This window comes from Anas platyrhynchos, chromosome 3 (genome assembly GCF_047663525.1).
Source record: "Anas platyrhynchos isolate ZD024472 breed Pekin duck chromosome 3, IASCAAS_PekinDuck_T2T, whole genome shotgun sequence".
NCBI lineage: Eukaryota > Metazoa > Chordata > Aves > Anseriformes > Anatidae > Anas > Anas platyrhynchos.
The window spans coordinates 50,387,826-50,529,301 of record NC_092589.1 but is presented as its reverse complement, the minus strand read 5'-3'; the positions used below and the strand labels follow the sequence as shown (position 1 = coordinate 50,529,301).

The 141,476-nt window shown below is 42.2% G+C and overlaps 5 protein-coding genes across 5 annotated transcripts in view; 3 read left to right on the top strand and 2 right to left on the bottom strand.

Moving 5' to 3' along the window:
* IGF2R (insulin like growth factor 2 receptor) overlaps positions 1-36,337 on the top strand; it is a 53,603-nt gene extending 17,266 nt beyond the window's left edge. The window contains exons 8-48 of the mRNA XM_027453313.3: positions 43-205; positions 372-552; positions 1,325-1,428; positions 1,821-1,985; positions 2,308-2,448; positions 2,782-2,928; positions 3,823-3,954; positions 4,399-4,546; positions 5,804-5,981; positions 6,560-6,675; positions 7,074-7,236; positions 7,867-8,046; positions 8,936-9,037; positions 9,643-9,744; positions 10,385-10,559; positions 11,373-11,540; positions 12,073-12,216; positions 13,054-13,232; positions 13,557-13,644; positions 15,092-15,298; positions 15,677-15,807; positions 16,525-16,622; positions 17,103-17,239; positions 17,836-18,026; positions 18,655-18,781; positions 19,143-19,265; positions 20,129-20,391; positions 22,058-22,270; positions 23,200-23,349; positions 24,417-24,578; positions 25,084-25,291; positions 25,685-25,831; positions 26,289-26,523; positions 27,510-27,646; positions 28,614-28,728; positions 29,649-29,795; positions 31,193-31,377; positions 32,120-32,306; positions 33,637-33,801; positions 34,155-34,224; positions 34,644-36,337. Of these exons, the coding sequence (XP_027309114.3) occupies positions 43-205; positions 372-552; positions 1,325-1,428; positions 1,821-1,985; positions 2,308-2,448; positions 2,782-2,928; positions 3,823-3,954; positions 4,399-4,546; positions 5,804-5,981; positions 6,560-6,675; positions 7,074-7,236; positions 7,867-8,046; positions 8,936-9,037; positions 9,643-9,744; positions 10,385-10,559; positions 11,373-11,540; positions 12,073-12,216; positions 13,054-13,232; positions 13,557-13,644; positions 15,092-15,298; positions 15,677-15,807; positions 16,525-16,622; positions 17,103-17,239; positions 17,836-18,026; positions 18,655-18,781; positions 19,143-19,265; positions 20,129-20,391; positions 22,058-22,270; positions 23,200-23,349; positions 24,417-24,578; positions 25,084-25,291; positions 25,685-25,831; positions 26,289-26,523; positions 27,510-27,646; positions 28,614-28,728; positions 29,649-29,795; positions 31,193-31,377; positions 32,120-32,306; positions 33,637-33,801; positions 34,155-34,224; positions 34,644-35,048 (6,579 nt within the window). The 3' untranslated portion in view covers positions 35,049-36,337. The remainder of the gene's footprint in view (positions 1-42; positions 206-371; positions 553-1,324; positions 1,429-1,820; positions 1,986-2,307; positions 2,449-2,781; positions 2,929-3,822; positions 3,955-4,398; positions 4,547-5,803; positions 5,982-6,559; positions 6,676-7,073; positions 7,237-7,866; positions 8,047-8,935; positions 9,038-9,642; positions 9,745-10,384; positions 10,560-11,372; positions 11,541-12,072; positions 12,217-13,053; positions 13,233-13,556; positions 13,645-15,091; positions 15,299-15,676; positions 15,808-16,524; positions 16,623-17,102; positions 17,240-17,835; positions 18,027-18,654; positions 18,782-19,142; positions 19,266-20,128; positions 20,392-22,057; positions 22,271-23,199; positions 23,350-24,416; positions 24,579-25,083; positions 25,292-25,684; positions 25,832-26,288; positions 26,524-27,509; positions 27,647-28,613; positions 28,729-29,648; positions 29,796-31,192; positions 31,378-32,119; positions 32,307-33,636; positions 33,802-34,154; positions 34,225-34,643) is intronic.
* Positions 36,338-36,549: 212 nt separating this feature from the next.
* LOC101793645 (solute carrier family 22 member 2) lies at positions 36,550-50,371 on the top strand. The gene is made up of 11 exons (XM_005015902.6): positions 36,550-38,610; positions 40,663-40,766; positions 41,875-42,029; positions 44,159-44,327; positions 45,271-45,385; positions 45,822-45,931; positions 46,042-46,256; positions 46,673-46,781; positions 47,846-47,958; positions 49,046-49,145; positions 49,448-50,371. Exons 1-11 carry the CDS (start codon positions 38,200-38,202, stop codon positions 49,512-49,514), a joined length of 1,668 nt encoding a protein of 555 aa, XP_005015959.1. The 5' UTR covers positions 36,550-38,199; the 3' UTR covers positions 49,515-50,371.
* A 2,218-nt stretch (positions 50,372-52,589) lies between these two features.
* SLC22A2 (solute carrier family 22 member 2) lies at positions 52,590-66,985 on the bottom strand. The gene is made up of 11 exons (XM_021269834.4): positions 66,477-66,985; positions 65,021-65,124; positions 59,772-59,926; positions 58,717-58,885; positions 57,781-57,895; positions 57,116-57,222; positions 56,741-56,955; positions 55,053-55,161; positions 54,663-54,775; positions 54,043-54,142; positions 52,590-53,325 (listed from the first exon to the last, which is right to left on the bottom strand). Exons 1-11 carry the CDS (start codon positions 66,885-66,887, stop codon positions 53,259-53,261), a joined length of 1,665 nt encoding a protein of 554 aa, XP_021125509.4. The 5' UTR covers positions 66,888-66,985; the 3' UTR covers positions 52,590-53,258.
* A 16,012-nt stretch (positions 66,986-82,997) lies between these two features.
* Positions 82,998-113,713, top strand: SLC22A3 (solute carrier family 22 member 3). The gene is made up of 11 exons (XM_038176903.2): positions 82,998-83,683; positions 92,877-92,980; positions 94,980-95,134; positions 97,392-97,557; positions 98,634-98,751; positions 103,979-104,076; positions 104,213-104,427; positions 107,322-107,430; positions 107,659-107,771; positions 108,908-109,007; positions 109,775-113,713. The coding sequence occupies exons 1-11, from the start codon at positions 83,270-83,272 to the stop codon at positions 109,830-109,832; spliced, it is 1,650 nt and encodes a 549-aa protein (XP_038032831.2). The 5' UTR covers positions 82,998-83,269; the 3' UTR covers positions 109,833-113,713.
* A 436-nt stretch (positions 113,714-114,149) lies between these two features.
* Positions 114,150-140,507, bottom strand: LOC113839591 (plasminogen). Its single transcript, XM_038176902.2, has 19 exons — positions 140,350-140,507; positions 137,486-137,621; positions 134,939-135,045; positions 129,382-129,496; positions 128,409-128,548; positions 127,702-127,822; positions 127,461-127,579; positions 126,534-126,696; positions 125,817-125,947; positions 124,889-125,054; positions 123,940-124,106; positions 122,908-123,056; positions 120,939-121,032; positions 119,311-119,431; positions 118,446-118,520; positions 117,936-118,076; positions 116,655-116,761; positions 115,573-115,718; positions 114,150-114,430 (listed from the first exon to the last, which is right to left on the bottom strand). Exons 1-19 carry the CDS (start codon positions 140,396-140,398, stop codon positions 114,269-114,271), a joined length of 2,409 nt encoding a protein of 802 aa, XP_038032830.1. The 5' UTR covers positions 140,399-140,507; the 3' UTR covers positions 114,150-114,268.
* Between the last annotated feature and the right edge of the window lie 969 nt (positions 140,508-141,476).

The following is a 141,476-nucleotide window of genomic DNA, read 5'->3' as shown; positions in this document are numbered from 1 at the left end:
TCTCTACACTTGTAATTTTAATCCTGATTACTTCTGTATCAGAGTGCAGGTCCCAGACTCACTGCAAAAACAAATTGCCGGTATGAAATTGAGTGGGTTACTGAGTATGCCTGTCACAGGGATTACCTGGAGAGTAAGAGCTGTATTCTGACTAATGAGCAACATGATATCTCCATTGACTTGAGACCACTTACTCAACTTCCAGGTAAGCTCACTATTTTTCTTTTGAGTCTGTGGTGCTACTAATCAGTTTTGTTTCCATATTTGGAGACTGGGAATAATACCCTATCTAGATATTTGGGTCATACCTGACAAGTAGATTTTGGTAGACTTTGTCTGTTCTGCTATAACACTTTTTTTTGTTTATTCAGATTATGTCACACCGTATTTAGCCAAAGATGACAAAGATGAGTATTACTATTACTTGAATGTATGCGGGAAAACTAGTGCAGGTAACTGCAAGGACAGCACGGGATACATTTCATCTTGCCAAGTAAAATTTTTGAATAATCAACAAAAAGTGGCAGGAAGATTTGAGAACCAGACCCTAAGGTATGTATATTAAAAATATTTCCAGGCTCTTTAGCTGTGCTAAGTTACCTGAATGATGATTGTTCTTTGTTTCCTACTTTGACGCCCTTATTTGTCTTGTAAGCAATATTGGATACAAAATGCAAGCATTCGTGCTTGGTGTTGTGTAGGAAAACAGTAACAGTATGCCAAGATGGCATTAGCAAACAGGAGCAAATGGGATTGGTAGGGGCCAATGCCTACACAGGAAGGAAACTTTCACCAACTTTGTCGGAACTGCAGACTGCTGTACTGCATCTTGCCCTTCTTGAGTTTTGCATGCAGTGTGGCATCAGGGCTGGATGTTTTAGCTTTAGCTCATTTGCAAGAATTAATCACGTATTAATCATACTCAAGATTACTTGAGTTCAGGAATTAGTGTGTGTTTAAGAATCTGAGGATTCCCATACTGGGACAATAGCGAAGAGGTTCTTCGCTTAGGTACGATCTTTCATTCTGTATGTATGCATATGGCAGACATGTAAGAGCAGTCGTCCAGGGGCTATGGCTTCTTCCACCTGCAAAAATAGCCATGAAATAAAGTAATATGAAGAAATGTTCCACTGAGGCTGGAAGCCTTTGTTGCAGTAGAAATATCAGTATTAATGTTGAACAAGCATCTGTCTTCCCTCTTGAGTGAGATGATTAAGTTAAAAAAAAAAAAAAAAGTAGAATAAAATATGGCTTCTGTTATGAGGAGAACACTGCGTTATTGCCTGATCACATTTCTATCTAAAACTGACTTTTCACTCAGATATTCTGATGGGGATCTCACTTTAATTTATCCGAATGGGGATGCATGTAGTTCCGGCTTTGAGAGAATGACAGTCATAAACTTTGAGTGCAATGAAACTGCAGGTGAGTATAATCAGCTGTGGTGACTGCTTAGAGTTTGACTTCTGTGCTTGCTGGTAGACCTTATGCTCAAAGGAATGCATGCTTTGAGCCACATTTAACACAAGAAATAAATATTGCTAGAGTAAGCACTAATTTCTGTAGCTTGCAGGATCGTTTTGTACACCATAGTAGCACTGATATGTTAAATTAGCACTGGTGATAAAGAGTATTGAGGCATGAAAATACCTATTCTTCTTAGTCAACAGTTTAACAACAAAATAAATTCTTTTGCTGCACAGGACTTGTGGTTTTTCTGTCTTCCTTGCTCACTGCATTGAGTTCTCAAATATCTCTTGCTTTTTTTCTCTTCCTACTGGAAACCTTATCTCTGTGTATTCATCTTCAATATTAAGGTAATGATGGTAGAGGGACTCCAGTGTTTACTGGCGAAGTGGACTGCACCTATTTTTTCACTTGGGATACAAAATACGCATGTGTTAAAGAAAGAGAAGATCTCCTTTGCAGAGTTTCTGATAAGAGAAAACACTATGATTTGTCACCTCTGATCCGCAGTTCAGGTATGGCAGTGAAAGCTCACTTTCAGTTACTTTTGTTCTGAAACTTCTGTTCTGAATTTACGTGCCATTTCTAATGTCATTGCAATTCCTTAGCAGAACACAATTTGGCTGTCACTTTCCTTGGTATTTTTCTGGGGTACTGGCACCCAGTTCCATCCTCTCAAAAGAAATAATCGCATTAGGAAAGTAGCTGTATCTGTGACTGTCTTGGTTATTGTCGTCTTAAGGGACTCTGTTTTTCTGTGATGAACGGTGTTTTGGAATTGAGAGGCTGGAATGATTAAGCTAGCTGACTTGTTCTTAGTGACTGTCTGTATTTCAGATTCAGCCCAGAACTGGGAAGCTGTTGACAGTAGCCTTTCAGAGGCAGGAAGGAAACATTATTACATCAACATCTGCCATAAAGTGCTGAAGAAAGGAGGAGCTTCCCTCTGCCCAGATACTGCTGCTATTTGCTCTGTAGGTGAGTCTTTTTAAATCTCTGAAGGCTTGGTGTTTCTTCCTTTGTAAATGCAAAAGGTCTGCACTGGATGCCTTCTGTTACTTGAGGAAATGGAAGTTAGGAGCATAATTCCCATGTGCTGCTAAAGACCTCAAAAGACGTGATACCAGTATACTTTCCTAACAGCTGAATGGTATTACACTTTCCTCCATGGCGTGTAGAACGGTCTAGGGAAGGTTGAAAACCAACTTGTAATGTCATGCTTTCTTATGACTTTCCATTTGGCTAGTTAATATTCTCTTCATAGAGTAAACTTTCTAGGGGAAAAAAGTGATGCCTTTGCTCTCCTTGCAGATAAACAAAACAAGAGCAGGAATCTTGGAACATTTGTTTCTTCGCCTAAAAAGGTTGGAGAAAATATTCAACTTATCTATTCAAATGGAGACAGCTGTGGTGTTAACAAAAAAATCAAAACTGTCATCACTCTTATATGCAGACCAGGTAAGAATATCCAAACCTTTTTTTTTTTTTTAATCCAGTTAAAAAATGGAGATCACTTCATATTCCCAGACGTGAGTGCTAAATCTTAGTATTTGTCTTTGTTTTTCATTTTCTTGTATGCAAAAGTTGAAGGACTATTGTTTGCTAGGATGATAGCAATTTAACTGCAGGTATCTATCTCTGTTCATGTTTTATAAAAGTGTTCTTTGAATATTCAAGACCATTTAATAATCTCTTGAGCTGAGATTTTCAAACAAGGTGAAGGTAAGTTTAAGTGACTAAAGCTCTGTGAATACTTTCAAGTTCTAGAAAGCACTTTCTACCTCTAGATTGTCTTGATAGAAAAGACTGGTTCTGAACCATACATGTATTCATTTACGTTAACCTTTTTCAATAAGTTTTCTCTAAACTGCTTGCATTTTACAGTAAGCAGGAACACTGGCAGAAGCTGTTAATTTTCATCTCCCTATAATAGCCCACTAGTATAACTTCTTCCCGGGAAATAGTAATCTTGGATTTTTGCACCTCAGCCTGAGGAAGCTAAATCCTTTGCGTGCTGACTGTTCAGATCAGGTCATGCACTAGTTCTGATAAACCTGTTGCTTTATAGCCAAGCTCCCAGCTTGCATATCAAAAGAAACTTTTTTGGAGTGTGAGAGAGTTCTTGGGAGCAGACTGAGCAGTACATCCTCACCTCTTGGCTAAACCTGGGGAGAAGGATGCAAAGAACTAGTGTAAGGAATTGTTGATTGTGGTCCTTATTTTCACAGGAGAGGTACTTCATTACTTCTGGTCCCCTTTTGGGGAGAAGTCGGTGTTTGTAGGCTTAGGGTAATAATTTTGGCAGCCTGACTGTACTGAGTGTTGTTTAACATGTTGCTCTTTCAATACCAGGTGATCTAGAAAGCGCTCCAATCTTGATGTCTGAAGGTGAATGTTCATATGCTTTTGACTGGTATACTGCTGCTGCGTGTGTCCTGTCTAAAACTGAAGGAGATAACTGTCAAGTCTCTGATGCTCAGGCAGGTATGTGTTTATGTTGGCCAAACTGAAGGGCCTTCAAGGATAGGACTTCTGCCATGGCATTGAGCATTAAGTCCTCTTTCTGTGCAAAATCAAAGCGAACTTGTTGTAAGTCTAAGCATCTAAAACACTGGAGCACAGAGTTTTGAAGTATATGCACATGTTAAAATGAGACCAGTCTGAGCTTAATGCTCTTACTAGTGTGTGCGTGGGGAAGTAGGTGTAACTTGTACTTGACTGTAGTAAATTCATCTATAAGAAAGCACATGCTTCCACTGTCTGAATTTCCATGTTTCTGGAACAATTACATGGAAGGGGAGATACGTTTAGGGGAATGTGTCTGTATAATAACTAGCCGTATGGCTGGTAGAATCAAAATTTGAGAGATGACGGGAAAAACTGTGACTGAATGTTAAGCTGAATGAAATTTTATTCCTTCCCTGTTAGGCTTCTCTTTTGATTTATCACAACTGGACAAGAAAAACGGGTACTACTTAGTTAATACTTCACAATATTTGTTCTACATAAATATCTGTGGCAGTGTGCCAGTCGAATTGTGTCACACACAATCAGCAGCATGCCAAGTAACACAAAGGTAAGTTGCTAGTTCTGTTGCTTGTAATAGATCTCCTGTTGTGTGATGTTATCTAACAGTGACCAATTTGCATGTAAAGTAATTACTACCTGCAGTAGATTCAGATAACTTGCATGTAAAATAAGTGTCAGTGTAGTAATTATGCTGCCAACTATTTCAAGTGAAGTGTATGTGATCTTGCCTGCAATTAGCTTTTGAGAGTGTCCATTGCTCAGCCTTCAGACATATGGTATGATTTTTTTTGGGTGGTCATGTGTGCAGCCAGTTGGACTTGATGATCCTTGTGGGCCCCATTCAGTTCAGGATATTTTTTCTGTGAGTGTTCCCAGAGGGGTTTTAAGCTGTGTATTGACTGCTCCAGCTGTATTAAGCCAACTTGCACTTTGAATTGAAGTCAGCTGGGTTTGAAGAGTGTTCGCTGTAAAGAAGAACTACTGCCTAGGTTAGCCAAGGTCCTAAGGCTGAGTAGCAGCTGCCTTATGTGAGGCAGAGCCCAGAACTTGGGTGTTGCAGCACGTTTCCGTCAGTAAAAATGCAGGCACAGTCCCAATGTGCACAACTACTCTGTAAGCAGCATTGTTCCATCTTCTACCAGCCACATCTAAGGTGTAGTATCTGTGCAACACTTCAGATTCCAGGTCAGCCTATTGCTAGAGATGTGGTGTAGTGCACTCACATGCAATTGTACTTGACTTTGCTTGGTCCTGGGGTATTCTCCAGTTAAGGAGGGTTTGCTGCACCTGTGTGGGGGAAGGTGGTTAGACTAGGTCTGACAGAGCTAGTCTGACATGAAGTCAGAGTAAAGAAACTCTCCTAGACCAAAGCTGATCCTGAGCTAAGAGCATATAAAGGCAGTTTTATTAAGTGAGAAGACTTCTTGTTGTGGAATCCTAGATCTTTGCCATCCTCATGTGGTTGCATGAAACCAGCATGAGCTTGGTGTTCGGGTGTCTGCAGTTTGAAGCCCATTCTTTTCTGTCACTGTTCTAGAGAATGGAGCATTAGTATTCTATGTACCTAAGTAAGGTATAACTTCATTAGCTTCCCAAAGAAGGACACCTGTTCTTGGTTTGTTTGTTTTTGGCAGTCGTTTTCATCTTTAGTTTTTGAACTTGTCTACTCAATCTTGATGAATCCTTTTGTCTTAATACAGAGTATTCTATAAACATACCTGTGTGCCTACTGTTTGGTTGACTTTTCTGTAAGATAACTACATCTGAATTCTGCACAGTCTCAGAGCCTGTTTTTCTTTTCTAGTAAGAAGCAGTTTTGGAGTCTTGGTCTGCCTAATTCCAAACTTTCATATTACGATGGTCTGATTCAGCTGACCTACAAAAATGGTACAGCATATAATGACGAGAAGAAAACACAGCGATCTACTCTCATAACTTTCCTGTGTGACCGTCAGGCTGGAGTAGGTCAGCCTGAATATCAGGTAAGAAGTTACATATGAAGAAGGGAACTCTCTGCATCTGTAAAACGTGCAGGTAATCACTGCTAGGCTGGTACAGCAGAGATTTGTGGATGAAAATAACCATATCTATAAAGCAGACTGCTCAACAAAACAGGTATTTTTCTTGGTGTATCAGCCTGTACTCATCTTGCCTACTGAACAGTAAACTGTTGGCCTGCATCAAGGTTCTCACCTCACTATTTTCTATTCTCTAGTTTCTGGGCCATATAATTACTCGTGCTTTTGATGCTTTTGTATTTCAAATCGTGGGGGAAAAAAAGCCATGTTTCTTGGCCAGAGATCTGAAGTGCTAGGACTGTGCCCTGTAACACAGCCAACAGTAGTTATGTTGCTATGGTTGTTTTTGCAAGTGCTTTTGGTGTTACAGCAGGGAAATAATGGCAAGATCAATGTGAAAATGGACTGACCTGTACTAATCAGTCTGAGAAAGTGCATCCCAAGACACAGGGGGAAATAAACCTAACATACAAAGGAGTAGTGTTGCTTTACATAGTAGTCTGTATGAAAGCCTCCCTTGACCTATTCTGCTGTTTTTTTAGGTAGAAGATAAAAATACCTACAACTTCAGGTGGTACACAGAATATGCCTGTCCTGAACTGCCCTTGGAATGTATTGTGACTGATCCCAACACCATGGATCAATATGACTTGTCGAGGTAAAGTAACGCAGTCTTTTGTGTGAACTTGGCTATTTTAGTTCAGTGTTCTAGCTGATTGTATAACTCTGGATGACACTGGTTTCATGCATAAAATGCACTAGAAAAGTCATCTCTTCTGACAGTCTTAAATGCAAGTATCTTGAAACGGAGATATTTCAATCTGGTATATTGACACCTCCTGAGGTGTAAGTTGACTTTTTGGGTTGGCTTTACTTAACTTGCTTTGACTGTTTTCTACTTTCCTCGGAGTAATTTTTTGTGACACTTAAAAATGAGGGGAAAAAGTTACATGAAATGCAAACTGAAATGCCTTGCAGTTTCTTTCTTGAAACTTAAAGCTAGAGGGAATATACAAATAACATGTGAATCCCAGCATGAACTTTTTCCTCACTCAGTTTAGCAAAATCGGAGAAGAGAGGTGGAAACTGGTATGCCATGGATAATTCAAGACCAAGTGAGCGCAAAAAGTACTACATAAATGTCTGTCGACCACTGCTTGCTGTTCCAGGATGTGACCGACGAGCATCTGTGTGTCAGATGGAATATCGACACGATCATGTGAGTAGTGTTTTTGTCCCAGCTCAGAGCTGATTTGCCCAAGTGATTGAGTTAAAGGGGAGTACAAGATGAGCACGTCAGTTTTGGCCCCTTTGTGCAGCATACAATGGTATCCTGTGCATCCTTAGTACTGGCATAGTCACTGCAGTATGGCAGACTTCTACCAGCCTCTTGAAACACCAAAGCTTTAATTTTTACAAGGTTCTCACTCTCAACTTCTGCTAGTGTTTTTTTAAACTTTCCTAAGCATGACAGATAAGTAAGGCGTGCTCTAAGAATGACTGGAGCCTTCTACATACTGTTTTAAAGAGCTGCACAAATTAAATTGTAGTTATTGCATATGAGGTGTAGGCCTCCCTAAACTCCTGAGCTGTGTAGCTGGTGCGATGGGGATGATTTCTGAGGCACTCTAGGCACCTTAATATAAAGTAAAACTTCCTGGTGCTTAAATGTGTATCTTAAATATAGAATAGGGGAGAAATATGGAGGGATCTCTAGACCTCTCAGTCGCATTCAAAACTCAAGGTAATCTTCTGTATATAAGGTTATTGTGGTAGGTACCATCTTGTTGGGCATTTCTGTAACGGTGCACTTGAATTTGAAGTTGCTGACAGTTTTCTGTATTTCTAGGATTCTTACTATGAAGCCACCTCTATTAGCAATCTTGGTGTTGCCAGCAAAGAATTAGTAGTTGAAAGACCTGGTCACATTCTTCTAACCTATTCAAATGGCTCTGTGTGCATCAATGCTGATGGAAAGATGACAACTTATACCACCACCATCCACTTTGTCTGTTCCAGGGGCACTCTGGTAAGGACAAATGATCATTCAGTTGTTCTATCATAGGAGGCTTTCCATCAAGCATTTAATGATAACAGACTTCTTGGGGTCTTAACTTTGTTTTTATATCTCTATTTTAAATTAGATGCCAGAGAAACGTGTATATGAGATTCAGTATTTTATCATAAGAAAGAGATAACTAACAACTAATAACCCTAGTGGAAATTGATGCTTCAGGCTAGTTTAATTAGCATGAAAAAGTGCATGAGGAGTTACACATGCAGATATTGCAGATCCCCTTAAGAGGAAGAACATTGTAAAGTGCATCTTCAGGCTGAGGTTTTGCATCTCTGTAGCTTGATTCTAGATGCATTCTTAATTCTGTAAAACTTTTGCCAAATTTTAGACTGGGGGGGAACCACTGAAGCTTGCCTAAACTTTTTCATGATAGCTTGTGAATCTGCAAGTCTTATTCCCCTCACTTGCTCGTCTCCCCAAGACATATGGTAAAAATCTGGGACGTGATGCAGTTACAAACTGTTTTGTTTTTGCCTGAAAGCACTGAAATGAATTGAGTAATTACTATTGCAGTTCCCTCAGCTGACAGTGTTTTGTGGTACTTCATTTTTTTTTTAGTGTACTGTACCTTATACCCCAAACTCTCCAAAACTTAGACTGAAGAAAGGTGTGATATGTGTCTGGGTTCAGTTTTGAACTGCATTTGAATATTTGTATATCAGACTCAGTTCTCCTGACTTTCAAAAATAAAAAGGAGTGAGGAAATTGGGTTGGGAATTCTGTGCTTTTGTAGTAGAATCTTTTAGAACATTGCAATTTTAAAGCAGAATCTCAAACATGGGAAGGTGTTGGCCATTACATTTGCCTTGATTCTGGTCTTTTCTCTGCTATCTGTTTCCAGAGTAGCAGCCCACGGTTTATATCTATTCAGGAATGTGTAATCACGTTCTTATGGGAAACTGAAGCTGCTTGTCCAATTAAGGAAACAAAAGATGATTCTCAGGTGAGAAATCGTGAGACAAATGTGTTCGTGGTCTTCACGTGCTATTTTTCTGGCATGTGATGTGTCTGTCGTCTTGATGTGTTTGTGAAGTATGTAACTTTTGGCCAAAGTGGTACAGTGTGCACTCAAGGAAGAATGGCTTGCTATGGCATTGGATGTTTCATTCCCTTATGAGTTTGCTAGTGAAGTTGAATGTATACATAAGGACTTCTGTTGTTCTTGTTTGTGTACAGATCATCAAATGAGGCTCACTTCTTTACACTGGGCTACTCAATTGCTTCTTGTTCACAGGTCTTAAAGTGGTCACATTAGAGTAGAAGTATCCTTCAATTAAAATTTCTTTGCTCTTAGCTAACCTGGTAGATGACACCTGTTGAACTACGCTTCAATATCTTGATATGACTGTCAGTGGACAACTGTGCAAAAGAATTGAAGTGTTGCTACTGCCAGAGCTGTACTCTGGTTGTCCAAATTAAGTTCCTGCTTCCTAGACAGGATAGGTATATATGTAAATTTCTACTTCGACTCTTTAAGCAAGCTAGAAGTAGAACTTAAACACCAGAAATGCAGAGTGAGAGAATAATGTTGTAATTTTTCTCTTGCAGACCTGCTCTGTGCGAGATCCAAACAGTGGCTTTTTATTCAATCTGCAACCATTAGCTTCAGGAAAAGGCTATATGGCAACAGGAATTGGGAAAAAATTCTTGGTAAGAATTCTGACTGTACAACCTGTTGCTTATGGATATTGCTGTTGTATTTCTTCTGGTCAAGATTAGTGAAATGGAGTTCTTGTACAGTATTTTATGACATTAGATTTGACAAAAAAGTATTGTGCTTGAGAAAAAAATAAAAGGTAACTTGCTTCATCATTTCAAATAGTCTTAAAAGTATAGATGTTATATAGCAAAGCTAAAAATCAGTCTCATTGTAGTGGCACCACAAGGCTATGTATAGACTAATTATGGACTTCGTTGTATAATTATGAGATTATCTGCTAGTGTCAAAAATGGATGGTGAAAGCCTAGAAATGGACTTAATCTATCCATATCAGTGCTCTTAATTTGGCTTGCCTATCTCATTAGTTCTAGGCTATCTACAGATAGTACCATAGTTGTTGTTTTTTGGTTGTTAAACTACATCCTGTACTTCCAGTGGGGAGAACTTGTGGACTGTGTAGTTGCTGTTCCTGTGTAGTTGGTTGTCTTGCAGTGTGGAAGTGAAAGACATCTTGTGATGTTTGAAATCAGGCTTTAACAAGTAAAACTCACTTATACGTAAATGAGTAAATAGGTCTAATTTTTCTGATGTGGTTAACTCTGTGTACACTCATGTTTTTAAAACTTCTAGCTAAACATTTGTGGGCCCATGCCAGATTGTGGTGAAATCAATGGAAAACAAGCTGCTGGATGTGAAGCAGAAAATCTGACATCAGTGAGGATGGTGGAATTGGACAAAACTCTTTATCTGTCTGGTGAGGGAGTTCTAACTCTTACCTACAGAGGTCCTCTTCGTGTGGTATCAGGTGAGTTCAGGAAGTTGTGACAATGTATTAATGTTCTGTAAATGGTCCTCATTCCCTGTCTGTTCATGTTGTAAAACCACCTGTTTGATGTTAATCACTTAAACAGGCTAGTTCATATTAAAACTAGGAAGAAATCAAATCATGAAAATGATAATGGTTCAGTTGTGTTGGTTGTCTGTACAAATTGTTGTGGTGATATCTCATATTTTCTCATTTTCATAGCCATGATGATTTTTCATTGTATAACACATACCAAAACAAGTGATTGAGCCATTGTGTATTTCACTGCTAGAGCTTCTACCTTTCTGATTACTGTAGGATACAATGAAGACAAATACTCCTCTCCACTTAATTGTAATCATGGGCTGTGGAAAAGAAAACTAAACAACTTAATGTGTGCTACTCAAAAAGTATCAATACTTGTTTTCAAGTTATTACACAACCTAAATAAAACCCCACCTTTTGTGTGATGCAATGTAGGGGTTGCTGGTATAACTGATTTGATGTCTTGTGGGTTTTTGTTTCTTCTCATATGTCAGACATGGGTAGCACACTTAAGTGAATGTAATTCTGCTCTTTGAAATGTGGTAATGCTATCTGTCTCCCATTTGGAAAGTTGCTTGAGACTGCTAAGCACTTTAGCACAGGTCTCTAAAGAAGGCTTACACTTTTAATATTCAAGAAGCACATAAACACAATGTAGTGTTTGCCTAAACAGAAGAAGTGGTTAGAAAATGTTAAAGTCGAGTGTTAGCTTGAACTTCAACTTAAATATTCTTGAGTAAACCAGCAGCAGATAACTCTGTTTTACAGGGACATCAGACACTTTCACTGTGACTTTCATTTGTAATGATTCATATCCTGGAGAGCTTAAGTTTGTGCGTGAAGAGATAAACAGCGTACTGAACATCCATGATACTTTCTTTGAGTTTCACACAGCTCTGGCCTGTGCTCCTGCTCCTGTAGATTGTCAGGTTACAGGTAAGTACCTGGGATTCAGGTGGGCTTTGTTCAACAACTCTTGGAAGGATTAACTGAACACCACAAGCTTCTATGGAGAAGGGCTTTGGGATAACTTAAGGATGCCTGGTCTGAAGAAGTTTGAGGCCTGAGGTCTTCAGATATGTTGTAGAGAGGGAGAGGAAATGAGTTGTTTAAAGCAGGTTTAACTTATAAAAACAGATGAAAAGCTAATATGGAAAGTAAATGCCACTTCAGTCTAACTCTGAAGAAATCAGGTTAAATTTGTATTGCTTGTAGAAAAATCCACCTGTGAATTGTGGAATAATTGCTTGTGGTAGCTAAACCGATTATCAAGAGAATTGGGTTTTAATCTTGTATAGCTCTATCTCTATGCGAACAGTATCTTGTCTCAGTGGATGTCTAATGTGATTCTGAAAAATACCTTGAATTATGTGCGTTCATCAGTGAAACATATCATTTGAAACCTGGTACTATACTGCAACTGTCTAGCAGGTCTTTCAGTTTACTGTATGTACCACATCTCTTCCAGATGCTGCTGGTAATGAATATGACTTAAGTGACTTGAGCAAAGAGAGTGAACCGTGGGTTGCTATAGATACTTCCAAGAATGCGAAGAAACGAACATTTTTCTTGAATGTTTGCAAACCTTTGCCCTCTGTGCCTGGATGCCCTGGTAAGCCAAATGGCAAGCAGTTCTTAAGTTCTGATTTCTGGTGCCAGACCTTGCATGCAGAATGATAACCCTTGTTACTTTAATACAATTTCTTCAATCCTGCCTGTTTAGTTGCTGAACTTCACATACCTCACAGGGGTATAATCATAGAATCATTAAAATTGGAAAAGATCTCCAAGATCATCTAGTCCAACTGTACCTCTACGACCAATGTCATCCCCCTAAACCATGTCCCTAAGCACCAGGTCCAACCTTTCCTTGAACACTCCCAGGGATGGTGATTCCACCACCTCCCTGGACAGCCTGTTCCAATGTCTAAGATGATGAAGTATTGCAGATATTCTCAAACTGAGAGCAGTCTTAATGCTAATCAGGACTCTTGTGTTGAGATGTGTGGAAAAGCACTTGGGGAAAGCTGTTGTGGGGGAGTATTAACAAGTATCTGGACTTTTTTTTTAAAAGGCAAGTTAAATGTTGATGCTTCTTAACTGAATGAAATCTGAATGAGAAGCTTATGCCATGCGTGTCGTACTGCCTTTCTAGACAGTATGATTTAAACATGTTGCTCTAGCCTTCTGAGTCCATAAGGACAGATTAATACAGTTTTAAAGATTTCAGAGAATGTAGAACTGTGACTTGTTCTCTTCCTCAAAGCCTCTAGGCACACAGTGTCTCCCCACTTATGAAAATGTGTCTGCTGTGTTGTGCTTCAGGAGTTTGAACTGTGCTGAACGCTCAAAGCTCTCTTCAAGTTATTTCATTATGTTGTCTTACAATAAAGATAACTTGTTGACAAAGCTTTGAACTAAAATATGTTTTTCTGGTGTTTTCCTGTAGGTGGAGCCATAGGATCCTGTGTGAAATACGCTGATACAAGCAAGAACCTTGGAGTCATTCAGATAAATCCACAGGCTGCTACTGATGGGTCACTAAGCATTATTTACTTGAATGGTGATACGTGCAGAGATAAGCAACGTTATTCTACACGTATAATCTTTCAGTGCGATCAGACAATGGTAATTTTCTGTGCTAGTAGCTATTACAGATTTAAGAGCCTTGACTTACACCATAAACAGTTTCTCTTCTTTTGGAATAGACTGATTCAGTTAGAACGACAGTATCTTGTATGTAGGCATTTCACTTGTCTTTCAACTGCTTTCCTGAGCCCTTTGAACGCAACAGTGAACTGTATTGCAGGCAGCTTTGATCAAAATAGGTACAGAAATTTGGTAAGAGACCTTAGACTGTGCAACCCCGTTGAAAACGGATTCTTCATGTACGTTTTGGGACTTGCAATGTAGTTTCTAGTAGATCTCCTTCACATGGCTTTTTTCTTGTAGGGTTCACCAGTGTTTGAGCAAGAAAACGACTGTGAGTTTGTATTTGTTTGGAGAACCTTGGCAGCCTGCCCTGTTCACAAAGCAGAAGGTATGTGTAGTTAAGCTTTCAAGTATCAAATGTGCACAAGAAGTGAATACCTATTGGAGCTACATTTGTTTTCTTGCCCTACAAGTCTTTCTGTAAAAGATGCTGGCTTGTCGAGGCTGGCTTGTTGTTGAATATATCGAATATATTCAGAGACTTAGTCCAGCAAAGATTCCCAATCTAACAGGAAAAATACTTTCTGGTCAAATCATGGTGCTACCTTGTTAAATCACAGTGAAACTTGTTAGTCTTGCAAATATTGGTAAGTGTTAGATTTCATTGAAATGTGGTTGATCCTGTGCCTGTCAAATGTTTTCTTGTTCCCCACCAAAAACTAGAAATTGTATTGTGAACTTGACTCTCACTAGGCAATGGTGGAGACACCAGAGGGGAGAGTATCAGTTTACAGTTGACTTCAGGACATGCAAGAAGGAATCGCAGGCTCTAGTTCTTACATTCAGTTGGTAGGAAACTGAGTGTGCAGGTATCTTCTCTGCCCTTAAGAGCTTTGTTTTGCAGCTTGTAGATAAGACCTTGTGAATGTAGATAATACCTTCTGAAATATCAGACTTCCTGTAAAGTATCTGTTGCATCTGTACTCAACGTAGTTGACACTGTCAGTCATCTCATGTGGTACAAGGCTACAAGAAGAATGCTTATCAAGCTGCTGCTCTGTAGCACACAAGTACAGTGCAGCATGCTGTTGACGAGAGTTGTGGTTTTGTATCAGTTCCCTCTTCCTTGTCATTCATCTTGGTATCAGCTTTTTAGGGGATTGAGGAAAGCACAGTAATCATGTGATATGATCTGATCTTTTTAAAATTTTCAAAGCCAAGTGTCACTTCAAACCTGGGGGCTTAATCAGCAGTAATGTTACAGGTGCTTCTCAGCTGATTAAACCCATGAAACCAGATGATTCTCAAACCTTTTCTCTGTTGACTCTGTGTGGCTTTAAGCTCTAGGCAATGATTCCTATATCAGTTATAACCTAACTCTGCAGACTTGGTAACTGTTACAGGAAGATGGAAGACGGACATCTAGGACAACTTTTGCTTCAGCCATGTGACCTCACTGTTCTTTCCAGATAATCAAGCAAGTGCTGGACTTCTAGTGTCTCTGGTTCTGTCCTTAACCTTCAGCCTTGCTGAAGGGAAGAGCCTGTCAGGCCAGGCTGATGTAATTTTTGAAGTACAGTGTAGCTCTTATGTCTTTGTTATTTTTTTATATATAAATTGTATTTGTGCATTAGTTTTATTGTTCTAGGTCTTAGTGACTTCTCAAGACAACCTGATTAGCTGGATTTAAATGGTTCTCTAGTGTCATTCCCATGGAGTGCCAGCTACTTAGCTTTTGTGGCCTTAGTTGTGCCAGGAGGCCTTAGCTGTCTAAATGTATTTGGTATGGCTCACAGATACAAGATTGTATTTTAATTCTTCTCTTTCCTTTAAAGGAGAGAATTGCCAGGTGAAAGATCCAAGGTATGGTCATGTTTATAATTTAAAGCCACTTTCCAATAAAGACATAAAAGTGAGTACAGAGGAGTATGACTACTACTTCAGAGTTTGCGGAGAAATAACAGAAAGCTGCAAACCAGGGGCTCGGGGCGTGTCATCGTGTCAAGTAAAGAAGATGGACAGTACTTTCAGAAAAGTAGCAGGTATGGCACTTGATCAGAAGGAACTTAAAGTGGAAAGAGTAGCAAGAGCTATTAATTTATCACATAGTATGTTTTGTTATACCCTGGTTAATCTCAAGTTTTATGAGATAAAGTACCCTACCATTTATACTTCATGTGCAAATAAAATCTTATGTCTATAGTTATCTTGTCATGCAACTGGGAGTGAGCTCAACGCTACCACACAAACAGTATTCACTAAATAACTAAGTCGTGTTTTAGAGGAAGTCCTAGGTCTTTATATCAATGCTTATTTTATTGTGCCTGTTATTGCTGTGTAACCTGGTTGTCACATGCATGACTGAAATAATGTGTATTTACTGGATTAACTGTTTAATTTTCTCAACTCTTCGCTTTTAGGCCTGCTTACAGAGAAACTGACTTTCAAAAATGGTTTAATAATGATTAATTACACTAGTGGAGAAAAATGTCATAAAATATATGAACGATCAACTGCCATATTATTCTATTGTGACAAGACTACATCAGAGGTTAGTTGCAAAACCAATTCCTGTGCATATACTGTCTTCCAGAGTTGCTGTCATCTTAATGTGTGGCAGGGTAAGGTGAAGAACATGAATTAGCTTCCTTCAGGGACTACTTAAATCACTTGTAGGTTATACAGGAGACATAAAGCTCCCAAGAGGTTTAAAAACAATCCTATTTATGAAAGGTATCTTCCTTATGCCCCAGGAAAGTTAGAATATGCTGTTCATTTAGGAGATGCCTGCTACTAGCAAAGCCCTTTGAGAGGCTGGGAAACTTGAACAGAAATAAAAGCAGTCCCTTAGTGAGAAATAAAATATAGGATAATGAATCTGTAGAAAATCATGTAGTATATGGCCAGACCAAAGTTACTTGGTTACTTGCAATTTTTAATAGTTCTCACTGTTCTTGTGCTCACCTTCCTGTTCACAAAGAATGGTGCTTAGGGTTTACCTTTGGCTCTTTTCCTTCCTCATGTCACGGAAGATGGCAGTAGCTCCTAACAGTTGCTCTTTAATCAAGTGTGTATGTAGATAAACTTGGGTTTGAGAGAAGCCGTGCTTTGAGCTTTTCAGGCCATACTGTTCAGATCAGAGGCACAGTATGTCTCTAAGGTACTGTGCTAATACAAGTTGCTGGACCTTTTTGAAGCTGACTGAGACCTTTTGGTAGTTTCTATATTTAAATTGGAGAAAGTAAACTCCTTTTTTTTTTTCTTTCAGCCTGTATTTTTGAAGGAAACTCCAGATTGCACCTACATGTTTGAATGGCATACACAGTATGCCTGCCCACCTGTTAAATCCACTGAGTGTTCCTACAAGTAAGTTGATTCCACAAATGTAAGATGGGGCTGTGTGATGGCAGAAATGAGTACAGCCTTACTGTAACTCTGCAATACTGTCTCTTTAGTTATTGTAGTAATACTTGATAAGTGCGGTCAAATAAAACTCACAGGCAATTGTCCTTAACACGTGGAGTCAGGGTAAATTTCGGCCCTAAGATGGAACAACCTGCTGCAACCCTGCATTTGTGCTTGCCATGCATTAAACTTGTGTGCTCCAATGAAGACAGAAATACTCTTGCATTGGCTGTAGGCTATGTACGCAGCCAGTTGCTGATGCAGTGATATCTCTGTACTGAATTTGAAGCTTTTGGGGACCAATGAGTCCGGAGCAGAGTTCTTTTCTAGCAAGAGGCTCTGATTGTAGAATTATTAAGATGAAGCTTATTGTAAATGACAATTTTGAAGTTACTGAAATTACTTTTTTTAAATGCTAAATTTGAATTCTTTATGTTACAGGGATGATGAAGGAAACTTCTATGACTTTTCATCTCTGACACGGCATAGAGAGAATTGGGAGGCAATTGCTTTATCTGCATCTACACAGAAATACTATATTAATGTCTGCAAGTCCCTAGTACCATACGGTGCTGCACGTAAGAGCTAAATAAAAATATATTCTAGCTACAGATAGAGGAGGCAAATGGTAGGACAGTACTGCTGGCTCTTCAGAGTAAAAGATCATAAAAGCACATTATGTGGAGACAGTGGTGTTGCTGTGGTGTGAGAGGGAAGGCTAGTTTTTGGGATTTATTTCCACATTTGGTCCATGAGATCTGCTTGCAGGTCATATCTTGATCTTTTCAGCACTTCAGCTCTTCTGTTCTTACACAAAGTCTTCTATAGCTCCTGGAGATTAAAATAGTCTGGAGTAGGTTGTTAATTTAAGACTTTTTCTGTGGCATCTTCTGAGCCTAGTTCCACATGGTGGAGTGGAAGACCAAGCATCAGGCTCTAGCCTTTCACTATGAGTAGAAGTCTGCTTCCCCAGTGCTAGCTGCCACTGCTTTCCTGCGTGAAGTGAGGTGGCTGCTGCTACTTGTGACTGGGGAGAAGGTGGGTGGTTGTGAGTATGATTAGGCATTTGTTTAGAGGTAGAACAGCCATGACATAACTAAAAATGGAGTTTTATTCTAGGCAAGCCAGCCTTAGCAACTTCTGGAGTAATAATGCAGCGTATTCATCTGTACAGGTTCCTGTCCTTCTGATGCTGCTGCCTCCATTGTGGAGGATGCAAAATGTGTAAGCCTTGGAGAAGTGGCTGATGGACCCCGGTGGGAAAATGGCATTTCTGTTCTGAAATACATTAATGGGGATCAGTGCCCAGATAAAATTCGCAAGAAAACAACAATATTGCGCCTCAAATGTGACGAAAGCAGAATAGTAAGTGGGCTTCTCCTGGCAGGGCTTTGCATTTCCATGACTTAGTACCACTGCATCTGTGTGAAGGATGGTGGGACAGTTCTTAACTATTCCCTAGTCTTCTGCAGCTGGTTGGGAGGGAGCCCTATGAGTAGACTATGAAGTAGTACTCGACCTTTAGGTGATGAACAGTTCTTAAGAGATCATTTTGTACAGTCTAACAGTTTTTATCATCTATAATACCTTCAAGTTGTCTGTACGTTGAAGGTGAGCATATTGTGGGGTAGGAAACATAGGGCAGTGCCAGTAGCCAGTGCTTGGTTGCACCTCCGTGTGCCTAGCCATTAAATACTCACTTGAGGCATTTCATTGTAGTGTTTTGGATTTTCTGTTGTGTGGCTAGACTGCCTTTAGCTCTACTCTCCTCAGTTTTATTGCTACAGGTAATGATTTTGGACTGTCCTGTGTATATGAGATAGTTAACGGTTAAATACTGTAGTCTTGGGTTTATTCACTGCTCCAGAATGGGTTAATTCTTAGGACTGGTATTTGACACGAGCTCAGCTAGAGGCTTCAGGAATAAGCCTGTGGCATGAAATCTTACAATATCACTTGAATTACAAGTTAACTGTTAGTGTTTTGTGTTTAGGAGTCAAAACCAGAACTTATAATGGCCATTGAAGACTGTGAATATAGCTTCTTATGGTTCACTGCTGCTGCGTGTCCTCTTAAAAGCAATGTGCAAAATGACTGCCGGGTAACAAATCCTGCTACAGGTAAGGAGAAAGCCCAAAAACTTTGTAGGTGGAAAAGAATTCTGGAAGCAGCATTACTGTTTGTTCTCAAGGGATTTATTAGAAAAGGGTAGTGACTAACAAGCTTACTGGTGGTGGGTAGAAATATCTTGTACTACAATGTTCTTTGGCAAAGATCTGTAGAAAGTTTGCTATATATCTGTTCTGAAACTAGTTTTGCTTCCAATTTTTGGTATGAATTGTAACTGTCTTCTAAGCTAGCGGGCAAGTAGGTGCTAGTTGACCCTCCAACTAAAGAAAGTTGCTAAAAGCTTTTAATACAAAGAAATGTTGTAACTTTGAACCTGCAAATGGATTAAATTACACCCTGTTTTCCCTATAGGTCACCTCTTTGATTTGACATCACTGAAGCGAGAGTCTGGTTATATAATCAGTGATTCACATAACAGAAGAATTGAGCTGAATGTTTGTGCTGAAGCTAAAAGTTCATGTGCTAATGGAGCTGGTAAGCCTTTCATCCCTGTTGTTCCTGTATTTGCTGACTACTGTGTACCTGGAAAAAAAAACGACTACTTATGCCCAGGTTTGTGGTAAATTGCAAGTGGCAAGTTTTACTGGAAACGTGGAAGGACTGAAGAGAACAATTGTATCTGAATTGCTTAGGAAGAGATACAGAAACTGTTCTAAGAAATCAAATGTGGTTCTATCAAATTCCATTTTAAACCTTAAATGGGTTTACTTCCAGACTGTGCCCTTGTGTTTGTATGGATGGGTATCGTTTTGGTGATGAGGGCAAGACTGTAGATGCTGATGCTAAATGTCTTGGCTGTTGTGAAAAGAAAGAGAATATTAGCTTTCAGCTAGAATGAACTGAGAGCACTGACTGCTGTGTGGCGATTGCTGCGTTGACATAATGCATCTCCATTCAGCCTTGTGTCCATGCTTCAAAATCTTGCCAGCCCTCTTTCTAGCTTTCTGTTTTTTGGGTGCTTCTGAAATACCACTAGCAGTTTAACTTGTATTTTAGGATTCTTACAGGCAGGCACCTTAATGAAATTATGTATAGTCAAGGTGATATTTTTGGGTAAATATCTTGGATTTTCAGAGAAGTAATCAAAAGCTATGCTCAAAAGTATGTAGCTATACTACATTCTACTGGTTAATAAGTTAATAAAACCAGTATTTAGTTTGTTTCAGTGCAGCTCAGTTTAATAGTAACTCCAGATAATGTGAAAAAGCCTTTCCTATGGAAATTAGAGTAAGGCTAGAATCTTAAGCTACCTGCTGATAAGTAAGGTAGAGGTGCAGTACAGGTTTGAAAGGCAGTTGCATCAGACTTCATCTGCTTTGTTCACTTTTTTACTGTAGCTGTCTGCATCACTGGTGGTCCAAAACCAATTAATGCTGGAAAATTAAGTAAAACTTTAACTTATGAAGATCAAGTGTTGAAGCTTGTTTATGAAGGTGGAGATCCTTGCCCTGCAGACCCTCAACTGAAGCATAAAAGCTATTTTAGCTTTGTGTGCAAGTCTGATGCTGGAGATGACAGCCAGCCTGTTTTTCTGTCTTTTGATGAGCAGACGTGCACTAGTTACTTCTCTTGGCATACGTCCTTGGCTTGTGAGGAAGAGGTAAGAATTACTTCCACACAGAACACGTCTGTGGGACTAAATTTCTGGGGGGAGGTTATGCATAATAGTGTATGCTTTAAATCCCTTGAGAGATAAATCTCTTCCTCTAGTCCAGAAGTGAATTTCATGTAGAAATTCTGAAAGACTTTTTATTGGTATGTTCAGCAGCGAAGAACAGTACTTGGCAAACTTGTTAACATGGTGAGTACGTTAAAACTTTAACACTTTAGATCAACCTCTCTGGAATATACTTAGCTGCTTTTCTGTACAGCTGAAGAAAGCCATAGGCAGCTTCTTAGGAAGTAATAGTTAAGATTCTCCAACAGAACAGGCCAATAAATCAGGCTGAGTTGAGGATGGATGGCATTGCTGTGCCTGGGGCTAGTCGTCGTCTGTGCAAGGGACTAAAGGTTAGGCGAGTCTGATCAGTTCTGTTAAGTGCAATGACAATTGTGAGAAACAGAGTTGTGAGAGATTTTTTCTCAAGCTATCTGATAAACACTGAACAGAGGATCTGCCTTTGCTTTGTAACACAAGTTGTGATAACTTGATTTGGTCAACTCTGAATGAACTGGTGTTCCAGACAATACCTTGAGCTATTCTTACTATAGCTAGTTTTAGCTAAACTGTTGCTGGTAACAGGTGCACAGAATGAAAGCCAGTAATAAGAATAGAAGGTTGAATGGTTTTGTTCCCTGAGCCAGAGGGTGAATTAAGGTCTCTTTAACACCTGAAAGTTACATCTTATGAATGTTTAATCCTTCTTGTTACTTTGAATACTTCATGGTGTGACCATCATTCTCTGACAAGTTGTTTCTGCCTCCCGTGACCACCTCAGTTTTATTATAGGTCTCACCATCATTTAGAGAAATGCTTTTCTGGCTCTTTTCACTGAAGGAAAATGTCATGTACCCACTTCCAGTCTTTTATAGGAGTTGTGCAGCACACAGCTCTGGTTTCCTCTCCAGTAGTATGTACAATACATGCTCAGATTAAAAAAAAAAACAAACATAGAAACCATTGTTTTCTAAACTATGAACGTTGATCAGTTATCACTTGTGTTTCTGATCACTTTTCAGTGTATCCATAGTGACCCTAGTTTGTTTCAGAGTGGCAATGGCTAGGTAGCAATAATGGTCTCTACTGAAATGAAATAAAAACAGAACCTAACAAAACTACCAGTATGTTGAACATGAATAGACTCCCCAGATTTCAAGTGTCAGTGAGCTTATGCATGTAAAAAGTTTCCTCAGACCCCGTTTCAAGCAGTGCTCAAGCCACGAGGTTGCAGTGCAGTAACTTTACGTTGTTACAACCCAGCTTTTTATTGGAAGTGGTCCTCATCTTCCCCACAACATTGAATAGGAAGGAAGTGTAGGATCCACTGATCACTGTAGTGACTGTATGTTGGAGGCTGCATTCCAGAGCTTTGTTCTGATGTTATTTTCATATGGACTCATTCCAGAAATATTTAAGAGCTTGACTTTTTTCATATGTAGCTTGTAGGCACTTAGTATCTATAACTAAGCAGAAGTCGTCATAAATGCTGCCTTACTTCAATAAAACTTCGAACTTTTGAACGTAGCTACATTTCTCTCTGTGAAGGAGAGGATGATTATCAATAAGTTAAACAAAAGAATAAAAAATAAAATATGCTTTCTCATAGGTGAGGTGCTCAGTATTGAATGGCAGTTCTGTTATTGACTTGTCCCCTTTGATACATCGCACTGGGTATTATGAGGCGTTTGTCGATGAAGATGTAACAGAAGTTTCTCCAGACTTCTACATCAATATTTGTGAGCCTCTCAATCCTATCAAAGATGTTAATTGTCCACCTGGAGCAGCTGTTTGTATGGTTCCTGTTAGTGGACCACCAATAGTAAGTATTATGCCCGAAATCATGGGAACATGCATTTCCTTGCTAGTTTATAACAGTATCCCTGACTAGAGACCTGATTTGAGCAATAGGCTTGGCAATGGGATAAATAAATGGGCTGCAGAATTAAAATACTCTATAAAATTCCCTTTCTTTGCTTTTCTATGAAAGTGTTTACTTATTCTGAGCTCCAATGATTTTTTGGGTGTAGAGAGATTCCATGCCCTGATGCGTATGAACAACTACTACAGAGAATTTCTGTGTATAGCTGCATGCCAAGCACTGACGCTGGGAAGCAGAATGTCTCTTAGTCTGCTATTCAGTGGTGCAGAAATAGTGCAGTTGATTCTATGATAGCCTGTTTGCAATATGAAGGAGGATGTGTCTTAGCATGCTCTGAAACATGTTCAGTATTTCTAAGAACTTGACAGCTGCACAGTCTTAACAAGACTGTGACAGGATATTGGGCAACTTGTCAGTGTTATATGTCCTCAAGAGACTTTTTGGAGGCTCTTATATCTAAGGCCTTATGTGCATCTTCTATAGCTTGCAAAAAAAGTTGTGATGGTTTTTCATGAACTTCCACACTGATCTGGGGAACTTACTCTTTGCTAATACTACACAATTTTCAAATGTTGGCATTTTTGGCACAATGATTTTTAAAAAAGAATCCACCCTTAAGATGCAGAATCTTCCTGGCTTTTATGGCTTTTGTCAAGCTTAGCTAAAGGGTGTTTTGAACTGTGCAACTTGCTTTGTTAGGATTGAAATCTAGTTAACTGTTCTTTAAGTAAAGAATGAAGTTTTCAAAAGTGCATAGGAATTGCGCTCCTATGTCAGCTAAACAGATGAATCTCTGAACTAATCTAAATCTGAGTTGATCTGAAATCTAGATTTGTTACTTTTGTCTTACAATGTTTTTGCTTGTGTAGGATATTGGTCGTGTTACTGAACCTCCAAAGCTAAAAGAGGCAGTAAATGAGGTTTACATCACTTACACCAGCACTACTCCTTGTCAGATAAACAACAAATTGAACTATACTTCTCTCATTGTATTTCATTGCAGCCAAGGAACTGGTCTGGTAAGACATCTATTAAATTAATGTTGATATTGGAGTGCAATGAGAAGTGGGGAGTAACAAGTATTAACTCTGCTTAGAGCTAAATCAATTGTTTGTTTCCAGCATGTAAGGATGGTCTTGTTTCATATAGTTGAGGAAGGAATATGCTTAGCATTTGTGTTCTAAACTAGGCAAAATTTCATAGAGCGTGAACTTTAGGCTTGAAAGTATCAAGTTGTGATGGTTTCAAGGATCAGATTCCACTGAAGTAATGTACTGATAACTTATTGTTGGCATTAAGCTTAATGTTGTATTGTACTTTGTCTGGGTCCAAAAGATTGAACTTGTACCATAAGCTAAAACAAGAACCAGTGTAGCTTTTTGTAAAACTATTATGAAATACTTTACCTGTGATGTATATGATTACAGAAGTAGTTACAACTTAAACTTGCATTCAGATGCTGTGTTTTTCATTGACACCCGAACAATTGAAGCTGCATGGTGCTATGAATTTAACATTCCCTGAATTTTTTGAATACTTTATGAAAACAGCAAAGAAGCACTGGGTATATGTGACACACCAGATCTTGTTAAAGATACTTAGTGGAACTGTTTTCCATCCCATCAATTTTCCATCAAGATAGGAGATGAACTGAAATCCTAGGTGGCTCTGACTACTACACAAGCCACACTACTACTTTCCTTTAAAATAGGATGATAAAGGAACCAGCATTCCGTCCATACCTCAACTTTGTTAATTTTCTTAATGTTTTCTGATGTGGAGAAACAAAAGCTTCACACTTCTTTTCCTGCTTGCAACCAAGGTGAACATCAAAATCTTGATCCTAATTATAATAAGAAAACTTGCCTACTTCAATTACTATTTGTTTTCTGTAGGTAGGTAGAAAGTTCTTCACCTACAGCTTTTTTGGTACTGGTTGCAATATTAAGGTATGGAGTTTGTCCTACAGTCCGTAAAACCTAATCAGTAATAATTGAGGTGAACTGCTGGAGGGAAGAGAATAATGCAGAAAACAACAAATTCTCCACAATTAAATCTAATCTTTTTCTGTGGTTTTTGGTAACAGGGCAAGCCAAAGATGATACGGAAACTTGACTGCAGTTTTGTGTTTGAGTGGGAAACTCCAGTTGTGTGCCCAGATCAAGTGAAAACTTTGGGCTGCTCTGTGACTGATGAACAATTACACTATACTTTTAACCTGACCAGCCTTTCTGGAAGATCATTTGAGGTAAAGTCTTCTCAGAAGGCTCTTCTAAACTTCCTGGAATGTGAGAAGAGGCTGGAGTGTGTGCTGCAGCTGTGGTCAGTGTCAGTGGTGGTTTGCCTTTTGACAGAGGGAGTAACATTAGAGCATTGCCTTTCAATGCTTTTGAGGGGGAGGTTCATGAATCTACTGTTGGGGAGGAAGGAGAACTTTACACTGAAGGGAATCTTGATTTGGCCTTGAACACGAAGGCATGTCTGCTGAATGTGCTGTGTCCTTGGGCCCATGGGTATACTTACCTGCAGCTTTGCTGCATAAATGGAGGCCAAACTTGCAAGATTAGTTATCTGCATTATGCAAGGACTGCATGAGACGCAGTTTATAAAGCACTCTTATTGTTCTCTATAAGTATTGACTTGCAGGCTTCAAGAGGCAGCCTTAGAATCATGGAATCGTTTGTTAGAAAAGACCTAATTATCTAGTCCAGCCTTTAAAGCCTTGTTTCTGATGTTTCCGGGTGTCCACACAGGTACTTTCTGGATCCCAAAGTTACCATGTTAGTGTATGCAGTAAGGCAGCAGATGTATACCAGGGAAAATGCAAAGATGGAGCAGTGTGTCTGACATCTGAAAGTGGTGTGTCATCCTTTGGAAGCCTAAAAGAAATGAAAATGGACTATAGCCGCCAGGATGAAACAGTCATCTTGCAGTATACAGGGGGCGATCGGTGCCCTCCAGGTGAGACTGCAGCAGAGCCTATTTACATAAAGAGTTGTTGGCTTTCTTACTCTTAAATCTCAGCTTTGTTGCTAAGGGAGGGAAGGAACATGTATTTTGCATGCCATAGCAGAAACATGGTTTTCAGTCACGTGCACCATACTCACCTGCAACATCAATGCTTCTCTTTTGGAAGAGAGTGCAATTTTTCTGTGGGGGTGATCATAGCTAATTGTATGCTACATCTGAGTTTTCTAATTGGATTTTGACTCGATGTTTCAGTACTTGTTGTCTGCCTCTGCACGTGACTCTTCTTGAATGGTGTTGATGTGCAGGCTTTGGATATGGTCCTGGATCTAGATATGCCTGCTTTTTCACTGCATGTTGTTCAGAGAGCATACCTTTCTTTCTCAGTGACTGAAAAGGGAGAGCTCTGTGTGTTCCCCTTCAAGTACAAAGGGAAGAGTTATGAGAAATGTATTATGGAAGAAAAGAAGAGGCCATGGTGTGCTACAACTGCAGACTACCAGGGAGATGGAAAGTGGGGATATTGTGTTAATGGTAAGAACTTTTTATATCTAATACATAAGGCTCTGAATTAACAGTGTGAGTTGGTCATTATCGGGCTGGGCCGAAGACCTCTGATGTAATGTAATGAGAGGGGTGGGAGTAGGCAAGATAAGGAATCTATGGAACAAACCTAATTTTACTTAAGTGAATTAGAAGACCAAAGTTCATGCCTTTAGATATCATGGTGATTCAAAACCATATGTTCAAGTGCTGACTGCCTTGATGGACATCCCTCATCTTGGAGGGAGGAGTTGTACAACTTCCTGGAAAAAATTGCATGGGAAGTTAACCTAGGGAAGGAGGTTGCTAGGTGAAGCATGTATGCTGCTTCTCTCTCTGAAACAATACCTGAATAAAATTTCTCATACCTCTCAATTGCTACACTAAAATCCATACACATCTGGAAGCCTCTTGCAAAATAATTTTCTTCCAACCTCCCTTCTTATAGCAACTGCAAGAAGGGCGTCTACCATTATTTTCGTATGTGATGAAAATGCTGGCAGTGGGAGGCCATACCTTATGAGTGAGATGCTGGGCTGTGCTGTGACGTTTGAATGGAAGACACAGGCTGTTTGTCCTCCGAAGAAGATGGAGTGCAAGTTTGTTGAGAAACACAAGACTTACGACTTGAGAATGCTGTCTTCTCTGACAGGCTCATGGATCTTCTTCCACAATGGAAACTCGTGAGTAATGAACAAGGAGCAGCCTGCTGCTCAGTGTAACTGAAGTTATAATATGGCAAAGTACTTCTGTTCAGGTCCGTGTTCAGGGTTGTTTAAATTTCTGACAGCATCTTAAAGCTGTAGATGCTTAATGTTGTATGTAGACCTTGGGGGAAAAAAAAAGGCGCAAAGGGACCTATTTTATCTGAACAGCATGAATGATTATGTTCTTCGTCATTACCCTTTCTCTTTATTGGTATCTACTTAAAGAATGAATAAATCTAATACAAAAGCTTTTTAAAGGCTTTCTGCTCAAATTATCTTAAAGTAATTTTGTAGCTTAAATGCCGTTTTCTAATTCTTAGTTATATTGATAAAAAAAACTTAATGTTTTGTTTTTTCTCTATTAACTCAAGCACATGTTGTCTAAAGTTCAAGAAGGGCCTAATCTCCATTTGCCAGTATCAACCTAAAAAAATGTAAATGTCAGGAAGTCATCAATCTTTCCAGTCTGACCCACTTGGTTAACAAAGAAGTTGAACTGGCAAGCATAAGAGAATCTAATTCAAAAATTTGCATCTAATTCTAAAATTACAGTAAACTGTAGGTTAACAAAACCCTAACAAAACTGTAATGCTCCTAGTTCTTTTAATCTTATAAAACTTAACTGGTATAACTTCGAAGAGCCTTAAACTGAGAGCGCTACAAGCTCTATAGCTGGGAGAAAACTTGGGTATTCCTTGTCTTGGTTCAAATTCCTACTTTCGGCTTGAGTCAAAACTAACCAGTGAACTAATCTGGTAATCAGTTTCTCTGTACAGTCGTTTACTCTAAAATGATAACTAAGAGTAACCTGCTAAGTGTTAATGTGTTTTGTTCCTTCAGCTAGCTTGAGTATTTGATCTTTCAATGTGGCTAGCTCCTTGCAAAGAATTTACAAAGCTTATATTTCATCTTGACAGTTGAGCCTAAAGAAGTTTTTTTTTCCTGCCGTGTTTTTTGTTTAGGTACTATTTGAATCTCTGTCAGAGGGTGCATGAAGGACCCACAGGCTGCCCTGAAAGAGCCAGTATTTGTAGGAAAAGCAACAATGGAGATGTTGAAGTTCTTGGGCTTGTTCATACACAGAAGCTGAATGTGACAGGTATAATTAACTTTTGTTCCTGTAAGGAGCTGAGAGAACTAAATCGGACAACCTAGCTGTAACGGCTCTTAAAGGATTCTATTTAACTTTGAGATACTTTTGCCAATGCGTCCTGATTTTTTTTTTCTGTTTAAAGAGAACAACACAAAATTAAAAGTGGTGTTTAGGCCATGAGAAAACATGAAAGCAAATAAGCAGTGCTGTAATTAAAGCTGTAAGAGGTGAATTGTCTGTCTGAACATCAGGAAACACTTTCTGTGAGGATGACTGAGCACTGGCATAGGTCGCATGGAGTCTGTGCAGTCTCTCTCCTTTCAAAGCAGTTTGGACATGGTCTCAAGGAAGTGACTCTAGGGGACCCTGTTAAACAGGGAGTTGGATAAGATGACCTCCAGAGGTACCTTTCAACCTCTGACCGTGGGAGGGGAGAATTATTTTTTGGTTCATCCTGTTTTGAAAAACTTGTCCTATGTCTGCTAACGCTTCCAATTAGAGCAGCATGTGAGAGATGACTAAGTGGCTTCTCTCCTAAGAAAAGGAGTAAAAATCCCAACTTTATTCAAAGTTTTCAATTTAAATAAAGAATCTTTTTAAAATTGCTGTTAAGTTTCTGAAAATGAAGTCTTCCAACCAGCTACAAAAAAAGGAAGTACTGCATTTGTTAGCTGCCTGAGTTTGCTTATAAGCTGTTTACTTGCTTTTAATATGTCAAAAAGGACATGTTAAATATAAATGTTAATTATACCCATGCTGACAACCTGAACATAAGGTACTATTTGAATGCAGAAGTGTTGGAGGAGTGACTTTTAAATGATCATTGTGAAAGCCTCAAATCATACAAGTACTGTTAAATGATCTGTGGGGTGGAGGGACCTAAAAGTTAGTCTAAAGTAATGAAGTCTGGAGAATGAACAAAGGAAATTTGTCAGTTGCTTACAAAACCCTTGCATCGCTATTTCTCTTCTAGGTAATATAGTGTATATTAGTTATTCCAGTGGGCAGGAATGCAGGAAAAACAAGAAAGTAACAACAGTTATAGAACTGAAATGCGCAAAAACAGTTGGCGTGCCCGTGCTGCAGAGGTGAGTAACAAATTAGCATACTGCTGACTGATCTTCATGATTTCTGTTGGACCTCTAATAACTAAGTCTCAGGACAGTGACCCTCTATTTTGTTGGACGGCCCCTAGAGTAATCTTGGTCTGTGTTTGTAAGACATGGATCTCCTGAAGCTTCTGTACTCGTTCACTTTCATAAATAGCTGTATTCTGTGTATCTTAAATTGCCTGGGCAAAAATCTAGGCATTCCACTCCTGAATTAGGCTGGGATGCTGTTACGTTGTCAGTTGTAGTATAACTGCTCTTAGTAACTTTGCTCCAGATCTATTTAGTAGACAACACTTACTGTAGATAAGCAATTTACATAGTAAAACATGTTTTTACTCCATTACTTAACCATACCAAATCTTTCTTGTTATATCAGTACAGATTATTTAACTACATGCTGTCTAGACTGAGTTATATGTGCATGATCATGAGTACTAAAAAAGCTTGATGGCTTTTTGCAGTCTTGTTTTGGTTGACTGTATATTGGCTGTAGAATAAAGAAACTGAACAAGAGGCTGTGCCTGAGTCAAAGAAGTAGGCAGCAAAATCTGACTAGCTTGTCCCAGCCAGATAAAGTGCAGAGCAGTAAAGCTGCCAAGAGCAAACTCGCATGTTAGTTAGCTACAGTATTTAAATAAAACCCTGTGATGTACTGTGTGAGTTCTAGAACTTTTGAAGCAGGGAGTTTAAGTGAAGTCAGGTGACTGCAGTCTTGTAACTCAGATAAGATCAATGTAACTCAGGTAGGTTTTTTAGTGCTTATTATTCTAGCTTACTCTCTGCATGATGCTTAAGCAGGAGATTCCCATACGTGAGCAAATTGCTGTGTCTTCTCTTACTCAAGATATTAAGTGCTTGTTACTCTTTGCTGGAATAATCAGTTATCTGTTTGGCAGGATTGATGAAGAAAACTGTGTTTACTACATCGCTTGGGACACACGTGCAGCTTGTGCTGTGAAGCCACAGGAGGTGGAGGTAGTGAATGGAACAGTTATTAATCCTACAACTGGGAAAAACTTTTCTCTAGGGGATGTTTATTACAAGTAAGTTGAAGACCAAAAACAAAAATAATAAATAAAATAAAAATATAGTTCTGTACAACTCTACTGCAAGAAAAGAGCTTGGTATAATGTTCCAGTTTGTCTTAACAATTCCTAGCTGTAAAGTGGGAATTTGCTGACAGCTGTAAAGTGGGAATTTGCTGACAGCCTTGTACCAGTGGCTGAACTAAAGGTCTGGTTGCTACTACAGCTTACAGCTGGGTTTAAAGCTTTGAGCATGTCCTGGGGTATTCAAGACTAATCTAAAGTCTACACATACACCATCTTGATGTTAGAGTTCTTTATTGTGGGTTGTTGTTCTTTTCCATAACAAGTAGACACTAGATCATTCTCAGAGATACTGATTTTCATCTACGGTACTCTTTGACTCTTTCAAAGCACCTTTCTTCCTGCTCAGCAGATCCATATGCAAGCCAGAACCCATGCTTTAGTAACCTTAGAAGCGAAGTGGTACAGCTCTGGAGGAATGTTCAAGCATGACTGAACTCTGGACAGGCAGGGAAAGGCAGTTACACTCTACTAACACTGCACATAATTCTGCTCCAGGAACTCCTATAAATAACTATATTTAACATCAATTCTAGTGTTATGGAAGGAAACCTGTCTGTAGTAGTGTTATGGGAAGAATAAACTCTGCCTGCAGGGCACAATTCAGTAGTGCGCATTGAAGAGCACAAGATTGGTGTAACTGAGCAAATGCATTTTGAATAGACCTGCTGTGCATTCATGTTTCTCTGTGCTTATAATGTTATCAGGTAAAATCAAACATTCCTGGATGAGGGAGTAGAAGAGGTCAGGATGAAATGAGAAACTTGGTGTAATGAGAGATTAGTGAAGTCACATTTGATCAAGCTCAGTCTTCAAGCAGGTGGCTAGAACAAATAACTCAGTCTCAGAGCATTTTTAGTTTTGCCAGCAGCAAGGAGGGATATGACTGTAAGTGGCAGTTGGGTAGCACTTGGGTAGATGTAGTCGCCCTCCTGGCGAAAGCTTAATTCACAAAAGCTAAGACAGGCTATTTATTATAACTACAGAACACTCAATATGGATTTCATGGTCAGTATGCTAGCAGTGTGAGAGCTGCTGAATCATACTTCTGTATTCAGTTTAAGTGCTCATGCTCCCATTGAGGACGGTATAGCTAGAAGAGTTTGGTTTTGGTGCGTTCTCAGAAGGCTTTATGCTGAATATAATACTTGGTTGTAATACTGAAGGAGGAACCCTCTGCCCTGTGTCTCTTCTGTCTGATGAATCTATCACTCCAACTTGATTTGGAATCTGCTTGAGGTAACAGGTACTGCTGTTGCCAGTCTTAAGTCTTGGAAATTACTTAAGTCTGAGTTTAGACTTAGTATAGACCTACCCTCTGTTCTCCTCAGGTTGTACACAGCTTCTGGTGACATACGGACAAATGGAGATAAATATGTATATGAAATTCAGCTTTCTGGTATAACAAACTCAAGTTTCCCAGAGTGTTCTGAAGCTAACATCTGTCAGGTTAAAACTAATGAGCGTCGTTTTCGGAGAATTGGATTTGCCGAAAAAGCTAAATATTACGTTGAGGGTAAGTACTTGCTCGCTAGCTGTAATTGCTTGATCTTCATTTGAATTGTTTCATTAAAAAGTTCTTTTTTCATGACATCTGTGCTAAACCATTTCTGTAAAGTTGTCCAGAGTCTCTCTTCCTAGTCTTAAACTAAAAGAGGGTAAATTTATATTAGATACTTGGAAGAAATTCTTTGCCATGAGGATGGTGAGGTACTAGAGCAGGTTGCCTGGAGAAGCTGTGGATGCCCCATCCCTGGAAGTGTTCAAGGCTGGTTTGGGTGCTGCTTTGAGCAACCTGTTCTAGTGGGAGGTGTTGCTACCTGTGGCAGGGGGTTGGAACTAGGTGTTCTTTTAAGGTTCCTTCCAACTATTCTATGATATTTATAATTTAGGCTGCTTCTTCCTATTATGTGAGGCCAGTTGTAAATGTGGCCTTAGCAGTAGATTTTGGGCTTGACACTTGCTGAAATATTTCAGTAAAAACAATATAAGATGAGACTAGGTTTCCTGTTTTCCTCTGCTTGGGCTGTTCCACCTAGCTGCTTTTCCCTGTAAAGAGTTTAGCTCACTATTCCACAGCAACTGGGTGGAATGAGCTATATGCAAGTATAAGCTCACCTGCAGGTGCTGCAAAATGTGAGCTTTTACTGCAGAACAAATACATGTGTATTTGCATCTGCACTCCACAACTTCTTAGGGTATAGTTCTCTTGGCTGTTTTCAAGGAATTGCTAAAATAAGGTGTTCTTCTTGTTTTAGATGATGACTTGGATGTCATATTTTCATCGGACTCCAGATGTGGTAAAGATAAATCAAAGTTTGTCTCCTCAACAATTTTCTTCCACTGCAGTTCACATGTAAAGGAAGGCATCCCTGAATTTCTTCACGAAACAGCAGATTGTCAGTATTTATTTACCTGGTACACATCTGCTGTGTGTCCACTAATGTGAGTAGTTAACTGTTTTCTTAAAGTAACCCTTCTCAGCTAAAGGCTTTTTTGCCTTTACTTGACAAAGTAATAGGGTGGGGAGGTGGGGGACAAGCTTTTAAAAAAAAAAAAAAATAATAAGAAAAAATACAGTAAATGGAACTAGTGTCCACGTGTGTAATGTTTGGTGTATGGCAAACATTTATTTAGCAGTCAAATTGATCTGGATCTAAAAGCTTCCTGTTTGCAGTGGAAATAATATAGAGGTATGGTAGGATTTATTACTGTTCTTCCCATTAAGTAAAACTTACTGTAGCTGAGAACATGCTGTTTCACGTTCTTGACATCAGGAGGGGGTTCTTCACAGAGAGGGTGGTTGCACACTGGAACAGGCTCCCCAGGGAAGTGGTCACTGCACCAAGCCTGACTGAATTTAAGAAGAGATTGGACTGTGCGCTTAGTCACATGGTCTGAACTTTTGGGTAGACCTGTGCAGTGTCAAGAGTTGGACTTGATGATCCTTAAGGGTCCCTTCCAACTCAGGATATTCTATGATTCTATGATTACTGAGAGGAGTAATGAGTATTTGGATTTTTGTTTTCTTTGCCTTATTGCCTGGAAAAATTGAAAGCCAGAGCAAAAACTATCTGCCTACTTCTTCAGGCTGGAGTATAAAAAATCATTATATGTCATAGAAATAATGATGTATTTCTGCAGTGAATTGATCTCCTTATTCTACGGAATTGAACTCTTTATTTTACAGGTCCAGAAAGGAATAATGAGGTGACAGGCAGTGGTTTAAAAGCAAAATGATGCATCTCAGTGCTTACCTGCATTCTTGACGCTGCAGGCAGCCTTGCTGCAAAGAATGAAATAGTTCTAGGACTGTAATTTTGTAGGTGCTAGCTTAAAAGCACGAGGGAACTGTTCATTCTGGTGTAAGCAGGGAATTATCTGTTAAGGCAGTCTAGTCTGTGCAGTGCCACTGTCAGATGCAGCAAATAATTGCTGTAGCTTCTACAGCTTGCTCAGGTGCAGGTTTAATTATTTGAGTGGATAGCTGCTGCTGTCTAAGATCTGGTGTCTAATCACACACTTTAGTAATTGCACACTTTAGTCTTGACTGTTATCTTAATTTTATGCACTGCTTAAAAGCACACCAGAATGTAGGCACAGTACTTATCTTTGTTTTTTCAGTGACTTACTTAGAATACAATCCCCTAAATTCCATTCTTTATAAATTCTGACAGGCTGGTATAGTATTTTTAATTTAAATCTGTTCCTAATCCAGTTTGATGCAATTTGTCAGTAGATCTTAATCTTCCTTTTCTTCTCAATTTGTTATTAGGTCAAACAGTGTTCCAGGAAGCCGTGAGGGCCAATCTGATCAGGAAGCCCAAGTACATAAAGGTCTTTCAAGGAGAAGTCAGGCCGTTGGTGCTGTGCTGAGCGTCCTTCTGGTTGTTCTTACTGCATGCCTGATAATCTTGCTGTTCTATAAAAAAGAAAGAAGGTAAGAAATGATTGGGAGGCTCTGAAAAATTTTGGTAGGACAATTTGGCTTCCTCAGTGAGGGGGAAGGTTTTTTTGAAGACTAAAAAAAAAAACCTTTTTTTTTTAAGACCTCTTTTTTTTTTTTGAGACTAAAACACCTCTGGTCTGTATCCACCTTGAAGCTGTGCTAAAGGGTGAAGATGTAATATTCAGTCCATGATGCTGTAGTAATTAGAATGGTTTAGGGTCAAATGTTGCTACACGACAGCTTACAGCGTGCCTGGTAAAATGCTTTGATAGAAATCCACTGAAATGCAAGGGCTATTGAGGAGAATATAGTCTTTCTAATGCAGTGTTCTTCTTTCTCTTTAGGGAGACTGTAGTGAACAAGATAACAAACTGCTGCAGAAGAACATCAGGCGTTTCCTACAAATACACAAAGGTAACAGAGTGGCAAAACCAAAGATTTTGTTTCTTGTCAAATTTTAATGTGAAACTCTTCTAATGAATAGATAAAAACCTTTAATTTCCAGTTCCTTCAGTGAATGGAAACAAATGCATGTGGCTTCAGGAAAGCTGTGCAGCGAACTGTCTGCATTTATATTGTAAGATGGGAACCTTTACCATTTTAGAACAGAGCTGAGGAAATGAACAGTCCATAAATAGCCAAATAACAAATCTGCCAGAAGAGAGTACGCCTCAGACACAGTAAAGCAATAGTAATACCGCAAGAGTGTGCTGATAACTATCTCAGTCTAAATTAAACCTGAGGATGTGTGGAGTGGGTATGAAAACTGGGGAGATCGATGTATGTAGAAGAGTCTAGAGTGCTATATGAACATCTTGTTTTTTTTCTTGCAGATAAACAGTGAAGAAGAAGAAACTAATGAGAATGAAACAGAGTGGCTTATGGAGGAAATCGCAGCACCAAATCAAAGAACAGCAAAAGGAGTGCAGGAGAACGGTCATGTTACTACCAAGTCTGTTACATCTGAAGCTTTTACATCTCTCCGTGTGGATGACTTGGACAGTGAGGATGAAGTGTTAACTATTCCAGATGTAAAGATTCAGACAGGAAGAGGACTAGACAAAAGCAAGCACCCACAAAAGAAGCCACCTAGCTTTGGCAGTGATGACAAAGCTTACTTGCTGAATGGGGGAAGGGAAAGGAAAACAAAAGCCAAGTCAGGTCAACAGCAGGCACAGAACTCTACAAATACAGCATCATTTCATGATGATAGTGATGAGGACTTGTTGAATGTTTAATTCCTTTTGTGCCTAATCAAATATATATAGAGAGATTATATATAAAATGGGACAACACTTCCAACCAAATATGAGGACTTCAGCCTGAAAGATTTTTCTGAATTTTGCCTTTAACAAGAAACCATTGAAAAGGGAAGAAGAGAAAGATGGAAAGATGTATTGGTTGTTTACAATGATCTGTTCAGTAATGACTGGATGTCTAGCATCCAGTTAGCTGAGTTATGTTGACTCTCTCTAGCCAGGACAACTTTTTTAAGCCTCAGCATAGACATTAAATGCTTGCTTAAAAAGGAACCTTTCAAAGGACAAGATTAAAGCTGAATTAAGTCCCTGGCTCCTGAGATTCAAGTTATCTGACTACTAGCATTTTAACTCCTTGTATTTATTGATCCTCACTACTCAGGTTTGCTTATAGCAACGTGTTCTTCCTGCCGGCAGGGTATTATTCTATGGGTTTGCCCTTCTATGGGTTCATCCATTGTAAGACAAGGAAAAATATAACTTTTCTGTGTTGGGATGATTTGATGTAAATTTTAGAACTGGTCTAATTTATCCTGTAAATTTGAGTATCCGTTCTAATTTAAACAGATCATTGGTTCAAAGGTATTGACTGAAAGGTACAATTCTGTATAGCTTTAGCCTGGAATGGTTGCTGTTCTTTGCATGATATTTTCTAGGTACTGGTCATATGACTGACTTCATCAGTATTTGCCAGAGCAGCAGCTGACAAGCATCCAAAGATTTTTTTTTTTTCCTAGATCATGGCTGAACTAGACTGACTACACAGAACTTGAGTTTTCAAGGTCAGAGGCAGAACTGTTAGAATACAGCTTGCACTGCCCAGTTTGTCATCACCCAAAAAGCCCAACAACCAGAGGAGCCCTGGTCTGCATGATACCTCTCTGGCATTCATTATAAGAAAAGAATTGGGATAGTCTTTTCTGATAGTGTAAGAGCTAGATTTTAGGCTGAGGTCCTGGCCGTGGTCATTGATTTGCAGTGTTGCTGGCAATTAATGGAAGTCAAATTTCTTCTAGCAGTTTTGCTCTTTTCCAGGTGTTTAATTTATGGGCAATGATAGGGTTTCAAAGAATTTTACAAATACATGTGTTGGTCTGAATTTTTTTTCTTGAAACTCTTCATTGTTCATTTTGGCTGGCTTATTCAGTTTCAGCAATGGTTTCTTTTTATAAAAAAAACTCCATTTTGAATCAAAATAGTGTAATATGAAGTATTCAGCAATTTCAATAAAAGATATGACGTGGGTATTCCAAATCCCCACATCTCAAGTCTGGAATCTTTCTTATGCTGGTCTAATACTGGTCATCAGCTTGGGGATATCCTTTTCTGCTGTCATAGCTAATAATCACATCACTCAATGTTGGATCATAAAGATCAAAATATATATATATATATATGGGTACTCCCCAGTACAGTTTTTTCTCAGACTCATAATTTTTCCTCTTGCATTTCTCCCAGTGAAGTCTCAAAACAGTTTGGCTAAAGCTGCATCTCATCATTGTTAAAACAAAAGCAGCCTTTTTCATAGTTGGCATTAGTATACTCTGGGGAAATAAGGCTTGCCAAAGTGTATTTTTTAATACTGTCAATTATCACTGGAAGAGTTCCCTGAATGGATATTGACTATTATTGCTTCCTTTCCCCGAGTCTTTAAGGCTTGCATTTTACAGTTGTTTGGTCTGCAAACTGCTGCATGAAATGCCTTGGTATATGACAACCAAATGGTTGCTTCATGTTTACTGTGCATAATAAAACAGATGTAGAACAGGTACTGCTGGATAAGCATCCCCAGGTAGTGTATCGATGATATTTTCTAATACGAAGCTGACAGCAACAACTGTTTAGCCTTGGGGCTGTTGCCCACTTCTTATCTAAGCAGTTGTAAGACTAAATCTCACGTTCATTGCTGTATGCATGACTAACTCCCCTGAACTATTTTTCCAGCAAAATATGCTTTTCATACATAAAGAGGGAAGTGTACTCCTCTGGTCCTGCCATTTTCATAACATACAAGCCTAGGGCAGTAATGGCTGTGGGTTAGAGGCTGAACTCTGCTGGTCAACAGCATGACTCCCTAAGGGGAGCATCTCCCCTGCTGGTGAAGTGCTCTCTCTGCTTATGAGACAAGTGCTGCATGACTCCTGCCTGCACTGTGAAGGACGAGAGAGATCAGAAGAAGGGAAAAATACCAGTTGGGATCTGTTTTTGTATGTGGAACAAGTGTACATCACTACCAACTGTTCAAACAGAGCTGCTAGGAAAGAAGCAGTGTGAGGTATTCTGGGGTGTGTTTTCTTTTAAGGAATGGTCTAGCAGCTTTCAATTACACCCATTTTCCAGGCAGGCTTTGATTTCTGTTTCCTTGGCCTCACTGACTGCCCCTGTGAGCATGACTACCTCCTGCTGTGAGCATGCTGGGTGCTGCGCATTTGTCCCAGCTCTGGCTCCACGCTGAAGCACAGCAGCCGGGGAGGTGAAAGTCCACCATGGGCTGGTGGTGGCTGTGGGGTGCTGGGTGTGGGGTAGCGCTGCTGCAGGTCACTGCAGGAGTGGAGGTCTTGTTCCTTGCTTCAGTGCTTCTGCCTGGCAAGAGGAGGTAGAGCTGTGAGCAGGGAGCGCGGGGCCACAGAGCCCTCCTCACAGCTGGCTGGGCTGTAATTGTGCTGGGGGTCGGTGGGTGGCTGCTGTGGGCCTGCTGGGCCAGGGAGGAGCTGGTTCTCTTTCTACCCCTTCTACCCCTCTGTCAGAAAAGCTGCCTAAGCTTGTTTTTTGCAGTATTAGTCTTCAATGAAGACTGAAACAACTATCAGTGGTTAATTTTAAAAGTAAAAGAAAACACAGCAAATAAACACAATGTAACAGCTGGAGTACTGTATTTATTTAGCTGTTAGGGGCGGGGAAAAACATGCTGTGATGAGGAGTTAAATGCAAGTTCTGCCTGGGTGAATTAAGGTCTGATTTCAAATGAAACCTTAAAAAATAAAGCTTGCAACATGTCGTTTAATAATTTATGGAGTTAGTCTTGACTTTTGGTCAAATGTTTTCGTTACTTAAATAGCTTCGCTGCCAACTAAGTGTATCAGTGTTGCAAAGAGGACAGATGAAGTTTTGAGGTGGTTTTGATACCAAAATGCCAACATTTGATGATATTTTGGAGCAGGTGGGCGAATTTAACAGGTTCCAAAAGCAAACCTTTTTCCTCCTGTGTTTGCTCTCCGCCGCCTTCACTCCCATCTACGTGGGTGTCGTCTTCTTCGGGTTCACCCCCGAGCACCGCTGCTTCAGCCCCGGCGTGGCGGAGCTGAGCCAGCGCTGCGGCTGGAGCCTGGAGGAGCAGCTGAACCACACCGTGCCCGAGTGGGGCGGCCACGGGACTGCTTTCGGCAGCCGCTGCAGGAGGTACGACGTGGACTGGAACGCGACGGGCCTCAGCTGCACCGACCCCCTGGGCAGCCTCGCAGGCAACCGGAGCTCCATCCCCCTCAGCCCCTGCCGGGACGGGTGGCTCTACGACTACCCGGGGACCTCGCTCGTCACTGAGGTAAAAACCTTTGTCCATCTTACCTTGTGCTATTACGGATGTTATTATGGTGTGGGAGATGGTTGATGTAGCCGATGTTGTATTAAAGTGCAGTTACTTGTAAGAGGGGATCGTCTCCATCTCTGACCTTACTCTGAATGCTTTGCAAATAGTCTTCGCTCTGTCCTTGCTGCAAAGTGTTGCCTTGGTCTGCTCAGGAGGTTTATATCTCCAGCTGTGGAGCAAATAAATCCCTAGGTAGGTAAAGTCCAGTCTGGAATGAAACTCCCATTGCATGAGAAGTCCTATTGGTGGAAGTGTGTAAACACTGTTTTAGAAATCAAGAACCTGTAACACTCCAAACAAAACCGGCTGTCTGGGACGGTGCCTTCCAGAAACCACACATGCTTTCTGCGATATCCGCCCAGATTTGAAGGTTTTGACTTCCTTCGTTTAAAACAAACAAATCTTAGTTTGTTTCAAATATGATTAAATGACTGACTATGGGTGGGGAAAAATAACTGCCTCCCGCAAGTAAACAGTTTAATTCTGGAACAAACAGCAGAAAAACCAATGGCTGTTTTGTGTTCTCAGAACAGATGTGAAAATGGTATTTAAGCTATTTAGAGTGTTTTAGGTTTTTAGGCACTTTAACCTTTTAAAAAAATAAAAATCTGGGATGGCGAATGTGATTTCATCTTAGGGAAAAAAATGACTTCAGTTATCTCTTAAATTTGTTGTTACTTCTTAACAAATGTAAGAGCAGGTAATTTTTGTTGTAGTAAATTCCCTGTTTGTAGTCCGTAACAGAGGGTGTAATGTAAGGATATTTCTTTCCACAAAGTATGGATTGCAGGACATTAAGGTGAGGAGATAAGTAACCAAATCTTTCCAGATGGATTCTGTTGTGGAAAGTCCTGGTCACCCTTCAAGGCAGCACCTCAACATCTTCACAGCAAAAGGCTTGAGCAAAGCCTCTGCTCCGGATGGCCTCTGTCATCTTTTGAGACCATCCAACACCGAAGAACTTGCAGCCTGACTGGATTTGTACGGTTGTGCTCAGTGAAAGTTGTCTTCCTTTTTCTTCTGAAGGTGGTGCAGGGCCAGGCCTTGGGTCACTTCCTTCACAGGATAGCTGGCAGATGTTGTGTGCCTCAGGGTTCATTTTGGCAATGTATCTTGTTTCTGTCCATTAAGGCTATCAGGCCGTGTTCTCCCTTGCCTGGCAGCTAAGGAAGAAAGAAGATAGCACAGAGCAAAGCATGTTACTTTGCTCAAAGGAAAAAAATAAAATTACCCCCCCGTGGAAGAATATCCTCACAGGCACCCTCACAGAGTATCAGGAAGAAGTATATATTGGTTGAAAATGCATTGGTTAAATAAACCCAGCTACTAGTATGCTGGGAAAGTTAGATGGCAAATATTTACAGGTAACCATGTGGTAAAGCTTGTCCATGGATGCAGAGTGCCTGATCTCCAGACATGTTAGGCTGTAGGGGGGGGTTTAGGTGAGCAAAAGGCCAGAGCGTAACAAGAATGCCACGGCCTTGGGGACAGATGTGGTGTACCTCATCCCACGTTCCTCTGGAGCAGTGCTGCTGGTGCTCCATGGGAAGTGGGCCAAGGCAGGCTTCTGCAAGCACCTGCAATACTTCTTTGTGAAGCCTTCACCTTAGTCCTCACCCAGGGGCTGCTATGGCATACGAGGTTACAAGGCAACTGGAACTGCTTGTATGTATTAACCATCAGCCCCTAAAAATCTGTTTAAAATGCCCAGTGATCAACAAGTCCATGCTGATTTGATTAGCTTGATATTTGATCAACTTGGCAATAACTGGTTTACATTCTTTTCAGTATTGAGAGATAACCCGTGACTAGGTAAATACCGGGGAATTGCCCAAGGGCTTGATCTTGTTTTCAGTGTTGAAACTTAAGTCAGTAGGGTTCCTGGGTGCTGATGAAATCAGCATCAATCCAGAAACAAGTTTAAATCTTTAAATGAAGCAAACGAGGCTTGTGAATGTGAGCAACCTGGTTTCACTGTCTGGCTTCTAACTGTGGTCGTTCTTTCAGTTTAACCTGGTGTGCGAGGACTCCTGGAAGTTAGACCTCTTTCAGTCGTCTGTGAACGCTGGCTTTTTTATTGGCTCCGTAAACATTGGCTACATAGCAGACAGGTATGTGCGGGACAGCAGCAAAACCCTCTGGCCTCCCTTATCAGGGTTCAGCAGCTAACCTTAGGTAATGGCAGAAAAAGGTTGTGCAATTGGTATCACCTGTTGTTCTCTCTTCAAAGTAAGGTCAACCACTGGGTTCAGTCACGTTATCAGAAGCGAGTACTCAGTCTTAGGCGAACAAATCTTCCCGGGTAGCTTGCACAAATCTCTCCTGCTCTGTGAGTCCTGCAGAGTTTGCAAGCTCTTCTAGGATGGTGCCCCCAGACCTCCCTGCTGTGCCACATGGGAGTCCTGGGCATGTTAACAGAAGCCAGGAGATGCTGATTTGGAGCTATCCCTTCATCTGTCATGCTCAGTGTGGCTACAGCTTGGAAACATCATATTTCCATTTGAGAGACTTTGATATAGTAGACAGAGAGATCGCCAGATGGGTACAGCTGCTTTGGAAATCCCTGGGTCCTGGCATCTTTAACAGCCCCTTTGGAACCAGCAGAGATGTCCTTGAATTGTCCTTGCCCAGGCAGCTGGGGTTAAGAAGCAAACGCTAATATTTGAAGGGCCTTTTTTTCTCCCTTGTTCCCCTCCTGCCTGGAGACTCTTAGTAGAGGAGGATGTGTGTGTCTCCAGCTGTGAAATGCAGCCCACTCACAGCAAGGTCTGTACACTCAATTTTTGGGATCAAGTTATTGGTACATAAATCTGCTACCCTGTTGTATACAGACAAACCAGAATCATAAATCTGTGCATATTTTTCACTCTATTACGTATAACAGACTAATAAATGGATTGCTCTGAAATTCAGAGAAAACACCCACAATCCAAACATCTGTGAATATGGGACTATTGCTGCTCTCATTTGGGAAATTTTTCTTCCTCTGAGAAGCCTGAAAGCTTTTGTGTAATTGCAGAACAATTGGCACAGTAATTTTTCAGGGATTCAAAAAGCAAATAAGTGAGTAATGGCCTAAAAATAAAAGTTGGTATGTGCCTAGCCCTTGTATAGCAAAGTGTTTGAACTTTTTTTTATTTCAAAAATGCACAAAGCTTGTATTTTATGTCTGTTCTCATGACTAGTGTTTTGCTGTACACGTACTATCTTCCAATCCAGGTTTGGCCGTAAATTTTGCCTCTTAACTACAATTCTTGCAAACGTGGTCTGCGGCATCCTCCTGGTCTTTGTGCCCTCCTACCTGTGGATAGTGATTTTCCGCTTCTTGCAAGGGCTGGTCAGCAAGGGTTGCTGGACTGCGGGCTACATCCTAGGTGAGTTCGGACCTTCTCCTTGAGATAGAGGGGCTGCAAAAGATTAAGAAAAAAAAAAGCCTTTTAAAAATGCCTCTTGTGGATTTTTGAAATCATGTATGCAAGCAGACATCATGGGTGTGTTTCCCCTCTGTCTTCTTGGTATTCTTTAGGACAATGTTACTTCTCCCATATGACAGTAGCCTTCAAAGATCAAGTGAGTGGTGGTACATTAAGGCTGTCACCTCCAGGTGGGCTTTGCCCTGTGGGTCAGCACCCTGTTGCAGATCAGACCCTGCTTCCTGCAAGTGCTGGCTGGGGAAGAAGTTGGCCCCAGGTCTGACAGCAGCCACCCCTCTGCAGCCCAGTCTCTGATGGGGTAAGGACAGAAGAGGACATTGAAGAAGTAGGCAGGAGGGTAGGGAAGTCTGGAGGCGTTGTTATGACACAAAGAACATTAAAGGGCAAACAGGCTTTACAGCCTAAAAATAACTGGAGAACAGCATGTACTTGCTGAGGAAAAGATGAGCTGTTTGGATATCTATGCACTTGGTTGAGTGAAGCCAAACCAGGGGATTTCAAAGCAATGGTCAGAGCCAAGCTGTGCTGGTGTTCCTCACAGCATAGAATCACAGAATCATTAGGGTTGGAAGAGACCTTCAGGATCATCTGGTCCAACCATTGCCCTACTACCAATGTCACCAGTGCATGGTGGAGCTGCTTGGAGCTTCTCTGTTGTGGAGTTCAGGCTCATGTCAAAATAAAACTCTAAAATAAACAAAAAGACATAAAACCACACCAAGCAATCACTGAAGCAGCCAATTAAACATTGTAAAAACTGGCCAGTTGAGACTTATCTGGATTATTATGGCTAGTGACTATACTGGCTATCTCCAAGTGATTCAGTTAACTGTATCTAAAGCATAAATGTCAACACCCAAAACATCTGTGAATTCTTTTTAGCAGAGGTGTTGTGCTGATGCAGTTATTTGGATGTTTGAAATAATAACATCTAGCCCACGGTCTGGACCATCCTCTGCCAAGATGTGGTTTTTTCTTCCCGAGGGTGTTCTAGATACTCACCTGGCATCTTAAATACTTTCCTGGCACAAATAAAACCTTAATCACCTCTGGGGAACTTCATGCCATTTTAGAGTGTAAAATCCCTCTCAGGATGACTACGTGCCCCATCTTGATATTTTCCCCCTCAATTACATCTTGCTGCTTCTGTTTCTCCTTGAAATTCTCTCATGAGAGAAGACATGGTAGAATCAACCCCAAAGCCCATCTAAACTTGTCTCCTCTCTGTAAAGGTGGCTGATTCTGAGTGCCCAGAGAAGGGCACAAGGGCAGAACAGCCTCCTTGTCATGCTCTCCTGGGATATTTGATATTTGTTTACCCTGCAGCTGCTTATGGCTCAGTTTTACAGAGCCTGAGGCATTGTTCTCTGCTCATCATTTGGCCAAGCAGAATTAGCTAATCCATCATCCCCAAACCAAGGGCTTCCTTGAGTTGCTGAATAACTGCTTTGTTCTTTCTCTAATTTGTTTGCTTTCTTGAAATGATGTGACTGGATGCAAAAATGAGTATGTTTATGCCTGTCTGCTGGAATAATTGCTCTTAGCTCTGCATTAGCAAGACTCAACCTACCTGGTGATATGTGGTTGCAAAGTGCAAATGGATGAAGCTCTATGCCATCCTGTGCACAGACATTCATGTGCTTGGAGGCTGAAAAGGTGCACTTGGGAAACAAAATAACGAAGTCTGCTTCATTATTGGGTATTATTGGCATTATGAGACATTATGTATATTAGCCCCGGGTTTTGCAACAAAATTCCTCAGTGCATTTTGAGGGCTGTATGAGTTATTCAGGGATTTCCATGCCAGAGGACAATGCTTGGATACCTCAGGTCAGTGTGAGAGCAGGAACAGGGTTTTCTGGTAGTCTGGCAGGAAAGCACACCTTCCTCAGCAAGCACTGGGGTACTTCAGTCCCGAGGTTTCATGCCAGGAAGCCCAGGATTACCAAGAGGCCTTCTTCAGGGGGTCTTCAAGGTGCTGGGGAAGCTTTTGTTTTCTGTGGATGCTGCTGAGCAAGCAACTCGTGCTCTGCGTGGTGGTGGAGCTGTCAGTCCCTGTCTGTTTTCAGTGACCGAAGTCGTCGGTCCGCAGTACAGGAGGACAGTGGGGATTCTCTACCAGACGGCCTTCTCCGTTGGGCTCCTGGTGTTCGATGCCATCGCTTATGCCATCCCTCACTGGCGGTGGCTGCAGCTCACGGTCACCCTGCCCAGCTGCTTCTTCCTGCTCTTCCACTGGTAAGCCTGCTTTCCTTGCACCTCTGCCCGTGACTCAAAAAGCAGTTTCTCTCGGCTCCCAGGATTTGAGATTGAGGGAAATTTGGCACTGCTTTTTGGATGTGTGTCTCCTAATGCAAAGAGGAGGCACACAGCAACAAGGGGTGGGGAATAGGACCCCTCAGCAGCTGGCACTTCACTGCATCTTACCTGTGTGCTGCACCTGGTTTCTGTGTAAAAAGAAACACCAATGTGAAATGCACTGGAGGAGAATGGTCTGGTATGATAACCTTTTCATAAAGGAAAAGAAATGCCTTGACAATTAAGTAGATCCTATACTGAAAATGTGGTGATAAGGATCCTATACTGAAAGAGGTACATATTTGTAACAAGTTATTTACTTTTTTTTTTTTTATGAGAAAAAACAGCTTTTGTGGTCCAACTGAAGGAAGAAACATGGGTCCATCTTTATTTTGGATCTCTCCTAACTTTTTGAGTAATATTTTTCAGTTTTTGAGAATTTTGGTTATAGGTTGTCTGGGTTGAGTTATTAGGCTTAGTAGTAAAAGACTTGTTTTTCTATTCCTTTTTTTTTTTTTTTTGGCATGTGTGAATTGGTAGACCAGTTTTAGCTTGTTCATTTTTTCTTATCCTGTGATGGCCCAGCTGGACAATGGCTCTTTAGAAGGTGCCAGTTTTCTGTCAAAAGGCTGAATAAAATTTTGGCAATACTCTCACTCAAAGCCCTGCCCCAATTTCTCTTTAGTAACCACATCTCTGATCAAAGACACTGCGACAACTGCTCCTCTTCCTATTTCAACAGTGGGATATACTGTTTTTCCTGGCTGGGAGGAAACCAACTCTTTCTAATCAACCAAAATATTCTCCCTACAGTCTCCATTTTTGGGAATGCTGTGGGTGCTTTATGTTTTGGTGTAATAGTATCCACTCACTTACATTGTAGGTTCCTCCCAGAGTCTCCCAGGTGGCTGATATCTCAAGGAAAAAATGACGAAGCTAAGAAAATTGTCAGCGATATAGCTAAAAAAAATCGGAAAAAGATGCCTTCCCATTTTGAGGTAAGTTCAGGGACTGCTTATGCATGTAAGCAAGCACCATGATGGTCCCTTCCATCTGTTCCTTCCAGTAGAAGTTCATTGTACTTCAAATATCAGAAAACCTGGCCCTGCGGTCAGGGAGGTGATAAGCTCTATCACACTAACAGTGGAGGTGGGATGGCACAACTGTCTTAACACTGTTTAAGCAGGAAACTGAGTTTTCCCATGGAAGTAAGATGGGAAATGTTTAAAAGCACGGACCCATAGAGAACATTTGGGGAAGTTTGAGGGAACCCTGCCCAGACACGGCCTGCTGCATGGGAAGAGATGACCAGCACACCCTTCTGGGACTGTTGCCTGCTGTGAATAGTTGTAGTTTCAGGACATGTCCCAGGCACTTTCCTAGGACAGCAGGGAGCATTCAACACCTATGAACACTGTGCTGGCTCTTCTGCAGGATATTAAATTTGAAGATGATGATGAGGGCGGAAAGCAGAGTCCTTCGCTAATTGACCTTGTCAGGACACCACAGATGAGAAAAAACACATTAATTTTAATGTACAACTGGTAAGAAGATAATGTTGGTGAGTTGTTTTTGAAGCTCTGGTCGTGAATGCTCCAGCAGGACATAGACTTTCTGACTGACTAACAAAGCTGGGACACTCTCCTCTGCCTAGGTTCACGAGCTCCGTCCTCTACCAGGGGCTCATCATGCACATGGGTCTAGCTGGGGGGAACATCTACCTGGATTTCCTCTATTCTGCTCTCGTTGAGTTCCCAGCTGCCTTCATCATCATCATCACCATTGACCGTGTTGGGCGGCGTTACCCCTGGGCTGCAGCAAACCTGGTGGCTGGGGCTGCCTGCCTTGTCACAGCACTGATCCCAGCGGGTAAGTCACCTGGGTGAAGCCACGTGGTGGCTTCCCATCCCAGCACTGCCTCCTGGGGACAGCACCTGCCTCTCCCTCCCCTTCCAGCCCTGAAACACGTACATCCAGCACTGCGTGCTGCCTCCTCACTTTCAGTAGTGCTCCTCACTCTGCAGAAGTGAAATGAGAAAGTTTTGAAGCACGGCTAATACTAAATTTCAAAGCACCTGGGTCCCCTGTGCTGCTTTCTAAGCTTCCCTGTGGTACAGCTCATGCAGTGATGACTTTCCATTTCCTGATTTACATGTGAAAGAAGGCTCCTTAAAAACATTGTGATATGAGATCAGAGGTCCAGCTAAAATAGCACTGCTGTGTCAAGTGAATCCTAAGTCACTGGGATAAATTAAATGCATTAAATGAATGAATTTTCTCTGCAGACATATATTGGCTAAAACTGATTGCTGCTTGCCTTGGGAGAATGGGAATCACAATGGCTTTTGAAATGGTTTGTTTTGTAAACACTGAACTATATCCAACATACATCAGGTAGGTGCATCCTTCTCCCAGTGGGCCATATGGCCAAGAAATGTTGAAGCCAATGTGTATTTTGTGTTATACTAAATGAAATAATCCTCAGAACTATGCAGGTAGTGCTGATCACAAAGCAGGTGGGAGCACAAGTAAGGTGCTTTAAAAGGTAAGATAATGAAGAAACAAATGTGCTTCAAGGCAGGTGGAAACTCATGTGGATGAAATAAAGGTAAAAGTGGGGACAACCAGGATGGGTGGGGGATCTGAAGGCCCATGTTGTGCTGAGATTTGTATCACATTTGAATGAAAATAACACGGAAAGGGATCTGTCCAGAGTGGCTGCTGCTATGGAGAATGTACATTCACACAAGCCTTTGACACGAAGACTGGAATTTTCCTTACTTGTAAGTGGGCTGCAGGGTGCATAGTTCAGATGTAGATATATCCACTGCAGGTAACTAAAGCTTGGATGCTAATCCTTCAAAGTTTTCTTCTTGCCCATGACCATAGACCATAGCATGCAGGGAAGATGTCAGTACTGAACAGATGATTTTTACACATCCTTTTTTCACTGGAGAGAAACTCATTACATGAAGTTACACAACATATGAAAATCTTATTTCTCTATCCATAATCAACATAATGGAAGATGAATTTTGAGATTTTATTAATGGTGTGTAACAAACAGAAGCATAATTTGATACCCCTTGTACTAAGTCTCCGAAGAGATACTGAAGCTATGATTTTCTTTTTACTGTATCTGGAGACTCTCCTTGGATACTTTGGGCCTGATTCTCTTTTGTTTAACCTTCGGAATTTGCTCACACCTCTGTGAAAATGCAGGTATATTCTCCTGTTCCTATTTTCTATGCTTTTTATTCTTTAGGTGTTTAGGTCTAAACAATTTTTGGATGTGCCCACCAATAGAAAACTAGATACTTTAGATACTAAAAACTACTTTGCAATGTATCTTGATGTTTAGTGGTTTGCAGAGCCATGTGCTCTGTGCAAAGGCAGTCATGGTCTGTCCTCTTCCACCTGCAGTACTTGCTAACCTGGTCCCCGTTCTGTCAAACTAGGAATCTCGGGGTGATGGTCTGCTCTGCCTTGTGTGATGTTGGTGGAATTGTCGTCCCATTTATTGTCTACAGACTGGTGGAAATCTGGCATGAGCTGCCTCTGGTGGTCTTCAGTAAGTGCTGCCTTACCTCCTTGCCAGCTGCTCCTGGGGGGCAGCAGTGGGGCCTAGCTTGCAGAGAGAGGGAAAAGCAGCTGAGGCATTTTGCTCCAGTTTCAGCAGAAACACCTTCCCCATCCATGTGTGGTGTAACCTTCAGTTGGTAACAGCCTGGAACTTGTCTGTGCATTCAACATCTCCTTTGCTCTTATTACTGTTCCTTGCATTTTAAAAGAACCTGGAGGTGAATACAGATTTGACAGATGGTGAAAAGCTGAGAAATGTTCTAACATTTTAATGAGCCTAAATGGGGTTTTGTTTTGATGGATTCAAATCTGACAAATTACTGCTCTTCTGTGAGGTGTATTTTCTCAGTCCTGGAGCCAAAAACTAGAATTTCCCAGAATTCATTTTTTAATGGGGAGCAAACATGGCTGCTGTGCTGCAGCTTTTCCATCAGTCTGTTAACAGTCTGTTCTCCACCTATTGGGAAAGAGATGGGTAAATAAATGCAAGATGAGTGTTTGCAGACTAGCAGCCTGAACTTTCAGGTCGAGGTCTGTGACTCTTCTCTGAATCTTTAGATCAGCGTGCTATTTATAGAAAAATGTCTTGAATGGCAGTATGCAGTTTTTAATTGGCAGCATATTTAGGAGGGTGCTTAGGAGGTTCAAAACAGGGACACCAAATGTGCAAAGTGGTTAAATGAAATCAGCAGTGAAAAAAAATAAACAGAAAAATTAAACATTATGCAGGAGTTAATAAGTATCTTCTAAATCTAATTATGTAAATAGCATACATTTTCTGGCTTATGCTCAGACTAAAAAGGGTTCTTCCCTTTTTACAGCTGTCTGTCCAGTTTTCAGTGCCCTAGGTCAGTGCATAACTCACAACCAAACTTTGGTTCATTACCACGTCTGCTTGGCTGCCAGGTCCTCCAGAGATGGCATGCTGGTCTTGCATATCAAGCCTTGATGAGTACATCTCTAAAGAACGAAATAAAATGCTGTTTAAGAGTCCTTTGTGCCAGGCAGTGGAAAGTGAGTTATATGCTGGAAATTAGTATATGCTGACAAGCTCTTTGTGCATCTTTGCTTTGAAGCTGTTCTTGGTTTAATTGCGGGTGGATTGGTGTTGCTCCTGCCTGAAACTAAAGGAAGAGTTTTGCCTGAGACTGTTGAAGATGTTGAAAACTTTCACAGGTGAGTTATGGTGTTGGACTATTGACAGCTTTCACTTGAAATTGTACAAAATCCCCAGCTAGAGCTCCTTGGGAAAGCACAGGGCTTACTTGGTTGCCTCCTGTGCTTTCATGAAGTTGCTTGCTAATTCCCAGACTAAGACTAGACTGGTTTTGGACTCTTTTACCACTCTTCTCCACATTTGAGGACAAACTGCTAATCTTCTCAGGGGAAGAGGTAGGGCAAATGAGGAGTTTTGAAGTCAGGTACTTGCTGAAAGTATTGATTCCTGGTTAGCTGCTTATATCTTGCTGTTCTTGCAGGCAAAGTGCTCCGAAGGACAAAAAGATCTATCTCCACGTCCAGACATCAGAAGTAGCACGTGACTGAAGATGGTACAACCTTCTGGGCAGTGCTTTAGGGCACTGGCACGGACAAGCAAATTGGAATGAATGCCCTTTTGTCTTGCCTCCTTTCCTTTTCTTCATAGAATCACAGAACAACACAGGCTGGAAGGGATCTCGAAAGATCATCAGGTCCAACATTTCACGGGAGCCTAGATGAGATTATCTGGCACCCCGTCCAAGAGCAGCTTGAAAGCCTCCAGTGCTGGGGTTGCTCACCCATCCCTCTTTTTTTTGGTCTGCCTATCCTTTGCTTACAATGTTTTCTGATCAGGTTGTCCCTATGACTGCATAGCTGCTTCCCTCTCTGTATGCTGTAATATTAATGTTTTAGGGCTGGAAAATGTTCACGCAAGCGGGACCTAAACATGAGAGCAGGTCTTATTTTGAGGATGGAGGTTTCCCAACAGAACTCTCTAAGTCCCCATGAAATCTGACTTTGTTTTGTTGTATACAGGGACAGCATAAGAGTTATGTTACCATTACCTCTGTCGTGGAACTGAGGTGACTACAAATCTCATATAATCCTGTTAGAACAAGCAACCACTTTGCACAGACCTTTTTGCTATCCCGTATGTGTTATGGTGTTCGTACATGCCCATGTGAGTGTACAGTTGTCCTGACTGTGGATTTTACTGGCTATCCTCAAGCTCACAAGGATGGGCATGGGCATGAAGAGGGTGCATGCAAGAAAGGCTACTGCACTTGTGAAGATCTAGGGGTCTTTCTCATTACTAAGTGTAGCCACTACATTTTCTTGTTAATATCTCCACAGGCTCTATCCTTCTTGGTATGATGCTGTTTTCTTAAATCTCCATGTCATTATAAATGTGTGCACACAGACATGTGGAACTTTATTAATTATATTCTGTTGAGCCCAGCTGGGGGTGTGGGGCTGGGAATGATATAGCTGTCAGGGAGCCCAGGGCCTGACAGTGTCCTGCTCCACCTAATAATTTTATCAGGGTTAGCCTGTGCCAGCACAGAGCTGTATCTCTGGAGCGAGTGGGGCCCAGGCTTAGGACAGGGTTTCTGATCTGGGATTTGGCCAGTGCTCCTGTGCCACGGGGAGCATTAGGGGCAAAGTTAGATCTACTAGGGCCTGTCCAGCACCTCTCACAATTTTCAGTTGCCCCAGAAATGGGGTCTGCCTGTTTCTGTGCCTCCTGCTCCTCTCTGCTGTCAGTGGCAGTAGCGTATCCCCTGCCCATCTTTCCTGTTCATGTTCTGCTTTTTCTTTTCCATACCACTGTGCAACCCTAACAGTCCTGTGGTTGCAGAGGAGAAGGAGCATGAAGTACTGTTGCTCCCCTTCACTGTTTGGCTGATCCCTAGCACTGTTGGGAAAAACTGGAAGCCAGTGAGGATGCTGTATGTGTTCCACAAGATACTTCTGCCACTTACTGATCAGCTGCAGGAAGAGAGCCCCCAGCTGAGCAAAATGTTGCTGGACTCCCACGGGCAGTGTGCAGTTGCCCTGGGGTTGCTTCCTGGCCCAAGCATCAGTTAATGTTCAGCCTTGCTGTGAGGGCCTAGAAGGCAGGGCAACATGTTGTCCAGCGAAGCAGGGCCCTCAGATGACTTCAGTCTGAGCTGTTGCAAAACTCATGTTTGCTTTGGGGTCAGAGAGAAACAAATCTGGTCCTGAGATTGGCAAGAGGGCCCGTGGGGATGCAATTGTGTGTGTACCGTGGAGCTGATCCCCTGCTGTGATTTTGTGATGACTTAGCTCTTTCCTGGAAGAAAGCTGTCAGAACATCTGTTTTTGTTGTGGTACGTCACTTTGAAACCTGATGAAAACTTTGCAGAAAGAAAAAGGGGGGTGGGGTGGAATGGGGGGCAGGGAGGAAGAGGCAGGAAGTAAAACAAATGCTGGGATGAATAAATGGAGAACTCCAGAAGCTGAGTCTCAAAACCGTGACATATCACAGAGGTGTGTGTCTCCATAAGCACTGCCCTGCTGCTGCAGCAGAAGCTGTGGAGGTGGCAGGTGCTGGCGTGCCTTCACCTCTGCAGCCACCTGAAAGTTATAACGGCCCTTTGCTCTTGGTGGCATCATCGGTAAAGCAGCACTGTGCCAGCTCCTGTTCCCTGTAGCAGCGGCTGGGCCCAGCTCTGTGCCACGGCTGTACCTGAAGCCTAGGAACCACTGAAAAACCGCAGCACAAGGAGACTGTGCCTGGGAAGAACATAATGTCTCCATTTTCAGGCTACCCGTGAGCCTACAGTAGCCGAGTTTCGGAAAGAATTGCTGTTTAATTCATAACTGCTGGACAAAAAGTTTCTGGTATTCTCCCTGGCATTGTCTGAGAGACAGCCTGACTGCGGATGTGGTCTAGGGCAGCGGTCCCTAAGCACTCCTCTTGTCCTCTGCTCTTGCTTTCAGCACCAGTATCCAAACATCCCAGTGCTGGCATAGCTGCAATTTGGAGACTTCACTGCTAATTTTATCCTTTCGAACATGGCCACAGCCTCTGTAGTCTATCAAACTCATTAAGGGTTATTGTCTGCAAGCTATAATCTTAATGTGGTTGCTTCGTCAAGGTGGTCTTGTGTGTGTCCCGTGATTTTCTGCCAATTCATGGGTCAATGAAAAGCTTATGTCATTTCCAGCTCCTGTTATAGTGTGATCAAAACTGTAAGTGTGCTAGATTGTGCTTGAGCTTGCTCCAGTCCAATCCCTACTGTATACACTTTTCACATTTCATGAAGTGTATTAGTAAAAAATGTGAATAAATGACGTCTCTTCCCAGAGCTGGGGCTGGTTAGGAGACAAACCCAACTCCACAGAATATACACAAGCTGCTGAACATAATGTGAACCACATTGCAAGGGGATCCTAAGGACTACAGAGAGCATCTTCAACTTTAAGCCCTACAGCAGTGATTTTCCAGCATGTTATTCACGGAGATCTGCTTAGAAAGCCAGACCCTTCGTGGCTCATCTTCCCCTTAGGCCTGAGCCATGTCCCAAGGCTCTGCTGCCTGCAGCTGCTCTTTGCCTTGCTTTTCATTTTCCAGCTTGTCTAAGTCAAGTTCTGGACTTAAAAGCCAGTCTGGACTTATAAGTGTTTATAATTTTTGTATTTAGATCTCCAGAAGAGGAGGGATCACATGGGCAGAAAGAGATGCTGCTGAATGCCCCCAGGCTCCATGAGCATGCTCTGCAGAGGTGCTCGCTGCGGGGTGGCTGGAGCTGAATCTGCTGAGCATCAGGAGACTTAGACAAGTAGTACCAAGGTTTTCAGGAGTGTAGGGGAAGTGTGGCAGTAAATCAGCTACTGTCTGCATGCTTTCTTTCATGTAAAATCAGATGAAATGTGTTTGGGGGGGTTGGGAGAACAAATGCACTCCTGCTTGCTACAGAAGTGAGCAGCCTAAAGGTCTGATTTTTTGTTTTGTTTGCTATAATTAAAAATAAAAAAAAAAATCCTTCATGATAGTCCTGCCCAAGTCATAAGAGTCACTGCTACTGGATACCCAGGAACACCAGAAATATTAAAGTACTCAGAAGGCAGAGAAATTCAGGGAAGGGATGGCCCATGAGGGGCTGAAGTAGAAATCCAGGAGCTGACGTGCAGCTTGGGAGCAGCTCTGGCTGCTGGCAGTGCACGAGCAAGCCAGGGAAGAGCTGGCTGTGTTAGTGCAGCTCTTCCGTCAGCGCTGGGTGAGGGCTGTTCTGCTGCCCCTCTGCCCAGGCAAAGGCAGGTCTGGGGCAAAGTGGGTCCTTTTTACTTGGGAGTGGCTTTTGAAGTCAGAACTTGGAGATAAATCGTATTTTCTTTTCTTCTCTTTTGCCTGCAGAAGAAATAAGGAAAAGACATGTGAAGCTCTGGGTGGCAAAGAGCGTGATCCACTAAGCAATCCATATGCTCGCATTCGCCGAAAACTAAACGTAATGGTTATCTCATCACGGGCAGTTTTTCAGATGAGGTCAGATTGTTTCAAAGAGAGCAGGGAAAAAAAGTTATTTGGAGGTCTTCTGTGGCCTTGCTGCAGCTGCATGGCTGTCTGAAAATCATATCAACGGTTGCATTAGTAACTTTGGCATTTCCTACTGTAAGAGCTGTTATTCTAGGTGCTTTCTGAAGTAATGTCTGGTTGTGTAGCTGTATGTGTGGACTTACCAACTTCTTCTAGAGACAGCCTCTTCCTGTCCTACCCTGTGCCGCATTGCCATCCCTTTCTGGCCAGGTCCTATAGACCCCCCAACTCAGGGCTCCTGAGCTCTGCCCAGGATTTAGCATCTCCATGGCCCTCTGTGGTCTTTCCCTGCTTGGAGGAACCACTTCTAGCTGCTCCCTTTCCAGCTTCTTCAGTTCCTGCCCCGCGTATTTTTCTCCATCCGTCTGCCTCCATCCTCTTTGCTCCCTTCCCTCTCCCAGTCTCTCTATACTGGCAGCGAAGCACCAAGGCAGCCTGGTGAAGATAGTGACAAGACAGTTTTTCTTCCCAGGCCTTGCTGACGCGAAGGAGAGCTGCCCTGCCCCATGGGGCCTGTGCTCCATGTCGTACCTGTGCATGTTTTCAGCATCTTCAAGGGTCTCAGGCAGAGTTTTTCCCTTGGTCTCAGGTAGGAGCAGAACCAAGCCACCTCCGATGAAAGCGATCACAGCTGCAGAGACAGAGCAAGGGCCGGAGTTGCAAGGGCAGTGAAACTTCTAAGTTGCTAATTAATTCTCATTTAGACACAGCCGCCCCAGTGATTGAATGAGGGCTCCTCAGAGTGGTAATAACACTTGATTTTTGTCTAAGTGATGCTCTCTGAGGGGCTCTGGAGGCCTGGAAAGCCACCCTGGCCCATAGGTCCACAGGCAGTTGGCCTCCCTTCTCCCTCGCTTTATGTGTAGGAAGCAGCTTTTGGCTCCACTTGTTCAGCTGGCATGGGATGGGGGTGACACTAGCTATCTGCCATCCCTACTTTTGGCTAATTCAGACATGAAAGAAATGTTGCTACCAGTCCCCCCAGCTCATTTTGCCTTCTGTTTAGTTTTTGACCCTGCTATGTCTGATATGCATCTATATACACACAGGTGTGTGTGCATTTTACTCGACGCTTGTTTTACAGGAGGGAAATAGGACTTCAGACTCACTGATCTAGGCTGTGGCAAACCAGCAGGCCTCGTAGCTCTTACCAAAGACAACCAGGGGCAGCTCGTGCCAGAGCTCTGCAAATCTGTACACGATGAAGGGTGTTATGATCCCACCGAGGTCGCACATGGACGAGCAGGCCAGCACCCCCAGGTTCCTGGAAAGGATGCAGGCAAGGCTTTGGGCTAAAGCTCATTAACATCTCTCCCCTAGTATAGGGCTGGTTTTGCACAGCTTTCTTGTGAGCTTTTAATTTTAAATGATGCTTCTGTCATTTGACAGATGATCTGTAAAGCTGATCCTTAAGCTCCCAGGATTCTTCTTTTTCCATTGTGAGGAAATGTGAGGCATTTCTGAGGTCTTTACAGTAGACTCAAGTGGATACATGGCAACACCTGCTGCTTTTAGTCCATAACAGAAGAGGGTGCACTTACCTGAGAAAAGTGGGATACAGTTCAGGGTTTACCAAGCAAACCATTTCATAGCACATGGTAATCCCCATCCTGCCCAGGCAAGCTGCGGTCATTTTAAGCCAATAAAGAGCTGGAAAGATATTATGCACATTTATGTTGGAATATAAAACTGCATTCTTTCTTAACTGAAAATAGCATTAAAGATTTAATTTTAGAAAAAAGTAATTATAGTGGCATGAAATGTCATGAAGACAGCACATGATTGTGTTCTGTTTCATTCATTAAAGAAATAACATGATTGTCTTGTGATTCAAGCAAATAACTGGGATTTGAAACTGTCAAAGAGAGATGTCAATAATACAACGTAATTTGGTTAGTCCAGAGTATTAACCAAAAGCTTATACAAAGCCACCCTTTCCTGCTTGCAATAAAACTAAACAGAGCACAGCTGCTTTTTCTTTTCTTTTTTTTTTCTTTTCTTTTTTTTTTTTTTTTTGAAGCATTGAAATCTTTGAAATTAACATTGATATTGGTTAATTTGCAAGATACTCTGTACTTCTGCACAGAGACTTCTCATGGCTTCCAGACAGGGACAAGCTTGTGCTGTCCCCCTCTCATGGTGTGTGCTCTCAATTGCTTTCACACCTGGACATACAAATGTCTGCTGCCAACAAATGAGTATCCCAGCCCTGCACTGGGTGTCAGTCCAGGACACTGCTGTGTTCTCCGTGGGTTCTTTGATCCCAACCTGACCTTAGGTTGTGTTTTCAGCCATTTCAGCAAATCGTGCATATGCAGCACTGAGTTTCTCCATCATCTACCCAGCTGAGGGATGCACCCAGCCCTGGGCAGCATGTAACCAGCTGATAGCTGCTGATAACCCCTTCCTCAGACCCTCTCTAGAGCCATGCCACTGGCTGCTGCTGCATGTGGTTGGCATTGACTGCAGCTATGGGCAGCAGCTGTAGGCTCCCACCCCAGCCAAGCACATCGGGCCTGTCTGTGCCTCTGCAGTCCCTAGCCACTTGTTAAAGTGTCTACTGTCTGAATGCATTGCTTTTTTTTGCCTGTGACATTTTTCCATAACACTTTGTGGTTTTTGTCCTTGTCCCTCCGTGAACTGTAACTTCTGTGGTTTCAGCCTAATTATACTCCATAAAGAGAAAGAAAAGATGTTTCTTTCAGTTGCCCTCGAGGGACACATTCTCCTTGCAGAGAATGCCCAGCTGAATACACACCAAATGCCTGTCACCGTGGTTGCTCAACATCCTACGCTGATGGCAGCAGCACTGCAGAAAGCACTTACTGTACGCAGATAGTGTCTAAGTATGTGTGTGCACCCCTATGTTTTTCCTTTTTTAGAAGCAGAAAACAGGTATTTGGGGTTGAACACCCAGAACTGTGCATTTAAATCCAAATTGCAAGCTAGGCAAAAATCATAGACCTAACGTGGCATGCCTTGGGTCTAGCACCTGCAGACTTGCTATCTGATTTGATGCCATTTTGGAAATGTTCATTTCTTTTCTCAAGCCTCTCATTAGCTGGTGTAAATGGTGGTGCTGGGACATACATGAGCTTTTACAGTATTTGTCTTCGCTGGATCACAACACTGACATGGTCTAGGTTCACAAAGATTGCTTTCTGTTTCCAGAGCAATAATAAGGAGATAGGGAGAGAACTCATTGACCAAGGAGGTCTGAACGACTCACTGTCTGGGACTAAAGCTGTAACAAGGCAGGCACCACCCGTCAGCACATTTGCCACAGCCCACGGGTAGCGACGGCCAATGCGATCCACTGTCAGCAAGAGGATGAAGGCAGCTGGGAACTCAACAAGGGCAGAATAGAGGAAATCCAGGTAGATGTTCCCACTGGCTATTCCCATGTGCATGATGAGCCCCTGGTACAGGACGGAGCTCATGAACCTAGGCAGAGAACAGGGTACGGTTGAAGCCCAACTCTTTGGGAGAGGATTTGTGCAAAGAACTCAGATTTGCAGCTGGTCAGGAGCAAAACAGGCTTAAATTGATGCCAATTCAAGGCACTGAATATACCTCCATCTGGGCTGCAAATCCATTTCCTTACCAACTGTACATCAATATGCATGTATGCTTTCTTATCTGAGGTGTCCTGACCAGGTCTAAAAATGAAGGTTTCAGCTTTTCTCCATCGTCGTCCTCAGATTTGAGATACTGGGAACACAAGCAAGAGAAGGATAAGAGATCAGAGTGGGCAGGGGAGAGGGTGGTGACCACTGCAAGGATATTTTCCTCTAGATTAATGGGAAAATGAGGGATTTGATTTGTCAGTTATGAAACTGAAGGGAAATTAACTTCTCCAAAGTGTTTTAGGGAAAGGAAACATGAATATTTATGTAGACAGTCCTCATGTCCGTGCAGCCACGTGTATGAGGCTGTTGCATGGCATGAAGCAGCAATTTAAACAGCAATGAATAAGGATGTCTTGTACCGTTCAGTCATGAGACTGGGAGAGTTTACAATGTGTTGATTGGTACTAATTAGAGGAAGAATGTTCCTTGCCTGCTGGCTACTTTTGCAAGCCTCTTCTCTCAAACATGCTCTGTTAGGGTCCTTGGCAGTCAAAGAGAAGAACTTGTTTTACTTTAGGGATCTGCTGTCCTGGTCACTGAGCTGCTCCCTGCTCTAAGCCCTAAGCAATCTTAAACTCAGAACATTGTTAGTCCTGAGCTTTGCATACATGTTTGCTTTCAGCAAACACAGTGCAGTCACCTGGAACGAGAGAGGTAGCTGCTTCTTATTTCCCTTGGCAATGCGCTTAATAACTTCCATGGCTTTGTCATTTTGCTTCTGAGTTATCAGCCACCTGGGGGACTCAGACAGACACCTGCAACACATAAGAATGACATCTATGAGGAAGGAAAATGCATTTTTTCTGTTAGACATAAAATGAAAATGGAACTGAATTTCTCATGCTAGGATCCTATGGTATGTTGAATACCTGTGAGCAGTCTTGAATTCAATGGTATTTGTGGCTGTCAGTGATTGTGTTCTTACTTGGGCTTCGCTTGGATGATGACATGGCCTGATTTTTTTTTTTTTTCTAATTATTATTATTTTTTTTAATGTTAAGACCAGTTCGTGACAGTTTGGAAACATTCCTCTAAGATAGATTGTGTGATATGTTTTAGAAATGACTCGCAGCCTGTAGGTGCTAAAACAACATCTGCAAAACTGATCCTTAAGCTCTTCCATGTTAAAAATAAACTTTAGAAAAAATAATTAAACCAAATCTGTTCCTCAATCTGGTTCTGATACTTTCTAGGGAAAATTGACCCTTTTTTTTTTTTTTTTTTTACAAATAATTAACTAGATGGTGTTAAAGACAAAGCAAATGTAATTAATGATTAAAAGATCCCACTTTTCACAGTACCTAGAAGTACTTTTTGAAAGCTGATGATTTCTTATTTTGTGATGGGTGGCAAGGCCTCCAAACACACATTACTGTGTGTTGCAGATAGTCCCTTGCTCTCAGGTGGCTCATGCTAAACCCGTGGGCAGGGTGAACAGAACGACCAAAAAATGCCAGATCTGGTCTTGGAAGTCCTATCAAAGGCAATGGTCCTCTGCAAAGCAGCTTCAGCTTCCAGCTGCATTCTCCATCTTTTATCTGCTCGGCTTGGGGTTGCTGGGAGCTGCAACACTTACCAATAGTATAGTAGGAAGAGGAAATTGGGCAGGGTGACGGCGAGCTGAAGCCACCTCCAGTGCTGGAGCACGTAGGCCATGGCAGTGAAGATGAGCAGCCCCACGGTGAAGGCCAGCTGGTAGATAACGCCCACGGTCTTCCGGAAGCTTAAGCCAACAAATTCCGCAGCTGCAAAAATAATCTTACATGAAACACAGGGGAAATGCGTGGGGCTGGGGAGCTGGGGAAATGGTGTTGCCACTGGCTGCACAATGCGGAGCCCCTGCGGCTTGGTGTGGGGGTATGGATACGGAAGGTAAAACACAGCAGGATGTGGTATGGGCTGTGGGTTTGGCACAGGAGCTGGTCTTTGCCACTGCTCTGAGGAAGTATGGTTTGCGCTGTTTGGAGGTTGCCGCAGCTGGGGCTGCCGATGAAGCCTCCACCGTCCAGCTGGGGATTTGTCCCTGCCTCCAGGGGTGTCAGGGCTCACCCATAACATGTGCAAAGACAGCCTTCTCCCTCCCTCCCCTCCTGGCTGAGGACTATCTGGGAACGCCTGCTGGCAGCCCCGTGCCCCCGCCTCACCCCGCTGGGCTGCAGCAAAAGCCATTTTGGCACAACATCTGCGAAACATGAATGTTGTCTCTCAACAACAGCACTGCTGCTGTTGCCTTTCCTGGAAATGTGGGTATCTCTGCAGCATTTCCAGTTCTTGTCTCTAGACTTTGTTCTCCATTTTGTACATGTACTTCAGGTACGAACACTCCCTAGTTTCTATGGCCACCTCCCAGTTATTACTCATATATGTACGAGCTGAAGCAAGCTTTCCAGGAATATGAGTAGGCTCGATAACAAAGTCTGCAGGCCTGTAAACCCTCAGACAGACATCTCACAAAACAAAACACAGCTTGGCTCATAGACACCCGCTTTTGGCAGTAAATAACACACGGTCCCTGTCTGCTCTTGCTATGCACAGATCCCTAAAATACTGGGGGCCCAAGGTGAGGTGAGCCCTGCTGCTAAACTGGGGGGTCGTGGCTGGAGGGTGCAGTTGTGAGGTGCTGTAACTAACTCAGGACGTAGCCGGTCAGCCAGCCCCCCTTGCTGACCAGTCCCTGGACCAGACGGAAGACCACCGCCCACGTGTAGCTGGGTGCGAAGGCCACGAGAACCCCCGAGACTGAATTGATGAGGACTGTGATCAGGAGGCACAGCTTGCGGCCAAACCTGTAGAAGGAAAGAAGAAGAAATAAAGGGAAAAAAGGCTCATCTCGTGGCTGCACAAAACCCCAGCTGAATGGCGGAGGCATTCCTCATGGCATTCCTCATTACTTGTTGGAATAACAAGTGCTTTCTTCTGGCAGATCTTGTTCCAGGTGGTTTCTCAGGTACAAGGAGAGTAAAGGCTTACTAGCACCTGAAGTCCTGACCTGAGCAGTAATTTATTGTTTTCTCATCTACTCAGTGATGTTTTTAAGGAGTTGACCTTCCCTTCCCAAGGCACTTCTCTGTCTCTTTCCTCTCGTTTACCTTACACCGACTGGGCCCTCCCAGGGAACAGACCTGTGGAGGACAGCCCAGGTGCGAGGCACTCAACCAAGCAGCCACCGTGCTTGCTTAGAAATGTCATTGCCACAGCAGTCTGAGCACTGGTGTGCAGAGTGGTCCAGTCCAGAAGCAAGACTTAGTAGAAAGGACAGGGACTGTATCTCTTCAGAGATATGGTTGAAAAGGGGAGCAACCACATGAGGGCTTCAGAACCATTTCTAGGCACTGGAAAGTCAGAATTCATGACAGCACCATGCTCATCTGTCTCAGTGGGAGGAATGGGAGCATGTAGGAGCTACCATCTTTGTTTTAGTTTGCTTTGTATTATTCCTGAGCTCTGGTGGTCTTCTAGTTTGCACAGGCTGGTGATGGATGCCAGCAGTCCATGTGGTGCTTGGGCAGAAAGCAAGTGCAACCTGCTTTGGTCAGGCTCCCCTGCTCACCCACCACGCAGGCAGGGCTGGATGGAAAAACAAATGGTGTGAAGAAGCTGGAGATGGTCCCTGTCCCCCTTCTCCCTGCCTTTTTTTGAGTAGTGGTCTGGATATACTCTTCCCTTTACAGCATTTTTCATCTTGATGGAAATGGAAGCTCAAGGAACTTTTCCCATCCTTTTTTTTTTTTTCTTTTTCTTTTTTTTTTTTTTTTTCAGCTCATAGCTTATTTCTGGTTAATGACTTAGTTAATGAGTTCAAGAAATGATCTGACGTAGCTCTTCAGCCCATCTTTCAAAGCTGCAACAGTTTTCATGTGTATATTATTTGATAACTGTTATCTTTACGTATTTTCTCAATAACCTTTGCTACATGCTGAGCTTTTCTTGAAGGGGGTCTTGTACATCTCTGTTATTTGTCATTCCCTGTATCACAGTGACTCACTGATAGTCAGGAATAGATTGTTTCCAAAAGAAACAAGCTTGCTAGAGCACTGGGAAGGCATATGTTCTCTAGCAGACAGAGACAAGTATTCACTAAGAAGTATGACTTATGAAAAACATTAAATTTGTCAATGTCCACTGACAAAAATAGCGTGATAATAAATACCAGCCAAAATAAATGTCTTTAGTTCTCTGCAATAACATGGGCAGATCAAATCTCTCATACTTTCCTTCTCTCATTGAGTCTGACATACAGACATTTTTGACTCTTTCTTAAAAGCCGGCTCAAGAGAGCCTTATCAGACCACGAGAGAACCCTCTCCTGAGAAGACCTTTTCCTAGAGCCCTGGCAATGAATGACAGATGTGCAAACACTGCATCTTAGCACTGACCTCGGCAGCTGCCTCAGGAAACAGGGGTGACCTTTCCAAGACACCCATGCCTGGAAGCGTGCCCAGAGACTGATGAAGCAAATGAGAAGGTCTAATCCCTTTGGCAGAAGCATAGTTCGGATTTGAGAAGAGCTGATGAAACCTCCCTTTGAAGTACCTAAAATGTTGTCAGGAGTTGTCCTGAGTACATAAGGTTGCAGCAACCTAAAGCACAGGAAAAACAGCACTCCGTATGCATGCCTGATTTCTGGTGAGGAAAGGATGGACATTTCAAACACAAAACTTGGGCCTCTTTCCCATTCCATCTACTAAAATTGAATCTTCTTGAGTTGTTTTTGCCCTAAGCATAACTTTCTACGGGTATGAGATTTTGTTGAGCTCTTGGGTGCTTGTATTGATTTAGGACCCCAGAGAACTGGGAGAGAGTGCCAATGAATAGAGTGGCAGAAACCTCCTCAGCACTTGCATTACCTTAGCATCAACAATATCCTACTCGTCTTCTCATACTTTTGCCTGATAATAAGACATGGTAAAAAGATTCTTCAGCGTTTTGACACAGAAAAGCATTCACATATAATTGAATATAAATGGGATTGAGGTTTCTGGTTTCCATTGGTTCACATAGCTATACGCTGCCAAGAAACGCCTTCACTAGTTAATGTTATTGCTTAGTCCATCTCTGTCCTGGAGAGGGAATTTAAAGAGTAGCTCCTCTGATGGCCACAGGATCTGCTCACTGCTGTTTCATGTCCTATCATTCTTGGAAGAATGGCTGCTACATATCTTGTCCTTTGCTCCCATAAGCTGTGCCTTATTATCAAAGCATCAGTTCTGGGAAAAAGGATGGAATACTTTCAAGTATGAAAGCCTGGAAAACTGGACAGAGAGCAAGAGCTTTGATTTAAGAGAAGAGAAGATTGTAGTTTTACAAATGTTTCTGGTGCAAAAAGAAAACAAGATTTTTCAAAATGTGTGAAGAAAAGCAAAAAAAAACCCGAGAATCACAGAATCACAGAATCTCTAGGTTGGAAGAGACCTCTAGATCATCGAGTCCAACCTCTAACCTAACACTAACAGTCGCCACTAAACCATATCCCTAAGCCATAGGGATAGTCACTAAACCATAATCCCTAAGGTGGTGACTCCACCACCTCCCTGGGCAGCCCGTTCCAGTGCCTAACAACCCTTTCAGTAAAGAAATTCTTCCTAACATCTAACCTAAAACTCCCCTGGCGCAACTTTAGCCCATTCCCCCTCATCCTGTCACCAGGCACGTGGGAGAACAGACCAACCCCCACCTCACTACAGCCTCCTTTAAGGTATCTGTAGAGTGCGATAAGGTCGCCCCTGAGCCTCCTCTTCTCCAGGCTGAACAAGCCCAGCTCCTTCAGCCGCTCCTCATAGGACATGTTCTCCAGGCCCCTCACCAGCTTCGTCGCCCTTCTTTGGACCCGCTCAAGCACCTCGATGTCCTTCTTGTAGCGAGGGGCCCAAAACTGAACACAGTACTCAAGGTGCGGCCTCACTAGAGCCGAGTACAGGGGGACAATCACCTCCCTAGCCCTGCTGGCCACAGTGTTTCTGATACAAGCCAGGATGCCGTTGGCCTTCTTGGCCACCTGAGCACACTGCTGGCTCATATTCAGCCGACTGTCCACCATCACTCCCAGGTCCTTCTCCACCTGGCAGCTCTCCAACCACTCATCTCCCAGCCTGTAGCTCTGCTTGGGGTTATTGCGCCCCAGGTGCAGGACCCGGCACTTGGCCTTGTTGAACTTCATGCAGTTGACCTCAGCCCATCGGTGCAGCCTATCCAGATCCTCCTGCAGAGCCTTCCTACCCTCGAGCAGATTGACACACGCACCTAACTTGGTGTCATCTGCGAACTTACTGAGGGTGCACTCAATGCCCTCGTCCAGATCATTGATGAAGATGTTGAAGAGGACCGGCCCCAGCACCGAGCCCTGGGGGACGCCACTAGAGACTGGCCTCCAACTGGACTTGACTCCATTTACCACAACTCTTTGGGCCCGGCTATCCAGCCAGTTTCTAACCCAACGAAGCGTAAAGTGAAAGTGAACCTTTATCCTTCAAATCAGACAATGGACTCTAGCCCAGGCCTGAAGACTGGACATTGGGTCTTTATGGTAATTCTGCAACCATATGATGTGTTTCACCTGAGAAAGCTTTCTGCCGCAGGGGTGGCAGCACACAAGAGGTGGCCAGAAAGAATTATTTTGATAAATTAGGATCTTCTGATGAAAAATCTATTTAAGCATAAAGCTTTCAACGTGCTCTGGTTCACAGACAGTAAGATAATGGTTTTCTGCAGACTGAAAAGTGGTCTGTCCAACCTATGCATAGATGCGCTTCTTCATAAGCATGTTCATCCCTGTCAGGGGACAGCATGGGGATAGCAGCTTTTTCCACAAAAATGGTGCTCACGGCCTAACCAAAGATGTGTTTGCATACAACAAAACATGATGTGGGACCAGCAAGACACACAGTCCCATCCTTGTTGTGAGACACTCTACAGAACTGCTATGAGTGAGAGTGGTGCAACTTCCTGTCGTTTTCCTCTCTGCTTGGAGAAGGAAGAAAAGTGAAAAGAAGGGAGCTGTGGCAATATCTGTTCAGCAAAGTTGATTTTGGGGCCAGCTCAGCATGGCAGGAAAGGCTGTAGACATCAGCACTCTCATAAATTCTGAGAATTCAAGAAAAAAGAAAACACAAAAACATTTCTGCAAGATGGACTGGCAATGCTAGAGAAGGAAGCATTTGTCTCATTGTTCAGCCCGCATTACCTTCACCTCTCCAAATTCCAGTCTCTCTTACTATTTTGCTAAAAAATGCGTCAAAGAAGAACAGGAAGGTCAGTGACAAACCATAAAATTTGTTTTGAGTGTAACCTAAAAAAAAAAAAAAAGTGAGCAGATATATGGCACAATGACATTTATCTCAGAAAAGAGAATGTGAGGGGTAATAAAATCTAGACCCAACTATGTATACAGCCAGCTGAGAAAAGGATGGATCAAAGAAAATTTAGGAAGGAACAACTATTTCTATTTCTGCGTTTGACAAAACCACTCCTATTTTAAATCTGATTTATGGCCAGCTGGATAGTGTTAAAAATAACGTGAAAAAATTTATTACAAGATGGGCAAATAAATCTTGGTGTGGGAGTTACAATTTCATTTCAAACTCTGAGCTCCCATTGCAGTTTGCCACTGGAAAAGAAAACAAAATCTCTTCACTCCAGTATGCAAATTCCATGCAAACCACTGGGCGAGTGAACGCCGTGACATTTCCATGAATTCCTGGATCACAACAGCCTTTGAAATCAAGGGCTTAGGAACCACAATCCACCCCTTTGTACATGACACGTGGGCCTTTTGAACCAAGTTATGCGTGCACTCATTTCCTCCTTGAATCATACATGTAATTCAGTAACTTGCAGAAAACAAAACCAGAGGGAGCAGTTACACCTGCCTGCACGCTACCTACCTGTCTGCCATGTAGCCGATGACCATGGAGCCAATAAAAAATCCAGCATTTACACATGACTGAAAGAGGTCAAGCTTCCAGGAGTCCTCGCACACCAGGTTAAACTGCAAGGGCAAGAGCAGTTAGAAGAACGGGAATATTCAACAAAAACCATGGCTTGTCAAGGATGGGTAATGGAAAGAAACCAATGGGAAAAAAATGAAAAGAAAACAACAACAACAACAAAAAAAAATGAAAAAGAAACTATCTAATCTCTTATAAATAACATCTGCAAGGCTTGTGGAGATTATCCCAGACTTGCAGAAAAGTTACACCCTGGAAAATGATTATGCAATGACACATAAAGGGAGTGAGAAAGGCAGAGACTCTTTGAAAGAACAAATGAAAAATCTCAGAAAAATCCCACCCTCTCCTCCCCCACATCTGCTTGAAATCTGGAGGACACTTGCATCACCATTTCCTTCATGGATGTCAAAGCCTGCTCCTAATCGTGCATCATCGCACTGTGTGGAAGCGGTGCAGGGCATGAGAGGTGGTGGGGCTGCTGCCGGACCAGTGGAGGTCTGTGTATACAGGGACTATAGGCTCCATCTGTGGCTCTGCTCTGCCCTTGGGTGACACTGCTCGTGGGTGAGGAGATGTTTTCTCAGCCCTGGCCAAAATGAGTGAGTTGCAGCAGCTGGGAGAAGCCAGACAGTTGGCCAGATGTGATTTTCATAAAGGTCAAAGAGGAGTCCTTAGTAAATCCCTGAGCTCCTTTTTGGAACCTTCATCAAGGCTTGTGTGTGACAGGGGAAGAGGCCCCAGCATAGCTGAGATCTGCCAGCTGGAGTCTTTCTTTTGTGGCTTTGCAGCACCTTGAAGCACACTGCCATGAGCCCTGCCGGGGCGAGCCAAGAATATGTCTGTCCCACTCCTCACTAGCACCAGCAAAAAGCCCAGGCTTTGACTGACTCTCACCGCACTGAAAGGGAGCTCTGTAACCTCCTTCTGATTTACAACTGGCAGGCTGCCAACCCGCACCCAAGGGAGAGGGGAAGGCACACTGAGGTTAACTTCTCTACAGCAGTGGTTTCTTTTGGGAGACAGGAATCGTACTGCTTTTTTTTTTTTTTTTTTTTTTTTTTTTTTTTTAACCTCAAGGATTCCTCCAAAGAGGAGGAACTCAGACATTGCAGCCTCCAGGACAATCACCTGCTTTTAAAACAAGGTTCTGCGTGTAGGATGCTCTGGAGAAGCAAAGTTCACAGCTCTGCTGTGCACCTCTTAACCTGCAGAAGCAATCTGCACCGTTTGGTGGGATAAAAGTAAAACTTTATTTTTACGATTTATGGAAATACTAAATCACGTGTAACCAGAATTCAGCTTGGAAACCTTATTTCACCTCCTGTTTCTAACCTGAGTGAGTTTAAGGTAGGCAGACAAGAGTGATCACATCAGATGAGCAGTGCTTTACCTCAGTGACAAGCGAGGTCCCCGGGTAGTCGTAGAGCCACCCATCCCGGCAGGGGCTGAGGGGGACGGAGCTCCAGTTGCCCGCGAGGCTGCCCAGGGGGTCGGTGCAGCTGAGGCCCGTCGCGTTCCAGTCCACGTCGTACCTCCTGCAGCGGCTGCCGAAAGCAGTCCCGTGGCCGCCCCACTCGGGCACGGTGTGGTTCAGCTGCTCCTCCAGGCTCCAGCCGCAGCTCTGGCTCAGCTCCGCCACGCCGGGGCTGAAGCAGCGGTGCTCGGGGGTGAACCCGAAGAAGACGACACCCACGTAGATGGGAGTGAAGGCGGCGGAGAGCAAACACAGGACGAAAAAGGTTTGTTTTTGAAACCTGCCAAATTCGCCGATCTCCTCTAAAATGTCATCCAGGGTTGGCATCTTTCTCTGCTGTGGCTCATTAAAATACCTAACTGTGGCTTTTCCCGGCTTTTGCCTTTGCTGTGAGCTTAAATCACTGCTGAAGTGTTTGTTCAAAACCCACAAACCAATAATTAAAGAACATGGTCAATCGTCAAGCCATGCATTGCAACCTTTGTCTCTCAAATGCCCCTTCTAAACAAACTTTGGTTCTCATGTTTTGGCCTTCTTTTGTTGCTTTATTTTGTATGTGGCAGGCTTGAAATACAAGAGTTGGTGTCCTACATTATGGCCATTTCAAGTCATTGACAGTCTGTCAGTGCACAGTATGGGGCAGGCAATGATTCCTTTGTCCAGTGTTTTCCATTTAACAGAGATCATAAATATTTCTAAAGCAATGTCATTCTCTCCTCTGTATATGAGCAACTGAAAGACCTGAGCATGCGCTTAAGGAATGGAGGCATCTTTGGTCTGTTTTGCTGTGTGGGATGATTTCTATTGTGTTCCCATAACTGCGGCTATATAAGGTCCTTTCATGTTGTTCCCCATTTGCTTCCCCTGTAAAAATTAGCTTTTGTCAAGTAATGTAAGAAGTGATGGGGAACTGGAAAAGATTCAGTGCATCGGAGGTGTGGATTTGAACAAAAACATCTGTGGGCAAAGGCTTTGGCTTTTTAAAGAATATTTCTTCCTGTAAATGTTCTGAAGACAGTTTTTATTGTCGCTCTTTTCCAGCCAAAATGAAATGACTTTGCAGCTTGCTCAGTGCTTCTGAAGGGAATCCCTGGGCAGGTGGGTATCACAGAGTTAATGCCTCTCCCAGGGACACTCAGTGACCTCCCTGAGATTTACAAGACACAAAACTAAACGAACTTTGGAGGAAAACAGAGGTGATAAGTAATGTGATATTTTAAAGGACTATTAATAACAAGCCCTGCTGAATTGCTATGACAGTCATAGCTAGGAACTGTCGTGAATCATGAAAGGGACTGCTGCTTTGCAATAAACATCTTTTACCGTTAAGAAAGGAGCAGACCTTTGACCGTTTACAACGAAACTGTTCAGCTATCTCTGTTCAAGTCTGTTTCACATCAGAAGCAGGGAACAGGCTATTCCCTTTGTGAATGCTCCAGGTCAGTGACAGGACCTCACTGCACAAGCATCCTTCAGACCTTACTCCCACCTGCACACACACGACTCAGCAGTGCATGTATCTGGCGTGTTCATTCTTAGCTAAAATTTGGGTCAGCCAAAGCTTAATTAATTGCAGCAAGAAGTGCATAAAGCATCCTGGATATGCACTTTACTCCCTTTCCCGATTCTGTCCTGTGTAGTTTCACAGTGGAGGATACAAGACTGATACAATTACAGGGTCCAATGCCAGTTTTGCTGCCAGAAGGTTTTGTCTCCACTTTTAAGGTACATTGATGTTCCTTCTCTGGGAAAATGTCTTAGGCATTATCTTGTATTGCCAGTAAGCTACTGAGTAGCTGCAGATATTTCATGGGATCCAGAAGATTTTGTTATCGATGTCTGAGCTGACCTTGAATGTCATAGCAAGACTCTCTCCTGTGTACAGTGACACCAGTCTTAGGGGAACTGAGTAGTTTTCCCTAACAAACATTGCGTTAACCCTTCCTCATGTGCTGGTTCCTCAGTGACCACTTTGGAAAGTAGTTTCTGTGAAGAAAGGCCATTTGGTTCAGCTTTGCTCCCTGGCCAAGGGCACAGCTCAGTCTGGATGGTTCCATCCTCCTAGACTTGTCTATCTGCAGGGGATTCACCCAGCAGCTCAGCGGGGCTCAGTGTGCCCGTCAGTGTCTGTGCTGGTATGACAAGGGCTGAGGGGATGGAGCGGGCATGCCCTGGCTACGGCACTTTCCCTCAGTACACCCTCAGTGGTTCATCCTGCCAACACAATGGCATGTCACTCTCGTCACCTGAGAATACTCGAGTCTGTCTGTCTGGTCACTTTAAGGTGTTTTGCAGACAGATTTTTCCAGTTTTGAGGGGATTGGAGCAGGGAGCAAGCATGCATGCAGTTCTGCTGCTGGATACGAGTGCATGCAAACAGAGGCAGCATGATAGCTTGTCAGGGTGACATCTCTATTCCAAGAACCTAAACAGGACTGTATATGGGCTCTATTGATGCACAATGTGTAACATCAGCGAGAGGAGCAAGGTGAACAAAGCCCAAGCTGCTCTGCTAGCAAAGGCTGGCTGAGCCTCCAGCAGAAGAACCATGTTGCCCTGCAGCGGCAGGTCCATGAAACGAACCATCAGCTGTGACAGCTTTACTGTGTATAATCAGTAATCTCTTCAGTTTAGGCAGTGAAACATTACCATGCCTGCTTTACAATCAGCCTTCCAAAAGATGTGTTAAGTGTTCCTGTACTCTGACCTTCCTGAGCTTTAGAAGTATGCTCACAGGGCTGGGTGAAATGGAAATGAAGCAATGGCTAAAATTATGTTCTAAAACAATATGGATACAAATGCAAGGCAGGTCTAATTTATCCGTAATAACAATGCATACTGATAATTACAGCATATACATGTATAAATAACACTTTGCTACCAAACAACAGTCCTGACTTTCAAAGATCTGAAAGCATCTTCTTACTCCTGAAGACCAAGAAACTAAGGCAGAGAGATATAACAGGCTAGCGCTTCTGAGAGCTTAGTTTTCAGGTCTTCAAGGCTAAAATGATTTACTAGAGGTGAGCTGGACATTTCCGCTGAGGTGTCTCCTGAGGTGTTCTAAAAGTCTTGCATGAGTAATCATTGCTGCACTGAATTCCTTCTCGTGAGTCACTCTGTCATCCACATCACGTAGTAATGATTTTGGTGAGGCATTTTGCTGTATGTGTAGGCCTTATCACAACTCTCTTTCCTGTGAGTATACCAAGGATGTAAGCATTTAACAGTGAGCTATAGGCATGGTACCAGTTGCGTGTCACAATCACACACTGCCATAGACCTAAGGAGGGAATACCACATTCATAGGAAAGCCTTGGAGAGTCGCTGCAAGCCTCCAAACAAACGGTGAGCTGTACTCCTGCTGGGGTTCACAGCCTGAGCACTAGGGTGCGGGTACATGAGGCAGGGAGAGCCAGTCCGAGCTGTTGGTGTGTAGGTCCCCAACACTCCCCATCCCTTTTCCATGCCCAGTTCTGGCACTTGTGGTTGGTCCCTGTGCTCTATGAGTGGAGCCAACTCGTGAACTAGGCAAAGGCTGATCCTTGCTGTCCTTGCAGTTTTGCCCTGCAGGGCTCAGCAAAGGGCTGAGAAGGGGCAGAGTCAGTGCAAGGGAAGGGTCAGGACCACACGGCTGGGAGCTGCCTGGAGAGGGAGGCTGGGATCAGGAGGAGAGAAGCAGAATGTCCTCCTTGTGGTGAAATAGCTTCAGCTTTCAGCAGGGCTTCACCTCAGCTAACTTCAGCCATGCAAATGCTGGGCATCTGGTCTGAGCTAGATGTCCATGCCTGTTGCCCAGGACGCTCCAGGTATCTCCAGACATCTATATCCAGGTGTCTAACAGGAGGCTCAGTGGTGGCTGACAGCAGAGGTCAGCACCCAGAGCTATCAGTAGCAGCTGGAGCACCAAGCAGCGTGTATTTAATCCAGATGAGGTGTTGACACATGCAGGCATGTCTGGCAAATTAACCAGGGCATGAAGCACTGACCTCACCAGTGGGGCTGCGCTGTTACACTGACTGTGGGCATCCAGGCAACACCTGCCCTGGCCGGACTCCTGCTGGGAGAAAGGTGCGTGTCAAAAATGGTTTAGCAAGTTTGGGCTGCCCAGGAGTCTGTAGTCCACCGGTTCCTGGCATGATGGGATCTCGATTTTTCAGACCCAGCAGTGGGAGCTACGTATCTAAAAGCTAGGAGCTGGCTATAGAGGGAGCCTACACACTTTGTTTTAGGCTGCTTAAGTTATTAGAAGCAGCACGTGTTTGCACATGATATTTATTTACACCATGAGAATATATTTTATAACTTGGAGAAACAAAGTGTACCTTAATAGTTGGCTCACGCACTAACAACATATTTTTCTTAGATGATAATCACACTATATCTGGCAAACTCCTCTAGCTTTTCACTATTTGCCTTTAGATCCAAAAGTCACAGCTTGAGCTCATTTCCTCATTGAACACTAATTACCACCTAGTATTGTGCAACATGGGAGTAGCTCTGCCAGTGACAAAGACAACTCAGCACCCAGTACTCACTCTTTGTCATCTGCTGCAGCATGGAGCATGACGTGTTGCTGGAGTTTGCTCTCTGCACGTAGCACTTCTGCACTTGTGCATGGGCATGGCTTTTGCCAGGGCTGGGAACGCTCCTGAGCTACTCTGCCACCAGCACTAGGGTGCATGGGCCACCTGTGTTTGGGTGGAGGGATGCTTGTGCTGCCCAGGGAGAGGGAAGCAGCCCTAGGGCATTGTGAACCCATGCCATGGGGTCCTATTGCTTTGCCCTGACTCACCAAGGAGATGGCAAGGTCATCCTGCAATGCACCTGGGGTGTGTGCAGCCACTCTTATCAAGAGGGGCAGTGATAACAGGTTACTGAGGGGAGCAAAGGAGCCCAGACAGCGTTGCAACTACTGGTACAGAGTCTGGAGGGAGTGCTTGGCACTGGAGGAAAAATATACGTTTTTTCTTTAGATGGTATGATTGTTTTTTTTTGTCACAACTACCTGCCTATCTAGTCACACAATTTCTGCACATGCCTGGAGCATGGGCTCTCTGCAGTTATCCTCATGTTTCAACCCATCCTGTCATCCACAGGACACAGGTCCTGGAGCTTCAGCCTCACGGTGAGCATCCATTTATGGCTGGAAATTACAATCCTCTTCCTCAAAGGGGATTGCAGTCTAAGTCTCAGTTCTATTTCCCTTGTGTATGAGAACTGCTGGCACCTGCTCTAAAGGGAGCAGGACTTGGCATGAGACGAGCAGTGCAAACACTACAGGACGTGTTACAAAGATAGATCCTACACAAGAAACTTGATAAACAAGTGAGGATGGAGTGAACCTGGGGAGACTGCAACGTAACATACGTTTTTGCTGTCAGAGGCAATGTGCTGGGTAATTGCACCCTTTGGTCCGCAGCATGCTGAGGCAGCATCTTTCTCACAGTTCTCAGCCTGTGCGTCATTACTGCTGGGTAATTTAAACACATTTATTCCTTCTCTCCTTCCTGTAAGAAGGAAGAGGAGGATTAAATAGGTTTCAGACAAAGCACAGTCCAAAGGAAGCTTGTGGATTTGTAAGTGAAGAGAAAAAACATAGGAGAAAGCAAACAGCGGCAATGTAGCAAATCGATTTTCTGTCAGGAGAGTCAAAGGATACATTTCTACAAGGGCTGAGAACTGGCCCTGTTGAGCAAGACTTAAATACGCAGTCAATTGCAAGCATTTAGTTTTGTAGTAAGTTCTTGGGTGTGTGAGTGCCTAATTAGTTCCTACAATACATACATTAATCATGTACTTGTCTCTGCTCAGGCAGGGTATTACAGCTGTAGAACGTGATGTGAGCTGTGGACGTGCCCCAGGCACCTCACACCAGCTCAGGGGCAAACCAGGGGGAGGGGAGGTTGCCCTGCCTGTAGCGATCAGAGTGGGGATGCCTCCTTCCCACCGTGGGGCTCTGCTCCCAGTGCATCCCAGTGGCAGTGAGCCCCCATCCCCTGCTTCTGGAGCTCTGCTCTGGCACATGCCCACCAGCCTCAGCATCATCACTGGAGCGACACACCCTGACCCAGGGAACACAGAGAGGAACAGGAGGGCATGGGGAGAGACTGCTGCTGTCCTTCAAGATCAGTTGGATCTCTTTGGAGACCCTAACTCACTTCTATGCCCTGCCTCAACCGCTGGCTGCACCTGCAAGCCTTGTCCTGGGCATTCAGCCGAAATCCCTTGGGATCTACAAGGCAGAAATATATAGTTACCTGGAGTGCTGGGCTGTTGCAGGCCCTAGTGGAGTGAAAAGTATAGCACTATGAGACCCGATTTTCTGAATTTCTGACAGCCTTGCTCTTGGCATATCACAGAGCAGCTGCTAAAGTGGCTGAAAGACTGTATTGGAAGACTTTTCAGCCTCTGAGTTTAATATTTTATTTTATTTTATTTTATTTTATTTTATTTTATTTTATTTTATTTTATTTTATTTTATTTTATTTTATTTTATTTTATTTTATTTTTCTGGATGCAAAAGCAGTTCAAATACATTCTGCTAGCTTGAATCTTTGGGGAAGTAAATATCAGACGTACACAGCTGTGATGTAGCCTGCCAGTGTTTGTTTACAGACACAGATGCTATTAGCTCTGGTATTTGTCCTCCTAAAAGGGCTTTCCATAAAGTAGCAGATGAAGCTATTGCTTCTGTTCAAATTGCTTGTAAACCCCACCTTTTTGTAGCTGAGAAAAGGCACTTTTATAGGTGAGGTACAGTGCTCGACTCTGGTCTGCTGCCTCTGGCACAGTATGGGTGCAAGTGAGTTGCTGCCCCTGTGGAAGGGGCTATCCAACCCTGCCTCTCATGCTAGGTGTTCTCATGCCTTCCCTTCTGGAAACACGAGAGCTCCTGCTCTTTAATTTTATTTACATATCTTAGCTTGAGTTGTAAGATTTTGGGGTTTGATATCCTGTAGTTTGGTTTCACAAACATTTGGACATCCATCTGCACTTCTGGGAGATAATAAAACACACCGATGACACAAGGCCAGTTGCAACTACAAATGAGATAAGGTAAGTGCAATCCCACTGGGTCTGCAAGAATAAAGAAAGCTGCCAAGGAGCAATGGCCAGTAGCTTAACTCCAGAAGGGACAATAGTCACGGGGCTGGATCCATCATGAATGCAGACAGTCCTCCTTCACTTTATCCTTTTACTAGACTAAAGAGGCTGGTTGGAGAACTGGGGGTTGTCCAGGTTGAAGGGCAAGGAAACTTGCTAGCAGGCAGCACTGAAGCCAAACATACTGTTCTGAATAGGGCTTAGGAAATCACAACCATTTTGCGGGGTTTTGTACAGGTGAACCATAAATCCAGAATGAGGCCATTCCGGGGCTGGACTGGATCTGCTCTTGGGCTTGGAGGACCTGGGTATCTGAGGGCAGGGGAGCTCCCAGTGGAAGAGCCTCTTGGTGGCCTGGAGCCAAGGTGCCGAGTCAAGCACATTAGTTGAGTGACTGCGGAAGCTTGGCCTCCAAGTCAAATAGAGATAAAAACAAGGACAAAGTGCAGGAAGCGTTCACAAAAGGAGCCACAGATTCAAGTACATGTATGGCAACAACGGTGTGTCACTGTGAGTGCATGGGAGCAGTGTGTGCACAGGGAGGATCTTGTGTTACTGAGCTGGTGGTAGACAAACAGCCACCCTTGGCCATCAGGCACTGACATTCGAACACCACCTCCCTCTGGGCTGACGGTGGCTTTCCCAGGTGGTAAAATTGGCAGCACAGACGGTTTTACAGAGCACAGACTGTTCTGCAGAAAGGTATTTCGGACTGAGTGACCTTGTAAAATGTGTGCCCTGACTGTCCTATTGAGCAAGCCATCCATCCATTACAAGAGGTTCCCAATGACTTTCTGAGTTATTGGGCTATTCCCATGGGGATTAAACGCAAAAGCAGGTGGACTGTGAGTGCACCAGGAAATTAGGAGCCTGAACTCAATGTATCTCCATGAACCCATAAGACTGGCAGTGGGTGGCCAAGGCAATGAGTCACAGTGTGGGGAGCATCCATATGACTGACTGTTCACAGTGATATATGTGATAACGAATGTGTTACTACATCCTTAGGGTGGGTGGGTGGGTGGGGAGGCAGCCTAGAGCTACCTCACAGCGATGTCAATACATTACTACAGCTGTTCCTTGGTGGCAGCAGCAGATGCCATGATCTCAACTTTTCTACCCAATCTCAGGGTATGTATGCCTCCACCACGGCCTGCAGCAGAACTGAGCACACCAGTAACATCAGCGCTGGTTCCCAGGTCACACAGCACATGGTGCTGACCTGATTTGCCCCTGGGTAAATGCATTTGTCCTCTGTTGAATTAGTGCACATGATGTAGGGTCTGTGCCAACTTTCTGCTTTTACACGGGTCTCAATGCCAGCCCCAGGATGACAGCATAACTTGAGGGACCTCAGCCAGAAGGTCTCTTCAGTACTTTCTGGGAGAACCATTATCAGCTGAGCAACCTCATGCCAGCTTAGTGTTTGGCATCATTCTTACCCAGTGATAGGAGCCTTACAGCCGTACTGATGAGAGTCTCCATGTCCACCATTGCTTCCAACAGTGCATAAATACTCATCAGACACGTCTGGTGTCTGGGATACATGTGGCTTAATTTCATGAAAAGCATTGTTGTATTGAACTCTATAGACATAATAGGAATAGCAGATAGAAATACATCTATCAAGGACCAGACCAAGTAGGAGACATCATCTTCTCCAGTGAATTTGGGCAGGGTAGATGCAGCTGGGTATGCAAACCTCAGCACAGAGCTGTACCTGGTTCAGAACAAATCTGACAGCTACCAAGCAGGGAAAAAATACATTGCAGACTCCCAAACTTTGATCTTATCAAGAACTTACTGTAACAGTTGTATGTGCTCTTAGATAACTACAGGAGGCAAGCATTCAGAGAAAAGCTTTTAAGTCAGATGATAGCACACAAGGACTTTGTTTAAACTTCTGCCTTGCTGTCGTTATCTTGGGGTTTCCAGGCAAAGTGAACTCTATGAAAAAATAATCTTAAAAAAATGCATCTAGAGCTGCTAAATAAAACTGCTGGATAGCAAGAGAGAAGCTGAAGAATATCTGGAAAGGCTGTAGGTGACTAAAAGGCTAAAGGAGCTCTAAGGAAATGAGCTAAGCTTCCTAAGCAGGCACTGGGGGTGGCCGGTGATGTGGGCTGAGTGAGTGCAGAGAAAAACCACATCCCTACGGACATTTGAGGTGGTGATAGCATTACTTCTGCATTAGCAGTCACAGGTGCTGATTTTCAGCACTGACAACCCCCCCGGGAGTGACAGCCACCTGTGGAGCAGCTGCTCCCCTCTCTCCCAGCACCCTGGCTGCCCCTGGGAGCCACCCGTGCCACCTTGCCAGGGCCTGGTCTGGCCACCACTTGCTGCCACCGCTGGCCACCAGTGTGGTGCCACCAAACCTCAGCCAAAGGCATGCACACCTCATTGCTTTCCACCCGGGTCAGCGACTCCTTCAAGCTGCTGCTGTCCTGCTGCTGATGAGGATGAGCACCTGCATGAGCACTGACAGCCCCTGTGCTCGGCTGGTGCAGGCACCATCAAGGTGTATGTGTGGAAATCGTGCTAACACTGCTGTTTTCATTTATCAAACAAAACAGAAGTAAGCCCCTTCTGCTTTTCTTCAGCTATCATTCTGCTAAAAATGCTGTATGAATTAATCATCTAAATTGCATTTAAATAAAGTTCAAGTTTGGGCGAGTCTCCTAAATCTGACTTTGAGGGATCTGGCTGTTAGCCCAGTAACTGCATGTTCACTGAGGGGGTCCATCCCTGTCTCCTCATCTCAGTGCAGAGGAGCAGATAGTTAGGACTGGAAGTAGTGGCTGCCCTGTAGACTTCAGGGCCTGTCCCCAGGGAAGGCCACGTGCCCTGAGGGCACTGCCCCAGGGTTTCCATCACCTCACAGGGGCCCTTCCCTGCTTCCCTATTCCACTGCAACTGGCCAACACGGAGCTGGGCTGGAGCTGTGGTCCCATCCCTTGCCCATGGCTGTTGGTGTCCCTTCACCATTTGGTAGCCCCAGACTCCCTCTGCCAGCTGTATTATTTTGTCTGGTCCAGCTTCCAAAGACGTAAGTGTTAGACTTTCCATCCAGTCACTGCAGGGTTTTTTCACAGGAAAAATGGATGGGAATGCTGCAACTTTTAAGAAACACTCAGCTTGAACTCCCTTAGTTTCAGCTCATCTGCTTGCTTGGTTTTTCAGAATCTCAGACCAATGTAAACAGTTCTTTTTCTGCCTCGATTTTTAATGTTTGTTGAATCAGCCTTGCTTTGGGTCTCCACACTATTCATTTACATCTTTGTATTTTTTCTTCAGTATGCTCAGGAACATTTACTAGGGAAAGGAAAATAAAACAAATCCTGTGTAATAAATGTACTGACATTTAAAAGCAAATACGTATTAAAACAGCTGAAAGTACAGAGTAATTGGAATACCCTGTGGTAGGTCCACACATCTAAAGATGCCCATTTTGAGTAGCAAATGAGGTGTTTGATCATGAAGAGTGAGGGTGTATGCCCAGCTAAACAGCCTGATGGAAGTGGCTTGGTCCCTCTTCCTATTAATAAAGCATGCTCATCAAGCAAGGGGTGAGAACCCAGCTGTACAGAATTCTTTCTGGTTAGTATTCTGCAGTTAGGACAAAGGACACTGTGTTACAGGAGAGATAAACTACAAAAACAAAGTCAACTATAAATAGATTGTTACCACTAAGAGCTTCCAAAAACAACTATATGGAGATTAGAGGAAGGTGTTGAAGAATTACTTGTTCCCATCTATCCTTCCAGGATGACTCCAACTTTTGCTGATGGAGTGCGCTGAGTCCCTGCTGCTGCTCTGAACTTACCCTGCTCAGGCAGCCTTTTGTATTTTCTGCAGGGCTGTACCTTGGGTCTTTCTCAGTGATGGCTTTAAAAGAAAAAAAAAAAAAGATATCTGAAAAAGGCAGAAACAAAGACTATGGTTTTTGTTTGTTTTGTTTGTTTTTTTTTTTCTTTTTTTTTTTTTTGTATTTTTGCTTTTTGTTTTGTTTTGCTTGTTTTGTTAGTTTTCATAAGTATGAGGTGTATATTAATTCTCCCATGTTGATTTTGATCAGCTAGATATTCAGGCTTGTTGGTTATTTTGAACCTCAGTTACTCTCTATACTGAGTCATGCTTCTTCTACATAAAGCTGTCCATAAGATGAACAGTGGCGATCTCTAGAGAAGTGCTCTATTACCTTCCCTGAAATGTATGACTGTCAGCTTTCTCGTTACACTCACCAGCTGAGTGGTTTTCAAAGTTCATAAGTGTTCTTGGAAAGAGAGATTATGCAATAGAAAGATCACCAAAAAAAGGTTCATTGGCAATTTTTGATAAAACAGCAAACTGAGAAGTGGTACAGAAGTATATTAAAAATACTAATGCTAGAAACTTTGCAGGGTTTTTGTGCTTTTGTGTGTGTGAAGTCACACTTCCAAAACAGCTAGAGAAGCAGGCAGCTATTGAGTGGCAGCCCTGGAAATCCAAATTACACTGACACCATCCTTGATGTAATGTAAATATGTAACCTTTATTGTCACAAATCTGGGCTGGAAACTTTCCCGCACAGCCCTTTTCTTAGTATTGAGAAACACTTGCTTCCAATCTGGATGCAAACAGAATCAGAAGGGAGGGGTATGCAAAAACAACAAAAAAAAAAAAACACAAGCAAAAATGACGTAATTTCCCGTCTTTCTAGGCAGCAGATGAGGCAGGGATAGCTGAGAGAGAACAAAAGTTTGTGATTGACAGCTGTCTGACAACAGGAGGATACTTTTTTTTTTTTTTTTTTTTAAGCAGGCCTTTACACCCATCTCTGGAGAAGCCCTTGCACATTCCATCATGTAAACTAGCCTTTGTTGAACTTGGGCTGTCTTGGCTTGTGACCAAAATGCTCGGTTATTCAAAGTCATTGTCAAGAGTCCTGACAAATGTACTCTGTGATCGTGGCGTATTTATCTGAACAGGAAGGTAGTGCAGCCTCTCTGCGGATCTCCAGAGTGACCGGGTGAAGTGGAAAAGGACAAGGGAAGCCACTTACTGACTGTAAAAATGCGTGCGCAGGAATCCCTTTTCCTCTGGCTGTCCTTCCTTCCGCTGGTCACGGAGAAGCTGTGATGCTTTTTGTTCCCTCACGAGAGTAGGATTAAAGCCAATGGGATATGGGTGCACGCTATCCATGGGCACACAGATGCCCAGCACCTGATCTTCTCTGGCAGGCAAAAAGGGACAGCATGCAGCTACCCTGGCATGCCTCGTGCAGCAGGGAGGGAGCCCTTGTCACTGCTAGCAGCAGGGATGAGCTCCCCTGGAGCTTTGGTACCTAAACCCTTCAGCCTCCCACCCTCTGCACCAGGGTGGCAGGAGGAAAAGCTACAGGTGTAGGAGTGAGTGCTGGCTGAGGGGTAGAAGATGTCTTCCTCCCCTGCTGTAAATTCGGTCTACACTTGCCCGAAGTGACAGGAATACAGCCTGTCTCTGTAGTGGTCACTACTGCTCCCCCCGTGTGTTCCTCATCGCTTCTGTTTTGCTTTTCCCTTCACGCTTTGTTTTTTCTATCTTGTTTGGGCTTTCCCTTTTCTCCCCGTGTCCCCATTTTTTCTCTGCTGTTTCAGCTGCTGTCCTAGTGATGAGTACAGATCCCCCTGGTTGTTGTACTCTACAGTTCCTAGAACTACATTTATTTATATTTGTTCTTGGAACCAAGACGGTAAAAATAGCCTAAAGGCCATGGAAATAGTGAGGGAGGGGAGTATCGTGCATTGTACACTGCTTTCATGGATTGCCAAAAGGTGGAAACCCTGTTGTTTGGAGCTGACCTTTCCCATGTCTCACAGTTAGCCTGCAGATAGCTAAGCTGATCCTGGAGGCCTGGGAAAGGACATACTCCGTTGAATAGATTTGCACCTCTTGGAAAGAAAAAGGAAATCTTGAAGGGAAAGGATGGGGAGATAAAAGAAGGAGATGAAAATTTTGCATTTCAGCATGGCATAAAAATGCTTTCTGTACAGGACAGCCAGACCTATGGGATGCAGCTAGTTCTTGGAGGTGAAGTGAGTGGACAAGAACAAAAAAAGGCCCTGCCATCTTCTGCTTTGAACCAAGCTTTGCCATTAAGATCTTCTCAACATGCCTTGAGCTACTACTGCCCAGTTAGTTGTGGTGGTCTCTGCTGTAGGGTCACCAGAGAGTGGAGGTTCAGACAACCCTGAAATGCAGGGTTGTGGTCAAGTAAAGAGGCAGCCACTCCTCCTGTCATGGAGGGCTGAAGAAAGGCTGGTGTAGGCAGTCTCCTGGCCCTAGGATGATGTGATACGGACTAGTTTGCACCCCTGCTGCTTAGGACTGTCTAGCCTGTAGTAAACTTGTCTGGGAGATAAAATTTTGGTGCAAAACGAAGCAGCAGTCACATAAGCAGTCGCATAACATGAATGGTGGTAGATGACTGTCCAGTCTCGCTCCCAGGCCTTCTTTCGTATATCAAGAGGCATATGTCCATAGGACATCAAAACTTAGGTCGTGCTTTGCTGTGTAATTTTATCATGGAAATAATGCTATAATCTAGGGTGGTGTCTGCAAATTGATTGATGTCACTGCCTCACTGTTTATGTTGTCCAAAACAAGAACACTGGAGTTTTTAAGTGTTTCTCTGAAGTACTGGTAACAATTATACAGGGTGTTGCACTAAACCTGGAACTTTCCAGGGTTAGTTTGATTGGGGTAGCTCTCCAGGCTAGAATAAACAGTAGTCTAGTGCCACGAGTAGATGGGGAATATATGTGTCTCCTCCTTTAGACCACACAGTTTTCATTCTGTTTTTGAAATAGTTGTGACATTTAGGGTTTTAAGACAGCTCTAAAGATGTTTATGTTTGTAATCTAGTTGTTCTTCTATATCTCTTTCTCCTCTGCTCCCCTTTCATGGCTCCTTCTGCCTCTACTCTTTCCCTGGCTTGCTGCCTTTCCACTCTTCCCCTTCCCACTTTCTGTTCACTTCTCTTCATCTATTTTTACTGCTTCTGTCTTCTTCACCAGTCAAGGTTTTCCTTAGCTATTTCTTCCCTTGCTTATCTCCCAGTAGCAAAGAGAATATTTTTTTTACTGTATGCGTAGGATAAAATGCTTAGAATTATGGTTTGACCTCAAGATCCATCCTCAAAAACATTTTTTTCAAGAGGCTACAGTTGCAGGCTTTGTATACAAACCATCATCTTTCCGTTCTCAGATGTGTTCATCTCTTGCAGCACGCAAAGTTCAAGTTCCAGGAAAGCCTCAGCAAAAATGGGAATTGCTTGCTGCAGTGTAACAGTAATACATAATCTCATGCACCTCTCACTGGGATATTTAAATTTCTTTCACAAACCAGAGTCTTGCAGCCCATTGATATGGTGGCAAATACTGATAAGCTGTTTTTGGAGCAAGAAATGAAAACACTAGCATGAACTTAACTACGAACTTAAGGTCACTTTGAAACCGTCTATACCAGACAATTGAACTGACATTGCTGAATGAACCTTCACATCTACCAGGAGAAATTACAGTGGGGAATGTTATGAACATTCCCAGATTTACACTGCTGTGACATTAGTGCTGATTTCTCTCAGCTGCTATGTTTTCTGGCAGGCTGTGGTGCACATGCTATGCATAACTGGAGCATAATGGGTGAGATCCATGAAATTCGAGATCCAGCTACTAGACCATATGTACTCTGGGGAAAGAAAGAAGCTCCAGAAGCAATGCTTGAACATTGGACCAAATTCTCCCTTGACTGTGTCTGGTCTAGCTCCACTGGTTAACTGGAAACTGATGGTTTCTTAAATAGGTAAAAAGCTGAGCGTGGCTGTGCTGTTACATGGCTGGCAGGGGACCAGCCCTCGTGGTTCAGAACTGAGCCCATGCCTGAGAGGGTTAAAAGCCACATTTCTTGTTGGGAAAGGCTTGAGGAGCCATGGATGTTTGATACACCCTCAAGCGGAGCTGTGAGGGTAGTGCACAGGCTGCGCTGATGCCTGCATCAGGCTCTGTCCCCATTTGTTTGTCTTTGTGGAGGTCCCTGCAGGGACGACCTCCTTCTTGGCCACTGCGAGCTGTCAGGATAAGCCACCTCACCTTTGACATCCCAGCATGATCAGCCCTCATTTAGTCCAGCTGGGATAAAATAGCTCCTCCTTTTCAAAACCAGCCATCAGACTGTGCTCCTTTTCGTTAGACACAGACCTGGACCCAAAGGTGACGTGTTCATCACCCCTAAGTTCAATTACTGCAAAACAGCATAACCAGGAGCCAAAAGAAATTCCCTTGAAAGCATCTTCTGATGCAAGCACAGCAGCTTGTCTCCCTGCAACACACATCTTTGCAGGCTCACACCACAGCACTGGTCTTCATGGCAGTTACAAAATCCATGTCAGATAGCCTGTACAGTGATCAGAGCCTTCCTTAGACAGGATCTGACTGTTCTGGAAATTTGAGTTCTACCCAAAGCCATAGACATCCATGGTCAAAGCTACAGGGAACAAGAGACAAGGGTTTTCTGGAGACATTCTTCATCAGTGCTGGCCCTGTGTTCCTTCCTGCAAGGAAAGAGAAGGGCTGTGGACCTTAAAATCCTGAGCAAAGTGCAAAATACCTACGGTTGCCACTGATCTCACTCAGGGCAACAAGACATGCCCATGAGCACACAGAATGAACCCCAGCCTTGGCTCTCCCTTCCCTTCTCCCCTCACTCAAAAGAACGGCAGAACAGAAAAGCACAAGACTAGTTTTCCATTCACTCTGAGGGACAGAAGGGAAAACTCATAATTGATCTTTTAAATATTTGGGAGACTTTGTGAAAATAAAATGAACAAGGTCATATAGAAGCCTTTTATTAATAGGTGGAGCCAAATTGAAAAAAAAAAAAAGCCACCAAAAAACTGTATTTTGGACGGAATAGTTTGTGAGCCTCGCTTTAATTCCACTGTACAAAGGAAAGACTTGCGAATTAAATCTGTGCGGGAGGTGAGAGGTGAAGTAGAGCTCTGGCAAAGTAAATAAACAGTCGCCGCAGTACTCACTTCTCCTTGCCGAAGGGAAGGCTTTATGGCTTACGTTGAGACAACTTTCCTTCTGCCCCTGCTGCCCCGCAGAGCAGCTGCATCCCTCACCGCTGCTTTCAGCAGCAGCCCCTGGCCTCCTTCCCACCCAGCTCTCTGCTTTGCCCTTGTGCCCATGTACTTACCGCAGCCGGGGTGGCAGCGGGCATTAGTGCCTCACCCACCCCTAAGGAGTTAACAGGTTTTATTACACGATCCGTTTAACATTCTGGATAAAAAGGAAACGCACGCCCCTCCTCTCCTTCAATATGCTTGTGCACTTTAAATCGCGCTGCTCGCGGGCTGTCTGTGAGCCCCACGCCGTGAGCGGCCGGCTGGGCGTGCTCGGGGACGTGGGCGCACCCGTGGGTGCTGCCTCGCCCCGCCACGGCCCCGCTCGTGGTGCCGGGGCTGTGCACATGAGCGCCGAGGACACACACACGGCCGTGGGGAGCCAGCACCAGCTGCCACCGTCAGGCGTGGGAGAGAGCCCTGCCACCCCTCTGGGCACGTCGAGCCGCCTCGCACCATGCCATCGTTTGACGAGGTGTTGAAGGAAGCCGGGGAATTCGGCCGGTTTCAGAAAAGGGTCTTTTTCCTTCTTTGCCAGACCGGCGTCACTTTTTCCTTCCTGTTCGCCAGCGTGGTTTTCCTGGGGCAGGCGCCGGGCAGCTACTGGTGCAGGATCCCCGGGGGAGCTGAATTAAGCGAAAGATGCAACTGGTCGCTCCAAGAGGAGGAGAACTTCACCCTGCTGTCCCTGCGCCTGGTGAACGGCTCAGCCAGCGGGCACTGTGAGCGGCTGGACATCTCCTGGGATGCCTCCACCAGCTGTGCCAGCCCCCTCGCCCACAGCCCCAATGTCAGCGTGGGCAGCCCACGGCTCGCAGCCTGCCAGGGCAGCTGGGTGTACCACCAGCCCCACTCGTCCATTGTCAGCGAGGTAAGGAGAAGCCCTGTCCTCCTGTCAGCGCCTCCGTCCCAGGGCAGGATAGAGGCAGGGGAACGGGGCTGCTGCTGCAGGGTGTGGGGAAGGGTCGCTGCTTCGGGTGCTGCTGCTTTTTCCTAGCGGGTGTGCTCTGGTCCAAGCCGTAGACAGATGGGGAGAATGAGTAAGATCAAGTGTCAGTGTCAGGCTTCAAGGGAAAGGTGAGCTGAGCCGCATGGTGCCTCTCTCAGTGGCTCTGCCAGCCAAACGCCCCACGCAGAGATCACCCTGTCACTGGGGGGACGTCAGGTTAAAACAGAGAGTGATGCCCTTGCAGCTGAGGCTAATAATGAAAACTGGTGGCTGGCTGCCCTTCCGAGGTCTGACAGGAGCCAGGGGAGATGGGTGTGCTTTCTGAAGAAGAAAAGCACAGACTTGTGCCCCAAGCCATCGCTCTGCTTATCCTGAAATGTCTCACCCAGAGTACTGCAGGCTGCCTGTTACCACTGGTGGTAGGCGCTGGCAGAAGTGGTGGCTTTTTATAAGGCACCAAAGGGCCACTAAGATGCTGACCTAAGAGGTAACCAGTGCAGGCTGCAATCAGGCGGTGGCTGTGCTGTGCTGTGGCTCCAGGGCATGGGCTGCTCACCAGCAGTGCGTGCTTTAAGGTCATCCTGACAGTAACTGTGTCACCGGTGTGGTGCTGAAAAACCAGCAGTGTGTTTCGAAGGGCTGGGTCGGAAACAATCCAGGTGCTCTGCAAAATGTGTCAGCACAGCCATGGGCTCTGGCTCCAGCCTGTCTCACGAGCCTCCCGCATTAGCTTTTAACTCAGTGCTTGCACCAGAGCCATGCCCTCCAAGACACACAGCAGGGCACAGCAGATGAAGCCCTGAGCAAACACTAAGCCGAAAGCGGTGCCTGTCCCCAGGACATCCAGCCAGGACAGCCCTGCTGGCATCTTGCAGGATCTTCAGAGCAGGAACTCCATGCCCTAAGCACTGCACCTGATCTGGGCAGCTTTCAGCAGACTCTGTGCATAAATAAGAACAACTGGCTGGCCCTGGAGCAAAGTGCTTGCACTAGTTTTTGTGTGCCACTGCCGAAATCTGGGCTGCAATGAGGGCTGTAAGAGACTCGTGGGGAGCCTATGTCAAACTTTGGCCCCTGGGAGGGCAAATGCTGGTGGGGATGTGGTAAGGAGGTTGTGCTGCTGCCTGCCAGAGACTCTGCTGGGGGACAGGAGAGTTTTAGGTCCCTGGTGTCTTTTACCTGGGTGAGCTGCACTAGACATTCCTGTCACAGCTTAAAAAACAAAAAATAAGGAGATTCCTTTACTTCTTTCTTTTTTCTTTTCTTTTTTCTTTTTTTTTTTTTTTTTCCCCTTTCTTTCCATTTTTTCTTTCAACTTTTTTTTCCCTTTCAGCCTTGCTGAAAGCAAGTTGCACCCAAAGGGTTGTGCTCACTGTATTTATGGCAGCTGTTGGTGCATCTAACAGTCGCTGTAATTTCCCAGCAGCACTGAGCCTATGGGTATGGCTTAAAGAAAATGAAACCAGTGCTTGTGTTGCTGTAATGAATGGCAGTGAAAGCTGAGTGTTCACTGGCTTTTGTCCAGCTGCACTTTCCTCTCCTTGTCCCAGGAGACGCTCCAGGGCCATGTGGAGGGGAGGAGAGATGTGGGGATGCTCAGGGAAGTGCTCCCCGCCTCTGCTCCCAAAGGGACAGGTTGGCAAAGCCAGAAAGGACTGGACTGTGAGGTTGGGACTGCCTGTCCCCTGCACCAGGGCAGCAGGTCCCCCATAAGTGTCACCGCTGCTCCTGGAGGGGCTCCGGCTGACAGGGGTGGCAGGGACATCTCGTCCTGTGGCACTTGGGTTCATTTACAGTTGTGCAACATTTGCCAGACAAATTCCGTTCCATGAGGCTCAGTTCTTTTATGTAAAAAGGAAACTTGTGGCATGCACATCCCAGTTCAGTTGCTTTGAAATCAGCTATTAAAAGGAACTCGATATCTAATAACGCATTATTAATGCAGATCTGCGCTCTGCTTAATCAGATCACCAAACTTCTCTTTTCCTATGTGTCTGCCTGCAAGTGCATCACTTTGTCCATGTGTGTGCAGAAATGTTTCTGTTTCTTTCAACTATCTCAAGGTTTCTGGCACTTTGTGTCTGTCGGAATTAACAGTGCAAGTGACCAAGGAGAGAAAAGTAGAGGGAAGGATGAGTTACATGAAGAGCACATGTTCAGGGAGAGAAAAAAAAAAAAAATAAAAAAGAAGAGGGGATACCAAAGGAGATCTTCCAGGCTTCTGGCCAGCACAGCTCTGGTGTGGATTTGCAGCATGGCAGAGGAGGCAGAGGGCAATTGCAGGCATGTGAAACCTTTGCTGGAAGAAGATGTCACTTTTCACATGTCACAGCCTAAGCACAAGCTATTGCAGTCCTGAGCTCCCCAAAGAAGCTAGATCTTATGGCTGCAGGGACTGACTTATAAGGAGATGTGAAATGAATGATATTGCAGTACCTGATGTCACTGCTCTGATTTCTGTGTAACCAGAGGATGCTGCTCACTAGCAGCTATCTCATCTTAGATGGCTATCTGCTCATCAGGTGCTTACAATACCATCAGCAGAAGGAAGTAGAGGAAAAAGGGGGAACACAGGCTGATTAAAAAGCCCCTGCTGCTTTGTGAGCAGTACCTGTGGCTGTGGAAGCCCCGAGTCCTAGTGCTGGGGTACGGTGGGGTGCTGGGAGTGTGCCAAGGCTTTCCTTCTTCCTCGTTTGAGAAGAGTAAAATCTATTAAGAAGTTATTATAAGATCAGTGCTTGCCAAAGCCAGTTAGCTAAGTCTAGTGACAGGAGAGAGAGTGATCCTAAGGGGTCCCTCTTAAAATCCTCTGATGTCATATGGGCCCTGAGAGCAGGTCCTTCTGCACCCAGATCAGGGTGGGAGTCACCTGCTGGCACTGCAGTGCCTGAAGTAGAGTTGAGCAAACTGGAAATTGGATGGTTTAGCGGTTTTGAAACATGAGCAAAGGCTACGCTATGTGTGAAACTTGGCAGAGATCCCTTCAATGCGGTGCTGTCGCTGATGGTGGGTCTGAGCAGAAGACTGAGCCTGGTCAGCCCTCTGCTCCCATTTAACTTGGTGGGGTCTGGTGCAGCTCCCCATGAAGACAGGAGATGTCACTGCATGTATCAGTGTCCTGGTTTTGGCTGGGATAGAGTTAATTTTCTTTGTAGAGGCTTGTATGATGCAACGGTTTGGGGTTTTGATGAAAATAGCGGTGATAACACCCTGACGTTTCAGTTGTTGCAGAGCCGTGCTCACACAGAGCCCAGAACTCTGCTCCTGGCACTGCCCGGCCAGCGAGGAGGCTGCAGGTGCACCAAGGACTAGGGGGACACAGCCAGGACAGCCTGGGCTGGCCAGAGGGGTGTCCCATGTTATGAAGCACCGTGCTCAGCTGGGGCAAAGGAGGAGGAAGGGGGAACACTGGGAGTATGGTGTTTGTCCCCCCGAGAAGCCGCTCAGCGTGCAGAGCCGTGCTGGCCTGGAAGCAGCCAAACCCCTGCCTGCTGATGGGAAGCAGCGAGGGGATCCCTTGCTTGGTTTGTTTGTGTGCATGGCTATTGCTTCACCTGGTGAACTGCCCTCCTCTCAACCCATGAATTATTGCACGTTTATCTTTCCGATTTTCTCTGCCATCCCTGCTGGGGACAGTGAGCGAGCGGCCCAGCTCCCCCTCCCCCCAACCCTGTAACACCTGAAGGGTCCTTCCTGCCACCCCCGGCCAGGTGAGCCTTGCGGAGGTTGATGAGGAGCATCCCTACTGCCTTTGAGAAGGTCTACTACCTTTGTGGGCTGCCATACTGTTTGGCATTCAGTGCAGCTCGTTTGACCAAAACCAGCTTGTCACTACAAGACTTGCAGTGAAAGGCCGCATGTACACAGGACACACAGGAGTCAATAAGCCTAATTCCCCCAGGAAACTGTGCTGAGTCATTGACCTTTAGTACTGCCGGGCTTTGGCACTGTGCACCTTAGTCCTAGCAGGGAATATCGAGCACTCTGTGAAAGGTAAGAGTCTGGGAAGTGGTAGGTATTTTACTCAGGCACTTTTTGGCGACGATGACTCCTGCAGGCATGTGCATGAATTACAGTCACACCTGCAGGCTGGATCCTCTGGCGGGGCGGGTGATAAGATGAGGAAAGTCTATGTGCTCATCAGCAGCTCCAGCACAGCTGGCATAGTTGGGGCTTATTAGCAGCTCGGCTGGCAGGAGCTCAGCAGAAGGGACTGATTACAACGTGCCCTGTCTGCAGCAAGTCTCCATGCTGCAGATGATGTCATTTGGAGACCTGGCAATGACTTATTGCCGAAGTGTGAGGTCTGAGGTGGGCAAATGATCGTCCAAACATATCCTGTTGCACCTGCTGTGAATAAATCTTCTCACTTCTCTGCTTGCCAGCTGTCTCAGAAAATGATGGTCAGCCAACATTTGCAGAGGAACCTGCAAGCAGAGCAGTAATGATCGTCTCTGAGTTCTTGCAGTCCCTCAGAACAGGGGATACTGTGGCAGTGCTGCTCAGGGTGGATAAAGCACAGCTGGTCCTTTTGCTCTCCTCCTCTGACACAATAAAGACCAGAATTCACCCTCCATGCGCTGATCTGGTATGATAATTGTCATTGGCAGAGCAGGACCCTGTCTTATTTCTACTGTCATGGAGGGATTACTATTAAGCAGTGAAGGGAAGGGGAAAAGGGCAGACAGATGAGCAGAGAGAGAAGGAATTGCTAAATTCCTTATGAAACTCTAAGCTTCCCTGTATGAGAGGGGCTGGAGCAGTTCCCTGCATGGGCTATGTCATGGGGTCATGTTTCTGTCACTGCAGTTGAGCCAGCTGAGACTGCCTGAGGGTTTGAACCTTGAGATTTCTCATTGTGTTTTGGAGAGCTGCTGTTTGTTTAGGAGATGATATATTTCTCCACCTCCACTTGCTTTGGCCATGGGTAGAGAAAAGGGAACGACACAGAAAGCTTTATGTCCTAGGAGGCTCAATGATAACAAAAGATAACAATTTGACTGCCCAGAGGATGGAAGAGGTGGGAGAAAAGTTGCTCAGCAACAAATGAACTACTGCATGCATCTCCCAAGTTTTCCTTTAACAATGAACCCTGTCCTAAAATCTTTGTCACTTGGAGTGGGAAGATAAACTAGCCTCTGTTTGGCCACTTGTATGGATGCCACTCAACAGGTGTGGGTTTTCCCCATGCTGTTGGAATTGGACTGATGGACCCCGTAGATTTTTTTATTGAATAAAGAGTTTTACCCATCATTTTGAAATTTAATTGTGACAGACAATAAAAGCTCTTCCAAACTCCTACTCAAAGGTGCAATGTTTGAGGAGCTTTTAATAACGTGTTGTCATTTAAGGCAATGAATTTCTGCAGGCAGAGGTGTGTTGAAGTATTCTGGGACTATCTCAGAGCATAAGTCCTCTCAAGGATAAGGAATTGCAAATCTGCTGTTAGTCTTTAAGTCAAAGTGAAATGGAAAATGTTTGCTTCCTGCTAGAACTATGGGGAAATGAGAGGTTGCTACAGCTGCTATGTTTCCCGGTCATTAGTCACGTATGAGCGTTTCTTCTGTTTCATCCTAACCACTTTCCACTCCCTCTATAAATATTGCTCCACTAATGAAATAGAGAGGCCCAGTGCAAAACCTCTTCCTTCTCGCAGAGAGGTCTGGTTCAGGTGGCTTTCTGCTGCTTTGGAGATCAGCAAAGTGCACCAGTGTTACTCCTTCCACTCACACTGCAGGGCAGTGTGCCCTGGGATTTCATGTTACTGCTCAAGCCTCCAGAGCACTGGGTGCTGAGACAAGCTGTGGGCAGTGCTGAGCTGGGTGAGAGCACTTGTGCAGTGAGGCACCTAGCTGAGAGCAGGACAGTGCTGAAGAAGGAGACATGCCCTTTGCTGGGCTGTCCGGCTGAGCTAGCTCACCTCTTGACGATTGCCATGAGGAGATGGCAAGGCTTCTACAGGATCTAGATGTAGCCAGTGCTGTACGTGCCAACAAGTAGGCTTCAAAGCAGGGGAAAATAACCTAAAGCCTTTGCCTTTGCCTTTGCCTTCCCACTGCAGTAAATATTTTTGCAATTAAATTTCAAGTCTATGGAGCTAAGGGGACTGAATGCAGTATACGGTGATGTTCCCTTTCTGCTGCGTTGTCCTGAGTGAGCTTGAATAAGGTGGTACAGGTTAGTGTGTCATCACTAATCCCTTCAGAAAGATCAAATAGCTTCCTAGAAGTTTCCTGTATTTTCTTATTTCCCAGAATATTCAAAAAATTGACTATGTTGCTAGACAAGGGCTGGTTTCAGCTGTTGCCTAAGTCATCTGAGACTAATGTTGAGATGAAAGAGTGTTCTCCAGTAAGCACATTTTTCCCTGTATATTTCTGGCACGTGTTCTCCAACCCTCTTTCATGACTGCTTATTCACTGCCTGTTTATAGTGAAGAGGGATCAAATTATTTAAAGACTAAAAATATACCTTGAAAAAGGATCAAAAGTACATGCTTCCAACGCAGCTTTTAGGTGTTAGAAGTTTTGGGCTTGAAATTAACAACAGACTTTAAGTGCTTCACACTGTTTTTATTTGTTGATTTTGATGTTCATGTAAACATCATCTCATTTTGACATTACTTAAGTGGTTCTGTTATTACATGAGTTTTTAATTTTGTTCTCACACTCATTTATGGGTGTTTCTGGCAAGGCAGTAATGCTCTTAATGCTCTTAATTGGCTCCCTGCTTTCTCTTTGACTGTTTTGACTTATGAGGGGGAATCTTCTCTCATGACCATCTTCTGTAGGAGCAATCAGAAGTGTCAGAGGACTTTTTGCTCTCTGATTCAGGCAAGTCTGTGAGGGTTCTAACATCTAGTCCTGTATGCAGCCCTCTTTGCTAATCTCACAGCCTGATATTTCTCTCCAAGGTCTCAATCTGACAAGGAGCTGACAAGATGTTTGTGCGGTGCTGGACTGATCTTAGCCTTCAGGAGAGGCTCCACAGGATGTGAGCTCGATCTCTGTTTTTCCCGAGGATTCTCAGCAGAGATGTGTGAGGACTCCTCTCTGCCTCTCTCAGGGAATGGCATGTCCAGGCTGACTCTACAGGTGTCTGCTGGAAGGAGAATAAAGGGGTGCGAAGTTTCATGTGAAATCATGTTCAGAGCTGGAGCACAGGTGCAGACTGAAGTCCTGTGAGAGCAGTGGCTGCATTGTGCTGAAGCTCAGCCGAGCAGCAGCATTCAGCTGCCAGCTCAAACACATTGCTGTGCTTGAAATGCAGGCCTAGCTGGCCAGAGGAGCTGTGCCAAGGCACTGCTGACCTGGCAATATACACACATCTTCACACGTACAAGTCCAGCAGCTGTCCAGATGGTCCCTATGGTGTGTACATGGCAGTGCCAGCATGGGCCCTGGCTGGGGGTCCCACACTGGGCACACATCCTGTGAGGTTTCTGGCTTGGTACAGCTAGGTTAGAGAGGTTTCCTAGAGTTCATCTGAAGCCACTCTTCCTGTTTGCCCCCTCTGCCTACTTCTTCATGTGGTCATTTCCTTCCCTGTTACACTTCAGCAGCACACTTTTGAAGCCAGCACTTTCTTGTTGCTAACTTTTAACCCTCTGGTAACCTTTGCAAGTGGCCTCAGATGCTCCTCTGAGAGTCCCAACATGTGCCATCACAGTCAATTGCATTGCTGCTTTAATTTAGTGGTTATTCTTATCAACAAACTGCTTTCCAATGCCACATCATTTAGTGTGATTTGCCAGGACTGACATAGTTTCAAAAAAGCAAGAGGTTAAGCAGCGTTTGAAGTCTGAATGTGCTGCTCTATGTCTAGGCTATTTTAGGAAAGCACTGCAATAGCTCTTGCATACGATAACTGAGAAGAGGTTTCATTCCTTCCAGAGGAAGCTGAACTTTCTGCAGCCCCTGGTTGAGATTTACAGAAGTGGAAGCCAAATGCTAATGGCCTCACTTGCTGAGAGGCAGCTAGTCAGGCTCACCGGAGCACTGAGGCTGACATCAAAGCCATGACTTTGTGAACAGTAGGTGGGGCTGGGATATCCATCGGGCTGGGGACCTGTGGGTTTCCTTGGCCCAGGTTGCTGCCAGTTGTGAGAGCCAGCTGGAAGCTGCAGTTCTCAGTCACAAACTTCCCAGATCTGTGACTTCAAGAAAAGTAGAATCCCACAAGCAAACCCACGTCCTGGACTTCCAGTAAAGACATCATAACTAACAACAAAAATCTGTTATAGTTACTGTCAGTGACAGTGCAAACACTACATTTGGCACCAATACTAAGCCAGATTCAGGCTCAATGAAACCTAAATCTGAGTGCCTGATGTGTCCTGCTAATGAATTCTTCAAACACACACCAATCTAATGTGGTGTTAAAAAGTAAAAAGTGTGTGAAGTTATGCCTACTGCAGTATAATGAATATAAAAGTCAGGCAAAGCTACACCAAAAAAAGCACATATTTAATATGTCCAAATTGCTTGAGATCTGCTTTCAGTTTTCTCAGTAGCCACATGTTTTTGCTTTTATCCAAGAGGCACTAAGAGAAATAATTAAACAATTCCATTAAGCTGCAGGTTTTGTTAGTTATAGCTGTGCACCCTTATTCTGCACTAAACAAAGTTGTGGCTTTGCCTTATTTTTTTCCCCTAATATTTTTTTCCCTATCTGGACAACTGATGTATGAAATACAGCATCTGTTTGGCAAAGAAGGGCTTTCCCTCGATCATAGCAATGGCTTGAAGAGTGCTGAAGCTGCTCAGGCTGCTGCACTTCCCTGGTCCACTGGCACTTGTTGAACAAACACATTTGAAACAGCAGAGATGACCAGAAAGGGAGACAGGAGGGAGGTAACAGTTGGGAAGGAGAAATGTTTGTCAGATACCCTCAGCATCCTCTTCAGGGAGCTTAGACAACAACAAAAACCCTCCATTGCACCAAACAGTTCCTATATGTGAATCCACTGTGATCAAAACTCCAGTTCCAGTGAACCCCGTCCCCATCCTTCCATCCTTTCCCTTCCTACCTGGCCCTGTGCAGTTTCTATACACCTTGTTCTGGGGATGATGAATAAACCACCTGGAGTACTTACGCCTCTCCCTTGTTCCCACAGTATAACCTTGTGTGTGGCCACTCCTGGATGCTAGATCTCTCACAGGCTATCCTCAATCTGGGGTTTCTGGCTGGTGCATTCACCCTCGGCTATGCGGCAGACAGGTAAAGTATAAGCACTGCTGTCCTTCAGTTTTTGGGAGATGAAGTCACTTGTAGCAATCTGCAGTAAGCATGTTTGACCATTCTGGAGATTTAGTTCACTTTGGGTGAATATCCCCATTCTGAGTTAACAAAACATAGCCAGTAATCTTCACTTCCTTTTGGGCTGGAAACTTCACACAGTGGTGCTTCCTGATCATGCCTGGACTTTAAAATGTCCTGAAAAGAGCCTTTTTTTGTGGTTTCCAATGTGCTCTGTGCACATCTGGACCCAGGAAGGGCAGAAGGACACAGAAATGAAAAGGAGGCATTCAGAAGAGATTTCTGGACTGGTGTTTATGGGAGGACATTTAAAGGCACCACTGATGAAGAAAGCAGCTACCTGAGGAGAAGAGGAGTGAACTCAGTACAGGAACTCTCCTTTCCTATGATGGAATCATACACCAACCATTGAATTCATGGCTCCATGCGGTCAGGGCTGGATGAGTGCTGAGGAAAATATATGGATGATGATCAGGCTTGGGCAGCAACCCCCCCCAGAGCTGGGAGCCTTCATGCCTCCACTAGCCCTACCTTGTTCTTAAAGCGAAAGAAGGAGCCTGGCTTCTGCTTTGTGTTGGTGATTACTGACAGGCAAACGATGTGTTGGTTGAGAGCACCACTGATGATTTCACTGGCAGAGCATATTTCTTTGTAAAATACATTCCATCTGACTGTTCTATTTTTCCTTGGTATTTGTCGTAATGATAATACTAACTTAAAGTATGATTTCTTTGTAAGAAGGGATGCTTATAGGATTATCCAGAATGTCATCTCAGATAACAAATTTTAAACTACCAAACAAAAATACTTCTAAGGAAAACCGGAGTTTTCCAAGGGATATAGGAATAAGTAATACGGGAAGGTGGAAGAGGTGCCATGTCACTGGCAAACTTTAGATAACGCTGCACAGTGTCTGGCTGTGCAGTTATGTTACTGGTACCTTAAGACTGTGTAAATGGAGAGATATTATGGCTAATTATTAAAATAAGATATTATGTCTAGGAGTACCTGTGTATTAATGATAATGTAATTACAGTACAAATACGACCATTGTACCCTGATAGCAATCAGGGAATGTGCTGCAGCCAGACCATTAGACACTCTTTGACAGCACTCAACAAAATTGGCCTGATGGAAAATATCCTGATCTTTGTCCCATATCAATTCTTCTCATAAAACCTTTAGAACAAAACGAACAAACATATTCTCATTAATACTTTTTGATATGATAAAGAGCTACACCAGTTTTCACAATTTTTCACAATTTCTTCTTAAAATGGTAACAATAACAATGGCAGAAGAGATCAAGATGGAAATTCTAGTTGTGTTCCAAGGACACATTTGCTATACAATTGCAGGAAACAGGAAGTTTTTTTTTTTTTTTAATCTTTTTTTTTTTCTTCTTTTTTTTTTTCTTCTTCATGGATTATGGCTTGCCTTCAGCTCACCTGCTTATTGCACTGTTTGCTAGAAGACGAGATTCCTGAAAATGCTAGGCAGATGTGAAAAACAGGTGGTTTTAACCTGAAACAAAACACTGGAAAATCAGATAAAGTAACTAAAGAAAAAATGACTTGTTTTCACAGATTTGGCTGTACTTAAGATTAGGAGACTAATTTATGAAAGTGGAAATCCCTGACAAATTTTTCCCTCATTTCAGTGGTGTCAAAATTATGAACTGAAATGTATAGGCCATAGTTTAGTTACAAAAATATAAACGGTTTTCTAAAATAAAAGGAGCATCACAAGTTTTAAAATCAGTGATGACACAACAGGGATAACTACCACAGAAAAAATAGTTTCATATCCTGGGGAAAACAGTACAAAATTTCAGGCAGCCTCCATCTGGAACCAGGCAGGTCTCAAAAAGGCACCTTGGGATCTAACATTAAAATGAAATGACAAGAAAAAATCTCTACGTCTATCCTGATTTTCACTTTCTTTTCATTTTCTTCAACAGATATGGCAGAATCCTCATCTACCTGCTCTCCTGCCTTGGGGATGGGATATGTGGAATCATAGTAGCATTCGCGCCAAACTTCACCGTATTTCTGATCTTCCGTTTTCTCCAAGGCGTGTTTGCCAAGGGAACCTGGATGACATGCTATGTGATCGGTGAGAGCTATTATCTTCCTTTATTTATTTTTATTTATTTTTTTTTTATTTTTCCCCTGGCTAGGAACAACTGGGATGGAGGACAAAGAGTCAGCTATGTCTGCCTGTAATAATAATTTTTCCTTGGAAAAAGCACTGGCCCTTTGGGGAGCAGATGGTGAATAACCCATGTCCGTCCTTCTAATGCACTATCCTGCAAGACAAGGTGTGACTGTATACAAAATGTAACTTGGCATGATCCTTGGTCTGGGCTCATGCCAGAACTCAATATTTGGGGAAACAGCTACTGGCCTGAGTCCAAACCATGCCAGGGACCCCTCTAGCAGCTAACAAGGTAGTTTTCTTGCCTGGCAATATCTGCTCACTTACTAATACAGAATTGCCCTCTGGGAATGACTGCAACTCTTTTCAGTGCTGAGTACAAATATGAGATAGATATGAGCAGCAATGTATTTGCCTGCCTGATCTCATGAATTCCAATGGGGAAGAGTGAGGAAGAAGTAATGCACAAGGGCAGCCCAGCAAGAGTGCCACGTCCTTCAGATCTGTCTTGGTTCTGCTCTCCTGAACGTGGCTGTGTGCAGCTGGTAGTAGGCAATTCAGCAGCAATACAATGCTTCTGTTGACGTTATGTGAGAGCTTTTATGGCTATCTAATCTATGGACAATGGGGAGGGGTGGGGTATTAACAAACAGTTAAGAGGTGGAGGAGTGGAATGTGTGTATATAAAGTTTATTATTATTAATTACATAGAAGATCACCAAGATGATCAAAATCCATGAAGTAAGCCCGGATTCAAACAGGATGTGCAAATACAGACATGGTTAACTTTGTCAGAGTCTGAGTATCTTCCACAGATGCTCAGAGGAGTTAACTGTTCTTGCACGCTTGGAGGGCAGACACTTAGGTGGCTGTTCATCATCCTTTAGCTGGGAAGCTTTGCTCAGTGCCAGGCTGGACATACTGTCTACCAGGGTACACATTAAAATTATTACCTCCTGAAAAGGGAGAAGGAAGGGAAGCTTTTTTATAAATAGCATCAAAACAGCGGGGATCCAGACTGTTTAGTAGGTTATAGTCATGGCTTAGCAATGAAGCTCCTTCATAACAAAGTTACTGTTCATGAGAAAAGGGTATTGTTATGGCATTTTGATTGACTGCCAGGTTAAAAAAGGAAGACTTTCCAGCTCCTTTGCAGAACATGAAATAAAATGGCACCAAGGAGAGTATCCTACTAGAGATGATGCATCAGATTTACTTAAAAGGAAGATCAGCCCTTCAACAATCTACTGTGATATTCCAAAACATAGTGGAAGCATCATTATATAGCACAAAAATGCATACCATCACTGTACTCTGTGAGGCCTGGGATAGTATTTTAACATGTCTGTATGTAGTCAGTGAGCGAGAGCAGAATTGCAACCAGACAAAAAGGGTTACAGTGAGACCTGGGGACATCATGGAGACATGGGTACAAACATGCTTCCACCAAGCCCCTCACAGAAACACCTAAGTTTTCTGGCCAAAGTTTCACTGCTGAGCAGCTCAGGTCCAAAGTCTGGTGAAAGGGCCAGAATTTGCTTTCCCCTTCATTTTCAAGAACATTGTCTAATTTTAAAGTGAGGTCCTATCCTACAATGTTGTTAAGAGCTCTAACCAGCAAAATGTTTCACGACATTGACTTCCTGGACAGGGTCAAGTTTTACAAGAAAGGAACATTTCTTTCTTCATTTTGCAGTACTCAGATTAGATCACCAGACTTTAGGGAAAGTTTCAGCCATAAATAAAACAAGCTGTGGGCTATACCTCAGCCCTCAGAGCAAATAAGCATGGTAGGGCTAAACTTTTTTCTGACAGAAGTCTTGCCCATATTAACTGTTGGGTGCAGCCCCTGCCACAGGATCCCCTTCTCTGGGGCATGGGCCAAAATAGTGCCAGGGAGAGTGCTAAGAATTTGCCACTGAGCATGATCATGATGCAGTCTCAAACCCTGTCCTGGCCCTGTTTAATTAATTAGTTAACATGCAGTCAGAGACCTCTGTGTCTGAAGACCTGTGAGTGAATTGATGGAGAAGTATCACCCATGCTTGCCCTAGGCAACTTCAGTGACAAACTTAAACAACTGAATGTAAGATGCTAGGCTAGACAGATTTGTGAGTTGATACACTATAATCCTTTCTTATGTTCCACCACTAATATTCTTCTTTTGAGTTATGTTTGTTTCTGTGTTGTTTATTTTGGCTTTCTATCTCCTCAGTGACAGAGATTGTTGGTTCTTCCCAGCGGATCATTGGGATCGTGATACAAATATTTTTCACCCTGGGAATTATGATTCTCCCTGGCATTGCCTACTTGCTTCCCACTTGGCAGGGGATCCAGCTGGCCATTTCACTGCCCAACTTCCTTTTCCTGGTCTACTACTGGTAATGTTACAGTCATTGCTCTTGTTGCTATTACTATTGCTACCTGAGCACCTTGAGACCCCCACAGTGGTCCAAAGTCTCTAGTGTGCAAGATGGTGTAAATTAGGAAGAAGACACCTGTTGATTCTGTCTTTCTAAATGTTTTTTTAGTGAATCACAGACACACACTTTTCTTTTTCTGCTCAGGGTCTGTCTCTGCCATCAGCCACAGCCAGTCCTTCCCAGAACCCTGCTCTGCTGCTTCTTAGCCCAGGACTGGCTGTTTCTGTTAACTTGCCCAGATCTGTTTAACTTGTCTGCTTTCCCTTCAGACATTATTTCCACCTTAACTTCTAATTATGTACTCAGTCCAAACTTGCCCTGTAGGTCCCATGATTTGGGCAGTACGGGTAATAGAAAGCAGAGCACTATGCCCAGGTGACCATCCATCCCAGGGGACTGCTGCAATCCTGTGGGCTGAATGCAAAGAAACTAAGCCTCATATTCTCTTCTTGTACGTTGTACTGCTTCTTCAAACATTGCCTGTCATTGCTGTGGCACTTTTAAACTGTGCGTCATCTTAACAGTGGGCTAGCAGAGACTGGAACACTGATCTGTAGTCTTGCTTTGGGTTCAGTTTATATATACATGTATGTATATATTTGAGCACATGTGCATTTATCGTATAGTAATACAGCTAGAAGCTTCCTGGTCTGCTAGTTCTTGTTACTACATGTAGGTGATGTTGACTTCCACTAGTTCCTTGCCATTCTACAGACAGCCTGTCATTTTGTTGGTTATCTTCTGGTGTACTTTTGATGTACACTGTGGAAATTGAGATGGGGTTAAATGCCTGATCCACTGGCCATGTGTATCTAAATAAAGAACACAGCAAGGGAGGGAAGTCTTTTACACCTGAGAAGTTTTCTCCCTTTTCCAAATTTGCAGAGCACTGATACACTCTATTTTCTCCTTTCTTACCCACAAGACTGAAAAATCAGTGTGTTGGGTATAAAGGTGGGAAAAAGGCAAAGGATATTCTTTACTTAAGGTAGTAATGGATGAAACCCCTGTTAATAGCTTCTGTGTTCCTACAGGTTTGTTCCTGAATCTCCACGTTGGCTCCTGACACGCAAAAAGGGAGAGAAGGCATTAAAAATCATGCATGACATTGCAAAACACAATGGGAAATATCTCTCACCACATTACTCAGAGGTACCGTCATCTGTCTGAGCTAGAGTTTTCTCTAAGCTTTCCTAATCTTTTGAAGGTTCAGTTTGATTTGTGTGGTGGGCAAAACTCTTGTAGTGTCATACCAGAACAAGATTTTCAGTCCCATACCTACATTGTTATGTACAAGAGGGTTAAAAGAAAATTGTGTGGAAAGATACAGGCTAAAAAAGGGAGTTTGCAAAACAGTTAGTTGAGTCTTTCATTTGCAACACTCCTAATTTTAAAAACCTTTGGGAAATATGTGAAACTAGTCTGAGTTCCAATGGTATTTCACAGCAGCTACAGTTTAAACTGACAGAGTGAGTGGAGATGGAAGGATCCACTTCCCTGGCTCCTTTGCTAGACCTTTCTTCTACAACCCAAACAGAAGATCATGTAGAAAACACAACTCTAAATATCAATTTGCTTCCATCCCTATTAGGGAAAACACGCAGAAAATTTCAAAATATGGGAAGCACCGTCACTGTTTAAAAATAGGAAATTATATGTTAGAATTAGAGTCCTTTGAAAAGTGGTCTTGATGAAGCTGAAAGGACTGATGCATTTCACATAACACTTTTATGTATTATAACATTTGCCTTGCTTTGTTGGGTAGCATAGCCTGGCTCTTAGAACATGTTTCCCATTGTATTGTCACCATGGACTAATGATAACAGATGTGAATGGGGGTTTTGCTCCAGAAAAAGACAGGTTTTGAGATTAAATGCTATTAACAGTAATGTTTGAAATCATTATTGAATCACAGGGAAAACACCGGGAGACTGCTAGCCTGAAGGTGACTAGCTAAACACTTTCAGAAATTGTTTTCATATTGAAAAGAAACTAGTTACAGAAAATGGCCATCTATGAGTACACAGTAGTAGCATATGCATGTAGCCTACATATTTGCATATGCATATACATTCATTCTCACACATATACAAAATTACCATGTGTGACTTTTAATTAGAGTGTCACTTAGTCTAAAGGAAAAGACTTTGGGTTGGCAGTGTTCAGAGAGGACTGGTGTGTCCTACCCTGTCAGGAAGGGCCATCATGATGTGTATGCTTTGTAGCAGGTAGTTGGCAGCCTGGGTTCCCAAAGCTTCATATCTTACCTAGCTCTTTCCCATTGCTCTTCTTCAGCAAGGGAGAAAATGAAAATTTAGACCAGCTTATCAAAATAAATAAATAAATAAATAAATAAATAAATAAGAGTGGAAATTCTTCACCAAATCCTAGAATATAATTCTGGATGAACCCCAAGCAATAAGGTTTGGAACTCTCTTCCTGAAACACCAGATATCTGTTTCCAAATGCACGGGATTTTATTTATCTGGTAAGAGGCATGCTTCATAAATCAGACACTCAGACTAAGCGGTTCTGCTTATTCAAGAACATTGTTGGTATAAATACAGACTTTGCATGAAGTGCACACAGGAAGAGATATACAACAACAGAAGTGTTATAGAAATAGCTAGATTATTTATACCAATGTAAGATCATATTTTCACTTCATGAAGCGTATGTTAATGACAAATAATAACAGCTCTGGCAAGTTAAACTTCATAGAGTAGACTGTAGAGAAGCTGGGCCCTGACCTATGCTATACCTCCTAAGATAGGTGAATCTGGACTGATGATTTTGTAAAGTCAAAAGTCAAAACTAGATAGATCAACAGAGAAGATCTGTTCAAAAACTTCAAAAATGAAGTTTTTTTGAATGTTATGTGGTTTAGGGTAGCCGGCAAAAATTAATGATAGGGAGGAGGGGTTGTCAGTGTAAAAGTTATACATTACTTCTTTAGTCAAGAAATGGGATATAAAGAATAAGACTGTTGTACATTATTGAAGCATTGTGATAAGGAGTGTGATATTGAGCTTTGATAAGGAGTAATAGGCTGGGCCAGAAATTAGCGAGCCATTTCTCCTATGAACATGGTCATCGCTGTGGTACCAGACAAGGTCAGGAAATCACTCCCAACTGTCCCACAAAACAGAGTGATCTGTGCTAGGCACGTCGGAGTAGCCGCTGGCACAACTGGAGGACTGCAGATTGAAATCGGTGAGAGAGAAACAAACTGAAAAGACTGGCTAAAGAGAGAGAAATGGCTACCTCTGCTCATTGTGCTAGAGGTTCACTGAGGTTCCCCTGTTCTGGTCAGCATTACCTGGTTCCAAAGAAATTCAGTGGGAAATTTGTGCTGCTGCAGCTCTCCCTTCACATTCAGCCCTGCACTCCTGCACCTGCTGCCTCTCGCAAGATGTGAGCATTTTCTGAGCCTTACATCAGAATGGAGATGTGTGTCTTTCACTACTTATTGCTTAAAGTCATATTTAATTTCTTTTAGAAGAGTTCCACCTCATGTCCCTAAGCCCCTCACAGCTGCAGCAGATTACCCTCCACACACCCAGATTCATGCTGGATCTCTTCCCAGGACCTTTTCAATACACAATGTCTGTCATCCTTGGTGCTGTGCCCAGAGAAGAGAGAGAATCTCCAGGAAGCGTGTCAGTGGGGGATCGAGTGTATTTCTTGCCTTAAGTCACGTCAGAGTGCTCTTTCATGTTGCAGCTCCAGAATTTCAGGCAGAGAGGTGCAGGTGTGGAGGGGCAGGGAGAAGAGAGAAACGTTATCCTTCAGTGCATTTTGGTTATGATTTTCCAGTACCTCTAGAACAGTTTCATTGGCTGGCTCCCTTGCGTGGCTCTGGACATAAGAGCTTTGTGCTTTTATTGGCATGCAGAAGCCACAAATGACCTCTGTATAAAAACAGATAAACATTTCTTTATTTTGCTGTCTCAGTTACAACACTGGTACAGTTCAGCTCTGTACAGAACTCATTAACTTTTTTTTTTTTGTATTTTATAAACTTTTTTTTTTTTTTTTCCTAGTTGCTTGTAATTATCTCTTGGTCTCTGTCCAAAAGCAGACTGAGCTGTGGCCAGCTGCGTAAAGACTGCTCCTTGAGAGAGTTGTGGATCAAGAACCCTTCTCCCTTTACACATAGATATTTCTAGTATATATTAATGTCCATGCATAAATATTATACATATGCATGCATGTACTCTCCTGTGCAGAATTATTTGTCTGTGCTGTGTTTTGGGAACCTTTAAAAATTATTGCAGAAAAGAACGAGATGTAATTTGATGGGACATAAAAATGTCATGGAAGTTATTTACAAAACTTTCTACAGAGTCTCCAGGTAGTGTATCTTGGAAACATGGGCTCTGTCTTAGAATTCCTGGCTGCAGTGATGTGAATAGCAAAGCTCTCCTTGACTTCAAGGAACAAAAAGAGGATTTTCTTCCCAACAAATCATTGACTCCACAGTGATTTTTTTCTTCATGTATAAAAAATGCTCAGTCATGCTTGGGGTTATTATGACTTTATTAAGACATAAAAATATATGGTAACAGCCATGTTGAGTTTATCTTCGGTCCTTTGGAGGACTAAAACCATATTTGCACAAAGGCACAGATGATGGCTGGCAGCCTGCTCTTATAAACAAGTCACGGAAGCTTTATAACCATATTATGAGAGAGTCCAAGAGCAGTGTAGAAACCTGGCAACATCGGCCTGTCCTAAAAACGCTCTGGCATGCAACAGTAGTGGCAGTGCTTTGAAGAAAACTTCTGGCTCAGGCTGCAGAAGAAAAGCAAGACAGAGTAGAAAGGAAGTTCAAACAAATGTGGCATTTCTCTATCCACTTATTGTCTGAGTTTTGTGGCACTTAGTAACGAAAAAGTCATGCTTAAATTCAGTCAGACAAATCTCTCTGTGCTATCTTCTGATGTGAACAACACAGAAGAACTGTGGGCATAGCTGAGGAGCCCCTTTGCAAATGCCTTGGGCTTTGCCTGTTGCCTCATCATGGATGTGTGAGATCCCACATACCTCTATGTCTTCTCACCTTGTCTCCCCATGGGCTGGGATTGTGTCCTTGGGCTCCTTGTGTGGGTGCAGGACAGCGAGTGCTTTGGTTGCAGAGAAGGGCTTGCTCCTCCATCTGCTTTCTTCAGGCTCCTCGCAGGAGGGGGCAACATCTGGGAGTCCCAGCAGCCAGGCTGCCTGGAGTTCTCAAAATGATGCATCAGTTTTAACCCCATGTCTTCCACAGCTTCTCTGAGAGCTGATGGAAACCTCAGCTGTGGCTGCCAGGTCTTGGGCAGACCCATATTGGTCCCTGCCTAAAACCATCTATGCCTTCTCTTTATCATCTTCCTCATCTGCAAAGTGAACGTACAAACCAAAGGGCTGCCAGCATGTGTCTTAGTATTATGTGTTGTAAATACCTACAGTAGATGATTGGGAAACAAATTAAGGGCAGCATCTTTGACAGGAGTAGACTGATTCTTCCCCTTGTATGTTCCCCCAGTTGCTGGCCAGCTTGGGGAACCCCTTGGTCAGGGTGTCCCTTTGACCCATCATGGTTAAAACCTGCTGGATGAGCCAGCCTCCATGGATGTGTTCTGGCTCCACAAAATCCTATGGTAATGAATTACAAAACATAATCACAGGCTGCATGAAACCCTGCCCATTCTGTTAGTGTTAAACCTTCTAGCTAATAACTTCACCGACTGCCTCATTGTGTCTGTACTGGAGAAATTGTGAACAGATTTACAGTACCTCTCAGGCATATGAGAACTGTTAATTCATACTTTGTGGGATTTTTAGTTGTTTCAGGGCAAAAGCCTTGCTCACCACAGTGCTTTTATATTTTAAGTGCCTCTGAATTTCACCAGTTAAGTTTTGCATCACCCAAGCGCCTTCACAGATCTGATTTTTCTCACACTTCTCTTTACTTCCTGGTGCCCAGGTGTATTACCAGCAGCTTTCTGACAACCTGATAGCTTTGGCCATCCTGTGACATTCTCTACTCCAAGTGACTGTGACATTGCAAAAGCCATTTATTGTCTTTCAAGGCATTCTAGGTCAAACTCTCTCAGTTTACTCTGAGGAAATCATTTTTCTACTCTCTAGTCAAGATTTGGGATTTCTTTCCAATTTTTGCATGGTCGCTGTTAAGGAAAACCAGCAGCTGTATTCAGCTGTAAGCTATTTCCCATAACTTCACACTGCTCTGGAGTGCTAAAAGCAGCAAACCAGGTCATCAGCACCTTTGCTTGCTTGACTGAAATACTGCTGAGCACTGCGTTTACTTAGAAACCCTGCTCCAGTGCCTGCCTGACATCTGACAGCTGACTTTGCTGCTTGCCTTTCTCCTCAGATCACTGTTAGCAACGCAGAGGTCAGCAATCCCTCCTTTCTGGACCTGGTGAGGACTCCTCAGATGAGGAGAAACACGCTTATCCTGATGTATGCTTGGTGAGTGCCCACCTCAGTGTTACTTGTTACAAGGGTGAGGTGTTATCAAGAATAACCCCCTCATGAATTTTAGGGTCTTTCCAGCTGCCTGCAGTCATTTGTTTGCCTCTCAGTATTTTTTCCCTTTGCTGTCTAGGTTCACAAGTGCCCTGATCTACCAAGGGCTTGTCATGCGCCTAGGAATTGTTGGAGGAAACCTCTACCTGGACTTCTTCATTTCAGGAGCTGTTGAGCTGCCTGCCGCTCTCCTAATTTTAGTGACAATTGATCGCTTTGGCCGGCGCCTTCCCTTCGCAATAAGCAACTTTGTGGCAGGAATTGCATGTCTCATTACTGCCTTCTTGCCAGAAGGTAATTTACAACCCTTCCCAACATCAAGATCTTTAGGTCAATATCTTCTTTCTGACCCCTTAAGCAAGGACAGGAGGCCACACAAAGTGGTAGATTGAAGTACAAGCTGGCTGGTGATGCAAGCAACACCACAGTCATGAAACAATTCTTTATTTACTTATAGACTGTCCTGGGACATGTAATGGTCAGATCTCTGATGGGCAGTGAGCAACAAATGGGTGTAGTTATGGAAAATATGTATATAAAGGCCCTATATTGTTTTGAAGATGTGTGCAAGGGAAGAATATACTAACACGAGAGGAAGATACATTCCCTGACTTGGAAGACACTTAAAAATGGAATAAATCAGTGATTTAGCTGAGGCACTGTTGGAGTCTCCTCATTCAAAAATAAAATGATGCCTAGAAAAATAAAACATGGCCTAACCTCTCAAGACCTTCCCCTGGTGTCATGGCTCTCCTGGCACTGTCAGGTTATTCCAGCGGCCCAGCAATGCCAGGCTGCAATGTGCTCTGGCCACCCTTATTCTCCCCAACCCTTCCATCCCCATCCAAACCACAACAGGGTGTAGGGTCTGCAGCAGGCAACAAGGACAGCTTCCCTGCCCTCACCCTCCCAGGGCTTTGGACAATGCTGAAGTGGGTAGAGAAAAGCTATGACTTTCAATTACATCACCCTTAACTGATTTCAAGGACAACCAAAGGGTCTGGTATTGCTTGAAGGTTTCCCAGCACCCCATTCTTTTCTTTAAATTGTTTTCCCTCCTGTGTAGCTGTTTTATTGTACCACCAAGTGTGTATCCCCAGGGAAGCATTTGAAGTTGCTCTGCACCCTGTGTTACCACGTCAGTGTGCTTTGCCTCAGTGTAGCTAGGAACTGGAAGCCAAACTGGCATTAGAGAGGCTGATTCCTCCCAGGGATGTGCCTGTCAAAATGAGTGACAATCCTTGCTAGCCTTAAAGGTTTTAGCTCCAGATTTTATTATGGGACAATAGTTTTTCTTGAGAAGAGCCACAGGGAGCCACTTCAAGGTAAGATGTGTTAACAAGACCGGGCAGGTTTGCAGTGAGTGCAAAATAAAATACTTCAGAGAGGGGTGTTAGTTCACCTCCCTCTCAGTTAAGCTTCCTTCAGAGGGTTTCCTCCAAAAATACTTAAAATTGTATTGCATGTTTGAGGAGCTTCATTGCTTCAGTAGAAGTAGAAACGATGTGACAGGGATATGGAGCAGGAAGGTCAGCACTCTGTTGTGGTGCTGGCACTGGTGGCTGTGAGATTGCACCCTGGGATGATGCAGTGTTGTCCTCACTTATTTGAGTTCATCAGCTAGACCACTGAAGTCTGTGAATGCTGGCTGGCTCTGCTCTTCTGATGGATTTTGCCCATGATCGCTTATGTCCCCACTGCTGCAAGCCTCTCTGACAAGCCACCAGGCCATGAGTGGGTGCCTGCCTGCTCCCCACCATGGGGCACTGCAATTCAGAAACAGAGGGCCCAGTCCTGGGGACTCACAGATGGGACACCTGAGGCCCAAGTCCTGCTTTCAGGAGAAGTGTTTGCACAGGTGTGAAATGAAGCGGCAATTTATGAGGGCTTGGTCACCCTGGGGTGCTCACACAGTTCAAGTCCCATAGCAGAGGGAGGAGCCACACGTGCATCACCCTCACCTCAGGGACCCGACAGACTGAAAGGGTGCCAGGGTGACAATGTGAATTTGTTTTGTTCTTTCCAGCCTTTGCTTTTCTTGCAAGTGTTTCAAAACAGAGCTTTTGAGGGCAAAGGCAGTTTTGCAGCATGGGATGAAATTTGTTGGGGGGTTTGTTTGATTGTTTTGGAAGGGAAAAACATCCAAGCATCCATTTTCCACTTCAGAGCAAACTGAAATGTTTTCTTGTTCCTCCTATTGGAGTCATGAGAAAACACAGCCACTGCCAGAGCCCTCTCCAGTGGCAGAGCTCCCCTTCGTGACAGGCTCAGGCTTGCTGTTTCACTAACCTCCCAGGCTGCCCAGTCATGGTTGTTTCATATGGCAGACTGTCCTCTTGTAAGGGCATTGCAGCAGTCCTCATTATGTTCCTTGTGGCTCTCTTCCAGAGGCCACCAGCTCTCCAGATAGGGCTGGAGCACTGCTGAAGTGTTGCATACAGTGAGGCAGGATGACTCTGCCCTGTGGTGCAGATGTGACTATTGCAGAGACTGAGCAGAGCAGGGAGAGCTGGTCAGAGTGACCTAGAGCTGCCTGTGCCTTCACGAGGTACATGGCGAGGGTACCCAAAATTAACATCGTTAGGAGTGTGTCTAATGTGCAATGGCTAAACAGTGAATTGTAGTTGGCCTGCTCTAAGGAGAACAGTGTTATACCCCTTGAATCATAAGGTTGGAATCTATTTCTGATTCTCCAAAGCAGTCTCTCATGATGTCAGAAAGCAATAAATGTCAATATAGATTGATATCTACAGCAGTGGTTTTTCAGTCTGACTTGCACTGATTCAGTGTTCCTGCTTTGTAGTTTTCACTGACAGGGCTTGGAGCTTATTCTTTTAGAAGCAGAAGAATAGAAATGGTATGGCTGAGTGAGACCCCTGGTCCATCTAGCTCCGTAACCAGCCTCTGACCAGGAGAGTGCTTGGTCCCTCAGGCAGAGAGGAGTTGTTCCACCACCTATCACAGCTTTTTTGTTTTGTTTTGTTTTCTCACCCTTGATTGTGTTTTACTGTGATCTGCACTTCACAGACAACTGGGCATAGGCTTTCCTTGTGCCCCTGTATCTGAAAAATGCTCTGCTGCAACCAATGCAGGTACCGGAGTAAAATCCCTGTAAGTGAGAGCTGGCTGGCAGCAGGCCGCAGGTGTAGTAAAGCACGGCTCACCAGGGTTTCTTTTTGAATGGACAGATATCCCATGGCTCAAAACCACCGTGGCCACGCTGGGAAGGCTGGGCATCACAATCGCTTTTGAAATTGTCTACCTTGTGAACTCCGAGTTGTACCCAACAATACTGAGGTAAGTTGAAACTTTTCCCTCAGCTTTTCACCTATTTCACTGCTTTTGAGTAAAACTCACTTTTCTCCAGAGTTTCCTTACTGAACAGCAAGCTGCTCATCAGTGTGGATGGCATATACTGACAAGATAATTTTGGAGTTAATCCTACGTGCTGCTTCTCAAACTGCTGCTCATCTGTTTGCTAAGCATCTCTCAAATATCTGGCACAATTATTTTTTTTTTTTTCAGAAACTTTGGTGTTTCCCTGTGCTCGAGTTTGTGTGACCTAGGTGGGATCATAGCCCCATTCCTGCTTTTCCGACTAGCAGCTGTTTGGTTGGAGCTACCTCTAATTATTTTCAGTAAGAATTGACTTTAAATACACTTTTTGTTAATATATTTTCCTCCTAGCTGAGCTTTTTTCTTAGGGCAAAATTGTAGCACGGGCCTCATCTCCCACTCAAGCCATCCCCTCTCAACCTTCATGTCTAGCAAAAGAGTCTAACCAGCATATAGGTGAGGGTTTCACAGCACACGATGGAAGATCTCAGGCCCTTTCAGTAACTTGGTTGAAAAACCATAGAAATTATGTTAGGTGTTTTGAGACTGAGAAATATTGCAGCTAAGTTCTGTAATTGCAGAGAAATAAGCTCAATCTCTGGATAATGGAGGTTGATGTCCCTTAAGAAATATTTGTTGTTTTTTGTTTATTTGGTTGGTTGGTTTGCTTGTCTGTTTTGTATATATGGTTAAGACCGGATGTTATATTAGCCACAACTTCTTCCTCTAAAACTCTTTTCCTCAGTTTAATTTTGGAGAAATGAGCCCTCTGAAGTAAGTCTGCGGGAACAACAACAACAAAAAAAAGTAGATTTTTTCCACCAAGGAAGCTGAAGTCTGCAAATAAACCAGTCTTAGAGGAAGTACATGTGGCTGGGAAAAAAGCAAAAGGGATAGGATAAAGTAAGAAGGGAAAATGGTACTAATGGTACTAATGACAAATTTAGCTTTAAAACAAAAATGGAAAAACAAAAGACATTAAAAAAAAAAAAACACACATTAAAAAATTACCATTATTCCAATAATAGACATTTATAGAAATACTGTGTTCACATTATCTAATCACACTATCTGCACCTGTTGAAGGACATAAAATTTTGATCTTTAAATGATCCCTTTTGGGGTAATTCAGGCTGCAAATGAACCCATAGCTCTCAGGTGTTTTGTTTTGTTTTGTTTGTCTGTTTTTTAATAGGTTAAAGTAATTTAGCATGAAGGTGCTTTTACAAGCAGGATTAATCAGAAATACATGTTGCACTTTAAACATCTAATTTTAACCTTAATCTGAGTAAGCCTTCCTCAGCTGATAAACCCTGAAAATAAGAAAAATAACACTTTTTTATCTCTTTAACACTTTTATACTTTTTTATTGCTTTAACACAATTGCTATAATACTTTTTTATAGCTTTTTTTTTTGTTTCTTCCATGTCCATTGTAGGTATTCTTGCAGTTGTCTGCGGGATCCTAGTAATGCTTTTACCAGAGACAAAGGGAATCTCCTTACCAGAGACAGTGGAGGATGTAGAGCAGCTATCAAGGTATGATATGTATTTTCTTACTTTTACCCATGTGAGGTTTCCTTAGGGTGTCCTCCTCTAACCTTGTCATCTATCATACATGATTGATGTGTTTTGAGTGTCAAAGTAAATTCCCTAATCAGGATGATACTATGAGCAGGTGATATTTTCCTCAATTTTCTTTTTCTGTACCACTAAGTCAGGTTGTTAAAAAACAGGAAACAACAACAAAAAGTCATGGAGACAGGTCCTGTAAATACAGAAAAAAATCTCATAAGGGCACGAAGTTGTCCTGTGCACTTCTGGAAACAGAAAGTGATAGTGTACAAGGGAGAGGCTGCAAAAGATAGCCTGCAGCTCTCTGGTCAGGGAAACCAGCCTTTACCTCAGTCAAAGCATCAAGTGAGGAAGGGCCTTTGATAATGGGAGCTTTTCCACAGTTTGTGAAGCCACTGAAAAGTCACCTACAAGATGAATTTGTAGCTGAAGAGACATAGTTTCCCCACTCCTAGGAAACTGCAAGCAAGATTCTTCACTGTGCTGCAGGCATTCAGGGAATACACTGGCTTGCCTGGCAGTAGATTTCTTGAGGAGGTAGTGCCATAGATTAGTGTTTCACAGTGTAGTTTTGGATCCTGCATCAGCAACTTTTCCACACTTTGATACACAACCAAAAGAATAAGGAAACTTTCTATGCTGATAATAAATGTGCCAGTACTGTATCTTCAACTACAACTCTCTTTTCTCTTTTCTTCCACCTTTACGCCCCTCCTCTTCCATTTCTTCAGTCCATATGGTAAATGCAGCAAGAAAAGGAAACATCGGGACACCAACTCTTATATTTGATCTTTGAAGGCTGGCATTGAACAAAGAACCACGTTCCCACACTGGGAATTTATTCTGGCACTTTGCTGCCACTTTGAAGTTTGCTGAAGAGTGTGGATGAAAATGCATGTTCTTCTTCTAAGTGTAATGACATTCAGAACAAGCCGTGTATTTTTCTGTAAATATGGAATAAATTTGTTTTTTTCTAAGTGCTGTTTCCAGAAAGGAAATATTCTTTGGTTTAGGTAGAACAGATCTGCTTAAAAAGATGCACTATCTAGCTCAGTGAGCTCTTATTTATTTATTTGTATATTTGAGCCATTTGTTTACTTCTATTGTTAGCATATACCCTTGGGTGAGGACAATTGGAAATGGTAAGAATTGGATGACTTTGGGGAAGAGAGGATGAGTATTTGAGCCCATTCTCCTTAGCCCTTGGAGAATCTGGATAGAGAAGAGAAGACATTTTGTGAGGGAGGGTGCTAGTGAGGGCAGACCTTTCTCAGGTCAGGAGGATGGGACCAGGAGATCCTCACCCCAGTCTGCTCCTATCTCCCAGTGACACTCTGTGACAAAAGCCCTGCCCATTAAAGTTCTTTCTTGAATGTGGCAGCACTCCTCTTCCTCCTCTCCTGTTATGTGGCTGTGACAGGGCATTAGCTCTGCAGGTCAGATCATCCAACTGCCCACCACTGCCTCCTTCCAGGCCCTGTTGGGGTTCATGTGCCAGATATGCTGATTTTTTTTTTTTTAAAACGTTCTAAGCTACAGTCTCTGTCCATTCCTGCAAACCAAATCACCTCACTCTGACAAGGGCCAAGCTGACTCCCAGAGCTGCTCTTCTTCACACCATTGGCCATCTTTCTGCCTTGGGGATAAGTTATCTGGGATGCTGACGACGACGTTTAGCTGTCTTGGGAAAATGAGCAGGGACAAGACAAGAAGTTTGATTATGGAGGGAAGTGTTAACTGGACCCAGTTGTTTGAAGCTGACCTGTAGCAAGTGTTTGGATCTGTGGCTCTGCAAGCAGACAGCTGGCACAACCTGTCTTTGTTTTGGTTCCTGTGAGCTTCTCCACCAAGTGTTGGGTCCTGGCCAGAGCCAGACAGTCAATACAGTGTCCTTACAGTGAAGCACTTGAGAGTGGCATCCAAATGATATACTGTTAACAATGGAGAATTAAACCAAAGAAAGACATTGAGCTGTAGTAGAGGGATTTATTAGCTCAGAACAAAATATTTGGCATAGGCAAATGTAGGAATGGGTTTTAAGGCTTCATAACACAAATAAGTGATGCTAACATTAAGGTCAGTGAAGCTGAATGACTACTGCTGCAGTCTTATCATCTTAAGAGCACAAAAAGACTGCTGTGCATGGGGATTTCCTATGGTGAGGAGTATAGCAGGCATTTCAACAGTTCCTGGCTCTCCCTCCCTTTTCCCAGCAACTGCCCATACCACCAACCATGCTGGAGGAAAACAGGATCTATGTTAGAAATCTCAAATTAAAGTTTGCATGCTTTGAATAGTTAGCAATGAAGGTCTGTCTTTCAAGACTATTCTTAATTTCCTCCGAGGCATAGCTGGAGGTCAATAGGATGCTTAGCAAAAGTCGGTAGTGATTGGAAGGTATGAAACTAAATGCATGTGTCATAACATCTGGCAAATTGGTGATTAGCATATGACCTGAAATTGGAGTTACTGGTGTGAGAGGGACACTCCTCCTACACCAATGCGATCATCCTCTGGCAGCTGTAAGCTCCCCAGGGCTGTCTGGCAGAGACCAGCCCTGAACTGGAAGCCATGGGTTTGCACTGCCCTGGTGCAAACCCTGGGCAAACCCACTGCTGTGTCTCAGTGTGGGGTGGGAGCACACACCTCAGCCCTGGCTTCTGAGCAGCTAGCCAGACCCCACTGGCCCTTGGGAGGCATGGGGAGGTGCTCAGATGTGATGCTGGATGAGCTAAGCCTCCATTTTCCCTTTAATGCTTCTCCTTCATGAATTTTGTTTTATTTTTTATACAGTTTCTTAGACATTGCAGCAGTCTGGGAAGGACGGTGAAGGTCATTCAAAGCTATAATTCATTGACGAACTAATGTCAATATTATTTGCCAGCTGTTGCTGTTTGTAGATGACTGAAAGGTGCTTGAGAAGTGAGAGGGGTGAAGGCTCATTTCTGGCCTGTTGGATTGTGCTTTGTTTTGCATAGCACCATACATTGCTTGGAAGAGGATACAAGTAAAATATTCCTGTATGTAAACTAACTAGGGGCAGTGTCAGAAGATTAAATTTATTTATGTTATAAAAATTCATTATGTAGAGAACATCAGAAAAAAGGCTGTGTATGTGTTCTGACTTTAATACAGTAATAATGAATGCCAACAGAAGGTCTAAATTCAGGACAAGTTTATATTCAGTAATGGCTCCTGTGCTAACTCTTACCCATAACATGTAGATTTTGTAAGATGGGGAATCCTTCTGTGTCTGTGTGAATTTGGGCTGCCCCTTGAAGGTTGTGAAAAGGGTTAGCACGACCAGGTGATGACGGGGTTACACAGCTTTGGGTGAGTGGCAAACACTGCCAGCTTTAGTTGTCTTGCATGTGATAGACACCTCATTCTAGAAGCTCAGTGAATGATGTGATCTGCATAGCCACCAACAGATCGCCTTACCAATGCCAAAGAAACAAGTTCAACATAACCATTGGAACCCGGGAGCTAACTTCCTCCTGTCTGCAAAACGTTTCCTTAGACCAACAAACAGGTGAATATGCTTTTTAGTCCAAATGTGTCCCTGTCCCAAAATTTGCCTTCATCTAGTAATGAAGTAACTTCATTCAACTAGTAACTTCAACTAGTTTCTGCAAATGGTTAGTATTAAGTACAATTAGTGATAAGTAGTGATATATATTGCCATTGACACTCTCATAGAAGGAAAAGATCACAATTTGCACAATTTACATGCTTTAAAGTGTTATCATTTAGGTGGGTTGTGCATAGCCTTTCAGGCATGTCCGGACATTTCTAGCCAGACTATAATCTCCCATTACAGTCTATGGGAGAAAAACAAACAAACAAAAACCAACAAAACAAAGCAAAACAAAAAACTGCTAGAATGCAATGCATCTCCTCCATGGGCACTTGTTCTTGGGGGAAGCCATGGAAAATGTGAATGCATTTCTAGGGGGGTGACATGATTCACAAACAGCAGGAACTTATTGGACAACTGAAATCAGTTCTTTTTATGATGTGTTTTGGGAGGAAAATCTCTTTTTGGACGACAGAAAACAGACAATAGATGAAGAACAAAGAAAAAATAAAAAATGTAAAATGAAACATAAAATCCCCATAATGGAAAGAGAGGTAACTTCTGAAATGCTTCATGGTTCAGAAATTTGTCATTACTTGGCAGAGAGACCAGGAGAGCTTTTTCCCCTAGTGTGTATAACTGCACATGTATATTCAGCAGATCAGCATTGAATTTTGGGGGTCTTTTCTGGTCTTTTCTTTCAAACATCAAGAACAAATTTTCCATTATAGCACCACATAGAAGTAGCTGTATTTTAGGAGATGTTGGTCTAGGGGAACAGATTTCACTTCCTGTAACCACAAGCCTGTGTACTTCCTTTTCTTTTAGAGAAAAAAAAAAATAAAAGTAACGATTATACAGTAAAACAAAGTTAGTGAAACAAGACTGGTACTATGGACAATGAAAGTTTATAATATGTTACATGCATCGTCATTACTTGCTGTAGTGATTGACATCAGCTATTTCTTTGTCTTCACTATGGGCTAACTTTGTGTTCAGGGTTTTTTTTATTCACTGTTTTATATCTTTGATGGAACATTTGTACTTCTGCTGACACATATTTATATGTCAATAAAAAATATGAAAATACAAACCAATTGTGTTTGCTTCTTTTTCTTCTGTTCTATGTATTTAATGCTATCAGAAATATCTAATAAAACTTCACAGGCATGAAAGACAAATACAGTGAGTTTCTTCTTTGTTTTGTGTCCCTGAATTGGTAAAAAGATAAACCAACTCATATAAAATGAGAAGTATTCTCCTTTTTTCCTTTGCTTGAGACAGGACATCTTGGGAAATACAACCTCAGAAGAAAAAGTCATTGTAGAGTCTCATATAAGATTGAAATGCAGATGTCCAGTTCCAGTTGATGTTGTTTTTTTGACAAGTATTTCAAAGGTGGGTAGGTCTATTGTCAGACATAGCAAACCACAGAATATACAGAATATACAGAAGGAGGGTAACACACCATCAGTTGGGTTTCTTGGCAATAAACATTAACTTGTATCAATTTTAAATGGATGATCATATTTATTTTACTTTTTTTTTTTTTTTTTAAGGAATGATTGTAGCTTTAATATTGCACTTGGAATCTTGTAATTTCTAATGTGCATACTGCTTTCCAGGAGAGGGCAGTCCATACCCAGTATCAGTTGTTTTCCATTACACTCCTAATCCAAGGAATATAATTAGAAACTCGAACATAAACTCCAGGTTTCATGGGTTGGGCACAGCCAAGGCCCCAAGAAGTGACTCCATGTTGGACAAATTTATCTTGGTCCAGACACACTAGAGGTCCTCCACTGTCCCCCTAAACAGAGTGAGAAAGAACAGAATGAAAGACCAGTGTGCAAAGCATGGCACTCTTACAGGAGGCACAGAAATATCTCTTGCATGAGAGGTCTTCACATGTTATAAGAAAGCACTGGAGCTTTAAACAGAAAGGAGCTTTCCAACAGATACTGTAAAGTTATCTCTTCTTGTCAACTCTTCTAGTCAAATAAATGTCAACATCAGGAATCTTACTGCCCTTAGTAACTGTTAATCTGTGCTTCCTTCCTCAGTCTGTTCTCTGAGCTGTTTACAGCTTCATGGTCAGAGACCAAGTGAGTGCATGCATTCAAGACATAGCTATTAAGATGTGAATGCACATCCCTCAATGGCTTGCTTGACCATCACTGTACTTGTGAATAGGGTAGCTGTGCTGTGTTGGCAGTGGTGTTGACTTGCCTACTGAGGCAGGCAATCTGCTGGTTTTGGACTTCTTTCCAGAGTCATCTCTACCTTTTCAGGGAAGAAAAGTCTCCAGTTTTATTCAGTATGTTAACCATTTCTAAGCCTTTTCATGCATTTAAATAAACCGAAGAACTAAATTTCAAAACAGAATTCCAGAGAAGCCTTCATGCTGTGCTTGTGAGATATTATGAGCTATTGCCAACCATATTCTTCCTTTTCAGCAAAAGGAAAGTTCAGCATGAAAATTGCTTCGCATGGAGTGACTTGCACAGGCATTGATGCTTGGTAACTAGTTGTTCCTTTGGCCTTTGGTATGCCTGAATGGCAGACTCCACTCTACTGATCCTTTAATGCTAACTGGGATGACTTGGATTGTTAACTTAGCTATAGTATTGGAGATAGTCTAACTGAGACAAACAAAGTGGTCTGGAAAAATATCAGACCGTTAGTCATTCCAGGCTGGTTTCCATACACCTGGCTCAGGCTGCCATGTATTTCCATTTGCTTTGTAGTTCAGAAGTATCTGAAAAATTACCTGCCCTGCTTCCTAGCAGCATATGAAGGAGCAAGGAAAGAATAGAATCCACATGCATTTTTCAGCTCTTAAACCAGGTGGTGTGGCAACATCCTGAAGCTATTTTTAAGCCTCTAAGGAACAGAAGGCTATCTGATCTGAAAACATTTACAATAAAAACTGATACTCATAGAATTTCTTACCTGGCAGCTATCTGTACCTCCATGAATATTCCCAGCACACAGTTCATGACTTTTGACTTTCCCATTCAAAAATTCAGGGCGGTTGCATATTTTATTCTCAATTACAGGGAAACCAGTTTCTTTTAAGTAGCCATCACCACCAGTTCCTTTGCAAATGAACAATATATATTAAAATAATAATAAAAAAACAGCACGATGAATGACAAAGGTAAATGAGCATCTCTGCAAAACAACATTGTGATAGGAATAAGCAGTAAAATAAGTGTAGCATTTGTGCACTATGCACGTACTTTCCATGTATAACATAGAGTGATTCCAAAATCAGTAAGTGTTATCAGAATCATGGCACATAATCCTTTACCACCCACCAAAATCCACATTGCACTGCTTGCCCTTACTGTTCCAACAGTAAATCCATATGGATTCAGTACCCACAATATTTGAGGGAGTCATTCCCAAGCCATTTTATTTGTCAGTATCTGAGAATTTCTCTCTGTGGAAGAAAGCAGGTAGGAAGTAGGCAATTGAAAATGGCATGACAGGCAGAAGCAAGGAGGCAGAGAAGATAAGATGCTCTTCTCAGACAAGACAAAGTAGGAGGTGTGACAATGTGAGCATGTTTATATTTGAGTGAGACCTTCTGAACAAGGCTGGTTGGGAGAAAAATTACTGGAGAGAACGAGCAAACTGACTTCATGTGATTAAGAAATAGCCTAAATCTAGAAAAACTTTCCTTCTGACTGTGTAAAAGAACACTTTGAGGAAAAGCACAGCGGACTTAGAAATAAGAGTAAATATGTCCTTAGGTCTGTTTCTCCTCTTTTAGTACTTGTTTAGGGAGTTTCAATTTACATCAGTCTGAGTGATTTAGGAGAATCTAAATCAGGAGACATTGGAAAGAAAAGCAGTACCTGATGAATTGTGATGAAGCATCATAGAATTACAGAATCATCTAGGTTGGAAAATATGGACACTCACAAGCTCTTTTTTGAGTGTTTTTGGCACACAGTGAATGTATTTTGGACACAAATCTATACCCAGCTCCAAAAATGGAGCTTTTAGGTGTGTTAATTCTGTCTCACCTTTTGTATCTCCCCAACCTGTCACATAGCACTCCTCTCTTCCTCCTAACACAGAATTTTCTTTAGGCAAGCAAACTGGGATTACATGATTATTGATGATTGCTGGGCTGAAAGAAACAAACAAAACACTCATTCAGGAGCAATCATTAAAGCATTTATCCTTCATAGTACCTTCAGTTTTCTAAAGAGATTTTATACAGTCAGCCTTTTTTTTTTTTTTCCCTTGAAATCCTAAGCTTCAGGTAAGTGTTTTTTGGTGGTGGTGGTGGTGGTGGTTTTTTTTTTTTTTTTTTTTTTTTTTTTTTTTTTTTTCCGAAGTGCAAAACCACCTTTATTTTAGGCTATAATCCCACAGAACATGATACACAAAAGGAAAAGATTTGAAATGGAGAACAGTTAACTTCAGACATTAAAAACAAACAAACAAACAAAAAATAAATCCAAGAGAATGTGTCTACGTAGGCTAATGAACAGATTGCAAAGCCTAGATAACTTTGCTCTCCATCCACTCTGACCATTTATAAGTCACTTTCAAACTGGACACTGTTAGCATAAAGCAGAGTCCGAGTCCACCTGACTTACCTTTGGGTGCAGCTTCTTAGCTAGGCTCCATTAAGAAGCCACATTAATTGTGCTATGTTTTGGATTTGCATTACACCCCTGGAAATAAAAGTACAAGCACAACATATTCATATCAGCTTGTAGCTGTATAGGTGTATGCCTCTTGATTGCACAGCATGTTGGAGAGAGTTTCATACCAATGGAAACATATGCAAGCAGGGCCAACCAAAGGTATTGTATCAAAAGTTCATACTACTTGCCTGCACAGAGGACAACTACTGGAAAAAATCCCCTCACTCTATCATGGAAAAAGTATGGGTTCACTCATATTAACATTGCAGATTTCAATCCTCATTACCTTACCAAAGTAGAAGTGTGTAGGGAGAGACATGCAGTGAAAGCTCTTCTAGGCACAACCTCCATCTACTCTGCTGCCTCCACCTTGCCTCACAATGGCTGGCACCAAGCACATTGCCAGCCTGTGTCACCATCCCTAGTCACCCTCCCCTCCCAAAGCAGCCCCTTCCCTTTCTGAAGCCCTGCAGCTGAATCACCCTGCTTTCCACTGGAGTTTCTGCAGAAAGGGAAAAAAGAGAGGGCCACAGCATGTAAAGAAATATACATTTCAATGACACCCCCAACCAACCACTATTTAGTCAAAATAGAGGCACACCAAAACTGTCCTGTCAGAATGAAGGAACACTTCAGGTGAAATGATACCTCTTCAGTTTTAGTAGAGCAATGTCCACTCTGTGTGGTTCCTTGAACAATTTCTCAACATCTATTTTCTGCACTGATGACTCCGATGCTCTTTCTCTGTGTAATCCAAGATATACTTTATATGCAGATGGCCGTGATGACCTATTGGAAATGATTGCACACAATGAGCTGATGAATGCACACCCAGGAAGTAGAACTCTTATGACATTGTTGGGCACCTTCTGCTATCAAAAGAAGAAAAGTAAAGCCAGCTTTGGCATAAGCTTAGTTTTGTAATCCTTTATTATGGCCTACAAAATCAAACCTTGCTGGAGAAATTTATCACTTCTCACTCCTTGTTTTTCAGTCAAAACTCTGCTTTAATGAATGACGAATAGCCTTGGCCCAATTCTTGTATGTGCAAGCTGAGTAGAGAGACAGCTCAGGTTGGTTATTGGGCCCATTTTGTTTCTCCTCTTATTTTTTATCTCATATTATTGAATTCTGATGCAGATTACGATGGATACTTACTTTTCTAGGCAGTGAGCAGCAGTAAGAACCCACTGTGGATCTATCAGAGTTCCCCCACAGAAATGCAGGCCAAAACTGTAATACAGCAGAAATTAAGGTTTAAGGTGGGCAAGTCAATTGCACATCACTGCAGTTCATCAGTTAACCCTTCTAGCACAGCCTTTACAAACTGAAGCTCTTATTCTGCATTTTTATTAGGAATCAAACACTTAACTTTCCTTGAACAATATTTCTTACAAGGACAGTAGTGTTGTGTAGACATTTTTACAAAAACATTATTATTATTAATTATTATTATTATTATTATTATTATTATTATTATTATTATTATTATTATTAACCAGCGTTTTTATTAGTGGAAAGCCTTATGCACACAGATGTATACTTTTTTAGAGATCACGGCTTTTATCCAGCTCTGATCCCAGTCAGAAAGCTTTGGAACTGGCCTTGATTCCTAAACAAGATCTGTAGTAGCTATTAATTTAAATTGTTTCCTCTCCGTGTAGGATACTGACTCTACAGCAGGACATAATAACAGATTTAACTTCTTTCTTCCTTTTAGTGAAATAACAGCATTTTTCAAATTAGCAATTGTGCCTATTCTATAGGTATTTGTCATAAAGTAAGAGTATTCTGGGTTTTCTAAATTACCTTCTAAAAGATTATCAAACAACCTAATTTAGAATAAATGAATAGCCTAATAAAGTTTATTTTCAACTTTCAGTTTAGAGGCATTTAAGCCTTCTACAGTTTTTAAATGCAAATTAAGTTTTCCCTTAGAGTGTTGCAACCATGTACAATAACATCCTGTGAGATGCAAAAGTTTCTTGATTGTAAAGTCTAGTGTAATGGTGAATGGCCATACCTTGTCCGGAGACTGATTTGCCAGGGCCAGGAGTGAGGATGTGAAATACACCCAGCAACAATCCTTTGAGCACACAACTTTTGTTTGACCTTGGATTTCCCACACTCATACTGAGCAGGAGCTACAGAATAAGAAAAAAAAATCCCTATGAGGAACTTTGGAGTATTTGCTATATGTATTCACTCTGCACTCAGAAAACTGGAAGTTGAACCTCTTATACTTATCTCTTCAGGTTTTGATCTGCAGGCAGTTATATACTACATACCATCTATGTTTTGTTAGGTTACCTTCACCTGCCATGCTTAAAAAAGTCTGTTTTTTTTTTTTTCCTCATATGCTTCTTGGTTTTTAGCAAAATACATGATTAAAACTCCAGTGAGGTAGAAAAAAAAAAAAAAAAAAGGAGTGGAGGGAAAAAGAAAAGAGAAAGAAGAAATACATTCTCCCAACATCTTTAAATGTATTCTTACAAATGACAGCAATGCAAAAGCTGCAGAGCCAGCTGTATTCAAACTAATCTTAGTGGTACAGCACATGAAATTCAATCCCTGTCTCTGTGGAAAAAAAAAATCTGTCCACTCTCATGCTAGGCTTCAGATGTCTTGGAACTATTCAAAAATGGCAGATTTTATTTAGTCATGGAAAACTGACTCTTAACAACATGGCATATAGATTTGTTTTTGTCAGCAAAAGGAACTAAATAACGAAGCTGAAGGCAAAAGCATGTTTCCTCTGCTTTTTAAGTGAACAACAAAAAAAAAGTACTTTAAAAAGAAACTGGATCCTCAAATGAAGACAATAATCACTTGAAAATGCATTTTTTCCCCTACAAGTCCCAGCCCAACACTTTCAAGGCAGTAGTACTTTTATAGTTACGCTATGTGCAAATTATAGAGCATCTTATTCTTGTTTGTTCCGTTTTGGGGTCTTGATCAGAGGTGCATAAACATATAAGCATATTTTCTATTGCTTGCAGCTGAGAGGATAAAGCATCAAGAAAATCACCCTTGTTTTGAGTGGGAACTATTTCCTGGCCTGGCTTTTGTTGTGATGGACATGAAAGGATTTGAAATCAAAATGCCATAAAACATTATGACTATCTACATTGTTACACCACCTCATTCAGAGTTCTGAACTGCTTTATTAATAGTGAACAAGACAAGGGAATTTGGTTAAATACTGGGGGCCAGAAGAGGGACAATCTGTTTTACATCCAGGTCAGAACCAGAGTCACATGAGCAGGGGATGCAAAAATTTTGCTGAGATAAGAGTATCCCTTGTTCAGCCTGGCCACACACATCTTATGACTCAGTTGTGCCAGGTGACCAAGAAGGAGCAGGGACAATTTCTGCAGGACAGCCACACTTTGAAATACCTGGGAAAACCCCCATGGGCTTCAGTGTGCTCCAGGAAAATCTTGTGCTCTGCTTGGGGTTTCTGAGGAGTAAGCACTACTCTTAAGAATTCAGACACTAGTTTCAAGCATTACTTCCCCACAGCCTTAATCTTTCTAAAGCTATTTCACTGTCTTAGAATAGTCTTTCAGATTAATCACTGAATGCTCTCCAGAGGTCATAAAAGATGGTCATATAAGAAAGAGAGACACTAGTCTTTAAAGGAATAATTACGGCACTTGGGAATGTCACAGTATTCCCAGGCTTTTCTTGGGTCTGTTGTGTAGCACCAAGGTCCATTCACATCTCCATCAGGATTCCTGCAATACTGTAACAAAGAATGAAGATACAGCTATTAAGAAGAAGAGGAAGAAAAAAAATCTAATGCATGTTTCAGAATAAAATCAAATTAAATTTGGGAAAAAAATTTCAATTCCTTCCTGATAAATGGTTTCTATTTCATTAAAAAAAAAAAAAAAAGTGTAATTTTTCTGTTTTCTGTGTGAGTTTTAAAAAAGATAGTAAAAACAAAATCTCTTCAACTGTCTCCTGGCAGCAAGCTTCTCTAGAGCAAGCTTGGATTTCTGACCTCTCAAGAAATGTAGGAGATCTCGACCTAGAGGTTTTCTGAAGCACTAAATTGTCTACTCCTACTTCCATTGTAGTTAGCAGGAACAGCAGTGTCAGCTCTGAGGTCTTTTCACACCCACTCTGTTTTCATGATTGTGGGGTAAGTAGGTATTGTGTAAGGTGATCTTGCACAACTTAGTGTTGCCTATGAGTCCCAGGGGCAGGGGTGTAGTGTTCACCCACACACGTAGGGTTTTGGGTTAGCTGAATTACTGTGTAGGGTTCACAGGCTGTGCTGACTAATCTCCATCAGCAGATACGTCATACAGTTGCAAGCTCTCACATGGAAGCATGCAAATTTAGGCAGTGTCATCTCAAATCAAATCCCACCATCTGCACATGCCTTTATTGACCACCCTAAAAGACAGAAAGCAAGACCACTCAGCCCTGCAGTAGCATTTCACTCCTACAGGCTTAACACAGTCCTGGTCTTCCAGAACATCTTCACCCTCTGTGCCCTGCCTAGAGCTAGCATTCAGTAAGTAATGCAGACAGAAGGGGAGATGGGGTATAGACAGAGACAGACTGCCACATTGCCCACAGAAGTTAGAAACAAGAAAAGAAAACAGTTTGAGCTCCTGGACTCTGATTTCCCATTGTAGTCTCCTCTTTATTTAAGAAATTCTACCAGGTACTTTTCTAGTTATAGAAGAAACTATACTCTTGAATTATAACCCATGCCTTAGAAAAAAGGAGAGGATAATTGCTTCCCTTCTACAAGAGTCCCTACTAATTACTGTATGCAAGTGCCAGATTGAGGATCTGCAGGTGAGCAGATTTTCATAGAGCATTCCCCTAGTCTGAGCTGGAATTCAATAGAGGCTATGTGACGCTATCAGAGAAACGGCTAAAACAAGCTCTAAAGCCATGTACCTGGAAAAAAAAAAATCAAGCTGGCAGAATCAAGCAAACTCTTTATGTCACATTCACAGCTAGCCACAAACTGGACAAGCATTGTATGTGGGATGTTACAAGCTGGAAACATACAGCTGGAAACATAAAATCTTTTAATGGGTACACATGTTAAGACTAGAGATAAAGTTTAGAGATGGAAAATGAGTTACAGAATGGGTCAGAAGCATGTATATCCTTGCATGATGGGCTTCAGCAGAAGTTGGAGGGCTTTGTAGGGGGAGGGAATTAGTAAAGGTTTAGGGCTGCAATCCATCATGTATATATCTCAAGGAACTTGGACTGAACACTGAACCCCCCACATCTCACCTGTCACTCTTGACACTGAAACCTATGACCCTGGTGTATATTTTTGGCAGAGGAGGCAGAGGTACTGCCCACAGACCAACTCCAGATAGTCCTCAGCAGTGGCAAGAAGCAAATGCTGATCTGAAGCCCTTTGACTACGCTTCAAAAGCATTTGGTGTTGCTGCTGGGATCTCTATGTGCTCCGATGAAGAACAGACTGATCATGTCAACATGAATTAACGTGATCAGGTTCTTGGATTGAACTGAGGAAAACAAATCAATTTACAAAGACCTGGCATGAAATGCTTGCTCAGGGGCCATGAAAAGGAGGAAAAGATCAATGAGAGCAAGTATTAAATGAGCAGCTGCTTACATTGTGTTCCAGGCCTGCTTCTGGATGAGTCAAGGGAGTGAAATAGTCATGGCTGTGTGGTCTCTGAGATCTCCAATCTTGACAAGTCCTGCCCCTTGCAGTTTTCGCTACTGTGCCACGGTAATCTTTACCATTTCCATTAATGCATTCTGTGAAGAAAAAGGAAAAGGAAATGACTGTTATGATTGTCAGCTGTGAGCTATTGTGCCACATCCATTCTTGATGGTGGTGTAGCAGAAATAAATTTGAAGAAATGTTATTAGGACTTATATGTCCTACTTAATATGTGTACATGGAAAGGAGGACAAAGTAGTGTCAATGGTCTCTAGCAGTCATATTTTAATTTGCTTGCATTTGAAAAGCTTTCTTCATGATTATGAAAGCTATAAATCAAAGAAGCTTAGATTCAGTGACCCCTTCTGACTCCAGAAGCCGGGACCACAAAGGCCATGCGCTCATGAAGTCTTTTCCTTATAGGTACTGATACCTGTTCATCACCATGTTTTACAGTACATAAAAGGCAGTAATACATAGTCATCCAAAATTACTAGTTTTCAACCTGAAAAACAGGACAGAATAAAAAAAAGAAAGCTGGATACAGCAAAATTGTATCTGAACTGAATTCAAAAGGCTAGCTGTCGTCTGGTAGGAAATGGAGCCCTGGAGATATGGCACAGGAAAAGATCTTCTTGGAACAGTTTCCAGCAAAATGCCATGACCTCCATATTTGTTGTCACTGCTAGCAGACCTCCCACCAGAATGTATAGACTACCAGCCATTTGTTTCCTTGTGTTTTCAATATTGCCTGATATCACAGATGAAAGATCCTATATTAATCTAAAATTGAATACAGAAACTATCCTATAAAATTCTACAAGAAAGTTCATTAAGTGATGAGAGTGGATGAGGTATTATATTAAATTCTGTAATTATTTAGAATTCTCTTTCATTCTCACTAAATTCTATGACTTTTGCATAAAAAGCAACTTGTTTTTTTCTGTTATTCCTGAGAGGAGCAGAAATTATTCTCACCAGGATCTGGTTCCAGAGTTGTCTGAGGAGGTTTCGGTAGAGTGATTTGTAAATTGTCATCACACTTCTTCAGGTTGCAGTACTCCCATCTCACACCTGGGTCAGTGGTGTAGCACCACGGCCGGCTATCAGCATCTGGGTTTCTGCAATAATTCTGCCTCAGGTCCCTACAAATGCAAGCATATCATATGCCCATCCATGCCACAGGTCTGAGAAGAACTTGAAAGAATATTTAAGAAAGCAGGACTGGAACAGAGATAGTGCATATCTTTTATCATGTACAATGTCGACCAGATATCTTATTTCCAGCATAAGGAAATCAAGAAAAAAGAAAATAATTTTGAAATTAAAATTTAATTATGAAAGAAAATTTAATTATGACAAGTACTTATTCACTGTTGAAGGCATATACTACTAATACTGTTTACAAATCCAGATAAGTAAATGCAGGTATGTATATTAAAGTTCTAATTCTTTTTGCTTTTCTAAATATAGTAATAGATTTTAGGAAGACATATCTTTTTAAATTTCAAAATAAATAAATACTAAGTGTTAGGAATAAGAAATTCACTCATCCGTTCCACAAAACTCTAATGAACTGCAGACTAGGAAGCAAAAACTTAAATTCAGGAATAAACTAATGTATAGAAATGGTTTGTTTCACTATAAGGAAAAGTTTATGAAAATTTTTAATTTGTTTAAAAGCAATATAGAAACAGTTAACAGTCTAAAGCATAATAGTAACAACTGTGTTTTGTTTCAAGATGATATTAAAAGATAATCTTTCCATATTAAAAAAAAAAAAAAGAAAGAAAGAAAGGAAGGAATTTTTATCAAGTATGCTCCCTTGCCAACTTTAAAATCACTGTTGTTAAGAGGTGCTAAAAACAAAAATATGTTTATGAATGGTCATTCGTGAAGGAAACATGGAAATGGGAAATACACATACGCATTTGGGAACCGGTCTGACGTTTTATTGTGACGGTGTGGTGACATTGAGTTCCAGGCCTGACATTTCTTTCCTGTGACAGTGAAAGACGTTGTGCCACGATAACTCACACCATTGCCTCGATAGCACTCCTCAGTAACTTGAGCTTGCTCAGGCCCGTCAACAGCTGTAGTGAATAACAGAAACGCTTCTCTTGAATCTTTATACTTGGATATTTATATGTGAACACAGAAAGCCAACAGAAGACAGCAAGCCAGAATACTTCACTGACTGCCACAGCATGCTCCTTGTAACAAAATCTTTCTCAAACTGTAGATCAAAAAGACTTTAAAATGTTTGTGAAATTTCATGATATGCTAGATTTAAAGCACTTGTACATCAATTATACCGTCACACATGCATATTTATTTCAGCTAAGAATCAAAATATTCACATGTGGATCAAGATTTCTGCAGACTAGGGGAATGTCTGTGACTACCATACATTTGCACATGAAATAAGCCTACTTTCTGTAAGGAGAATATCCTTTTGATTATTTCTAATGAAGCCTAGGTACAGTGCTTATAAATTGCCTTAGGTTTTGCTTTGAACTCAATTTGTAATGAACTTGCATGTAAAGATAATTAATTTTTCCATGGAACATTTAAAATTTAGAAGTGGAGTGAACAACCCTCTGGTAAAAGACAAATACCTCTGTTACTGTAATTTTTCCCAAGTTGGGTCAGTAGGTGGCTTAGTACTTTCTCTGCACTTCTCCATCAGACTGAACATACTAGCCCAGACTCCACACCGGGCTCAGGAATTCAACTACTAGGTAACATTACTGAGAGTTATAGCAAAGATACAACTCAGCAGAGGGCCACCTAAGGTTTTTTGCAATAAAACTCAACAACACTTCCCTACTTCAGATGTCTCCCATTGTTCTTACCAGCAGTGTCTTGCTCTACTCCATCACAGGAGGGAATGGTGCAGTATTCCCACCGAGCAGTTCTGTTGGTGGTGTAACACCATGGCATCTTCTCACCATCAGGGTTTCTACAGTAGTTTTCCTCTAAATTCCTGAAACAGAAAACATGGCTAAGAAAAGCCGCTCATGGAAGCCTGATAAAGGTTATGAACAAGGAGGGAATGTATATTGCTGCCCAGTTTACTGCTGTATCTACATCTGGGTAACTGCTATAAGCATTTACTGATGCCATTTACTAGATGAATAATTGCAGTGCACTGATGTTTTGGATGTGCTAAATCAGACACCTGCTGGATGAGTAGATGATTTGAGGCTTGTACTTCGTGTAACACTTTGAGGCCAAGAACAGTGCAGCAGAAACATAGAGTAAAAGTATCTAGTCATAAGCAAGTAATAGTTACTTTCTTACTTTACATAGTCTTGCTCAAGCAACAATACAGTAAAAGGATGAACTGAAGAGGGAAAAAGATAATCAAGCAGATCTTTAAAGTCAGAAGAGGACATGCTAGTACCCGAAACCAAGTAGTGAATAAAAATAGGAAAATGTGTGAAAAAACAACTGAAAAGATGATTGGCACTGGTGTAGCTTGAAGACTGCAACACAGTTGAAGAAAAATGAAGTCATTCTGCGCCTTGATACTTCTCACGGGCAGCGAATACAGGAGAGGTTTCACTTACTTGCAGGGATAGTTTTCAGGAGTGCGGGCATGTCTGTGAGGAGACTGAGAGCTCCAGTGCTGACAGGTATTTCCTGATTCAGTAACAGATATCGTGCCTCGATAGTCTTCTCCTCTTCCTGATAGGCACTGACGTCCTGGTGCAGGTTCTGGTGGGGGTGTTGCTATTGCAGAGTTAAACACAGAGTTTTACTAGGTCAGATTTATAGCTTTCCTGGCAGATAAGGTTTAAAGACCAAAATGTTTGGGAAGTCCAAAATGTACAGAAAATATCTACAAATATTTTCTTATCTTCTTTGTCTTTAATTTTAACATTTTCACAAGCAGCCACATGGTCCCTTAGCTGTAGTCAGGAAACAGCACAACGAAGTGTTAGCAGCCCCATCAGAACACGACTGGAAAGTGAGCAAATGGTAATATTGTGAAGAAAACTGGGGTGAAAGTGGCACATCAGATATAGGTGTTGATGCAAACATAAAAGAGGTGTACACTAACTGGTGAGAGTTAGGGGCGACAAGGATGATGTCTGGTGAGAAGCCACCAGTATGGTGGCAAGGCCAGGCCTTCAGGGGAAAAGGAAATTGAACCAGAAGTGAAAAACAAACAAACACAATAAACATAGAAGTTTTTCGGAAAGAATGAAAATACCATCAAAAAGGGAACACAGAAGGAATATCTGTGACAGAAATCTTTACACTCAAAAGAGCTATCAGAGGCTCATTTCAAGGTAATTTCTTTCTATTATTTTTTTTTCTTACTTTCCTGTTTCTTTTGAGGTAAAAGTTAGTGTTTCTAATTCTTTCCTCTTTTTTTTTTTTTGTGGGGTAGGGTGGGGCGTGGCTCTTCTGTTTGTTCTAGCTCTTTACACCACCCTGAACAGAAGGTGTCGAGATGTATTCGTGTCTAGAACTCTGTAAGTCAGACTCACTGCAACGAGGAATGTTACAAAATTCCCAGCGTTTATTCGGGCTGGTAGTGAAACACCAGGGCCGGGGTTCACCATCAGGATTACGGCAATAATTCATCTTCAGGTTTTTCTCTGGAAAACTGAACAGGAAAAAAAAATAAATAAAGTCACTAATGGCTAGCTGCATTAATTAGCCTGTCTGGGGCAGAGTGGTCTTCAGGCCACCTCGATGATAAACTTCTCATCACAGAGTCTGACTCACTTTTCAGGGAGGTATCCGTGAGAGTGAGGTTGCTGGGAGTCCCAGCGCTGGCACTCAAGTCCAGATGCTGTTGTTGAAACTACTCCTTGATAGTTTTCTCCACTGCAGTGCATGCACTCCACTGTAGGAACAAGGCAGAATGAAGACAAGAGAAACAGAAAATTCCTGTGAACTGATCCATAAACATTCACACTCACCTCACTTGACAATCAAGAGTCTAATCAGAACCCATGGCTGAAAGTCAGCCTTTTTTTGCAAAGTAAAAGCTACGTTTTCTAGGTGAGTTGACTTCAATTAATTGATTACTTTTAGAGTATTCTGTTTAAAAATACATTACAGACTATAGTTCTTAAAATAGATGAATTATTAGAACGACTGAGCTATAATTGAAAATCTGTGCCTTGCTCCTATAATGTTTTGTTGACTTTTGCATTAGTAACCATCATTTGGTTCAATTCTAGGATTAAGATATAAGAACATATTTTTATACCATTCTTTTGCCTAAGTAAAAATCATTTGTATAGCTGTTTTGGGAGTCTTTTGATATCTTTGTGGTTGCTGTTGAAAAACTTTACTAACTTTACTAAAAACTGAACTAACCTCAAATTTGGAACGAATCATCAATTAAAATTAAAAGTATGAGAATAACTTCACAGTCTTGAACGCATCTTCCAAAAAGGGGTAAAAATTTGTATACATATCCTGACCTTCACACTCTGGGATGTTACAGTAATCAAATCTGGTATTAGGATCTGTTGTGTAACACCAGGGTCCCTTTTCATCATTATCAGGGTTTCTGCAGTAATTTTCTTCCAGGCCTGCATTAGGGTATTTTTCAGGTGTGTAACTGAAAAAGAATTAAAATGGGATTAGAGAATAAGACAAATATCCCAATTGTTTATCCGAGGACTCTAGACATGAAATCTGCATCTGATGACCATTATGAAGACGTCATTCATTAGAAGTCTCCTAACAGCTACCGAGTGCCTTAACTGAAGGGTTACCAGTTCCATAGCTGTAGAATTCAGGAAATCTGTTGTTTCTAAAGCCTGAAAAGTCTTTAATACTTGCATTCGCTCCAGCTATCCAGTTTCCAATAATTTTTGCTCAGCCAAGGTACTTTTTAATACACAGAGAAAAGTCTCCTTTGGCACACCTTCCCAGGAGATTCTATGAGAAGTACTTTGCTGAAATGTGAGAGCTCTCTCTGACCTGAATGCTATGCTATGTCACTAGGTAGTTGCTAAGTAAACCTGGTTGGTTGGTTGTTTTTCATTAAAAACAATAAATACTGCCTTGTTCATTGTCTATGGATTCACTGATAGAATGATGTATTCTGTTTCTTTTTATACCTTCAGCCAGGAGAAGAAGTTGCTCTGCTGAGATTAATGAAAAATTCTTATTTCAGAAGAACCAACAGCTTTCCTGTCTATCATTTTACTCATGTAATGACTACAAAATTAAACGCAACTGACAAGACTGAAGAAGTCAACTTTGATCATGCAGCCCCAATTGCAGGTGTCTGCGTTCCAATTCAGATTAAAGAAGGAAATTATTGTAGGAAATTATTTTATAAAAACTTGAACACCAAATGCATTGCTTATAAGACTACTCAGCACATATAAATGGCTTAGCAACATTTCAGAAAAACACGAAAATACAAATATGAAAAGGCCATACTTAGGTTTATGGGGTATACTGTCAGCCCACTTCTGGCACAGCACACCCTTCTGAGTTTTGGCTTCTGTTCCTCTGTAATTCACCCCTTTTCCCTCCTTGCATTCTAGAAGATAAACTGAAATGACACATGCACAATTAATCGGTATCATCACATGTCCATTGGAATTCAGCATATACAGAATCAATTTTTTCATTAAAGTTCACCATGTCACGAATGAGATTTAATTAATTTGTTATATTATGCTCAAATTCAAGATAAAATACAAGATAAAACAGGTAGTTGGTTGAAAGTGCAAATTATATATGTTTTTGTACCCTTAGCTTTCAAAACTTAGTAGTCACTTGAAAAGAAAAGAAAAGAAAAGAAAAAAAGAAAAGAAAAGAAAAGAAAAGAAAAGAAAAGAAAAGAAAAGAAAAGAAAAGAAAAGAAAAGAAAAGAAAAGAAAAGAAAAGAAAAGAAAAGAAAAGAAAAGAAAAGAAAAGAAAAAAGAAAAAGTAGAGAAAGGATTAGTAATGAAACCCTGTCATTATAATAGTCAAGGGGAGTATTAATGTTGACATGAGCCTGATGTTTGCATTGGTATCCTTGAAAACATTAAATTCTTTTAAATTATTAACCTTTACATAAAATTAGACCTGAAACCACGAGGTTGTCACTTTTTTGCTGGAAGGAGGAGGGAGCAACCACAAATCCACTGCAGCCTTTAAGATCTCCCTGGGGGATCTGAACAGCCATCTTTCCGAGCAACGAGCTGATGGCTGTGACATGAGAGTTGCCATGCAAGTGGTGGCTCTGCCACAGCAGAACGAACTTAGATGTCTGCAAGATCCCTTGGAGCTTCTGCCTCTGCAGTTTAGGGAGAGTCTCTGCCAGGCAGTATGTCCTCCAGCTTGGAGAATGAAGCAGGAAACTCAATAGATTCTCTGCCCAAAGCAGTGGGTTACATGGCATGGGTCAGCAGCAATACTGAATTCAGGTATTCCTGGCTCCCCACTGCATCTTTTTTTCCCAAGGCTTTGTCACAGCATCTGCACAGCTGCATTAGTGCAAATGTTGACAGGGTCATGCTGTTAACAAGACCTAACATGAAAGAAAACTTCCCAAAAAGCCTCACAGTCTATAGTGAAAAAATATCCTCAGTGACGGTATGGGGAAAAAATGCAAAACAGTGGGTGAGAAATATCGGGCACCCATAACAAAGCAGAGCTTCAAACTCTCATTAATTTTCCATAACACTGATTAGTGCACAATTTTTCCAAACTGTATTCTGTGCAGAACCCATCATTAAAATTAATGTATTAAAAAATGTGTCATAGAAAGTATCTGTTTCAAGCCTGGTCTACAGTGCAGACTCGTGCAGTCTCAGGGCTTGCACATTCACTGTCTCTGAATTGAGAATGATGTCAACTTTGTTCTCTTCTCAAACAGCTAGTAAAGGTTAAATGGTAAAATCTATCAATAACCCTTCCTCCCCTCCACCCCCCCACCTCAACTTCCCCAAAGTCCAAACATGCTGGCCATGAGATTCCCAAATCTTTCTTAGTGAAATTACCTTTTGTGTTTATTAGCAGATGAAATTAATAATTTTTGTTAGCCACTTATTTGTTTGGTAAAGACGGGCTTCATAAAGTATTTTTACTTTAAAAATACAGATTGAATTGAAACAACAACCTATTTTTTTATTATTATTATTATTTTATTTTCTTCCCCTCCCCACCCAGGAACTTCAGCATTCTTCACATCTCCCCCCCATCAACATTTTACTATGCACAGGGTAAGTTTCATCAGCCAGTTCCTCCCTTCTAGCTGCAATAAAGCAACTTCTCTTTTAGGTTGTGACCTGGCTTGTCTCAGTGTCTTTAAGCAACATCCAAATCAGATATTTGTGGAGATCCGGTTTTGCAACAGCTTTTCTCATCATTTGTTACACCAAAGCTGATGTACAAGCACAAGATTAGCATACACCTACAGAAAGACTGTCATTTTACACTGATCTTCCTTAACAAAAAGAACTGACACTTGAATCTGAAAATAGTTCCAGATCTTCTGTGGGCTGACAGGTAGTTTAGAACTAGATTTATGAGGCTACCTTTAGGCCTATCTTCACTTCAATGTATATATATGGGCAAGTTTATTCTAGAAACTGTAGCTGGAAGCCATTTGGAACCCTCAAACAGTTTTGCAATAAATTAACATTAAAAACCTGAATAACTGAACATTGAATCAGTCAAACACTGACTCTTTCTGTTTGCATAAACTTTTGACCGTTTATATAACCTTTAGGTTTCTTTCTGTCTGATGACAAATAACTAACTTTGATCCCCAAACTCAACCCATGTTCCCTTGGGTTAACTATTTACAAACAGGTATGTGCATAGCAATCCCCAAACACTAGATTTAATTCTAGTTTTTTTTAATTACCCTTTCTATAACCCAGAGAAGGTTAAATTCCTGTTCTATATACCACATGCCATAGGAAAAATGATTCTGTAAATTCTGTGATTATTTTTATATTATTATCATTATTATTAGTACTATAATTATTATTTTAATAAATATTAATATATTTATTAATAATATAAGCATGATGATGATGATAATTACAATAATAATAATAATAATAATAATAATAATAATAATAATAATAATAATAATAATAATAATAATAATAATAATAATAATAATAAAGGCTTCAGAAGTTGTATTGCAAGAATATCTGGGCATGTGATAGGAATTTCCTTGAAGTACTTGGATGGTAGCAGGTCCTAGGGACAGTGATATGGTCTGCCTAGGTAAAAACTACATTTTCCTTTGTGTTCCATCACAGCCGATTAAAATGATGTTATCATTAGAATGGACACATAATTAAGACCCTCTGGAATGAAGAGATGAGCAACAGAGAAACCATCTGACACATACACACTAAGGGCTACATTAACATACGGTCTGATATCTCAAAACTATCCAAAGAAGGATGTTTCACAGCTTTTCCTACAGCTTTACTGTACTTATGTGTATATACACAGACATGCATATATATATGCATAGTCAGGACTTTCTTATGCTTTGTATGAATCTTGGAGATGTCCCCAACAGTAACCAAAAACTCATAAACCAGAAAAGAGAACAACTGAAATGAAGCACATTTTTTGCTTTCTGTAGGTAGATGTGCAATTTTTTGACATTCCAGGTCAGTAAAACTGCAGTTTTTTTTACATCTCTACTGCTGCAGTTGTTCTCTTTTTCAAGAAACTAAAATCCATGCCTATTATCACAGAAGGATACCATAACAGATTATCTTTGAATATTGCAGGACTGTCATCCAGGTTCTAATGCCAGTGAATCCAAATGATGTCTCAAAAATGATAGGATAAGCCGGAATAACAGTCTTCTGATCACAGTACTGAAACAAAATCACTACAGAATATCTCGAAGTAAGATATTTGTTCAGATTTTTGAATTTTCTTACTTGACGATAGATCCATTCTGCTTCCATTCTACAATAGGAACTGCAGCAGATTGTTTAGTAAATATGGTTCAGGGAAATTCCCACCAGTTTATGGCTATAATAAAAACATCTTATGTTCAAAACATTAAATTAGCTATCAGTTATATATACAAAAAGGGAAACTGTCTATGGGCTTCAGAGCTTTATCACTAGTTATTGCAGATGGGTAAAAATAAATTCTCTGCCAGAAAAAAATAATTCCTGTATTAATCTGACCATTTAAAATGTTAAAGATTTTCAAACCAGGCAGTGAGTTAATAAAGGCAATTGAATATTACATTTGCTATTTTTTTAATTACAGTAATTCTACTAAATATATTAAATATACTAGTTCTGGGAGTTCTCCCTGAGCAGTCAAAACTGAATTATGAGTTGACATTAAAGTCAGAGAAAAAATCAAACGTCTCCTCAAAGATTATAAAAACAAGAAAAAATACACAGATGTGTATTTTTATATGTAAAATATTAGCCTGAAAAGGACCCTCATAGGTTTTGGCCCAAACCTCCATTCAGCTTCTTAGCTGGATGAGGCTGCTGAGAGCTTTGTGCAGTCAATATCTGTAGGGGTGGAGGCTCCACAGCCTCTCTGGGCAATGTGGTCCAAAGCTTTCCCACCCTCCTGTGAAAACTTATATGCACCATATCTGAATTAAATTTCATTTGGATGCTCAGTTGCAACCCAGATAAAGTTATTAAATGAGCGTGTAAAATCTTATGTGAGCTAATCACATAACATTACCTTATTTTTTGAGGCTTTGCAAGTCAACAGAGGAGTAAGAATGCAGTTTTATGGAGCGAACTGGTATTTACAGTCTAGTTATTGTGAGTCTTGACTTTTGCTAAGAAACTGGCTTTCTGAGACTACTGGATGATTTGTACCACCTGAGAGACCAGTTCATTTCTTGTCTTTGTTGAAGGAGGCCATATCTATGTTACCTACTAGAGTTTCCAATTTCTGAACATTCTCAAATGTATTAATAGATTTTCTTAAAAGTTACAAATTGAAAAATGGTGAAATGCAATGATGACAAAGTCACTTAACAGAGGGCATCACTGATTCTATTAAAAGGTTAGCTGATTATCTCACGTCTGGTTGATCGGTAAGGTTATTTTTGGTGCATTATTAAGTCAGAGAATGATACAATAAAACTTACATTACATTAAAAATGAAATACATTCCTTCTTCCCGCTATATAGCAAGAGATCAGTGCTTGATTATATAAGTCAAAAATAGTCTTAGAACCCAATCATTTGTCTGCCTGTGGCATAAGGTGATAGATTTTTTAAAGAGATGATTAAAAATTGGATAGGTTCCATTTCTTAAAGGTAGACTTACTATTTGCCAGATAGAATAGGAAATCAAATGAACTTTAGACAAAATAAATAAATAAATAAATCTATGACTAAACTGCCTCCCGCACAAAAAAAATCCAAAAAACCAAAAAACAAAACACATACAAAAGGAGAATCCAAAATACCACCACATCAATTAATTAAATCATACACATGAATAATTCTGAGAACAAATGAAACCAAAATAAAATTGATTTGAGTACCCCTGAGGTAAACTATGATTACTTTAGAGATGCATATGAAATTATTTGGTAGTTTCTGCCAGTTTTCCACTGGGCAAAGGTCTGTCTTATAAATCATTGCCAGCAAAAGTAGCTCTTCCTAGTACCCTTGGCAGAGACAGAGAAGATGGTAATGGCAGAGAAGATGGGTTAGTGGCAGGTTTAAAAGGAGAGAAGGGACCCTTATGCACCTCCTTTACTTCTAGCGCTATCTGTGTTCTCAGAGCAACAGTGTTTTTTTGTGTCCTGTGGATCCCCAGAATTTAGGGAAGAGGGAAGTTGCTGGAGCACTAATCTGGGAAAAAAAAGCTGGCATTTGCTTTTCCAGCAACGTTCCAGAAACCTAGTATTAGATGAGTGCTGATCTACCCACTTTGTGTGACCCAGTGAGGATGTGGTCCTAGCTACAATAACACTATGTTAGTCTAACTCAAAAGGATATCTCAGAGAAATAATATCAAAATGTAAACTTACGTCTTTTTTCATAAAGAACTGCATTTGTTCTTCTGAATATCACTGATGTTTTGGTGTTCTCAGCCAATGTTAAACACTGTTGGTCTTTACTGGTGAATAAGAAGGCCCTATTGAAATTAAGAGGAGAGAGCAAAGTAAGAAACAGCAATTGAATGTGTGCATTATTTTCCTGAACACCCTTTCTAGTATTCAGTTATAATTTTGGAAGCACGGCACTTCAGCAACATTTAAGATCCAGCCACTGTTTCACAAATCACTTAGTATCCCAGCTCCCATTTTCAGTGGTGATTTGACTTCTGAGTCTCCATATCAAAGTCAGGTTGAAATGGAGCTATATGACGAAATCATGCCTAGGGTAAAACAAAACAAAACAAAAAATCCCAACAACATTTATAATGTGCCAGAAATGCCAGAGAACATGTCAAAGAGGATACATGCACAAAGGACCTTGACCTTGTTTCAAAAATATTCGTGTTCATTCAAGAAGCGGAATATTCTACAGTATTCAGCAGTTACCAAGGAACAGGTGAAACACAACAAACCAACACCAAAAATTACCTTGTGATAAATGTTTTAGGTCATCATTACTTGAAGCAATGTAAGCACTTTGGAAAACACAGCTATTTGTTCAGTAAGTGTCAAGGCTGTTAAGTCTGCAAAACTAGAGGGGATGGTGTAACCTTTACAACTGTATCCAAGGAAAACTCTTGGGAGGCTAAGTAATTTCTATTGTTGACTTTTCTGAACCAATGAAGAGCAATCGAAACATGGCATTAAGCAGGCAGGTCTACTCTAGGAAATTAAACAATGACAAAACTGCTCTGTAGCACCGAGATCAACCGGCATGGTCCAGGTGTGCCTGTACTTCTCAGTTCGCACAGCCGCTTCCCAGAGGAGTGATCACATCTGAACTTTCTGCTGAGTCCGTGAATTCTCTGAGAAGTACTGGTTGTTCTAGGTCAAAAGTGAACTCAGTTCTTCCCCCTGATCCAAACCAAGCTCTCAGTAACGCTAAATTTACATTAGGGTTGGATCTTACAAGCATGGTCCAACAGTCAGCTAAGGCAGAAGTAGAAGACTGAAGTATTGGCCTACATTCATTGGTCTGAAGCACTGAGATGACTGTGCTGGCCTGGTCTTGAAATTCTGCTTAACATCTACCTTTCGTCCCCCAGATTCTTCGCTGCCAGATAGAGCCTGTTCTCTACTGATCTTAAGAGATCTCACAATTAATCAGGGATGCAAGGACAAAACATCCTAAAGTCACTCCACTGTCATGTGATGGACCTGAGGTAGAGGCTAAGGACCTGAGGTAGAAGATAAGGAATGATATTGAGCCCAAAAGGGAGCAATAACTCCTTACAAATTGTAAATATATAATCTTAACATAGACTCTCATCCTCTCTGCCTTCATTCCTACCTGTCTGGGATAAGTACTACTGAAGATTTGCTTTCTCTGTGTAGTTTTCAGAGAGGGGAGTCAGATCAAAGGGAGTAAGTGATACTTTATGCTGTCAGCAAACCTCTGTCATCCTTTAGGGTTATTATATCTCTTTAAAATAAGCATCATTTTCCCTTTTACTGTCAGGTCCTCACCTTTTTCAGATTCAAAACACAAAGTTATAAAATACATAAAGCAGTCAGCACCAGGGTATCCCTGCCTGATAAAAACCTGAAAAAGAATCAAGTGCTGGAAAGAGTGCTGCAGACAGTCAATATTCTGAGTTCAAAAAGATATCCTGCAAAAGTGGTAGATCAAGGACTCATGATGATTAGAAGAGAAAACCTCCCTGCCTCACATGGGAGGACAGCCTCTCACTGCAGTCACGGTTTTCTTTCCTCATTACTCCAGTTGCCTTCTTTACAGCTGAGATAAAATGAATGGGCTCCTGAAGCTGAGGTCTGGAAGGCTCAGAAGCCTTAGGCTCAAAGCAAGAGGCTCTGCTAAGACAGGATCCTGGGCAAAAGCTGGTTGTATAGACTGGTTAACATCTTTCATCCTTCCTAATCCCCTGGGCCTTGTTAAATGCAAATACAGAGAGAGTGCTTGGCCAGAAAAATGACTTAGTTTTAGATGCCTGTCCCCTTCTCACAGTAAATAGAAGTTACCCAAGTCCAAAAAATGTAAAATTCAGAATAATGGACATGTCTTCAAGATAATACGTAACGCAATGAACATGAGCAATGTGATTATTGCTACCATAGATTCCCAAGCAATTACTTATGACTCTACTGCAAAAGGAGTGTAAGAGTACTAATGAAACTATGTCAAGCTGGTTTTCAGCATCTGAAGCTATACATTAAGAGATAATAATATTTTCCAGTAAAAATCTGACATAATTTTCTTAATTGTTCTCTGTCTTCATCCGTGTCTCTCAGGCATTAACTTTCTATATGCTTTCTGGTTTTCCAACAAACCTCAGAAGAACATGTTCCTGGGATATTTTTCTGAAGTTTAGTCAATAGATAAAGCAGACTACTCCATCATCTGTACATGTGCATGTTTCCACCATCTGAAACATATATATAGGAACCAGCAGAAATTACCTGCAAGTGAATTTAGTTTCAGTTTCACACTGCTCCGCACATTCTTCTATAGTATTTGTCTTATAAGTCTGCTTTTTTGTGTTAAGCAGCCAAGCTCCCTCTGTTCTCACATAGCTGTCTAGTATGCTTCCTTGCACTAAAAGGAAAAAGAGAGAAAGAGGTAAGAATGTGAGTGCAGAAATGATTAATTTCAAACCTCCATGTTAAATTCTTTGTCACCTTGGTGAGCAACATCATCATTTAGTTACAGTAAGAAATCAGTTAATGGTGACATTAGCTGATTAATTAATTTATAAAGGCTTTTCTTGCATGGTATGGTAAAGGGTGGTGTCACTGAAAACCCAGTGGAAAGCAAGACAGAGATGTGGCTTGAACAGTGCTTTGTGTCATTCTAAAACTCATTAAAAGTAACACAAACCTAATGTATAAAGTGAAGAGAACAAAGAAAAATGAAAAAAAGTAGTGTGTTTTCAGAGACATAAAGAATATATTGGTTGTCCATACTTTGGAGAAAGTGTAGAAGTGGGACTCAGGAAAGATATGAAACTGTTGTCCGTTGCTGATCTCTACCCATATAGGACCATTTCAGTTTTATTAGTCACACCATATTTATATCTGTTAAAATTCTCTTGCAAGAAATGAGCCATCATTTTGGTGTTATCACTGTAGTCATGTTCAGTTTATCATTTTTTAAAAAATAAGTCTGTATTTGATCTTACCTAATTATTAAGGTAGCAGATGTTGCCCTCTATTGCAATGAAAGAACACAGGACAATAAACCAGTAAATAAATTAATCTTACAGCTTCTGAGCTACAGCTGCGTGATCCATATATGTGACACTAAAAGGTAGTCTTGTGTGAACCAATGAACACCAAAAATGCTCAAATAAAATCCTCTTGTAAAGGAGTTTGACATTTAGTGCTTCTGTTGTTGTTGTTATTGTTTGTTTGTTTCCTATTGCAGCTATGCAATTTCTGAATGCTTAGATATAGTTGACCAGACTATGACTTTCATGACTCACAGCTGCAGGGACATGGAGTTGCAGGAGTCTTGTGATTTTTTTAGTTTCTTTATTGGATGAGCATATGATTCTATGATTCTACTGACAAACATTTGGCTCTGGCAGTTATCCATTCTGCATGGTTTCAACCCCAAACAGACATTTGGCCCATGGTCTTTGCAGCACACCCCCGTCCTGCTCTGTCCACTGTTCTGCATTCTGATTTACACAGTTGCAGAACAAAAGGCATACAGGCTACGAATCATGGCTTCCCCCTCATAAGTGACAGACATGCTAAAGAGGGACTTCTTTCTTCATCTTCTTCTAACCCTTTTCCTTCTGAGCCATTGCCCAATGGCAGCAGGATGGGGAGAAGGCAGCCTCCTTCAACTCAGACCTATAGCCTCTGATCAAGAGACTTTGCATGGCTATTTAGTTATGTCTTTGATACTGAGGAAATTTCTTTCAGGTAACTACTTCACCCTTCCCTAAGAAATGTTCTTCTGTAGTGTGAAACAGGCTGGCATGAGTCCTGGTACAGTTAAATCCCTTCAACTGAGTGCCTGCAGTTGAGTATTGCTCTATCTGATAAATTTGCATCTACAATGTAGAGTTGATAACATGGATATAAGAGCTAGACTATACTTCCTCTCATACCACTGTAAATCCAGAGAGGTTACTAGATGTTTTTTTTCTGCATGTATGCTATGGGACAGAGTGGCCCTAAGTGATGACAGTTTAACAGTGTGCATGAAAGAAAAGCATAGTTAAAAATAAAATGAAGATAAAGTGGAAAAGGATACAATAAAAATTCACATGACAGGCACAGGACTCACAGATTCCACTAGATATTTCAAAACAAAAATGACATTTAGATGAAGTCAATTGTGAATGAAAACATTAACCTGAATTAAAAAAAATAAAATGTCACAGTGGTGCTGTAATGCTTTCCACAACATCAAGAGATTCAAGTGAAGAATCGAAGAATTCCCTCTATGGTGTAGCCTCCTTGCAACCTTAATTCTGTTCTGTTGACTCTTTGACATAACATTATCATAATATTTACAGCATTTGATTTTTTAACAATATTGATTGTGTCATAACTTGTTAGGAAGGGCATAACACTTTAAGAAAACAATGAAACTACATGCAACTACAGTAAAAACGTGATACATTTTCTTGCTACCACTTTCCCAAAGTCTATGGATTTTTTCAGTGTAACAAAGACATATTACTGCCTTTTTCAGAAATGCAAATATTTATAGCTATTCAATGAAAGACTTGCAAGCAGAAATAGAGTATTGTAAACAAAAGTAAAAATCCTATATTTTCTACCTCCTTATATAATTCTTACTTATTTGAGAAGTGTATTTGATTTGAATTAGGGTGTTTTTGAAAAACTCAGTTTGGAAACTAGAATTTAAAGATGATTATTCTTAATATTAAACATTATCTAGAATTTTTAATGCTGGGACTTGCCTCTAATATTTCTAGTTGCTAAAACCTATTCATACACTTTTCTAATTGTGACCCCTTTTATATTTTCCAATTACACATGAAAAACACATGTCCTTGCCAAAGGTACCACCATTTCTGGCCATTTGGCATGTTGGCAAATGCTTGCCATTTGTTCCCATGCACACACCAAGGCTGTCGCTCTTCTCATGTCTCTAACAAACACACCAGAGCAACCGCAGCTCTTGCTTTGTTCAACAGCAATTCTTGCTGGCCAGTAAGCCCCAAACCCACCCTCATCCAGGTAAGTGGTGACACATGGATTTGGGGACCCGTCTTCACAACATGGAGCTTGAAAGCATTTGGCCCCAGTCTCACCCATGCAAGTGGAAGGCAAAGGACTCTTACCTGAGCCGAGCACAAGAAGAAAGAGCAAAGCAGCTTTGCTAATTCCCATTTTGGCCCAGCTGGAGGGTGCTGGAAGTTGTGTGTGTCAGTGCACAAAGTTTTATTGACTTGCACTGGAGTGAGGCGGCATCAAACAAACAGGGCAGGCAGATTAGGTTAATCATTCTCCCATACTGTGACCCCCTTTGCCGTGGAGTGGATGTTCAAACAACCTTGAATTGGATATATTACCAAATCAGGCTCAGACATTTGTATTATTGGATGCTGGGAAATGTGAAGGCACTTTCTTGTTTTGTGAGACATGTTTTTGTTCTCAAATTGTTTGGTCTCACTTTGCCAGAGAATAGTCAAGAACAATGTTACTGGGAAGCATGGGAAATGGTTTGTCCAGGCAGAACTTGTTTTTTTCTTAACACTAGGGTCCCACTGGTAATTTCAGCCATGCACACTTATACTGGTGTGTAAGGACCAACTTCATTTTAATCTCAGGGTAAGCACTCAGGGTAATCTCAGGGTATTATCAGACTGAGACAATATTAACTTGAAAGATGGTTTAATATAACTTTTATTTATTTATTTATTTATTTATTTATTTTCTTTTTAATCAAATAATTCATTCTCTCCTATGTTTCTTAGATTTTTTTTTTTTGGTGGTGGTGTTTTTTTTTTTTTTTTTTTTTTTTTTTTTTTTTTTTGTAAGACTTAGAGGTCATTTTGGTTCAATGCCTAGCATGTCATAACTTTATGTTTAAGACCCATAGATAGCTATTTCGTGTTCTTCCTTCCCAGACATTTAACCTCATATTGTATGCATAAACTCATCCAGTGAGGGTGTCAGACTTTGTTCATTATTACACTGATTTCAACATCAGCTCTCCTCTGCATTTCCCAAGTGGTCTTTGCCTTGGAAAAGTTACAATGCAGAACTGTTTAATGGCTTCTCTTGAATGTTAGGTCACTGCTGGAGCTTCAAAACAATTTGTGGTATCAAATATGCTAGTGACTCACCTGAGGCAGGATGGGATGCTGGATGAGGAAAACAGGCTTGAATGTGCACCACTGGGCCAAGAAGTTCAGACTTTTGCAAGTGAAGGCAAAAAGTTCATAGAATCATGTGCTGTATCTAA

Excerpts from the sequence above, each read along its gene's own strand:
- LOC113839591 (XM_038176902.2), bottom strand. The coding sequence starts at position 140,398 with ATGGGAATTAGCAAAGCTGCTTTGCTCTTTCTTCTTGTGCTCGGCTCA. Across the intron at positions 127,580-127,701 it reads CACGGATACCTCCCTGAAAA|TTTTCCAGAGAAAAACCTGA; the intron begins GTGAGTCAGACT and ends TTTCCTGTTCAG. Across the intron at positions 121,033-122,907 it reads AAGCAGGCCTGGAACACAAT|TATTGCAGGAATCCTGATGG; the intron begins GTAAGCAGCTGC and ends TCTTTGTTACAG.
- SLC22A2 (XM_021269834.4), bottom strand. The coding sequence starts at position 66,887 with ATGCCAACCCTGGATGACATTTTAGAGGAGATCGGCGAATTTGGCAGG. Across the intron at positions 65,125-66,476 it reads GGACCTCGCTTGTCACTGAG|TTTAACCTGGTGTGCGAGGA; the intron begins GTAAAGCACTGC and ends TTGCCCTTGCAG. Across the intron at positions 55,162-56,740 it reads TACAGCTTTAGTCCCAGACA|CTCTTTATTGGCTTAAAATG; the intron begins GTGAGTCGTTCA and ends ATATCTTTCCAG.
- LOC101793645 (XM_005015902.6), top strand. The coding sequence starts at position 38,200 with ATGCCAACATTTGATGATATTTTGGAGCAGGTGGGCGAATTTAACAGG. Across the intron at positions 40,767-41,874 it reads ATTGGCTACATAGCAGACAG|GTTTGGCCGTAAATTTTGCC; the intron begins GTATGTGCGGGA and ends CTTCCAATCCAG. Across the intron at positions 46,782-47,845 it reads CTATATCCAACATACATCAG|GAATCTCGGGGTGATGGTCT; the intron begins GTAGGTGCATCC and ends CTGTCAAACTAG.
- SLC22A3 (XM_038176903.2), top strand. The coding sequence starts at position 83,270 with ATGCCATCGTTTGACGAGGTGTTGAAGGAAGCCGGGGAATTCGGCCGG. Across the intron at positions 97,558-98,633 it reads CTTTTCCTGGTCTACTACTG|GTTTGTTCCTGAATCTCCAC; the intron begins GTAATGTTACAG and ends GTGTTCCTACAG. Across the intron at positions 107,772-108,907 it reads GCTACCTCTAATTATTTTCA|GTATTCTTGCAGTTGTCTGC; the intron begins GTAAGAATTGAC and ends TGTCCATTGTAG.